General features: G+C 39.8%; 3 protein-coding genes across 4 annotated transcripts; 1 reads left to right on the top strand and 2 right to left on the bottom strand.

Annotated features, from left to right (window-relative positions):
- Positions 1-27,418: 27,418 nt before the first annotated feature.
- Positions 27,419-84,558, bottom strand: SMAD4 (SMAD family member 4). 2 transcript variants are annotated; one of them, XM_068563100.1, is made up of 12 exons: positions 84,409-84,557; positions 68,980-69,356; positions 67,920-68,094; positions 67,463-67,492; positions 62,544-62,756; positions 59,415-59,534; positions 59,204-59,320; positions 57,717-57,770; positions 45,051-45,234; positions 43,851-44,019; positions 35,444-35,582; positions 27,419-33,944 (listed from the first exon to the last, which is right to left on the bottom strand). In XM_068563100.1, exons 2-12 carry the CDS (start codon positions 69,226-69,228, stop codon positions 33,733-33,735), a joined length of 1,662 nt encoding a protein of 553 aa, XP_068419201.1. In that variant the 5' UTR covers positions 69,229-69,356; positions 84,409-84,557; the 3' UTR covers positions 27,419-33,732. The 2 variants fall into 2 exon arrangements, with proteins under 2 accessions (XP_068419201.1, XP_068419202.1); XM_068563101.1 differs by lacking the exon at positions 27,419-33,944 and adding an exon at positions 34,677-34,902 and having other exon boundaries at positions 84,409-84,558.
- Positions 76,012-111,056, top strand: LOC137776215 (serine/arginine repetitive matrix protein 3-like). Its single transcript, XM_068562456.1, has 6 exons — positions 76,012-76,016; positions 83,826-83,900; positions 84,169-84,842; positions 107,162-107,274; positions 108,173-108,251; positions 110,779-111,056. The coding sequence occupies exons 1-6, from the start codon at positions 76,012-76,014 to the stop codon at positions 110,832-110,834; spliced, it is 1,002 nt and encodes a 333-aa protein (XP_068418557.1). The 3' UTR covers positions 110,835-111,056.
- Positions 111,057-119,533: 8,477 nt separating this feature from the next.
- On the bottom strand, positions 119,534-133,725 carry ELAC1 (elaC ribonuclease Z 1). Its single transcript, XM_068563102.1, has 4 exons — positions 133,625-133,725; positions 127,651-127,815; positions 122,536-123,003; positions 119,534-121,048 (listed from the first exon to the last, which is right to left on the bottom strand). Exons 2-4 carry the CDS (start codon positions 127,805-127,807, stop codon positions 120,582-120,584), a joined length of 1,092 nt encoding a protein of 363 aa, XP_068419203.1. The 5' UTR covers positions 127,808-127,815; positions 133,625-133,725; the 3' UTR covers positions 119,534-120,581.
- Between the last annotated feature and the right edge of the window lie 10,454 nt (positions 133,726-144,179).

The raw sequence follows: 144,179 nt of genomic DNA, 5'->3' as shown, positions 1-144,179 counted from the left end.
TAATATGTATTAACTATGTGCTCCATAAAAGAAGAGGAGGAGGTAGAATGGGGTGAGAATACACACACAAAGTCATCTTTTTAACTGTCTTCCTTAACCAAATTTTGACAGTAGCGTTCCATTTCCCAGCGCTTCAGGGAGAAATGTCTGGGACAAGAATTGTACATGATGAGCCTGGAGTGTTTTGTCATACGGGATGGAAAAGAAGCTACAAAGGCTCAGGAGCCAAGTAGAACTCCAACTGGCCAAATAGGGGACAATGTCCTTGTCAGCAAGTTGGCAAAGGAAGCTTTTGAAGCTTGCACTGAAGCTCTTGGTCATCAGAAAATCTTTATAGGCCTCTGGGTTAGGAGAGCCAAATTTCAGAGCAGGCTGGTGGGGGCAAGGGAGGGAGCAGAGACCAAGGAGACATAGCAAAGGTGCAGAAAAAAGGCAAAAGAACCCACAGGAGAGCTCCAAGAAACCAGACAGGAGCAGGCAGGGCTTCCCGCCTCTCAAAAGGGGACTTCTTATTGCCCTGGGCTCCCGTCGGCCAGGCGGGGACAATGATGGTCCTGGGGCTGGCAAGTCACGCCCTTGCCCCACTCCACCCGCCTCCCCACTTAGACCTTCCTCCGCCTTTAAGGAAGGAGGCCGCAATGAACTCTATGTCCCTGGGATGGATCTAAGTACTCCAAGAAAATTCCAGTTTAATTAGCCCTAAATCATCATCCAGCCTGGCATTGTCTGCCTTTATTGAAATCTGGACCCAGAAACCTCCTCATCCAGATGGATGCTTGAACAGTCTGACGTGCCCAGTTCTAATGCTGCGCTCATTTTCCAAGGTGACTGACAATAAAGGATTTTGTTTACTCATCAGCAAGAAGACCTGGGAAGAGAAAGGGAAGGGGTATGTGCTTGACAAGAAAGCACAGAGCAACTGGGCTTGAGAGAAATCCTTAAGACACATGGGGTGGTTGTATAAAATCCCATCAGTTTGACACCTCTTTTCCTCTTTTCCCTTTCCTTTTTTTTTTTTTTTTTTTTTTGGGAAATCTGGTTTTGAATTTGTGGTTTGAGTCCTGGCTGAGCTGCCAGGCAGTAGATCTGGCCACCATAGGCTTTGCTTCCTAATCTCTCCAGCCGGTCTGAAAGGCCTGCTGCTGTATTATGGAGAGAGAAGCAGGATGGTGTCAGGAAAGCACTTCGTAAACTCAAAAGCATTAGATGTTCTTAGCTCACGTCTCTGATGGCCTCTGCAGGGCCACAGGAGGAAGGATTTGCTAAGCAAACAAAGGGTGTGGCCTCCTGGGCTGGGCAGAGGGAAGGGTTGGCCCAGAAAACCATTCTCTCGCACTTTGAAAGAAACATTTGACCTTATCGCAAGTTATTCTTAATCAGTTTTTCCCCCAGGTAACCCAAGAACCCCTGCTTGGCAGGGCCCACATGTCACCAGGCAGGTATTGGAATGTCCCATAAGAAACATAATGCTGCTGGACTCTTCCAGGACCTCAGCGGGGAGCCCCACCCCAGAGCCTTCCCAGGCATCCGGCACTTTTTGGTTTGTCTGCGTAATGAGCCCGGTTTCCTGATGCTCCCCGGGGGGGTGGGATCCCACAGTGGTGGCCTTCCCTGTGTGTCCTTGGGCAAGTCACTCAGCAGAAACCTCTGGGAGCCCCTGTTTGTCATCTACACAGCAGGGAAATGATAATCCCCTCCTCACAGCATTGCTGTACGGATGAAGTAATTCACACAAGCATTGGACAGTGCCTAACACTCAGGAAGTCTTCACAAAGTATTAGCTATTACACTCAGGAACAAAAGTCAAACATGGAGAGGCCCACGGTGGCCCCAGGTGTGGGTTTCAGGGACAGAGGCTCCAAATGGAGAGACCTTGACGCACCAGGCTGCTCACTTTACACACATTTAGACATTTACACACATTTAGACATTTACCCACATTTAGACGTTTTACCAAGCGTCCCACAGCACTTCAGCTGACCCCCAGCCATGGCCTCCCTGCCCCAGGGATGATTCAGTGTTTGAGCTTATTTATGGGAGACCATGAGTTCATTTCAAAATGTCAAATGCTCCTTGGTGACTAATGGTCCCTGCTGTGCTCAATATCTTCACAGAGGTTGTCCTCCTGTGCCCCAAGGGCCTCTGCACTTCAGGAACATCCATCTGGGTGTCTGTCATAAGGAGCTACTATGTCATAAAGCCACCCAAAAAAGTCGGGGAGCCCAGGCCCTGCTGGGGCGAGCGCTGGGGGAGTCTCAGCCAGAAAAAAACATCCCCAGGAATGTGGAAAGACGATGGTTGGAGGATGAGAACCTATAAATTCAACCACCCGGAAAAAACAACCAGTGCATTGGACAAGTGGGTCTCATGGGATGTACCCAGAAAGCAGTTTTACTATTTTACAATTTTTGCCCACTGAAACCTGCTCTGATCCTACCCATAAATGACTCTCCAGTAGCTTCTGTGCCTGTCCTGTTCACTCCCAATTTCACAAAGTCCTCTGGTCACTGTTTAAAACTTTATATGATGGAAATTTTCACATACCACCAAAAATAAAGAAAATGGTATCATGAACCCCCAGGTACCCAGTCACCCAGCTTCAACAATTATCAACAGTCCTGCTTGTTTCGGCATTTCCCATTCCCTCCCCACCCCTCCCCCAGGCAACACACACACACTTTGTCTTTGCTGGAGTATTTACAGAAAATCCTCTAATTACTTTCAGAAACAAAAATAGCCTTAGTTCAGGAATGAGTCCCCAGCCCAGTGGAACCATCTAGAACTTCCAAACTTCAAGTTCAAGCTCACTCTCCCACCCAGGGCTGCTGCAGGCTGGGAGCCTGCCTTTGGAAAGGAAGCGTGGTGGGAGTCTTCTCTGTTCCCCACCTCAAGTTTCTTCTCCTCCCGCTCACAGCTGCCTCTGGCTCCTTCAGGGCTGGCAGTGGTGGGTAAGGCCCGCTTTACCAGCGGGAGATGTCCCCGCTGGCTCTCAAGGCTAGAGGTGGGGGTCAGCTAAACGTCCCGGAGTGAGCACTCCATCTCTCCTCTGCAGGGCTTGCCTACCTGGAACTGGCCCCAGAGCTGATGGACAGAAGGTGGAAACAGAGCTTCCTGGGTCAGAGAGTAGTGCTTGCTGGGTAAACTGAATGTGGTGAGTCTGTCCGTCACTGTGAAGACGTTTTTTCATTGGGAAGAAAAATCTGGTGGGAGGAGGGGAGGATATGCACTGTTTCACCCACTCCCTTAGGTGACCTGGCATCTCACTTGGGAATGTGGGAATAGTTGGCAGTTCTTGCCTTGGAGCCTAACTGGCCAACACGGCAGCCACTGGCCACGAGTGGCTACCAAGCACATGAGATGTACCAGAAGTGTGAAACTGGCTCTCCAAGACTTGGTATGAAAAATAATGTAAAATATCTTATTAAAAGTTTTCTAGGGACTTCCCTGGTGGCGCAGTGGTTAAGAATCTGCCTCCCAGTGCAGGGGACGTGGGTTCGATCCCTGGTCCGGGAACTAGATCCCACGTGCGTGCCACAACTAAGAGTTCACGAGCTGCAACTAAGGAGCACACGTGCCGCACGCAACTAAGACCTGCAGCAACCAAAATAAATAAATAAAATAAATAAATTTTTTTAAAAAGAAGTGTTCTATATTGATTACACGTTGAACTGATAATATTTTTATACTGCATTAAATAAAATGTATTATTAAAATTAATTTCAACTCTTTCTTTTTAATTTTTTAATGTGGCTATTAGAAAGTTTAAAATTATATCCAGGGTTCACATTATATTTCCATTGGGCGGTGCAGCCTTAAGGACTTGGCTAAAACCATGAGTGAAATTGTTTCATTTTAATCTGATGGTATGAAAACTCCTTCTCCTCCCCCACCCCCTCCAAAAAACTGGTCCTAAAACCAACAAAAGTTTGATCTGGATGTGTGTCTAGCTGGACTCCTTCATTTTATAGATGATGAAACTGAGGCCTAGAGAGACGTGACAGGCCTGGCTCGAGGTCACCAAGTGTCACTGTGGAGCACATGAGCCGTTTCAAGTTGCTCCTGCAAAGCAGTGGGAAAGATGGGCACCAGACTTCCAGAAAATCTTTCATACACGCATGCCTCAAAATGCAGCATTTCCTAAGTCAGAGAAGGAAAAATACTGTGTGATATCACTTATATGTGGAATCTAAAAATACAACAAACTAGTGAATATAACAGAAAAGAGGCAGACTCACAGATATAGAGAACAAACTAGTGGTTACCAGTAGGGAGATGGAAGAGGGGAGGGGTAATATAGGGGGTGGGGATTAAGAGGTACAAACTATTAGGTATAAAATAAGCTACAAGGATGTATTGCACAACACAGGGAATATAGCCAATATTTTATAATAACTATAAATGGAGTATAACCTTTAAAAATTGAGTCACTATATTGTACACCTGTAACTTATATAATATTGTACAGCAACTACAACAAAAAGTAAATTAAAAGATCATAATAAATAAATAAAATGCAGTATTTCAGTGTCTCGTAGCTGAAATGACATCTCATAGTAGGGGGGGCGAGGCTGCAGACCTTTGCCTGCTGCCGGTGGAGATGGCTGGGTGCCTGCCAGCAGACAGCACAGGGCCTGAAGAGGTCTGGGTCTGAGGTCAACGAACTGGCAGCCTGAGGCCTAAATCGGGCCCTCAGACCTGTTTTGACTGGCCTGCGATGTTTGACAATTTTTTAAATCATTTGCCAACGGTCCAACTTTAGGGAACATCAAGAGAAATTCGGGTTCCAACTTCTCCTAAAAAATTAGGTCTGGTGACACTGGGCTTGTTGTCCTGCCTGGCAGCAGCCTGCCGGCCCCGCAGCTGCTGCCGCTTCAGATGTGGTGTCACACCCTCCATTCCCCACAGAACTCACCTGGCCCTCCCCTCCCTCCCAGAGGCGCAGCTGTAATCACCTTGATCTCCAGTTTTCCTTAGGGCAGAGGTAAGAGGAAACTGCAGTCGTTTTTTCATATCTTGGACGCTATCAAAAGGGGAAGAAATAAAAGCTAGGCCAAGAAGCCGTCCTGTTTCAGGGGAGAAAAATCTTTTTTACCAGCTGCTCCACCCATTTGCATCACATCCCTCCTTACCGTGGACACCTGAGTTTGCCATCTGACCTAATTTGCTTCTGCTGCATCCCAGGACAAGAGGGAAGGCGACCATTTTACACATTTTCCAGGAGAAAACAGAGGCGCCATCCGCTGAGTACAAGGAGGCGGCTCCAGGGTGTCCTGTGGTCTGGGGCTTCTTTCCAGCTCGCCTGCATTCCAGGGCCAAGTCACCAGGATTGTTGGCCAGGGCTGCAGGTGCTTCTGTCCCAAGGACAGATAAAGTACCCCTGGGGGGCAAACTTCCATATGGTCAGCCTCCCGAGGGCTCTTCCCAAGAGCCACATCCAGGTACAGGAAGGAGAAAGACACAGCCATGCTAAGGGCAGGAAACCACAGAAAGGGCCATCACTGCTGGCATTTCTGCTGCTTTTCCCGATATCAGGTCATCCTCCCTCCATCCCCGATGGCATCCTACCCTTGGGTTCTGGAGCCCAGTCCTGTCTCCCAGGGCATGGGGCCGGCCACACCCAGACTCCCCCAGCTTTCAGAACCTCGTCCAGACAAGGCCTGCCCTGTGGGGTTGGCACCCTGACCGGAACGGGGCAGCCCCGGGGCCAGGGGTGCCTCTCAGCTTCCCCACTGAAGGGCTTGGAAGTCCTTACTCGTCCCAGGAGACCCATGGATTGGGATTGTCTCCTGTGGCCAAATGAACAGGCAGGAGAGGGCAGGCTGCCCCAGTAGGGGAGGAGAAGGGAGGGAAGTGGGTTCTAGTTATAATTAAGGCTGCTTGTATGGTTCAAAATTATTTACTTTGGGGGCGGGGGCAAGACAGTAAGTGACAAGTGCACAGCAGGTAGATGCCCCAGCAGCTGGCAGAAGCCCATTTACTTTTGTCCCCAAACCTGATGAACCAATATGGAAACAGATACTTGCCCAGCCGCTGGACGGGGGAGCATTGCTTGCCAGGCAAAGGCTGTGAGTCCTTCAGTTCACTAGGAAATGAGGCGGGGAGAAAGATGGGGAGTGGAGGAAGGTGGTCTGAACTCTGCCAACCAGGTGGTCCTCTAAGTGCAGGATCCGAGTTTGCTTGCTATGTTGGCAGTCATGGCATTTACACTTCTATCTGCTTCTTTGGTTTTTCCCCTTTGTTTGTTTGTTTAGGAAAAAAGTCTCATGCAGGGATTCGGAAAGATTGCTAAGTGAAAAAAGGAGCAGAAACAATGCATTTAGTACTCTACTTTTACAGTAGAGTAAAGAAAAGTAAGAATATTACTCAGGCTTGCTTGGATTTACATCAGGAAAATATGGACCGATACACAAGAAGCAAACAAAAGTGGTTGCTAGGGGACAAGGAGAAGGAATACATCTCAAAGCATACATTTAAAAAATAAAATGAAATCTAGGGACTTTCCTGGTGGCACAGTGGTTAAGAATCCACCTGCCAATGCAGGGGACACGGGTTCGAGCCCTGGTCTGGGAAGATCCCACATGCCGCGGAGCAACTAAGCCCATGCGTCACAACTACTGAGCCTGCGCTCCAGAGCCCGCGAACCACAACTACTGAAGTCCATACTCCGCAACAAGAGAAGCCACCGCAAAGAGAAGCCCACGCACCGCAGCGAAGAGTAGCCCCCGCTCACCGCAACTAGAGAAAGCCCGCGCACAGCAACAAAGACCCAATGCAGCCAAAAATAAATAAAATAAATAAATTTTAAAATATATAAAATAAAATAAAATCTAAAATAAAAACACCACAAACAACTTCCTAAAGAGCGCAAAAAGCAGATGAAGGACACGTACCCTTAATTCTACTGCCATCAAAGCACAGATGCATTCACTTGTGCCTATTTTCTTCCTGATTTAGCCACATGCTTTTATGTTTTACATATGGATACAATCACAGGGCACATAAAATTGTCTCCTAATTGTTTCACTGTATATCATCAGTGTTTTCCAGGTTGCCAGGTAGGATTCATTTGGGTTGGATACAGAAAATTCCATCACTTTTCTTGCTTCTAAAGACCCACCACGGTCTTTATTTCTTTATTTCTAAAGCTCACCATGTTGATTAGCTCTGAATCTCCTCACTCAGCACAATCATGGCTGCAACTGGGGTCGATGGGAGCGCAAAACGGAGACTTTCTTCTCCCAGGACACAGGCAGAAAAACACAGCCCAGACCCACGCCTCCCCGTCAAGGCAACTATGATTTTTCATTGACCTAACACGACCAGCGACCCCACGAAGGCTTTTATTTCCTCTCAGAGCTAAGAGTTCTTTAAGATTTGTTTACTCTTTATTTTGAAACAATTATAGACTCACAGGAAGTTGCAAAAATAGGACAGAGAAGTCCCAGGTACTCTTCACCCAGTTCCCCACAATGGTGATGTCTACCATAGAAGACCAAATATGTCAAAGCCAGGAAATTGACACTGAGACAATATGTATGTAGTGCGATGCCATTCACCACGTGGACAGGTTCCTGTAACCAACACCCCCTTCAAGATAACCACTCCAGCACCACAAAGGTTTCCCTTGTGCTGCTCCTCCCACCCACCCTCATTCCTAACCCCGGGCAAACAGGAATCTCTTCTCCATCTCCCTAATTTTGTCATTCAAGAATGTTGTATAAAGGGAATCGTACAGTGTGTGATCTTTGAGATTGGCTTTTGGGGGACTATTCCAAATAAACTGTTATGAACACTCGTGTACGTGTTTGTGTGTGGACATAAGCTTTCATTTCTCTGGGATAAATGTGACATTGCTGGGTCATAGGCTAAAAGCTTAGTTTTTTAAGAAACTGCCAAACCGTTTTCAGAGCATCTGTACCATTTCACATTCGCATCAACAAGGGATGAGAAATCCAGTTTTTCCATGTCCTCGCCAGCATGCGGCTTTGAGCGTCTCACAAGCATGGGCCAATCAGAACCCCTCCCGGATGTCAGTAGGTGATGTTGAGAGAGGCAAGTTCTTCATGGGGTTGCTAGTTGTAAGTCGTATTCATTACGTGTTTTTAAATTTTCTGTATTTCTGATGCTTTGACATCTGGGGGCTTGCTGGCCCAATGAGACTGCCCCTCCCAGGGCTAGCCAGTTCCTAGAGATAGAAAACCAGTGTGTGTGCCTTTCATATGCAAACTAACCAGTCAGAGCCCACACCCCCAACCGCCTCCTTCACTGGCTCTTACATTTCAGGGGCCACGCTCTCCCTCCCCTAATCACCCCAGGGACAGGTGTCAGGCATCCAGGGGCAGCCCCTCTACCTCAGAGCCCGTTGAAACTATTCAAACTACCCTGCTTACCCTGCTCACCCATTCCTTCCCACAAGCACTGTAAAGGCTCTTGCCCACGTTTGTTCTCCTGCTGGGCCCTCTGCCTCCTGACCCACCGTGATGCTTCCCTGTGTGGCCCTGCAGGGTGAGCCCCTTCCTCTTGGGAACTGTGAGAAACAAAGTATCTTTTCAATGGCAATTGTCTCCTGATCATGGGAAGGCAATTGTCTGCCTTCCCATATCTAATAATAAATCCTACATTTTAAAACATGAGGACAATGTGCATTTAGAGTTGCAGGTGGTACCCCTTACCCCCCACGAGGAGAGCCCACCTGAGGATGAAGCCCACCTACAGAAACACAAAGGCAAGACAGTGTCCTGATAGGATCATTTCAGGCCCCGGATCCACCTGTGCCTCAAAGGCGCCCTAGACTTCCTAGTACATGAGCAGTTACCTCTTTTTTTTTTCCCCTAAACTATTTTGAGTTGGATTGCCCATCCCAAGCACCCTGACTGATGCACAGGCAGGCCATGGTGACCCTGCCGAGGTGCTGTGCTTCAGCAAGACCCAGACCCCCAAGAGCGCTGCGGAAGCAGTCTGACAACTCAGCAAAGAAGGAGCTGGTGACGGGCACAAGTCTAGAGCATCCGTGAGGGGCTATGGGGAGAGCAGCTCTCTGGGTTCGAATTTCTCACCTGTAAAAGAAATGGCTAGACTAGGTGTCCCTACGGACCCCTCCAGCCCTCACTCATGTTCCCCAATTCTCTAAGTTTTCATTTCAAAGGAAAAATAACACTAGCTAGCGCTCACAGAGCACTCACCACCAGTCAGGCACTGTGCTGAGTGATGCCTACATGCGAATTCATTTCATCCTTGTAACAGCCCTCCGAGGGGTGTGATTCTACAGATGAGGAAAGTGAGGCACAGATGGACGAAGGCCAAGCTTGTAAGTGCAAGAGCTGGGATGAGACCCGAGCCGTCTGGCTGCAGAGTTCTCGCTGAAGACCACTCCTGAGCCCCTCGAGCTCCCCACACCCACGCTTCCCTCTGCTGGAAATTCTCCCCTTTCTGACCTGAATTCTTAGTCTCAGTCTCTTTCTTCAGTTCTTTTTAGTCTTTTCCTTCCCAGACTTAATCATCTGACTTTTTAGACTCCCCTCCAAAGTATTAGCTGCTGTTACTTTAAAATTTTCTTTTCTCTCTAAATTACTTCCCACATTGCCCCTCATGTAATCCCATAGAGCTGAGGGCCTTCCTTCTGGGACCAGCTCAGGCAAAGGCCTGCAGCAGTGGGGAATGACACATCACAAGAGTGTTTCCGAGGCGAAGCAAAGGCCCTGGGCAGGGGGCTGTTACCGGGCAGAATCTGAAATCCTGCTGGAGACACTGCCACTGAAGAATCGGGGGCCTGGGTTGCCTCTGTCTCCCGTTTGTGAAGTCCCACCATGGGTGTTCTTTTCATCTTCTCAATGTCCCATAATACAGTTTTCATTCCCCACCATCACCACCACCACTATTTATAGATGAGGAAACTTGCCCTGATATTTTAGCTGATAAACAGTGAGATATTTACAAGCGGGTCTGACTTCAAAGCTCTTGTTCTTTCTACTACGTTATTAAATAAACATTATAAAACACCACCCAGTGCTTGACACTGCATTGTTTATGGCTAGCATGGGGGGCGGGGACTGGGCCCAAACAAGGGCAGCTTCTTTCTTTGGGAAGAAGCTGAAGTCAACACGTGGTGGGTGAGAACCACACCAGGTAGGCTGAGTACAGACCCCAACCCTTAGAGCAGCAGCATGAGACAGGATACTTGTGCCCTGGAGCTGGCAATCGTACTGGGGGGCCAGGCTCTTCTGTAACAATAGCCTTGAATGCCCCTTCCTCCTACTATGCAGGTACATCATTCTCAAGGACAAATGGACCCAACAGCTATTTGCTGACCCAAAAAGGTGGTGTGAGGGCTCTTGTGACAGTGCTCTCACAGCCATGGTGGTGGTTTGAGCTCCAACTGCAAAGGCAGCTCTGAAACAGGGCCAGCACCATCCTCCAGCGGCCCCAGGGATACCCCCACCCACATACTGGAAAGTATCTGATAAGCTCATTCATCCTGGGGCATTAGATGCCCTCCCTGGGGGAACCAGGGCTCTGGGCCTGGAAGGAACTTACTGGGAGGCAGGGCTTGTCTCAGCACCGGGAAGAATTTTCTACGTTCAGAGGGGGGCAAAATTGGGACCCAGCCTTGTGCCACGTCCTCTTCTCTCTGGTGATGGAGTTTCTGACACCGTTAGCAGTCCTGGGACTGCTTCAAGCCACTGCTTACCTGCCCCTCCAGTTCCACCTCTGCCCGACATCGCCTGTGCCACGTGGTTCACATGCCACAAATGCCCGCACAGTCCTCTGTTTAGTGGCCTCTCATTGGGCCATCAGTCGGGAAGGTGGCTCAATGACTGTCCCCTCCAGCTTCATGTCACCCTGCCTCTTGCCCACACCGAGAGGCTCTCACACTTAGGGCAAAACTGGTATTTCCCTCACCAGGCTGGGAACACATCCCTTCCAAGGCTGACCTCCAAGGGACTTTGCTAAGGCGGCAGCCTTGACTGCCCTTCCCACCAGGGGGCGCCTTAAGAGAAAAATTCACGGGCAGCTCCTTTAGCAGCCGTTTCTCCTCTAGGTTCTTCAGCAATTTTTTTTAACGCAATTGTCCCGCAGCAGCGCATCCAGAAAACACATTTTTCTGGTCTCACCCTTACACTTTTCCGCTTACCATGAATTGGCTGCTATTTCAGTAAAATAATTGATGACTAACCTGGTGGGGTACTTTCCTTCAAAAGCGTTGAATTTTCAGGAAACTGAGACCCAGAGAGATTTAAGATCTCTATGCCTCACTTTCCTCATCTGTGAAAGTGATAATATTCCCTCGGAAAACGTTTGTGAGGATTAAATGAGTAACTACAGTTAACGAGTTCAGAACGGTGCCTGGCACATAGTAAGTGCTGATTCAGTGTTAGTTGTTGCTATTATTACTGTTGTTGTTATGTTCGTGCCTCCGGGGCCTGGCCGCAGAACTTCCTCTTTGGCCTGTGGCTCCCCGGGCTCAGGCCAGGGACGGGGTGGGGGGCGGGCGGTGTTCCCCCAACCTTTCAGTAACGGGAGCATTTTGGGGGACTGATGGGTACCAACTATCCTTCCGATGCTTTGAGCGCCAAGCCATCTGCATCAAGGCGGAGGTTTCCATTCGGGTCCAGGAAGGGGAGGGGCCCGGGAAGGGAAGGGGCTCAGGACGCCGGCCGACCTTCAGCCTCAGACCCCAGATTCTGAGCAAACGAGGGCCTGGCTTAGTTCCTCCGCAAGATCGAGGCTCTCTGTGGACGAAAACGACAGCCGTCCTAGGCTGTCTCCCGGAGTCCTTGCGACATCGAATTAAAGAGCCCTAATACCCGAAATCTAGGGGCAGGACCACCGGTGTTAGTCCGGCTCCCGGCTCCGCCCTCGGGCTCGGCTACCAGGCGAGCGGCTCGGGGCTGGAACGGGCGCGTCGTCCTCGCAGGCCGGCGACTCACCTGGGAGGAGCCGGGAGGAGCGGGGCGGAGGGGAGGCGTCACCGAGGAGGGCGCTGCGCGGGGCGATGGCGACCCCTAGCGGTTGTCGCGGGAAGCGGAAAGCCCGAGTGCACCTCCAGACCCCTCGCACTGGGCCCCCGCGGCTCCCCGCGGCTTCGCCCCGCATCGGCCCCGCCTTCCCCGTGGACCCACGCCCCGCTCCCTCCGCCCCTCCCGTCCCCGATCCCAGCGGCCTGCAGGTCCCGACTCGCCACACCCCGGACTGCAGTCCGCTTCCCCCCCATGCCTATACCCGGCTACCGGTCGGCCTCCGGACACCCCAGAGGTGACGGGGCGTGCGTGGGGGAGGGCGGGAGTCCCCAGGTGCCTAATGAGGACCCCCAACAGCCCGCCTTCCCCGGGCACGTTGATAGGCCCGTACATTTCAATGGTGAGGGGGGCAGCCCCCAAACACACCAGTTTTCCATTAAGGCTCTGATGATGATGATGATGATGGTGATGATGATGATGATGGTGATGATGGTGATGGTGATGATGATGGTGATGATGATGATGATGGTGATGATGACGATGATGATGATGGTGATGATGGTTATGATGATGGTGAAGATGACGGCTGCTAAGCTCTATCAACCCCTTCCTGGCAGCAGGCACATTGTTAAGTACTTCACATACATTTTTCTCAATTTATCCTCACATCAAACCTAAGACCTTAAGTATGCCTGTCAGTGTTGCACAGATAAAGAGACTGAAGCTTAAAGAAGTTAGAGAAGTTGCCAACAGTGCAACAATGAGTAACCACGGGCGGGTCTGATGATGCCGAGACACTTGAACCACTACCTCCCCGGTCTCCAGGTGTCTGCCAGTCACAGGTGCACAGGGTACCGCTGCAGTAATGTTTTCACCCTCGGTGGTAGATTTTGCAAGTCACCACCCTCCCGTCTGAGTGCTCCTATTTGCCAATCATCGATGTGCCAAGGAAAGGCGCCTCCGGAGCCCCAGGAGATGATCAGCAGGCCCCCCAGCCCTAACCCTGTCCTGGGAGAATCGCAGACATGCTCTCATCCCACCGCGTCTGCCTCTCAGCCTTTGTCCTCCAGACTGAGGTTCTGGTTCTCAGAAGGTCCCCCTAGGGACACTGCAACATGGCCTGGGCTGGCCTCAAACTAACTTCTCCATGGAGAATCCAACCTGCCAGGGCAGGAAGGCACCACCTCCCACTTGTCCTGTGCTGTCACCATCTCACCCCTCCGAGAGCCGCCCGAGGTCTCCAGCACAGCCTAGTTCAGTGGGCATGCCTTACCTGTTTCAAGAATCAAGGAATGAATGTTGTGTTAATTTCCTAGAGCTGCTGTAACAAAGTGCCACAAACCAGATGGCTTAAAACAGCAGAAACTTATTCTCTCACAGCTCTGGGGGCCGCAAGTCCAAAATCAAGGTGTGGGCCCTGCCATGCTCCCAAGTAAGAGGAGCCTTCCTTGCCTCTTCCAGTTTCGGGTGGTGGCCGGCTATCTTAGCGTTCCTTGGCTGGTACATGCATCACTCCAGTCTCTGCCTCCGACTTCACAGGGTCCCGCCCAAAGCCCCTATTTCCAAATAAGGTCACGTTCACAGGTACTAGGGATTAGAACTTCAATATATCTTTTTGGAAGACACAATCCAACCTAAAACAACTGTTAAGGGCAATTTGCTTGTGGTCTGTTTTTCTATTTAAACTGAAGCTCCCGGGGCTTGGTTTGTCACAGCAAGCAAAAGGTTGGCAGTGTTTATGAGGTGGTGCTGCCTTACACGCTGCAAAGATGTACTCGTTTCACCCCTGGTTCCTTTCCCTTTTTATTAGTCCATCAGTGATGCTTCTGTGGTCACGGTACGACTGTGTTTACTCCAGGCTTAAGTGCCTCTGTTTCTCTTTCATGTTAGGTGTTAAAATGGAATATTAACTTGGAATATAGCCTCTCCCTCCCTGGCAGTGGCAAGAAGCATTCTAATGTCAAAATAGGTCAGGCTGACCTCGCATACTCACTGAAGTCCAGGCTCCTCTGCCTGGTCCTTAAGCCTCATCACAGTCCGGCCCCAGCTCGCCTTTCCTGGGGCTGCCCCTCAGTTCACACACTCAAGGGGTGCCTGCCCTTCCCAGAAATGCCCCTCGGGCTTCCACATCCATGGCTTTGCTGTGTCATTCGAGGAATCCCCTTACCACATCCAGCTTTTCTGTTGACATTTTCCCCAGTCTTCAAGGCAAAGTTCAAAGGCTACCTCCTCCAGGAAGCTTTCCTGACCCTCCAGCTTCCTCTTCAGAAGGCTAGAGGCCCTGGTTGGGCTTCAGTTAGGGCACTGACCATGCACTGCTTTGAAGCAAATTTATGTCTTTCCTTCACTTGCCCTACTCCTACTAAGCAGTAAAAGTCTAGAGGCCATTTCATACAAGGAATAGCTGAGGTTGCTCTTTTACTTGGAAAAGAGAAGACTTCCATGAGGCACGTGCTAAGATTCTGTTAGACTATGAGCTCCTTGTAGAAAATATGCCTGGGCTTCTTTAGAGGTCCTTTATACACACACACACACACACACACACACACACACGCATGCACACCTATGTGTAGCACAGAGCAGTGCTCAAATACAACCTCCTACCCAATATAAAAGGTCTCTCTTTTGTCCTCCTTTTAGGTGGTGTGGTAGGCAGAATTCTAAGATGATCCCCAAGATTTCCTGCACCCCAGGAAATTCCTGCCTTGAATAATCCCCAGGACTGTGATGAAGATGCTTTCACTCCTGTGATTAGGCTATGTTATATGGCACAGTTGACCTTAAAATAGGGAAATTATCTGGGTGGGCTGGTCCTAATCACATGATGCTTTAAAAGCGGAGTTTTCTTCAGCTGGTCACAGAACGGGAAGTCCAAGAGCTCAGAGTGTGAGAGGGATTTGACTCGCGAGAGGTCCTCCATGGCTGAGATGGAGGGGCCACATGGCAGTGACCTGAGCGTGGCCAAGAGCAGTCCACACCAACAGCTAGTAAGATAGTGGGAACCTCAGTCCTACAACCATGAGGAACTGAATTCTGCCAACAACCTGAGGAGGCTTGGAAGCAGCTCATTCCCTAGTGGAGCCTCCAGATGTGGATGCAGCTGGCCAACACCTTGATTTCAGCCTCATGAGACCCTGAGCAGAGGGTCAGCAAAAATGTGCTGGACTCCTGACCCATGGAAGCTGTGAGCTAATAAATGGGTGTCATTTAATCTGTTCTGTTTGTGATAACTTGTGACTCAGCAATGGAAAACTGATCCAGGTGGGCAAATCCCTGGGCCCCTTCCAGGACAGAGCTTGCTCAAATCCACTGTAGATAGGTAGTGGCATTAAAGTATATATATATATATATACACACACACATATATATATACATAAATATATATACATATATATATATATATTTTTTTTTTTTTTTGGCTGCGTTGGGGTCTTAGTTGCAGTACGCAGGATCTTCATTGCAGCATGCGAGATCCTCCACTGTGGCGTGCAGACTCCTCCTTGCAGCTCACAGGCTCTCTAGTTGTGGGGTGCAGGCTCAGTAGTTGCAGCGTGAGGACTTAGTTGCCCCATGGCATGTGGGATCTTAGCTCCCCAACCAGGGATCGAACCTGTGTCCCCTGCATTGGAGTGCGAATTCCTAACCACTGGACCACCAGGGAAGTCCCTAAAGTACATTTTAAAGCCAGAAGAATCGAAATTGCCTGGTATTGGCTCAGGGATACAGATAGATTATTCCAATCAGTGGAATACAATGGACCCAGAACTAAATATACAGATATGAAATTTTTGTTCATGATAAAAGAGGCATATCAATAAATAAATTAGTGAATAAATGATGTTTTATTTAATTAATGGTGTTGGACCAATGAGGTATCCATTTGGAAGAATTAAGTTAGATCCCTCAACCTCACACCACATATAAAATTACAGCTGGATTAAATGACTAAAATGAATAACCATACAACCTGTAAAATATTACAATGTTACAAAACTGTAGAAGAATATTTTTGTAATCCTTGAGTAGGGAAGACTTTCCTAAGCAAAACATAAAACGCAGAAAGCTGTAAAGGAAGCTTCTGAGAAATTTAACTACAACAATTCAAAACTTCAATTAGACATTGGGACCAATAACACAACTAAAAGCAAGAATCAGGCTGGAAGAAATCATTTACACATATATAACAGGCAAAGGATTAATATCCAGGTCCAGATATATAAAATATTATACTAATAAATTTAAAATTACAATTCACCGAAAAAATAAATAAGCCATAAACGTATGAAAAGCTTCTAAACTTACTAATAATCAGGAAAACTCAAAATAAAATAATAGTAATACATCACCTGTAACCCAGTGTGACTGACACAATTTGTAAGTTGATAATATCCAAAGTGGGCAAAGGTGAGGGAACTCTAATACTCATTTGTTGGGACTGCAAAATGATAAGGCCTTCTGGGGGACAATTTAAAATTTTAAACTGGGAATTCCCCGGCAGTCCAGTAGTTAGAACGCTGCACTTCCACTGCTGGGGGCCCAGGTTCAATCCCTGGTCGGGGAACTAATATCCCACGAGTGCGTGGTGCAGGCAAAAAAAAAAAAAAAAAATTAAAATTTTAAATGGGCAAACTCTTTAATCCAACAATTCTACTTCTAAATATCTATCTTAGAGAAATATTCAAAAAGCCCTGTGAAAGACATTTATTGTAGCATTTTCATAATATTCTGAAAAGTCAGATATCCATATTAGAACAGTGGTTAGATAAATTGTGGGATATCCACACTATGGAATATTGCAGCTGTTATATTAAAATAAGGCAGGTCTATATAAACTAACATAAAAAGATGTGCACATATCATTGGATGAGAACAGAAAGTTGCAAAATACTAACATATATTTTCAATCATTTTGAGACACATATTTTATCACATTTCAACATCTCTGAAAATCGGAAGTCACCTTATGCTATTGGCCCACTGCCTATATTCCCTGAGTATACGTGAACCCTCAAAATTTCACAAACCATTAAAGGGCCATTTGGTGAAGAAACATGAAAGCTGTTTGTTGCCTGGAAACTTTGTTAACTTCTTGTCAGATGAAGAAAGTGCCAGCATCAAAAATTGCAGAATGCGTGTTAACAACTTAGAGGAAACTCCCTGAGACAGTAGTGAAGTGGTCTTTTAAGAAATGCTGCATCACAAGGCTCTTGATGGTGTAAAGAGGACACAGTATGTAAAAACAGTCATGGGCAATTGAGGGTCAGAAGAGATTCGGAAGAGTCAGATTCTAAACATTCAGAAATTTTAGCAAACACCTAAACCAACTTATTTTATTTATATTTTCCATTTATTGGATGGACATGAGCTATGATACCAGAAAAACTTTGTGTAAACATCTAAATAAATTCTTCCAATAAATGCAAAATAAAAATTACAAAGTGAAAAGAAAATGTGGTAAATTACTATTTTTGTTTAGATTTACAGATAGTTCAAAGAGTTCCCATATAGTCCACCCCCAGTTTCCTTTATTATTAACATCTTATAATGGTACATTTGTTGCAATTAATGAAATGATATTGATACATTATTAAGTCCATACTTTATTCAGATTTCTTTAGTTTATCCCCATTGTCCCTTTTCTGTCCCAGGAGCCCACCCAGGATCCCACATTCTATTTACTCATAATGTATTCTTAGGCTCCTCTTGGCTGTGACTTTCTCAGACTTTCCTTGTTTTTCATGACCTTGACAGTTTTGCAGAGTACTGGTATTTTGTAGAATGTGCCTCAGTTGGGATTTCTGATGTTTTTCTCATGATGAGACTGGGAAGAAGATCAAAGATGTAAAGTACCATTTTCATCACATTATGTCAAGGGCACAGAGTATCAACATGATTTTATCACTGCTTACATGAACCTTGATCACCGGGCTGAGGTAAAATTTGTCAGGTTTCTCTACTGTAAAGTTAATTAATTTTTTACAAAGATGTCAAGATAATTTAATGGGTGAAACAGAAAGACTTTTCAATAAATGGTGCTTGGACAATTGGATATTCTTACAGGGAAAAATCTTGACCCTTACCTTACAGCACACGTAAAAATCAACTTGAAATGTATCACATACCTAAATGTAAAAACTAAAACTATAAAACTTCTACAAGAAAAGATATGAGAAAATCTGCATGATTATGAGGTAGGCAAAGAATTCTTAGGACACGAATAACATAAACAATAAATGAAAAACAATAAGTTTGATGTAATCAAAATTTTGAACTGCTCTTTGAAAGACACTATTAAGAACATGAAAAGGCGAGTTGCAGGTTGGGAGAAAATAGTCACCGTACATATATCTGATATAGATCTTTCTACAGAATATATTTTAAAATCTTACAGTTCAATCAGAAGGCAAACAATCTGATTTTTTAAATGGCAAAAGATTTAAACAGACTCACAGAAAAATATATAAATGGACAATAAGTACATGAAAAAATGCTCAACATCAATAGTCATCAAGGAAATGCAAACTAAAACCACAATGAGATACCACTACATACTCACTAGTATGGGTAAAATTAAAAAGACTCACAATACCAAGTGTTGGTGAGGATGTGGAGAACTGAAATTTTCACACTTTTCTAGTAGGAAAGTAAAATGACGTAAATACTTTGAAAAAGAGTTTGGTACTTTCTTAAAATATGTGCATACAAGCAAGCAGTTTCACTCTTAGGTGTATACTCAAGAGAAATAAAAACAGATATCAATCCAAAAACTTGTACATTAATGTTCATAGCAGCCTGAGGCATAATAGGGAAAACCTAAAACAACCTTGACGTTTTGCCAAGATTTTAGGTTTCTGACATTCTGAAATGCCTCCAGGTGGGCTGGTTCAATAAAGAACCAATTAAATTGAAAACCAGAAATAGTGGCAAATGCATGAACCCTCTATTACTCTGTGGCTCATTCCTGGGCAAGATTTTAGCCAAGTCATGCCCCAATCACAAGTTGGGAACAACCTACTGATTACATATGACGGGTACCATTCTAGGCACTACAGAGCACACAAAGCAGTGCAAGTCATGGCCCCTGCCTTAGCCTCTGAGCTCTCTAGTCTTAAGGAATTCCCGCCTGTCAGGCAGAGCCCACCTCCCGTTATAAAAGGAGAACCTGCCAAATACTTGCTCTCCCAGCCTCTCCTGCAGCCAAGATGTGGACCCGATGATCTAGGCTCTCCAATTATGTGTTCTTGACTCAGACTTCGCTTGGTAGGCTACCGACAGAAGACCTGGGGACGGTGCAGAATCCGTGCTGGCAAGGGTGGCTGGAACTGCAGAGGCAGTTCCCCCCAGGATCCAGGGGCGGCAACGACATCAGGCCAGCATGGGCAGTGCAGTCAAAGCCCGCTGCTGTTTCACCGCCCAGCAGACAAGTTCTGCAATGTGACACAGGCAGTGCCTGGCTCTGTGGATTCCAAGCCCACATCTCCTGCTCTAGTTAGGATTCTAATTACCAAGCCGGATCCTTTTAACAAATTCCCTTTCCGCTTAAATTAACCAGAGTTGGTTTCTTTGCTTTCTAGATAAACCAGGTCCTTTAGGAATTCACACTCTAGACAAGATGCTTACACAGATTCCCTGAAACAAGAGGGAACAAAGAAGATAGTATTACACAAGTGTTAAACTGGGTAGAATAAGCTAGAGGCTCAGAGCGAGAGGGATTGCTCAGTGATTGAGGGATTTTCAGAAGAGAGGCTTAGCGTGGAAGAGCCAGCATAAAGGTAGGAAGTGAGGGGTGCCCCGCCCCATAGCCACAGGGCTGTGAGACCTGCAGGCCCCGGGACCCCATGTTCCCCAGGATTGCTCACGGTCTGGAGGAACATATCAGAGCATCCCGTTCTCTTCAGAGCCAGAGCCTCCGGGCAGCACCTTGGAGGACAGCTTCTCAGGGCTCACTCCGCAAGCAGCTCTAGAGTGTCCTGAAGAACCTGCTGATGACATCATTCAGGGAGAACAGCCCCACAGGAGCAAGTTCTAGTTCCTGGAGATCAGCCTCGAATGAAAGCAGCACGGAACTGAGAGGGATGCAGCTTATTTCAAGTCCACCAATCAACACATCTCAGGGAGCACCTAAAACATACAGCCAAGGGCTAGAATTCGTGTGTGGAACACGAAGTGTAAAGTGTGAGAACCCAGTGTGGCTGGAGAGACCTCCGGCTCTCCTGAGGACAGTCCCCTCTAGCAAACGGGAGGTCTGAAGGGATGCTTCACAGCCAAGCTGGGCTCCCTCGGGCTGTGTCCTATGGGAACACCAGAGGGGACGGCAGCAGTCGCAGGTGTCCCGGCCCTGCCCTCGTCCTGTTTCTGTGACCTGAGCTGCCTGAGGTGGCAGCTGTGGCAGCCGGCTGTGTGCCATGGCAATCCTGCAAGTTTTGCCTCAACTAAAGTTTTCCCCAAGGTCCCAGCAGCCCTGGGCACCCAAACTCATATGAGATTTGTAAAAGGTTGTTCCTGACACAACTGTGCTAGTTCTGAACGTTGGGAGTGAGTTTGTGGGTGTTTTCTCATTATACTCCATGTATCTTGTATATTATGTTCATTCCTTTTTATTGATTGAATAGTACATGGTACTGCTTTAATTTAATTATAAGTTTTACTGCCAAGAACTATAGCAAATGGGGATGTTTGCAAAGTTCTAAGGTATCTTGGGAAGCACACGACTAGCAAGCGCTGGACAGCGTGCCGTGGACCGTGCATGGGTGGCAGTCCTGACTTCCGGTTTGAGGCTGGGTTAGATGCCACACCAGGCTGCTCTGATTCCAAGCTGATGACGCCAGCTGTCACTGCTGCCAGGACCAGTGGGATGGATTCCATCCCTACTGGAACCCTTGCATCCCGGTCCCATCAGCTAGCTGCATGGCTGCCTGACCTATTCTAAATCCCATCCTGCATATTCTGTCAAGCGTCTGTGTGAGGGGTGACTTCAGCTTTGCCCACTTCTCCAGGGTTTTCACCAGCAACTCACTACAGTGTCCTATCCCCCTCCTCCTACCTTCACCTTCTGGTTCCAAGTAATCCTCAAGAATCCTATCACTAACAGTGAAGAGATGTCCATGGATGACAACTAGGAGTCAGGCCTCATCCACACTGGAGCAGTGAAACAGGCCACCTCCAGAAAAGTACTAATTAATGGAACTAAAAGGTTATCTGATGTGACTGACCATAATGAAAGGAATTTCATCGTTCTTTTGCAAAGTTGGAGGCTAAAGTAAGAGACACATAGACTGAGCAAATGTGCACATCAAAATATTGAGGCAATTAATTTTCAGGAAAAAAGCAAAAGCCAAAAAAAAATTATCCAAGAAAGAAAATACACACCAAGTGGCTCAGCTATGAATACTGAATTAATCAAAGTTATGACTTAAGTCTATCAGTGAATGGGAAATAATGGTGGTAGTGATGGTGTGAGAGAGCCAAATCCTCATTTTTCAGAGTAGGAAGTCAGTGAGTGGATGTCTAAAAAAAATTTTTTTAAACCAAGAAATGGCAACACAAGTATGCGATTTAGAAAGATGGAGGTAAACCCAGATAAAGAGCTAAGAAACAGGAATGGGAGTAGAGAGGGGTGAGGGTTAGGGTTAGGGTTCGAGAAAGAGAGACCTGTCTTTCATTATAAGCCTCACAGTATGACTTTTTTTAAGATTAAACTTTTTATTTTGAGAAAATTATAGAGTCACATGCAGTTGTAAGAAATGATACAGAGATTCCTCAGCAGTAACATCTTGCTAAATTATAGAGCAATTCCACACCGGGTTATCCACATTAATACAGTTGACCCTTGAACAACACAGGTTAACCTGCGCTGGTCCACTTATACGCAGTTGATTGAACGCACAGGTGTGGAACTTGTGGGGACAGTAAAGTGATACACAAATTTTCCACTGCTAAAGGGTCGGCACCCCTTGCCCCCCGGGTTGTCCAAGGTCAACTGTACAGTCAAGATACACATTTCCATCACTACAAGGATCCCTCTGTTACCTTTCTGCTGTATACCCACTGACCTCCAACCTTGGCCTCTAGCAACCACTAATCTGCTCTTCATTTCTGTACTTCTGTCATTTCAAGAATGTTCTATAATTGGAATAATTTGGGAGGAATTGTCTTTTTTTTACTCAGCAGCATACTCTGGAGATTCATCTAGATGTGCATGTATCAATTGTTTTTTCCTTTTTATTGCTGAGTAGTATTCCATGGTGTAGATGTACCACAGTTTGTTTAACCATTTGTCTGTTGAAGAACATCTGGGTTGTTTCCAGTTTTCAGCTATTACAAATAACACTGCTATAAACATTCAGGTACAGGTTTTTTGTGTGAACGTGACTTTTCAGTTCTCTGGGATAAATGCCCTCCTAGGAGTTCAGTTGGTGGACTTTGTGATTAGTTGCATGTTCGGTTTTTTAAAAAGAAACTGCCCAAGTGTTTTCCAGAGCGGTTGTAACATTTTACATCCCCACCAGCAATGTATGTGTGGTCCACTTTCTCTGCATCCCCATTAGCATATGACGTTGTATTTTTTATTTTACCCATTATAGGTGTATAACGATATCTCATTGTGGTTTTAATTTGCATTTCTCTAGGCTGGTGATGTTGAGTATCTTTTCATGTACTTATACGCCACCTGTATATCCTCTTCAGTGAAATGTCTCATGTCTTATGCCCATTTTCTAATGGGATTATTTGGTTTTTTTACTGTTGAGTTTTGAGAATTATTTATATAGTCTAGATATTGTCATTTCATTCTCTTAACAGGGTCTTTCACAGAGCAAATATTTTTAATTTTGACAGAATCCAATTTATCAAATTTTCCATTTATGGATCTTGATTTTGGTGTCAAGTCTAAGAACTTCTTGCTTAATCCTAGATCCCAAAGATTTTTTTCCTAAAAGTTTTATAATTTTAGGTTTTACATGTTAAGTCCGTGATTCATTTTTAGTTAATTTACATATAAAGTATAAAAGTTGGGTCAAGGTCCGTTTCCTTGTCTATGTGTGTCCAGCTTCTCCATCACCATTTGGTGAAAAAACTATCATTTCTCCACTGAATTGCTTTTGCACCTTTGTAAAAAGTCAGTTGTGCATATTTCTGTGGGTCTATTTCTGGGTTCTCTATTTCATCCTATTGATCTGTGTGTCCCTCCAATACCACACAGTCTCAACTACAGTAATCAATATACAGTAATCATATATATATATACACACACATATTCAGTATACACACACACACATACGCTATATTTATAATGTCTTGAATTCGAGTAAACTAACTCTTCCTACTTTATTCTCTTATCAAAATTGTCTTACCTTCTGGTTTGCCTTTCCATGTACATTTTAGAATAATCTTGTCTATACCTACAAAAAAAAAAATCTTGCTGGGATTTTGACAGAAATTGCATTAAACCTGTATATCAATCTAGGGAGAATTGACATACTATATTGAGTGTTCCAATCCATGAACACACAGCATGTTTCTCCATTTATTTAGACGTTCTTCAATTTATTTCATCAGCATTTGCAGTTTTCAGCATACAAGTCCTATCTATACATGTTTTGTTAGATTACACCTGTTTCTTTTTCAAGTGATTGTAAACGGTATTGTATTTTAATTTCAGCATCCACATGGTCATTGCTTATGATAAAACTACAGTTGACTTTTGTACGTAAATCTAGTATTCAGTGACCTCAGTAGACTCACTTATTAGTTCTAGGAGTTTTTAAATACATTCCTTGGGAATTTCTACGTAGACAATCATGTCATCTACAAATAGGGATTGTTTTACTTCTTCCTTTTCAATCTGTATGCCTTTTATTTCCTTTTCTTGCTTTATTACACTGGCTAAAACTTTCAGCACTGTGCTGAATAAGAGTTGTGAAAGTAGACATCCTTGATTTGTTCCCGATCCTAGGTGGAAAGCAACTAGTTTCTCACCATTAAGTATTACGTTAGCTGTAGGTTTTTTTGTTGATGTGCTTTATTAAATCGAGGAATTTCCCCTCTGTTCCTATTTTCTGAGTTTTTATCATGAATGTGTGTAGGATGATGAGGTATTTTTCTTCTTTAGCCTGATAATGTGGTAGTTAGATTGATTTTCAAATACTGAGCCAGGTTGGCATTCCTAAAAGAAACTCCATTTGGTCATGGTGTATAATTTTTTGTATGTTGCTGAATTCTATTTGCTAATATTTTGTTAAGGATTTTTGCATATATATTCATGAGGGATATTGGTCTGTTGTTTTTTCTTTTTTTGTATTGTCTTCGTCTGGTTTTTTATCAGGGTAATACTAGCTTCATAAAATGAATGGGGAAGCATTCTCTTCTATTTTCTGGATAATATTGTGTAATTGGCATTAATTCTTCCTTGGTAGAATCTTCAGTGAAAACCATCTGGGGACTGGAGATTTCTTTTCAGGGATCTTAAAATTATTTCCATCTCCTTAATAGCTATAAGGCTATTCAAATAATTGATTTCACGTTGGGTGAGTGCTGGTAATTTGTGTTTTTCAACAAATTGGTCAATTTCATCTAAGTTGTCAAACTTATGTGTGTAAAGTTATCTGTAGTATTCCCTCCTTATCCTTTTGATGTCTATAGTGGCTGTATTGATATCCCATTTTATTCCCCATATTGGTAATTTGTGTCTTGTCTTTTTCTGTCAGTCTTGGTAGAGGTTTGTTGATATTACTGATCTTTCCAAAGAACCTGTTCTTTGTTTCATTGATTTTCTGTTGGTTTTGTTTCAATTGTACTGATTTCTGCTCCAACTTTATTTCCTTCCTTCTGCTGGCTTTAGGTTTTTCTAAGTGTTTGAAGTGGAAGCTTTAAAGTATTGATTTGAGATTTTTTTTTCCTCTGTTTGCATTTAGTGCTATAAATTTCCCTTTCAGCACTGCTTTAACTGAATCGCACAGATGTTGATGCTTTCATCTCATTCAGTTCAGTGTATTTTAAAAAAATTTCCCTTGAGACTTCCTCTTTAACCCATGGTTTAGAAATATACTGTTTAGTTTCTAAGTGCTTGGAGATTTTCCTGTTATCTATTACTGATTTCTAGTTGATTCCACTGTGGTTGGAGAACATTTTATATGATTTCAATTCTTTTAAATTTGTTAAGTTTTGAGTCTATCTATCTTGGTATATGTTCTGTTTGCACTTGAAAAGCATAGTATTTTGCTGTTGTTGGATGACTTGTTCTATAAGTGTCAGGTAGATCATATTGGTTGATGGGGCTGTTGAGTTCTTCTATATTATTGATGATTTTATGTTTAACTATTCTATCAACTGTTTAAAAAGCTGTGTTGAAGTCCCCAACTATGGTTGTGGATATATTTCTCCATTCAATTCTATCATTTTTTGCTTCCCATATTTTGCTCTGTTGCTTGGTGTATACACACTTAGGATTAACTCTGTCTGGATGAATTAACTCTTTATCATTACATACTGTCCCTCTCTATCTCTGGCATTTTTCTTTGCTCTTAAATCTACTTTATCTGATATTAACATAGCCAGTCCTGATTTTCTTTGATTGTTTACCTAATATATATTTTCCTATGAACTTTTTTCTTTCAGATTGCCTATTGTTATATTTGAAGTTTCTTGTAGACAGTATATAGTTGGGTCATGTTTCTTAATACAGTCTACCAATATCTGTCTTTTAATTAGTATATTTAAACCATTTACATTTAATGTAATCATTAATATGTTGGATAATAAGTCTGACATTTTTAAAAACATTTTCTTTTTGTTCTGTTATTTTGCTTGTTTTTTTCTCCCCCCTGCCTCATTGTGAGTTACCTGAAAATGTTTTAGAATTCCATTTTGATTTATCTATAGTATTTCTGAGTTTATCTCTTTGGTTAGCTTTTTCATAGTTTTAAATATTTACTCTGTATACATTTAGAATCACCTTAGGCAGTGTTGCAATTTTTGCTTCAACTAGCAAACATAATTTAGAAAACTCAAGATGAGATTTATGTATTAACACATATTTTTGCTTACCATATATATGTATTGTTTTGCTTACCGTATTTTTAATTTCTTCTTGATATTACCTTTCTTCTTTTATCATTTCCTTTCTGTTTAGAGAAACTCCTTTAACCATTCTTTTAGGGTAGGTCTGCTGGTGACAAATTCCCTGAACCCATCCTGTCCATCTGTCTGGCCGAAAAGGACTACGTCAAAATAAAGAAGTGGATGCCATCCCCAAAGTAGGGCCAGAACTAAAAGAATTGTTCTTTTAGAACAGAAAGGGCTGAGGGTAAAGGGCACTACAATTTATCACAGTGAGAAGACAGGGTGAGAAGGGTTTGAAGAGGAGTTGGGACTTTTCAGGTTGCCATTTGTGGGAGCTGTGATAAGGCAGGAGACGGAATAAAGCACAAAGAATCAAGGGTCAAAAGCAGAGGGCAGAGAGAGATGAAGAATACATAAAACTGCCCTTACACCTGAAGAGTTTCACAAAGGAATGTTTTTTGTGTTTTGTTTTTTTTCCCCTCAACAGAATGCCAATCGACAACCCTCTTCAAGTTCAGCTTAAAATACTGTAAATTTTAGGTCAGGCGAGAACGAGTCTCTCGGCCTGATAAATGTCTCTGGAACTCACATCAGCAAGACCGGAAAGAAAATACTGGTTTGGTCGTGCGTTTTTTTTTTTACAAGCCATTGCCAAAGAATCACCTTACCTGACCACCCCCTGCCCCACATTGACCCTTCATTTCATAAAGGAGGCAGCTAGGGGGGAATAGCTTTCTTTATCCTTAGATGGGCAATGATAGGGTTGGTCTCCAATTTCCAATTTCTGTCTCTCCTTTAAGCATCTTGGTTCTCATAATTCCCTAGTACCTACCTCTTCAACCACCATCATTCCACTCTCTCCTTTTAGAAATGAGGAAAGAATGGGGACTGTTCTCCCATGGTCATATTTGAAATGTTGTAGTTCCCGTTTCAATGGTCACAAAGCAATGAAGGAAAATGTCCTCAAGTCTGAGAACTCACTACGTGATTAGAAATTCTTTCTAGATCTAAAACATCCACAGGGGCTTCCCTGGTGGCGCAGTGGTTGAGAATCTGCCTGCCAATGCAGGGGACACGGGTTCGAGCCCTGGTCTGGGAAGATCCCACATGCCGCGGAGCAACTGGGCCCGTGAGCCACAGTTACTGAGCCTGCGCGTCTGGAGCCTGTGCTCCGCAACAAGAGAGGCCGCGATGGTGAGAGGCCCGCGCACCGCGATGAAGAGTGGTCCCCACTTGCCACAACTAGAGAAAGCCCTCGCACAGAAACGAAGACCCAACACAGTCATAAATAAATAAATAAATAAAAGACCGTGAATTTCAAAAAAAAAAAAAAAAAATTTCAAAAAAAAAAAAAAATCTTAAAACATCCACAGGCTTTAAGAAAAAGAATGAGCACATAATGATTTAATTGGCTTTCTCTTTTAATCAAAAACATACTTTGTTACAGAGTTCTCAGGAAAGGTTCAACTATTTTTTAGCCACAGACTTCAACCAGGCAAAAGTATACAGAAAGCCACAAAGGAACTACCAGAGCCTTAGCTGACCAGTTTTCCCAAAAGCAGAAGCTAAATGTGGCTCTTCTCTGAGTTTTGGCATAGCTGCATTCCTCTGACTTCAGAGGAGGAGACAGAGTTGGGAAATACTATCACCAAATCTGTTCCCAACCCCCAGTCACCTCCTCCAAATGGTTCTGCAGCTCACCAGGTTTCCATCATCCAGGAGCTTTCACACTTTTCCCTTAAATCACATGTCCAAGGCATTGGCCAGAACCCATACTTGGAAGAAGTTTGCTGACTCCATGTTTGGCTTTTCAACCAATCCAAGCCCATGGGTCCTTCTATCAAATGACAAGCAGCCACAGCAATAGCAGCTGGTTTCATTCCTTCCTTTCCAGCTACCACAGAGCTGGCCTCTACCAGGACTCCCCAATCCCCTACCCTTGACCCCACCCCCAAGGAAGGTTCTCAAGGTCCTTGAAAAAGACAAGTCCATTAATTATACTCATCCAAGGATAGGCTGGAAGAGAACTCTGAAAGGAATGCTCCAGCCAAAAGTCTTCTAATCAAAATGGACCTAAAAAGAGCCAAAAATAAAGTGAAAAATCATCCACTGGTATTGACTTCTTGAGTCATATAAACCATTTTAATTGACACAGTTCAAGGGAATTTCCCTGTTTTGAGAACAGAAGAGTTAAGAAACCAAAGACCCAAAGCAATGACCTCTAATAACCATTAGGCATTTACAATAAGTTTTCAATCCATTTTAGTTTAAAAAAAAAAATTACCAGCCCACAGTACTTAAGAGGATGGTGTCACACACATACCAACCCAAAAGGTAGAATATCATGACTCCAAAAAAAGCCTTAATACACCTTGAATAGAGATGATGGGAAAATAAAATGAAGGCTTTTCTCCATTTTTTCTTTTTTTTTAAGTATTTATTGCAGCCCCCAAGGCGGTGCTAGGCCTTTGGTTGAATTTAAGTTTTAAGGACATATTATGTAACTTCTTGTCCACAGAACAGTAATAAAATATCAAGCCTAGTCTCATTTGAATAATGTGGAAATAAGTAAAAAGCCCCCTCAGACAGCAGACCAAAGGTAAGGAAGAAATCAAAAACTGCTGCAAGGTAGGCAAGGTCACTTAAACTTCAGAGCTGGAAGAACTCATCTAGTCCAACTCCCTCATTTTACAGATGAGGCAACTGAGGCCCAAAGAAGGTAAATGACTTGCCCAAGGTCATACATCAAATTAGTGGCAGAGCACAAACTAGAGAGTGCAACTGTCTGGCCCCAGCCCAGAGCCACTACTAGTTTCAGGTTGAACAAGAACACTAGTTCTGAGACCTATTGAGAAAGCATCTGAAATAAACTGAAAATTATCCACACCAACAGAGAGAAATGATTGTCTTCACTGGAGTTTTCTCCTTAGTTCTTCCTATTAAAAAAAAAAAAATGATGATGATGAAAGGAAAAGAAAAAAAGTTCATTCACTCATTCAAGTCTGATGTTAAAATCCCTGAAAACATCAGCAATCACTTTAGCTACTCCTTGGGGCAGGATATCAGACCCTCAATTCTCATAAAGGCACCTAAAGGTCAAAAATATCTGTAGAGGAGGAAGGCCAGAAGATAGGACTCAAAAAGGGGACACCAAAACAAAACAAAAATGACCCCCTCATTTTCCAAGGTTTTTGTTTTTTTGCTTTTTTTGCTGGTGTCCTCTAGGCAATGGTATTGCCTCTGGCTATTGATGCTAACTTAGTAACCAACACTTGTAACCCCAGTTTTTGTTTGAGCAGCATTCAAGTGGAAGCAACAAAACCTTTCAAAGGGGAAAATTATGAATATGACTCATTTCTCTCTATCTCAACTACCTGAAACTCAGCACGAATCAGGAAGCACACTAAGCAGTCAAACTGATATCAAATGCCAAAGCACCGAAGTTCTTTTCAATACTTTACAGGACACTTCCTCGGCTCCTGTCCCAGTTTGCCCTGGTGTTTTAAAGAAAGTTCTAATAAGTATGGTTATCTGGCTTCCTTGCCCAGTCGGGAAAATGAATCAGAAAGGGAAGAAGGAACTAAGGGGAGGTATACTAGTAACACACAGGAAGTGGTTGCCGTCATTAAAGGGGCGGGGGGAGTATAACAAAACCAAACATTCCAAACCATAGGAGTCTGCGACCATTTAGTGCAGGTAAAACAGTCCCGCATGTCTTAGCAGCCTCTGAAGTCTACAAGACAGGAGGCACAAAAGAAACACTGTACCTAGTATGTTCTCTAATATACATATAACTCCACCCAAAAAAATGGCCAAAGTAAAAAAAGTTTTACTGCTTAAATAAGGCAAGTTTGGATTATGCAGAAAATTCCATTCCACAGCGATACCAGATAAATAAGATAAACAACCTAGCAACACTGGGACAAGTGCTTACAGACAAGGCTGGGCCTGAGGGTGCTATGAATAAGGCCACTAACTTTTTACATCCTTCCTGATATATCTTCGGAGAAAAGAAATTATCTCGTTGTGAGGAAAAAATAGAAAGGTTGCACACAAGATTCTCATATCCCATCTTCAATAATCTTGCAAAGGAGGACTTAGGTGATTATTTACAGACAGCTATCCGCAACAATGGGTTCTGCCTTTAGGAAGGAAAAAAAAAAAAAAAGCATTTCTTCTATCTGCTAGTCTTAGCCAAACCCCATCCACAAAAGAGTTGTTAACTGACTTAACAGGTAATTGCTTTCATACACTCATTTACCCCAGTAACCTAAAATTCACCATTTTCCCATTTCCCAATCTGCTATTATTAAATGCCAGTAAAATGACTCAATGATGGAGGGAGCAACCTATAGAAATTATCAACAAAAAGGATTCTGCCTTACTGAGAATAAAACTTCTTCTTCCAAAAGGCTCTCAAAGAGGTTCTGAACTAAACTGATTTTGCATAATAGCTAGTAACTACTAACTAGTTACCACCAAACCAGGAATCGAAATACTTCACCATATATTCTTTAACCTCCACATATACTTAAGGAGCACCATGGAACATGTAAAATTTCCCTTCTTCAGATGGGCATGGTCAAAAAGACAACTGCAATAAACTTTTAAAATAAGATATTTATCATCTGGAAGACAGGACATTTTATTTTGCCTTCAATGTTCTATTACAAATACCCCCTCCTCTCTACACTACACCCTTCCACACGAAAGTGGATTTTTAACTTTGAAATACAACACAGCTCATATGTGTTCAGTTTATTAGGGTATTCTGAGTATGGTTATCCCTAAGCCAGGTCATTCAACCTGTAAACCTACAATGCTTACAGGAGGAATGGGACAGGCAACCTATTTGCCTGTTAGGTCAATACAAACGAGCCATGCTTCTAGAAAAGCAAGGTTATATGGCAGTGATTTATCATCATTATCTTTGTATACCAGGGATAGTATACTATAAAAAATGATAGACTATATCCCACAAAAGAATCTACTCCCTGGAAAATAAAGGCAACACCATTTTGGATTTAAGGATTTCCCTTTGAAAATGCACTGAAAGGCACTAGACAAAAGTGGAATGGGCCTCATACTGGATTGATTATGTAAAGGTACAAACCTGGTTCATCTCTCTCTCAGCTTCCACTGAAATTCAATATTCTGAGAGTCTCTGAGATATGAACTAGCTAGAGAAAACCCACCCAGAACCATATACTCAGAGCAATCAGATTCCAAGAACTGTGGACACTATTCTACTCTTAAAATAGCCATAAAATCTTAAACACTGCGATTCTTTTAGTCTTACTCATCAAAGATGACTACCACTAAGAAACGTAAATACTGTTCAACAACTAAGCCCTCAGAAATAACTGATTATAATATACTAGATGTTTTCTCAAAAGCATGTGACTGAACCTAGGCACAAGTATAAAGCAATTAATAACTAGAAGTACTTCTATGTACTTGTCGTATTTTTATGGCTCTTTGCAAAAAGAAACCAAAGTGGGTGGCTTGCCCTGAAAGACAGACTACTTAGCAAATATCTTCCACAATACTTTCCCTAGATGATTACACATGTAAACCTTCTTTAAAGTAGAATAGGAGGCAATGGATTATATCATAGCATGCTTATGGTTCTAATCAAATAACCTCGATTTTTAAAATCTGTTATTCTAAAACTCTCTCCTCTTGCTCCTATTCTTCATTCACAATAAAATAGACCTAAGTCAAAAATTTCTAGAGAATGAAGATACCTTTTAAAAAATCTGCCAATAAAACGTAAAATCACCAAACTTTACAGATTAAGATTAGGTCTTTAACAGAAGTATCTGTAAGTACTCCAGAGTATAAATGAGTTGGTAGAAATGTTATTTTAAAAAACAAAATACAAGTAGCTTGGATCAAGATATGTTTAAATCACAGCAATAAGCAAACTCAGTGGTTTCTAGGATGGTCTTAATAAGAAGAGCTAAGCAAAGAAGTAGATTTGTTGATTTAAGTTGATATAAGGATGACTATCATGCATTAAGTGTTTCTCATGTCTCAAACTTGTAACACACCTGAAATAATCTTATTACACTTAGAAAGGCCCTCCATGAAGAAAGCAAAAACATCTGAAAGATAATCCTTGATTTATTTCACACTATTTATCCTGTAGACAACCTATTTATCTTATAGACAATCAGGCCTAGTTTTGCTACAGTAAAATAAAAGTTAAAAAAAATAACCAACCCTACACTTGATACATAATGTCCATAGGGAAGTCCTGGTAGAGTGGGAGAAAAAAACCAAAGCTGCCCAATAGTACTGGCTGTTGCCTGTCATTTAGTAGAAGGTGTCTCGCCACTAAGGTTGGACTCAAAAGTGCAAAAGAAAAAAAACTTAAAAATCAAACCTAGAATTCAACTTTGCATGTTGAGATTCAGTTTTATTTATGCTACTAGCTAAGTAAAAAGCATACATATTGTATCTGTGGTACAGTCAATACATTTGCAACTTTTCTACTTAAATTCTCTATACAAAGTCACTGCCAATTGATATGATCATTGATGGCAAAGGGCTTAGAATAACCAAAAGGTATAAAAAAGTTTGCAGTCTTGCCCCAAGATACAAAAACTGAATTTTAAACAATGTCATAACATACATGATTTAAACAGTATACGAAAAAAAAAGTCACACATCAAATCAAGTACAAAAATATCCAAACTACCTATTATGAACGGTAATGTTTCCATTATTCTGCACAGTATTTAACACAGAATTTAGCAGTTTCCAAAATATTCATTATTTAGTTTAAGCACTGCCACCTTTGCAGAACGGTAAGATATTAGATGGAGTGACACTGCTTTTAGTGTTTTTAAAAATACAAAAACTTTCCCTATGTTAATGAAGGAAAGAAATTCCTCCTCTAGGCTTCTTAGTAACCAACCCTGTGCCTAGAAATATAGAATACATCTACTGTTTAACAGGGCTAAAGTAGATTTCGTGATAAATAGTTATCCAACAAAGATAACAAATGTAATTTTAAATGATATCCTTTGGTAATTTTAAGGAATTCTCAATATACAGAGATTAGTGTTTTGCCTTGGCAAAAGAAAAACTGAAGTCACAAGACAATCTGAATTGAAATCATCTTCACTAGTTTAACTTGAAAAAAACATTTTGCATAAAAGGTTATAATACATTACTATCTTCTTTTTTAAACACAGAGTAAAGCTGCTCTTGGTAAAATTAACTCACCCACACGGCACAATATTTTGGAGTAAAGTGTGCTCAACGATAACAACTCACACACAAGATAACATATAGGTGAATTAACTTTGAGAACTTCTCTGCCTTTAAAATCAGCAATATTGAATTTATTCTGTAGAATAACACACATATTAATGTTCTGCATATAAAAGGCTCTAAAACATTTTCAAGGGCTAAATTTTCCAGCATTGGAATGATTCCTTCATACATAACTGGTGAAGATTTAATAAGAATGTGTTTTTCCTGATCTTCAAGCTCTGAGCCATGCCTGAAAAGTTCTAAATAGGAAAAAAAAATTGTTTTAATCCAGTTTCTGTCTGCTAGGAGCAAGGCAGCAAACACATTTTTCAACCCCTTATGAAAAGATAAAGCAGAACAAAAGTGAAATATATCTTCAGATTATAAACAGGATTGCATTTTATAGTCCACCATCCTGATAATGTTAAGGGCCCCAACATTAAGTTAAAAGACCTCAGTCTAAAGGCTGTGGGTCGGCAATAGGCATGGTGTGAAGTACTTCATCTAGGAGCTGGAGGGCCCGGTGTAAGTGAATCTCAATCCAGCAAGGTGTTTCCTTGATGCTCTGTCTTGGGTAATCAGGCCCCCAGCCTTTCACAAAACTCATCCTGAGTATGCATAAACGACGAAGGTCATCAACACCGATTCCAGCAGCAGCTGACAAACCTAACAGAAAAGATTTGGATGACGTCAGAGGGACAGCTGATCTCTTCCCATCCTCCCTAAATCTTACATTAATAAGGTGACCAGCTTTCTTTACTTCATTCTCCCCAGCATATAACTTCTCTGTCAAGGTGCCAAAAAGTAAGTGTAGATCTATACTTTATCAACAGGGACTGAAAACTTTTGGTTAAGACCATCTACATTCCACATGGGTCTTTCCAGCTACCATCAATTATGAATTACCACAATCCACCAACACCCCACCTGTTTTTCTCTTTAGAAGTAGAGGTGAAGGAATAAAAAACAACTTGTTTTTAAGAGGTAGTGCATGCCTACAGGTTGGTTCTAAGAACCTTACTGTCTGTCTAAACAGTCTAGTTCAGAGTTAGACATGACTAATAATGAGACAGTTAACAGTCCTGGTTCCACTAAGACTTCTTGGATGACCCAGATGATGTCTGTCTCTCAGTTTCACAATGTAACAGAGATAATATGTAATTAATCAACAGGGGGCAGTAGATGAGAATGAAAAATTTAATAATAGTTCTGGATTCTTTAGTAAAAGTATGTTTGTAACATCAAAACTAGCAAATTAATGGTTTAGATGCCCAAATCTTTTAAAAAATAAAATTTTCTAAATGAGTATGCCTTATCTACCTCTAAATTGTAAACTCCTGAACATAAGTCACAACGTAGACTCTGCATCTAATTTTCCAGTCAGAACATACAGTCATATAGTCAATCTGCATTCATCAATATTACAATGAAACTAATGGGAGGAATTTGTATGTACTGTAGAGAAACCTGCAGGGCCACTGCAGTTTTCTTAGCCAGTGTGATTTGCTTACCACACTGAAGAGGTTAAGAACAGGGGTTGAATGAATCACTAGTTATGCCTTCAGACGTGGAAGATGGGTGCCACGTGTTTCCATCATAAAAGTCTATAGTCAGGAGTTTAACTCTGCAGTAAAAAATTCCCCATCAGTGTGAAACCTGGCACACAGTTCAATTTTACCCTAAAATTAAAAAAAAGTCTACAAGTTACCAAAATACCACCCTCACTTAGTTTTCTCTCCATGCTTAGCATACTTAAGAAAAAACTGGAGAGGTGCCTAACTCTGAAACTGAAATATGCTTTCCTTCTAGAATAAAGCAAAGCATGTCGGTGATCTCAACCCACCCTGGCTGGTGAGGCAAGAATTAAAAGCATCAGCAAAAAAAAGGGGAGACTGATCAATATAATATAATAACCCCCTTTCTCCTTTATCCCATAGTCCCTTTTCTGATACAAAAAGAATGAACACAGGGTCCTAGACAAAGGGCAACTATTACAGAAGAACAGTTCTCTCTTTTTTTTTTTTTGTTTACAAATCCAAAAATGTTATCCCAGTAAAAAGAACTTTAATTTCTATTATTGTTTAAAGTAACTAATCAACTGAGTCAATCGAGATAAAACGCCAACTATTACACTTAAAAAAAAAAAAAATCAAAAGTATACTTACTGATAGCTGGGGCTATTCCACCTACTGATCCGGGGCCAGGGATGTTTCCTGCCACGGCTGCTGCCTGGGCAGCTGCTGCAGCTTGTGCAGTAGCTGCCTGTTGTTGCATCTGACGATGACACTGACGCAAATCAAAGACCTTAAAAAAAAGTATAAGTCTCATGCCATGAGTCCAGCAGAAAATATTCATACATCAAAAACCAATGCACAATTTATTTAAAACTCATAGCTTGATTTAGCTCTCAGAATTAAAGAATTCAAAATTTTAATTTTTTATGTATATGTAGTTCTTAGGAAAGGTGGCTTGAAGCTCACCAAGAGGCACATTTCACTATGAGGACAGCTTTGGCTGCCACAGCTCTCTGTATCCTTTATCTAGAGTTCAGTGTGGGGCAGCCATTATTGTCCTTGTGAAAAACCACACCACTGTGTAAAATGAACAGTTAAGAAATCATCCCTCCCTTTCATAACCAAATTGCTGAGAGTTTTCTTTAGGATGAATCGATGGCCTAGGTCAATATGGCCAACTTCTTTTCTTTATCATTCTATTTGGAGGAGTGAATAAAAGGCACCGTCACTATATAAGAAAACAACTACATTTCTCAGAGATGCATACTTTAATCCATAGGAGCAAAATAACATGATATTTAGGACTTGTTTTAAAATACTTTAGAAACAGAGGAAAAAGAATAGATCAAGTAAATGTAAAATCTTAACAACTACTGAATCTCAGTGATAGATACATGGGATTTCATTAACTAGTTTCTCATTACTTTCTGTTTGCTCGTGATTAAAAAAAAAAAATGCTTAGCTTTGAATCCTATCACTGATACCTGCTACCTACATGTGTTAAATTTCTTAACCTCTCCGAGGCCTCAATTTTCTTATCTATAAAATGGGAATGCTAAGTGTACATGCTTTTTTATAAGGTTGTTATAAACTTGGCATAGTATACAGTAAGCTGTCAATAAATGTTACTTACTATATTTTATTTTATTTTTGGCCTCTCATGTAGCCATTGACCTTTCAGGATAAGTTAAGGAGTTCATAAGTAATTTCAATGTTCTTTATCAGCCATGCCAAGGGCTGGCATTTTTTAAAGCACTGGAAGATTACACAAGCAGAGTGATCATCTTAGAAGTTGTAGGAAAGGAAGACAAGGACAGAGTAGAAGCAAGACTGTTCAATGCACTCTTTTTATATCATTTTAATTTCTGAACCATGTGACTATATTCCTTTGTCAGGAGTAAATTACATTAAAAAAAACATCCTTCTAGTATGCACAAAACCCAAATATAAGCAAGCATAATTATCCTTGACAATAAAAGAAATCAAAGAATGCACAACATAGTACTTTATCAGATAAACAACAGGTTTGGAGCCCAAACCATTAGTTTTCAGATGCCTGAAAAAATTCTGACTGTCTTTAGCCATGGTATTTACATGAAACATAAGAGCATACAACAACAATAAACAAGAGAACCCTCTCCAAATAGCAAACCACATTCCTATTTACTTATTTCTCTACTCAATGCCAATCTTCCAGCATCAATGACGGAAAAACTTAGACTATCCCATTCTCTGAAGAGACAGAAATTTGTCACATATAGATGTATTTATTACCTGACCAAACTATCAGTCCTAAAAGGCTTCAGAACAGAAAGCATGACAAAGTCAGGTCTGGAAATCAGAAATCCCGCAATGCCCAGAACAAAAACCACTGTTTTTTCAAGATTCCCAAGAGTCCATTAGATTCTGAAATTTTCCACTGGGCTCTCTGACCTCTTAGAAGGCATCACTCAGCACAGTACAAAGTGGGACTCAAATATTTGAAACGCCAAATAGCTCTACAAGCACTTTCTTTTTTTTAAAGAAAGAAACTAACAAACCTTAGTTTTTAGAGCAGTTTTAGGCTCACGATAGAACTGAGTAAAAAGTAAAGCGAGCTCTGCCTCCTACTCAAGCACAGCCTCCCCCACCGACAACGCCCCGCACCACAGTGGTGCCCCTGCTACATCGATGAACCTACCCTGACACACCGTTATCACCCCAAATCACAGGCTACATTAGGGTTCACTCTTGGTTTTATAATTCTATGGGTTTAGACAAATGTATAACAACACGTATCCAACGTTGTAGTGCCATACAGAGTATTTTCACTGCCCTAAAAATACTCTGCGCACTGCCTATGAGTTTTTCCCTCCTCTCTATCCCTGGAAACCGCTCATCTTCTTACCGTCTCCATAGTTTTACCTTTTCCTGAATGTCACAGAGTTGGAGTCATACAACATGTATATAGCCTTTTCAGATTGGCTTCTTTCACTTAGTAATATGCATTTTAGGTTCCTCCATGTCTTTTCATGACTTAATAGCTCATTTCTTTTTAGTGCTGAATAACATTCCACTCTGTGGATGTACCACAGTTTATTTATCCATTCACCTACTGAAGGACATGTTGGTTGCTTCTAAGTTTTTGGCAGCTGTGAATAAAGCTGCTATAAACATCCGTGTGTAGGTTTTCGTGTGGACGTATGTTTTCAAATCATTTGGGTAGATATTAAGGAGTGTGACTGATGGATCATATGGTTAGAATACATGTAGCTATGTAAGAAACTACCAAACTGTCTTCCAAAGCAGCTGTACCATTTTGCATTTCCACCAGTAATGTGAGTTCCTGTTGCTCCACATCCTGGCCAACATTTAGTTTTGTCAGTGTTTTGGATTTTAGCCATTCTACTAGTATGTAGTGGTATCTCACTGTTGTTTTAATTCACAATTCCCTAATGACATATGAACTTGAACATCTATTCATATGCTTACTTGCTATCAATGTATCCTCTTCACTGAAGCATCTATTCAGGTCTTTTGCCCACTTTTTAATCAGGTTGTTTTCTTACTGTTGAGTTTTAAGTGTTTTCTATATTTTCGATAACAGTCCTTTATCAGATGTGTCTTTTGCAAATATATTCTCCCAGTCTGTGGCTAATCATCTCATTCTCTTGACACTGTCCTTCGTAGAGCAGACATTTTTAATTTTAATGAAGTCCAGCCTATCAACTGTTTCTTTCATGGATCCTGCCTTTGATGTTGTATCTAAAAAGTCATTGCCATACCCAAGGTCATCTCCTATGTTATCCTCTAAGAGTTTTATTTTTTACATTTAGGTCTTTACAACCACTTAAAAAAATTTTTTTTTAACCATCATTAACCTAGTATGGCCTGGGAGGAGGGAATACAGCTTAAATTCCCAGGGTTCAAATATGTTCTCAACATATCCCCACCTCCACCATGAGTTATTAAAAATAACCAAGAGATATTCACACATAGGTTCTTTACAATATGTTATAAACAATCATAATTACGATTGTCTTAATCTAAATCTATGCTAACACCAGGAGCACATATTAACCACAAAGATGACATTTTAAAACTTTATCTGCAGATGTAGTAAAAATGATTCATTAAGCACCTCCACATGGGTTATTTATGTAATTACAGCACCCACACCGAAAGACATAATTATTGGCTATACTGCTAACTAAAACTCAGGCTGCCTCCTCACTGTATACTCTATCTGTCTATACCATAATAGGTTTCATCTGTTATACTGGATAGTAAAATTAAGGCTTTCATTGAAATGCAACCATCTTCCTTTCAAAATCTGACTGAGTTGTTGATAAAAACAATTCAAAGTAACCAAAGGTTTTAAATATTCTTTTTGGCTCAGATCCAAAACATATTTCTGATCACGACCCCTGGGCTAATCAACAATTTACCTCTGATTTCATTATTTAAACACATTTCCTGTGGTTACTCTCATATAAGTTTATTACAAACCTATTATTTAACAAAGGTGAGTGTCTTATAAAGATCACTGTCAACATCTTCAGGATATTCTCTTTCAACGAGGAGTCAAATTTTGGCATTCTTCTTTATAAGGCTCAATTACAGTACTCTGTTTAAATCAACACCAAAAAATAGTAATCGAGAAAGAGAAACAGATGATTGTGTTGGTGGTATACTGGGCATCTGAATATAAGACTGCTTTAAGGACTTGCTAAGTAATCTGACCTGGAGGTAAGAATCATGATACATAGTAACTGGGAATAAATTTAAGTGGGATCATAATAACCTTCAACCTAGTCCAGCTGTGGTTTAGAAACACAGCCTGCCCCCTGTCCCTAACATATATGTGTTCAAAAACAAACCTGACTCATCATCATAAGAGAAATGCATATCAAAAACCACCACAACGAGATACCACTTCACACCCTCTAGGATGGCTAAAATCAAAAAGACAGATAACAACAAGTATTCGTGAGACTGCAGAGAAATCAGAAACTTCATACACTGCTGCTGTAAATATAAAATGCTACAGCCACTTAGGAAAACGGTTTGGCAGTCCCTTAAAAAGTTACACATAGAGTTACATTATGATCCAGCAATTCCACTCCTTGGTATATGCAAGAGAAATGAAGACATATGTTCGCACAAAAATCTGTACATGAATGTTCATAGCGGTATTATTCATAATATAGCCAAAAAGTAGAAACTCTATGTCCATCAACTGATGTATGGATAAACAAAATGTGGTATATGAAGTATTATTCAGCCCTAAAAGGAATGAAGTACAGATATATGCTACATGGATGAAGCTTGAAAACATTATGCTTAGTGAAAGAAGTCACAAAAGACCACATTATATGATTCCATTTATAAAAATTGTTCAGAGTAGGCAAATCTATACAGAGAAAAAGTAGATTAGTGGTTGTCTAGAGCTGGGGGAAATGGGGTGTTGGGAGGTAACAGCTAAAGGGTACAAGGTTTCTTTCTGGGGTGAAGAAAATGTTCTAAAATTGATTGTGGTGATGGTTGCACAACTCTGTGAATATACTAAAAATCACTGAATTGTACTCTTTTAATGGGTGAATTACATGGTATGTGAATTATCTCAGTATCCCAATAAAGCTCTTTAAAAACCTGAGTGTCTACTGCTTAAGCAACACAAACAAAACAGACCTTACTTTTGAAAGCAAAAGAGCAATGCCACTTAAAGAGAATTCAAACATTTGCTCCATTTAAAGCTTGTAAAATGCCATTTTGTTACATCAGATTTTCGTAAATATAAGGTGACTGCTATGTCATGAGAGAAGCAGGAAAAAAAAATCAACATCTTCGGAGAAAAAAAATACAATTTAGTCCTAGCTTCTTGGTTTATAAAATGAAAGAATGGTTCTTCAAACCTCTGTTTTCCTCATTTTAACTAAAAAGAAAAAAATGTGTTTGTGTGTATGTATGTGTATTGGGGGTAGGGATGGATTCCCCCATGTGGACTCCACAATGTAAGGGCACTCCTTCCAAGGGTTCATGTATCTGTATGCAATTCACCCCAGTAACATGATTTCTGGTGAAAATCTACCTGACAACCTAAACTTTAGTTACTGCGGCCCAAAAAATTAGTAAATGAAGAAAAGGCCAATGGTTAGATTTAGGATAAACTTGCATCTCTTTCTGGCTAATAAGAAGACTCTTCTGAAGAACAATATACTTAGTAAACAGAAATAACTATTTTTAAATCTTAGTTAATACAACAAAAATGGGATGTTTTTTACTCCACTAAAATGTATCACAAGATAGTTATTTATTGTTCAAGGCAAAAGTCTGAGATTGCTATAAAAATCTCTCCATGACAGCGGTTTATCAAGTGATGACATGTCTCATACCTGGGTGGTTTTTCAAGGACCATTTGTACCAAAATAGAGATACTACATTATTTGACAATCTTAGAAATTAATTATACAAGATTCCACATTTTTTAAGCTTAAATGTTTTAAATACTACCTCATATCCATTAAGTTCATAACTACTGTCTGGCACAAAGTATATATTCAACACTGTAGTCCTCTGTCCATTCACTTCTAATTGCACAAGTAATCCAGAGACTTGCAGTCAAGATGAATGCATAGTTACGCGTAATCACCTTCTCTCTCTGCTCCAAACATATACAAAGGCTAGAAAAGCTATTAAAAATAGATATCTTCCAAGCCAATCATAAAATTCACGTGGAAATCCAAGGGGCTGGCAATAGCCAAAATAATCCTGAAAAATAACAAAGTTGGAGAGCTCACACTCCCCAATTTCAAAACTTCCTACAAAGCTACAGCAATCAAGAAAGGGTAGTACTGTCACAAGGATAGATATATACAGCAACGAAACAGAATTGATGGCCCAGAAAAAAAACCTTTATCACTTAAGGTCAATTGAGTTTTCAACAGGGTGTCAAGATAATTCAGTAAGGGAAAGGACAGTCTTTTGAACAAATGGTTGCTGGAACAACTGGTTCTCATACAAAAGAACGAAGTGGGATCCTTTCCCTACACCATACACAAAAATTCACTCAAAATGGATCATAGACCTAAATGTAAGACCTAAAAGTATAAAACGCTTAGAAGAAAACACAGGCATAAATCTTCATGACCTTGCCTTAGGCAATGGTTTCTCAGATATGACACCAAAAGCACAAGCAACCGAAGAACAGATGGACTATACCAAATTTTAAAACTTTTGTGCTGCAAACCATTAGCATGAAAAAAGTGAAAGATGAGCCAAAGAACGGAAGAAAATATTTGCAAATCATGTATCTGATAAAGGACTGATACCCAGAATATACAAAGAACACTTACAACAATAATAAAAAGACTAAAAAACCCAATTAAAAAATGGGAAAAGATCTGAACAGACATTTCTCCAAAGAAGATACACAAATGGCCAATAAACACACAAAAAGAAGTTCAACATTATTAGCCATTAAGGAAATGCAAATCAAAACCACAAAACCACTTCATATCCACTAGGATGGCTAAAATAAAAAAGGCAGATAATAACAAGTGTTAGTGAGAATACAGAGAAACAGAAACCCTCCATATACATTGCTGGAGGAAAACAGTCTGGCAGTCCCTCAGAAAGTCAGACACAGAGTTATCTTATGACACAGCAACTCCACTCCTAGGCATATATCCAAGAAAATGAAAAAATACATCTACCTAAAAACTTGTACATGACTATTCATAGCAGCATTATTCATAACAGCCAAAAAGTAGAAACAACTCATGTCCATTAACTTATGATGGATAAACAAAATCCACAGTGGAGAGCAAGGACGAAAGACAGAAGGTACTTGGGGTACCAGCACCAAACAGGTGTGGAGGACAGGAATTTGACTTCTCAGAGTGATATGGAAAGAGAAAACAGGCTCTCCGAGGGCTACAACTGGGCACCTGCCCATAAATCAAGTGCTGGTAAAACAGTTTGACAGTTAACTCAGAAATGCAACTAGGAATAAAATTCTTGTCCATGGCATAGGTAAGCATCAGAGAAATCTATGCAACAGGAATTAGGCCCTGAGCATACCTGGGGATTGGAACTCAATTTCCTCAAGGGACAAAAATTCCTCTACCTTCTAAATATAAGAATTGGTCCTGAGATGTGGATCCCAGGGTGCCAGACTAAGGCAAAACTGCCCTACAGGGAGAAGCAATGACAGGGAGGAAAAAAAAAAAATCTCTTGAGACAAACTTGCCAACAAATATTAAATAGATTACAAAGCATATGAGGAAACACAGCACCACTTAAAAATAATAACAAAGCACAAATAAGCAAAATTCCTTGTGGAAAAATTAGAAAACACAAATAAAGATAATTCTATTTGTGTGCTAAGCAATTTCCTAGGACTAAGTGATGAGGTAGAGTTAATTCCACTAACTTACAATAGCTAATCTTAAAGATGCTGAGGATGATGGTGAAAAATCTGAAATTAGAAATATATTTAGGGTATCTAATTACCATCTTCCGCTTTCAAAAACAGTGTATGTTATAAATTAAAATTAAAATAGGTTGAATATGTAATAATTAATGAAAAATACCTCAGGCTTAATTTGCAAAATAATATAGTAAATAAAACTATTTAATGCACAAAATAACCTTAAAAAAAGTGGTACTGAAGAATTTTTCATTTCTCAGTTCTTAATCTGAAAAGCTATACTTTTAGAATTCCCTTCCATAAAATCCTAAAGGTTGGCTAAGATGCAATTTCAGAGTCTGAGTTTTACATATTTTATATCAAAGGAAATTTGGAGGTTTCACTCAGTATTTTCAAGAGCCTGTGTATTACTCTAAAACATTTAACAAATTTGCTAATAAAACAATAGGGCATGAATGCATCCACAAAACTAGATAACCAATCATGTCAATAAAAGTCCCCAGGAAATGTGTTTTATATACAAACATAATTTCTGATTATTCAATACATAAAAAGACATTTTTACACTCCTCCCACCTCCATCTCAATTCTTGAAACAACAAACAGAGCTTTCCAAGTCTAAAATATTTGAGTAAAACTGCAACTAACCTTTATATATGCACTTGGGTAGATCTTATGAACAGCGTCTCCAGGTGCACGCCCAGCTTCTCTGTCTAAGTAGTAGCTCTGTACAAAGACTGCGTGGTCACTAAGGCACCTGACCCAAACATCACCTTCACCTTTACATTCCAACTGCACACCTTTGCCTATGTGCAACCTTAGGAAGAAAAAGTGAATCACATTTCATTTTGATAAGTATTTAAAAATAAATTTTAGTTCAGATTATAGAGCATACCCAATACTGAAAAATCTTAAAGAATAAAGGACATTATATAACACCATAACCAAAAGATAGCCACTGTTAACATTTCTGTATGTTTCTTTCTTTTTTTAGTATCCTATTCATGTGTAATAATGATGAACATTCACATAATGCTTATTATGTGTCAGGAACATTCAATATAAATTCTCACTTAACCGTCACAATTCAATTAAAATTCATTTAAAAATTCAGTTAATTACATGAGCCAAATTTTAACTGCTCAACAGCTACATGTGGCTGGAAGTTACTATACTGGACTGCACAGATATAAACCATTTCCTTCATCACAGAAAATTCTATTAGACAGCACTGGCTTAGAGAGTAGATAATTTGCCAAAATCACACAGCTAGTGATAGAGCCAAGATTATGTGCTTATGCACACACACATTTCCTTAAAGAGTTGAGATCACACAGTACCTAAAATTGTGTATGTTTTCCTCTAATATTTCATCTTAAGTATTTACATTTGATTACGTAAACTTTTTATATTTTAATGACTGCATAAAAATGAAAGTTCATTAAAATTTACTTAAGCATTTCCCTTTTATTATCAGTCTTCCATTATAAATAACACTTGTGGAAACATGTCTTCATTTTATGTTATTTCCTCTCAATAAATTTGGAGAAATACCATACAATCAGAGGAGATAAAAACTAGTTTTCAAACCGGGTTCCAAAAGGTCTAGTTACTATTCAAAACACAGAAACCTCACTAACTTTTTAAAAAAGACTGTATTTTATCATCTTTTAAATAACAAACATCTACAATTAAAATGAAATGCTTACAAATTCTGAATTTTCAAGACGATCTTTATTCTTTTATCTATATTCGAAAACATAATTTACATTGAAAGATATCTTTGAATAAAAGACAATGTACTATGTTTAATTTTTAAAATTAACTATCTAACTATACAATCAATACCTTGCTCTCTCAATGGCTTCTGTCCTGTGGACATTGGAGAGTTGACCCAAGCAAAAGCGATCTCCTCCAGAAGGGTCTACATAACCATCAACAGTAACAACAGGACAGCTTGAAGGAACCTTAAACGTCTCTCCTACTTGAACATCCATTTCAAAGTAAGCAATGGAACACCAATACTCAGGAGCTATAGGAGATAAATGGGAGAGAAGAGCCAATCATGTGAGAAAGATTTAAGGCTTTCACTTTCACTCCATATGACAAAGATTTTCTTAAAGGGTGAAGGAAGGGGAGAGCACCCAAATGAATTTATAATGCATTATAAAGTAGGCACTGCCATGTCTTCTACTTTTCAGCTTAGTATCTAACATTCTTGAAACTTAAAAAAAGTAGTTTTTAAAATCTGGAATTTGGTTCTTACCTGAAAGTACCCAATCAACAGGGAATTTAAAGATGGGAAATAATTAGAATCATAAATTTTTTTACCATGATGTTTCATCTAACTGCACATAGTATTTTCTATGTAGTCTGAACTTTTATTTTTTTTTAAAGCACACTGATTCTAATACGTATTTCAGAGAAGTGTTCTTGAATAACATCAATCTATGGTATATATTATAGATCCCTAAATGAGAGAGAGGGCATAACCAAGTCAGACATCACAGACTAGAGTCAAGGTTAATTACACTCCAACTAGACAGTTTCTATGAGCAGAAATTTTCAATTGTCTCTTGGATGAAAGGTCATATGTCCCATCTGTATTTTTAGTGAAGTCCATTCATGTTAACTACTACAATTTTTTTAAATTATTTTTTTACACAGCAGGTTCTTATTAGTCATCCATTTTATACACATCAGTGTATACATGTCAATCCCAATCTCCCAGTTCATCACACCACCATCCCCACTCCCCTGCCGCTTTCCCCCCTTGGTGTCCATATGTTTGTTCTCTACATCTGTGTCTCAATTTCTGCCCTGCTAACTGGTTCATCTGCACCATTTTTCTAGGTTCCACATATATGCGTTAATATATGATATTTGTTTTTCTCTGTCTCACTTACTTCACTCTGTATGAGAGTCTCTAGATCCATCCACGTTTCTACAAATGACCCAATGCGTTCCTTTTTATGGCTGAGTAATATTCCATTGTATATATGTACCACATCTTCTTTATCCATTCGTCTGTCAATGGGCATTTAGGTTACTTCCATGTCCTGGCTATTGTAAATAGTGCTGCAATGAACACTGGGGTGCATGTGCCTTTTTGAATTATGGTTTCCAGTAGTGGGATTGCTGGGTCATATGGTAATTCTATTTTTAGTTTTTTAAAGAACCTTCATACTGTCCTCCATAGTGGCTGTGTCAATTTACATTCCCACCAACAGTGCAAGAGGGTTCCCTTTTCTCCACACCCACTCCAGCATTTGCTCTTTGTAGATTTTCTGATGATACCCATTCTAACTGGTGTGAGGTGATACCTCATTGTAGTTTTGATTTGCATTTCTCTAATAATTAGTGATGTTGAGCAGCTTTTCATGTGCTTCTTGGCCATCTGTATGTCTTTTGTGGAGAAATGTCTATTTAGGTCTTCTGCCCATTTTTGGATTGGGTTGTTTGTTTCTTTAATATTGAGCTGCATGAGCTGTTTATATATTTTGGAGATTAATCCTTTGTCCGTTGATTCCTTTGCAAATATTTTCTCCCATTCTGAGGGTTGTCTTTTTGTCTTCTTTGTAGTTTCCTTTGCTGTGCAAATGTTTTAAGTTACATTAGGTCCCATTTGTTTATTTCTGTTATTTCCATTACTCTAGGAGGTGGATCAAAAAAGATCTTGCTGTAACGTATGTCAAAGAGTGTTCTTCCTATGTTTTCCTCTAAGAGTTTCATAGTGTCTGGTCTTACATTTAGGTCTCTAATCCATTTTGAGTTTATTTTTGTGTATGGTGTTAGGGAGTGTTCTAATTTCATTCTTTTACATGTAGCTGTCCAGTTTTCGCAGCACCACTTATTGAAGAGACTATCTTTTCTCCATTGTATATCCTTGCCTCCTTTGTCATGGATTAGTTGACCATAGGTGCGTGGGTTTGCCTCTGGGCTTTCTATCTTGTTCCATTGATCTCTGTTTCTGTTTTTGTGCCAGTACCATATTGTCTTGATTACTGAAGCTTTGTAGTATAGCCTGAAGTCAGGAAGTCTGATTCCTCCAGCTCCGTTTTTTTCCCTCAAGACTCCTTTGGCTATTCGGGGTCTTTTGTGATTCCATACAAATTTTAAGATTTTTTGTTCTAGTTCTGCAAAAAATGCCATCGGTAATTTGATAGGGATTGCACTGAATCTGTAGATTGCTTTGGGTAGTAGAGTCATCTTCACAATATTGATTCTTCCAATCCAAGAACATGGTATACCTCTCCATCTGCTGGTATCATCTTTAATTTCTTTCATCAGTGTCTTATACTTTTCTGCATACAGGTCTTTCGTCTCGCTAGGTAGGTTTATTCCTAGGTATTTTATTTTTTTTGTTGCAATGGTAAATGGGAGTGTTTCCTTAATTTCTCTTTCAGATTTTTCATCATTAGTGTATAGGAATGCAAGAGATTTCTGTGCATTAATTTTGTATCCTGCAACTTTACCAAATCCATTGATTAGCTCTAGTAGTTTTCTGGTAGCATCTTTGGGATTCTCTATGTATAGTATCATGTCATCTGCAAACAGTGATAGTTTTACTTCTTCTTTTCCAATCTGTATTCCTTTTACTTCTCTTTCTTGTCTGATTGTGGCGGCCAGGACTTCCAAAACTATGTTGAATAATAGTGGTGAGAGTGGACATCCCTGTCTTCTTCCTGATCTTAGAGGAAATGCATTCACTTTTTCACCAAGAATGTTTGCTGTGGGTTTGTCGTATATGGCCTTCATTTTGTTGAGGTAGGTTCCCTCTATGCCCACTTTCTGGGGAGTTTTTATCATAAATAGGTGTTGAATTTTGTCAAAAGCTTTTTCTGCATCTATTGAGATGATCATATGGTTTTTATTCTTCAATTTGTTAATATGGTGTATCACATTGATTGATTTGCATATATTGAAGAATCCTTGCATCCCTGGGATAAATCCCACTTGATCATGGTGTATGATCCTTTTAATGTGTTGTTGGATTCTGTTCGCTAGTATTTTGTTGAGGATTTTTGCATCTATATTCATCAGTGGTATCGGTCTGTAATTTTCTTTTTTTGTAGTATCTTTGTCTGGTTTTGGTATCAGGGTGATGGTGGCCTCACAGAATGAGTTTGGGAGTGTTCCTTCCTCTGCAATTTTTTGGAAGAGTTTGAGAAGGATAGGTGTTAGCTCTTCTCTGAACGTTTGATAGAATTCACCTGTGAAGCCATCTGGTCCTGGACTTGTTTGTTGGGAGATTTTTAATCACAGTTTCAATTTCATTACTTGTGATTGGTCTGTTCATATTTTCTATTTCTTTCTGGTTCAGTCTTGGAAGGTTATACCTTTCTAAGAATTTGTCCATTTCTTCCAGGTTGTCCATTTTATTAGCATGGAGTTGCTTGCAGTAGTCTCTTAGGATGCTTTGTATTTCTGTGGTCTCTGTTGTAACTTCTCCTTTTTCATTTCTAATTTTATTGATTTGAGTCCTCTCCCTCTTTTTCTTGATGAGTCTGGCTAAAGGTTTATCAATTTTATCTTCTCAAAGAACCAGCTTTTAGCTTTATTGATTTTTACTATTGTTTTCTTTGTTTCTCTTTCATTTATTTCTGCTGATCTTTATGATTTCTTTCCTTCTACTAACTTTGGGTTTTGTTTGTTCTTCTTTCTCTAGTTCCTTTAGGTGTAAGGTTAGATTGTTTATTTGAGATGTTTGTTGTTTCTTGAGGTAGGATTGTATTGCTATAAACTTCCCTCTCAGAACTGCTTTTGCTGCATCCCATAGGTTTTGGATCGTCGTGTTTTCATTGTCATTTGTCTCTAGGTATTTTTTGATTTCCTCTTTGATTTCTTCAGTGATCTCTTGGTTATTTAACAACATATTGTTTAGCTTCCATGTGTCTGTGTTTTTTACGTTTTTTTCCCTGTAACTGATTTCTAATCTCATAGCGTTGTGGTCAGAAAAGATGCTTGATATGATCTCAATATTCTTAAATTTACTGAGGCTTGATTTGTGACCCAAGATGTGATCTACCCTGGAGAGTGTTCTGTGTGCACTTGAGAAGAAAGTGTAATCTGCTGTTTTGGGATGGAATGTCCTAAAAATATCAATTAAATCTATCTGCTCTACTGTGTCATTTAAAGCTTGTGCTTCCTTATTAATTTTCTGTTTGGATGATCTGTCCATTGGTGTAAGTGAGGTGTTAAAGTCCCCCACTATTATTGTGTTACTGTCGATTTCCTCTTTTAGAGCTGTCAGCAGTTGCCTTATGTATTGAGGTGCTCCTTTGTTGGGTGCATATATAATTGTTATATCTTCTTCTTGGACTGACCCCTTGATCATTCTGTAGTGTCCTTCCTTGTCTCTTGTAACCTTCTTTACTTTAAAGTCCATTTTATCTGATATGAGTATTGCTACTCCAGCTTTCTTTTGATTTCCGTTTGCATGGAATATCTTTTTCCATCCCCTCACTTTCAGTCTGTATGTGTCCCTAGGTCTGAAGTGGGTCTCTTGTAGACAGCATATAGATGGGTCTTGTTTTTGTATCCATTCAGCGAGCCTGTGTCTTTTGGTTGGAGCATTTAATCCTTTCACGTTTAAGGTAATTATCGATATGTATGTTCCTAATACCATTTTCTTAATTGTTTTGGGTTTGTTTTTGTAGGTCCTTTTCTTCTCTTGTGTTTCCCACTTAGAGAATTTCCTTTAGCATTTGTTGTAGAGCTGGTTTGGTGGTGCTGAATTCTCTTCGCTTTTGCTTGTCTGTAAAGCTTTTGATTTCTCCATCAAATCTGAATGAGATCCTTGCTGGGTAAAGTAATCCTGGTTGTAGGTTCTTCCCTTTCATCACTTTAAATATGTCATGCCACTCCCTTCCGGCTTGTAGAGTTTCTGCTGAGAAATCAGCTGTTAACGTTATGGGAGTTCCCTTGTATGTTGCCATGTTTCCCTTGCTGCTTTCAATAATTTTTCTCTTTAATTTTTGCCAATTTGATTACTATGTGTCTCGGTGTGTTTCTGCTTGGGCTTATCCTGTATGGGACTCTCTGCACTTCCTTGACTTGGGTGGCTATTTCCTTTCCCACGTTAGGGAAGTTTTCAACTATATCTCTTCAAATATTTTCTCGGGTCCTTTCTCTCTCTCTTCTCCTTCTGGGACCCCTATAGTGAGAATGTTGCTGCATTTAATGTTGTCCCAGAGGTCTCTTAGGCTGCCTTCATTTCTTTTCATTCTTTTTTTTTAATTCTGTTCTGTAGCCGTAAATTCCACCATTCTGTCTTCCAGGTCACTTATCCGTTCTTCTGCTTCAGTTATTCTGCTATTGACTCCTTCTAGTGTATTTTTCACTTCAGTTATTGTATTGTTCATCTCTGTTTGTCTGGTCTTTAATTCTTCTAGGTCTTTGTTAAACATTTCTTACATCTTCTCGATCTTTGCCTCCATTCTTTTTCCGAGGTCCTGGATCATCTTCACTATCATTATTCTGAATTCTTTTTCTGGAAGGTTGCCTATCTCCACTTCATTTAGTTGTTTTTCTAGGGTTTTATCTTGTTCCTTCATCTGGTACATAGACGAGATGAAAAGGCAGAGGGCTGTCTTTCTGTGAATGTGGTTTTAGTTCCACAGGCTGCAGGATTGTAGTTCTTCTTGCTTCTGCTGTCTGCCCTCTCTACAATTGGTTTTTAAACCTTTATTGGAGTATAATTGCTTTACAATGGTGTGCTAGTTTCTGCTGTATAACAAAGTGAATCAGCTATACATATACATACATCCCCATATCTCCTCCCTCTTGTGTCTCCCTCCTACCCTCCCTATCCCACCCCTCTAGGTGGTCAGAAAGCACCAAGCTGATCTCCCTGTGCTATGCGGCTGCTTCCCACTAGCTATCTATTTTACATTTGGTAGTGTACATATGTCCATGCCACTCTCTCACTTCGTCCCAGCTTACCCTTCCCCCTCCCCGTGTCCTCAAGTCCATTCTCTATGTCTGTGTCTTTATTCCTGTCCTGCCCCTAGGTTCTTCAGAACCATTTTTTTTTTTAGATTCCACATATATGTGTTAGCATACGGTATTTGTTTTTCTGACTTAGTTCACTCTGTATGACAGTCTCTAGGTCCATCCACCTCACTACACATAACTCAAACTACTACAATTTTAACTCTGAAAATGTGTTTAATGTATTCATTTGAACTAGAATAAATGATTTTAAATAACTGAGGAAAAGAGAGCCACTACTAGGTTTGGTTTGCAAATATAGCTGATCAAGTATTTCTAATTTTTGTTTGAATACAGTTATTACATAGAGCCCACATACATGCAGATTATTTGATTTTCCTTTTTTAAATAACAGGTATTTATGGGGTACATAAGAATCACTGTAGGCACACACAGCAGTAAACAAGGCAGCTACTGTCCTATTTTCATGGAGGTGCAGAGGCAGACAAGTAAGCAAATAAATGAACAAGATAACTCAGGTAATGATAAACACTGTGAAGAAAATAAAACAGGGTATGGGACAGAAGATGACTGGAAAGGTACTTCAGACTAGACAGTAGGGGCACATCCTATCTGAAAAAGTCAGACCTGGAAGACCATGTACCTATGTGGAGACTGAATGAACATCTCAAGAGGAAAGCAAATGCAAAAGCCCTAGAGCAGAAAGGGGTCTGACATAAGGGGGGAAAAAAGGCCAGTGCCATTTATTAGAGATTGAAAGTTTTCTATGATAAACCAATTATTTATCTGCATCTCACTGTGCCATTTATGAACTTTGGCTGACCTAGAATTTTCAACAATATGAAAAGATACTCAGAATGACAAAAAAAAAAATACATTTTTTCAAACCTCCCAAAAGATGTTAAAATGAAGTATGATTAATGCTTAAAATATATTAAAAACAAAAATCCTGTAAAGTCTATGTATCCAATTGCTTTTCAGAATGTTGTCAAGGAAAAAAGTACTTTCCAATGAAGTATTAATAAAAGAGACCACATGAAAACTGGGTGATTCAAAAACTTAATAATTCAAATGTTTTGCCATACAGAACAACCAACTAATCACAAACACTCCTTTAAATATTTTTATTATCATGAGAACATGAAAACTAGCGATATACTGAAGTGCCTTCTTAGAAAGCTAGTTTTGAAATATTTATGCAGCTGTTCCTTACAGTAAAGTTCTTTATTAAAGGCATCACATTATGCTATGGACAAGAAGGTTCAGCCAACACAACAGGCAGGTATACTGGCTGAAGCGAAAACTAAAGAGGTTGTTTAAGACAAGATAACAATTACCCAATGTTTTGGCAGCAATAAACAGTAACAGCACTTTAAAAAGGTCTTTAAACAATCAGCCCAAACAGTAAATTTGGTTACAAACAATATCCTGAAGTCACGAATGTTTTCAACGCTGGTTAAAAAAATGAGATCCAAGTACATGCATTTCCTAGTTCATACTGAAGAACACTATTTACAAGTAAAGTTCCATGGCAAGCAATCTTTTTTCCAAGAGAGTCAACTGAGGGGGAAAAGGGGAGCTGTATAATCCCCATGTTTAAATACGAAAAATAACCTTTATCATCATAAATTGCAACATCTGCAACTACACTTAAACATTATGTTATTATTTCCCAGTCACCAAAGGGGTTTTTGTTTGCCTAATATTTCAGACACCATACAACAATGATGGTTACATAAAGCTGCATTTGGCAAGCTCTGAATATAAAAAAGAAAGTGACATCAGAGTTGCACTATGGACCAGGGATGAAAAATGACCATCTAATTAAAAGGATTATTAAGGCCCAGGAAAGCAGGAGGAAGGGGGTTACTATCTGTGAGGAGAGACAGGGCTAGAGGTAACCTAATAGGTAATCCAGAGAAGTTAGTGGTGTTGGGATACAAAATACCCTGTGAAAACCTTTTCTAGTCCACTCTAAATTTGCTATACAACCAGGAGGGAACACTCTTATTTTTAAAACAGGAGAAGGTAATAGGAAATACTCATTAAGCCTTTCTGAATCTCTCTGTGCTCTTTTGCTCCAAGGACCAAATGCCACATAAGTGACAAGTCTGCAGCCTCTCAAAACTAGTATCAACAGCAAGACAGAATTTACTCATTTCCAAGAGAGCTTTCTTAACGTCCCAACTCAATTTGAAAGGGAGTGGGATTGTTATGTGCTTGCTGACGTTGCTATTTTTAGTTTCTTGTTCCTTAAATTAGTGAGGTTGAACTGGTCCCATGAAGTCTATGGGCTGCTTGCTCATCACTGACCAGAGGAAAGGTTTTGACAGACGAGTTAAGAACATGAATTTCTTTTAATATAAAAACTCAGCTAAATATTTTTTGTAATGAGAAAACGTATTACAAAGCACAGCTTTATCAAAAAATTGTTATTCAATTATAATAGAAAATGTAAGTCTCCAAGGCATTATCTTTAATTTCTGAAACAAGAGTCATTCAAGAAAAAGTTAGAAATTTCGTTGAAGCATCTAAATGACTCATTATTAAGTATTCCTTTTATTATTTATATCTGAATGAGATGTCCTATGAGAATCTTTCATGAACAAATAAAGGTACTCTCTTAAATGGTAGTTAGTTCCAAAGTACTAGAACACAACCTGAATTTGAAAATCTGTGAATTCTGTATTCATTTATCAGTGACCAAAACGACCTCAAAGACGCTGAGGAAACTCTTCGCTTTAATTTGCAATCAATATTTAATTTAATGAATATATCTCAGCTTTACAAAAAAGCAAAAGAGTGTTAGTCCATAAAAAGAAATGATTAAAAATGAAATGATTAACTTTTTCCAAAAATATTTTTCAACTTAGTTATCGAAGCCCAGAAATCACCAAGTATATGTCCTGTCTGAAATCTTTTATACCAAGGTAAAGACCAATACTAATTTTTTTTCACTTTCAACAATTTATATTACTTATATTTCCTAAGACATACATGCAATTATATTCAAAAACACTTTCTCAAAATAGATATACTATATATTATTGATGATTTTTAATTATTAAAAATATTTTACGTATTCAGGGATATGCATATTTCCCAACTATACAGTCCTAAGTCAGTGGTAGAATATTTTAGCAGGTCTTAATCAAATCTTAAAGGGCTGCATTAACCATACACCTAATACAAAATATTTTTACTTTGGTTTCCTTTTCTATTTGTTCATGAAACAAGGATAGCAGATCTTGTAAACTACTAACTAGGGTTTACAAAGTACTAGATAGCAGGGGACACGAGGGATTAGGGAATGCTTCTTCACAACAGTGGTGTACTTGAGCTGGACTTTAAAAGAGGTCACCACACTTAAGAGGGTAGGGGTGTGAGGTATGGGCATCAAGATGGCCCCAATGATTCTCACCTCCTGATATTCACATCCTTGTATAGTCCCCTCTCCACAAAACAGGATCTTACAAAAATGAAGATGTGATTTATGAGGTTAAGTCTTAAAAGACCCCAAGGTTCTGTCTTGCTTTTTCTTGATCACTCAACTTTGAAGGAAGCAAGCTGCCATGTGAAGACACTCAAGAAACTCTACAGAGAGGTCCATGCAGAAAGAAACTGGAGCTTCCTGCCCACAATACCACTAACTTGCCAGGTATGTGGTAAGCCACCCTGAAAGTGAATTCTCCAACCCCAGAAAAGCTTTCAGACGGTGGCAGCCTGAGCCAACAACTTGACTGCAAGCTCAAGAGACTATGAGCCAGAGCAGACAACAGACAACTAATACAGAGTATATAACATAGCTGGCAGAGAACACCATGCACAAAAAAAGTACAGAGGGATGATATAGTGAAGCAAGCTTGGGTAAGCAGTTCAGGATGGTTAAAGTATGAAGAGATGAAGCTAGAGAAGTACGCAGGGTCCCGGATCAGAGATTCTTTACTGCCCAGCTAAGGAATTTGGACTTTATCCTATAGGCTAAGCAATAAGTAGGGAAGTCAGTGCAAGTTCTTCAACAGAGAAATAACATAACTAGATTCAAATTTTAAAAGAAATACTGAGTAGCAGTAGAGATTAAATGGTACGGAGGATGGCACTATGACTGGAAGCTGTCCCATTAGGGAGACCAGTTGGCATATTCTCTTACCAGTGCAAGAGGAGAAATGAAGAACAGCTGTGAGGTAGAACTCTTCTGGGGCCCATCCGTATTCAGTCAGAGAGTTCACAGCCAGCTGGGTTCCAACAAGCTGACTCCATTAATGGTACAGGCGCAGAGCTGACCCCTCCCACAACCACGTGGACAAAGACCTTTCAGTATCATCCTCGCCATTAAGTCACTTCCCGTTCTACTCAAAAACAGAGGCTTTAATGCCAGTGCAGGGTCCTACAGATGCATATCCTCAAAACTACTGAATGCTATTCCCTAACCACCAAGAGCTGTTAGGCCTCAACATGAGTTCTACCATGAGAATGAAGTAAATCCATCAAGAGGCCAAAGCAATTGCTGAATCCAAAACGGAGTCCAAATAACTAGCTAAATGCCACCATTCCCAACCCCACTCCACCATTCATCCACGGTAGATCTTTCTTCAGAGCCCTGATTATCCCTACTCCTGTGGACCACCTTCTGCCAAGCCATATGAACATTGAGAACCACATCCCCCGATTTGCCAGGGGTCCCTACTGATTCTCAATGATGCTGCCTTGAAGCCAGCAAAATTCTCATTCTTAAGACTCTAGATTTCCCTCTTTTAACACAATATATTTATTAACACGAATTAAGATACTGATACAATGATTTCGTCTATATAATTTCAAAAAGCAGTAAAACCAAACTACTGGATTGTTTAGGGATGCATTCATCGTTTTCAAAGAGCAAAAAAATAAAATCCATAAAAAGCAGGATAGTGGTTATCTCTGTAGGAGGAGATGAAAAGTTTTTCACTGAGACAAAATGCATGGGGAGGGAATATTTCTGGGGGTGCTGCAATGTTTTAATTTTCAGTCTGGGTGTTGGTTACACACGTGTTGGCTTTAATGTTATTCATCAGACTGTATGTATACTGGTTTTATGTACCTTCTGTTTATTACATTTCTTAATAAAAATGTTTATAGAAAGGCAAGACCCCTTGACCCACAAAAAATGTTTAAAACAAAAATATGCAAATAACATACAGAAAATCCACTTAAGTGGATAATTTAACTAGTAATATGTATGATTTTAAAATATGTATGTTAAAAAATGTAAACATGTAACTAGTAAATATGTATCGTTAAAAAATATTTCTGTCCCACCAGCATTTTTCTCCTTATCAAAACAAATATTTGCCTCCCAAATCAGTAAAAGTTAATTAAAGTATCACATCTTCCGCTGGTGAGCATGATAAAACTGGTTCTCATACTCTGATGTGATCACTAAAGCAATGTGGCCTTTTGATCCAGAAATTCTTCAAATCCCCGAAACTGAAATATGAGAAGAATTATAAGCATAAAGATCTTACCCTCAATGTTTTTTTTTAACAGCTAGAAGAAAAGTTAGAACCAACATAAATAATAAATAGCAGAACACTGTTTAAGAAAATTATGTATCTATTTGAGGAACTATAAGTTACTCTTTAAATTGACCATTATGGTTACTGTAGTTATATTTTAAAAAAAATCTTCAATGGAAATATATACTGAAATATTTATGTATCAAATGATTATATAGTATTTCCATCAAAATAATAGGTAAGGATATGAAAAGTAGGTGAGGGTATAAATGAAACAAGATTGGCCATTAGTTGATAATAGCTGAAACTGAGGAATGAGTACAATGAGGAGGATTTTCTGTATTGGTATTTGGTATATGTTGAAATTCTCCATAATAAAATTTTTGTAAAACTAGGGGGAAAATTAAGGTGATGAACTGAAATTATATAGCTGCATCTTTCTAAGCTAAGAAAAACAGATATGATAGGATGGAGGGAAGAAAAGCAAATCAAAATCCACTGTTTATGTTAAGAAGCCTTCAATATTTTCTTTTATTTCCAAACTTTGTTTTATTACTTCTATAGTTTACTTAGCTATTTGATCTACTCTTTTGAACATAATTTCGTGCAAATAGTTTCTAAATTCCAGTTAACCAGAGATTCCTGAATCTATCTTCTAAGACAGATACAGTGAATTATTTTTCTGTTCAGCATCTACTTCAGATTCTTCCTGGCTTTTTAAGCTACAGTTTTACAGCTGTTCTATTTTGAAACCTAGTTTCTTCTATTGCATATTTATGTATTACATGCATCTTAAAACCGGCATTTTGGTACTTTATATTTTAGCCGAAAATGCAGTTCTTGTCTTTTCTTTCAGAGACAGTTAAAAAGAATCAAATATGTACAGTTTATGTGTGCTTATATTGGTTACTCATAAACTGTTGATTAACTAATGCCATAATGAGTATTGTACTTATCTGAAAAGTTAAGTTACTCTGCAGTTATATTAAAACCTCTCTGTGTATATGTGTTTCAATTGCCATAAAGAAAAGCTAAAGGTAGGGAATTCATTTTGAAATACACTTACCAGGATGGTTAGAAATGGGAGGCTGGAATGCAAGCTCATTGTGAACTGGCGGCCCTAAAGAAAAGACAATAAAAATCCCATTTTCATTTATTAAAAGTTTTCCAATGCTGAAACTTTTAATAAACCTTAAATATAACTATCATACCTTAGGAATTGTTTAGATCAAGCTTATGTAATGTCTAAGAACTTAAAAACTTAGTTTACCTTATAATTATAATAAGCAACTACTCTTGAATTACTTTTGTAGCTATTTAATAGCCAACATTTTAGTGCTGTATGCCAACTGTTAAACAATTTACTATAGTTGTACATGTAAAATTTAATGTAATTATAAATTATCCATGTAATACAGTACAATTCATAATGTAATATATAATAAGAATTCAAATTGTTAGGTCCATTTTAAAACAAGTGTTTATGGTTTATTAAATTAAGAATATTTACAAAATGGCACAGTAGCTAACATAACTGAGAGATTATTATGTGTTAAGACATGTGCTAAACACCTCACATGAATTATTACATTTACTTCTTACAACATCCCTTGAGACAGATACTACTATTACTACCCTTAAAGTTTAGGGAGGTTAAATAACTTGCCAGTGGTCACACAGCCAGTTAAGGGTCCAAACTCAGCACCCTTAACAACTATGCTGGCCCAGGCAGCCATTAAAAATTACATTCTCTTAAGACATGGAAAAATAGTAACATAACTGTAAAAAAGCAGGGTACAACAACATAGTCACAGTCTGATGTCCTCCTCCCACCAAATTTATATATATACCCGACTATATGACTGGAAGGAAAAATGTGACAAAATATTAGAAGTAGATATCTCTGGGTAGTAGGATTCTGGATAATTTTTATTTTCTTATTTACTCCTCTGTGTATTTTCCAAGTTTTCTTTGGTATTATTAAACTTATAATGGAGGAAAAGGGATTTAATATATATGAAAGATTTATACTCTTGATTTTACTAGGCCAAATGAATAATGTTCCTATTCTGCCTGAAACTACAAGCTATGGTTATCAGTAGGGTATCCCTCCCAATCAAGCCTGCACAGAGTAGAGGAATGACAGATTCAACATCTGAGTGTCTATGGTATGCTGAACTCTGTGGTGAGAGAAACCTTGAGATCTTGACACTCAAGGAGTTTCAATCCACTTAGGGTGGATATACAGATACACATGAGATCTAAGAACGTACACAAAACAAACAAGCAAATGAATGGCAATCAATGTGGTGTTAATGAAATATCAGCAACAAAGAAATAAAAGTATTTTGTACATATCAATCCTCTAAAACAAAGGTATGATAACATAACTATGAAAAATAAAACTGTTTACAAAAAATACTGAAAAGCACTAATCATTTAATGAAACTAAATTGTAAGATGAATAAAAGATGTAAAAACATTTTTTAAAAAATAGAAAGCAAACAAAGCTCTCAAAAAGAAAAGGCCCTTACAACAGACACAAGAGCTTACAGTAATGTCCGGGATGGGGCGGCAGAGGCGGGTGGTGCTGAAGGTGGCCGTTTTGGTGGTGAGGCAAATTAGGTGTGTATGGTGCAGTTCTACTTCCAGTCCAGGTGGTAGTGCTGTCTAAAAATTAAGGCCCACATGGATTAATTTGCTTTTATAAACTCTGCCTATTGTTTCTCAACTACTTAGAAGATTTTAAAAAGCATATACATACTATGATGGTAAGTAGCTGGCTGACCAGTAAATCCATTCTGCTGTTGTCCTGGCTGAGGCCCTGAAGCTATCTGCAACAATCCTTCACTATGGCTGCCTGCCAGTATACTGGCAGGCTGACCTAGAGGAACAAGAAGACATTAATATGGTACATTTATAGAGGCAATCCTATGGTTTTATACAGTAAATGAAGGATCAATTATATCTGATAGTCACAATTATAAAGATGAGCAAAAAGTGGAATTCACCCATGGCTTACATAATAAAAAACCCTACAGTCATCTATAAAGGCAAACCTTAACTTGAAGAAGTTCAAAATTATTCTATCTTTAAGTAATATCTAGCTAATTTTATTGGCCCATTTCTTCACAAATATTCTTCAAATGCCAGCAAAACCGCACTATAGGTCTAGCCTATCATAATAACTTCTTCAGAAGCACATCAGCTCACTCCCAGCCACTCCATCTAGCTCTGGACCTTTCTGACTAGGACTCCAAAAGTCCAGGCTCAAGAAAATGTTGAAAACTGGAAAGTTCATTATTATCAGCACTGGTACTGGTAATGGCAGAATGCTAGAGGGTGATCAAAGAAAAGGAGAGCAGGCAAATATTTTAAATGGAATGTGATGGGTAAGGTGGGAAAGTTAAAAAAAAAAAAAAAAGGTAAGCTCCACTGTCCAATCAGCACAGCATCTGCTAGTTAAAACAAAACAAAAAAGTCAGTCTATTTTGAAATTTTTTCATGTGCTTTTAAAAATCAAGAATTGCCTCTAAGAACACTATCATACTCCTGGATTCACAAGAAATTAGTTGCTCTCTCTGTATGTAATATACCAGGAGAACTGTTCTATTCAAAACCATTCTAAGAAATTGCTTACATTTTTAAGGCTTTATTTTTTGTACAGAAAAAGCTTAATTTCTTCAAGCAAGTATTAAGTCAACTGTGATCTCACTTGGAAAGCAATGAAATTCCATAATTGTTATTTGTTACTGGCATTACCTCAATCTTTTCTCATCTATATGGGAGTATAATCAGATAGAAGAGAGTAAATGACACCACTGCTCGAATATGCAATGAACAGCTCAAAGTATCAAGAAAAAGGAACATTTTTCTCCTCTCTACAACTCACATTTCCTTAAGGCTAAGATTATAAAATTAAAAGCTAAAGAGACTACTTCAATACTCCCTAAATTATTTTTTTTTAAGATGATGTTTTCAGCTACCATCCTATTCATCCCCCTCAAATTTTTGCAGGTTATCTTTAAAGGTTAATTACATTTTTACTCTTGCTTTTTAACAACTGTACATGTTACATACTCTTAGCTATCTTACAAAAATTGTCACTATGCAGAAGAAATTAAATTATTTTAATTTACTACAGATATTTAGAAAGAAACCCTGAAGATATTCAGGTACCAAATGAACATAAAGTGGGCTTAGCATAAAGCCCACTGCAGTTATCTGTACTGAGTATTTCCATTACACAATTCCAAGTACATAAAATGAAATTAAACAACTAAATCAGCTCATGTAGTCTTCCAATTCCCCTATTTTAGTCCAATTTCTTTTCTTTCTTCTAATTTTATCAATACACTTTTTGAGATCTAAGGAAACATTCTGCAACAAATTCTAAAACTTACGGTAATCATAACTCATTGTGAAAATATATCCAAAAAACACCAAGACAAAATTATCCACATTTCATTCATATCACTTTATTTGATCTTGAATAGGACTCGGCCCCAGGGAACGTTAACAGTTAAAATGAAGTCACTTTAGCAAGCATCAACAAAGGCATGCAAATTCAACCTCCAGGTAGTATCAACAGAGGTTAAGCGGCACTAATCTATGCTCAAGTGGCTGTAAGTACCTTCTTTTATTCTCCTTCCCTACCCACTGTTTGTCAACTATATTCCCAAATTGGTGAATAAAGAGTAGACAGATAACAGAAGCACCAAGTGGTTAAAGGTTCATGTTCTAAAGTATGTGTTTAACCTATATGGCCCACTTGGAATATGCTGTCTATAGTGAGACTGTCATCTCATGTAGCAAATCCAAAAGATACTGTTTGAAGAGGTAAAATGAATTAAAGAGGGGGAAATTTGGTATACTTTATTTGAAACTCAATTGTAGAAATCAGTCCTCCATTTATTCCAAAGATCAACTTTCTATGTTGAATCTGATCTGATATTAAAGTAAACAGAATAATGCTTCCTTTGATATCAACTAACAAAGTATCAGTCCAGATCTATCAACAATTCACTGCTGATGTGGGCTTAGATACAATCTCCTTAGCAAGCAGGTACAAATAACACAATACAAATGCCAAGACCCTGTTCTGTGATTAATTTAAAAACAAAAAAAAGGCCACTCAACTTGCCAAGTTGAAAACTGTCCAACCTTTGGTGGCTATGAAAATAAGGTCATTATTTCCTTAACCAGGCCCCAAGAAAAGCTGAACCTAATAGCACTCTGCCTCCATGACATGGCAGAGAAGGTGAGTACCTCTTTAATGGGAAGAATCTTTTGAAAATAGACTTGTTAGAAAAAAAATAAAGTTAGATACACAGAATTTAGCTTTATTTCAAAGTTGACTAAAATACTTAACTTCTATCTTGAGGGTTATATGTTAAAACAAATTTGTCAAGATTCCTTTCTCTAAGTCTGCACAATTGGAGACTGAGATGACTATTATAAAGTAATATTCTGCCAGTAAAGCAAAATAAAAATACTGATTAGAGGAAAGCTTGCAATTCCATTAACACAGATTTTTATAAACCTCTTGGTTCAAAACTACTTGCTGGTAACTTAAATATTTCTCTAAAATAAATCTGAAAACTTAAGAGACTTCTTACTTCTGCATGTAATAAGGTACAAATTACACCATTAATTTAAATCATTACTTAAATTCCAAGTGACTATACATCAACATAAGAACATTTAAATAAATTACAAACACCATTTTTTTCCAGGACAACTCAAACACCTATTTAATGCTTGTTTACCTATGAAAGATACCATAGTAATTTTAATTTTCACTTACTTGGAGGTTTCCTCCAAGTGGCTACCTATAAATATTTAATGGTTAGGAAAATTTATCTTGCTGACTACATGTGACTCTACAACTCACTTGTGGAAGCCACAGGAATGTTGGGAAAGTTGGTGGTGCTGGTAGCATTAGACTCAGATGGGGCTAAGAGAGCTGGGGCGCTGTAGGTCTCCGTCGATGCACGATTACTTGGTGGATGCTGGATGGTTTGAATTGAATGCCCTTCAGTGGATAATGATGGCTGTCCCTCAAAGTCATGAACATATTCATCCTTCACCAACATACTAGGTGGAGCTATACAGAAAAGCAAACATATTTTAAAATCTTATAAGCCTCTATTCCCAGAAAAAAAAGTCTTATAACTAATATAACAACACCTAAAATCAACTATAGTGTATATCAGTCTAACTCAGAATTTTCTCGTACTATTTATAAAGCATACTATTCTATCAGCAAAAGCTATTTATTTAGAGGTAGTGGCATCAGATCAATCTGACTGACTCCTTGAAATCTGAGGTAGACTATATTCCAACAACCTCCAGCAATGGTCCTAAAGAGGTATTTTTAGTTTCTTGATTAATAATCTAAAAGTAATAATCACCTTAAACACACAACATAAAGTAGACAAAAAATCAAGTGGCTGGGGAAAATATTTACCTAGTTAAAACGACCAAATTGAGATCAAATAATTACTTTTTAAAATCTTTTTGCTAATTTCACGGTGTAAAAATATGAGTGGGATCTGACAGCTATCCAATTCCAGATCTAGAATTACTGTTAAGTAACATATTCTTTGAAAGTGAAGTATACTGAATGTCCCCTAAAGGATTATTTAGAATGAGCAGAAAAATCCCAACTGGTAAGTCAAACTGAAATTTCCTTCTAGAAACCCAATCCAAATAATGATGTTTGATAAATATGTAGTGTGAAAAAACTCAATAAACAACATCTTTCACCCACGTGGTTACACCTTAATAAGCAAAGCCAGGCTCTAGCTGATATAACACCTTTTCTTGAACAAACCAGGGAATAGTTAGTTGGCTTTGTTGTGAGGAAAAAAAGGAAAATTGAAACTGCATTTATAATAATCAATGGTTCTCTGCCCAGAACCTCCCCACTTCTTTTTAGGCTATAGTTTTGGGGTTTGCTTTTTATCTTTAGCAAACAACACTTTACTGCATCTAAACTAACACTACCCTAGAATTTTATAATCCGTTGAACTCTAACACTAGGTTCTTTTCTTAGAGCAGTTAACAGTCCACAAAAAGACATTCTCTTTTCATTGAGAATCAGCATATAATGCTCCTTATCTTTCTCTATGTTAATCTTTGAAAAAATCCATTACACATAAATAGTAACTAGTTACACAGCTACTTTTTTATTAAACTGAGAATATTTCAAAGAGGTAAGAATAATCTATTGTTCAGATTTCCACATACAATCTCTTAAAGGGCTTTTTCATGCATCAAAAGTAATGAAGACATTGATATTTTTAAGACCCATAAATTTCACTACGAAGAGTTTCTCTTTAGAAAATTCTATGGAAACAGAGATAACCAAAAGGAGCTCAACATATCATTATATGTCAGTAAAAAAAGTGGATCTAACCACTCACCACTAATGTTGGCCAAATTATAAAAATGCAAAGAAAAAATCATTTGAGACACAAAGTGGGTATGACTGTATTTATTCAATTTTTAAAAACTTATACTCTTCAACAAAGTCCTATGATTTTCTGCATATAGATCCTGACATCTCTATTAAATTCTTGGAAATTTTAGGGTTCTTTGCTGTTTATAGTGACTGGGATCTTTTTACCAAGATATTGGTATTGCTAGTACATAAGGAGAAAGTTACTGATTTGAGGATATAGCTGGTCAACTTGATACTCATTATTTCTGCTTTTCAGTTGACGCTTTGGCTTAATGGGCAATCATAACAACTGAATTCTGGGCATTCCCTGGTGGTCCAGTGCTTAGGACTCGCTGCTTTCACTGCTGTGGCCCGGGTTCAATCAATCCCCGGTCGGGAACTAAGATCCCACAAGCCACATGATGCAGCACCACTCCCCCCCGCCCCCCAAAAAAAGGAAAGATTTGAAAATAACAACTGAATTCTGCTTTTAAACAGTTATGCCTCATAACTTTTTCTTGCCTAATACGTTGGTTAAACCTTCCCAAGTGTAAGTCTGGGACTTCTACCAGTCTACAGGTCTCTTTAATCAAATAACTTAAAACATAAGTTTCTTAGGTAAAACTGGGTATCAACAAGGATAGATGTCTGCAATATACTTTTGCCAAGAGAAAAATGTAGGTTATAAAACACTACTGTACACTATGATCATACTCATGTTTAAAAAATCATATATAAGTAAAAAAGCAAGGTCCAGTACAGTGCACAATATGCTTTTTGTGTAAGAAAGAAGGGAAATAATACATGTATTTTTGCACAAAGAAACCCTGGAAGGAAACACCAGAAACTAATAAAAGTGATTACCTGAGGTAGGGGGGAATGGGGACAGGGGTGGGAGCACTTCTTTTCACTGTATACCTTTTTATAGTATTTTGATTTATGGACCATGTATTGCCTATTCAAAAAAATAAGATTAAAAAAAACATATAGTATATATTTTTAAAGTCCAGGAAACAGACACCAAACTATTAAGTATTTCTCTTTATGGACTAGCATTCAACAAATTAATTCACTGAAAAAATATTTATTGAGCACCTATGTTCCAGGTACTGTTCTAGCACTTGGGATACAACAGTAAACAAAAGAAAGATCACTGCCCTCACAGAGCTTACAGTCTTCTATGATATTTTTCTATTGTTTAAATATCTAATAGTGAGCACAAATTACTCCAGCCCCTCCTAGCTGTCTAATCTTGGGGAAGTCCCTTGATCTCTCCAGGCACCAGTCTCTACATCTGATAAAATGTAAATAATGCCACCTACCATGTAGGAGTATTATAAGAATGATGACACAATATTTGTAAATTATTTTGACACAAAATAAATACTTAGAAAGTGTTAGCTATTATGATTTAACCATACCCTTAGAGCGGTCATACGTGTATATAGAGATTGTAAAATGTTCTGTGAGGAGTAAAGAACACATAGCAGACAGAAAAGCTGAAGACACTGAGCTCATCCTAGGTCTCTGCTCTTTATTACCACCAGCAAGCAGGTCACAGCTTGTCTGATGGTACTGTCACTGTCCTATTTACCTTTTCTTTCCTCCACTAGACTATGAGCTCCCTCAAGTGGAAAAAACATACTTTATTTATCTTATCGTCCCTGGAACCTAACACAGTACCAGGCAATACATGCTCATTAAATATTTGTTTAAATCAACACACAAGTCAATGTGGTCATGGAAAGTTTCATGAGAGAGATGAGACAGGCTGGAAATGATTACCACCAAGATCCCAACTCAAAAGTGAAGGAATTATCCCATTTGCTTAACTTTTAACTACCTGGCCTTATATTATTTCTTTGTCCAAATCTAAAAGGCCCTGTGAGAAACACCTGTTGTTTTCTGAGGAAAGAAGCCACTGAAGCCAGCCTTTACAAAGCCACCACTAGGGGGATCCATAAGGCTGAATATATAGGGCTAGAGCAACTAAAAGGGGCTATCAACCCACACAAGCCCATCAATAAGAGGTACTCATAACAGCAGTATTTTAGGACAGGAAGCAGTGTAATGAATCTTCAGAATCAGATCTCCTCACAACCACACCCCCCGAGGAAGATTCTGATATAGTTATCACTACAGCTGCCCAACCCCTAACACCCACTGAGCTAAAAGCTTTCATTCTCCAAAAACATAGATGGAGAATGGTGAAGATCTGAAGAGTGTTTACTTTCAAAAAGAGGTGATATGATATCAACGTCTGTGCGGTGAAGAGACTGGGCTTTACCCAATCAATCTTAAAGCTACCCTTCTCAGACCACCACAACAGCTTCCCTTATCAGCCCACTGTTCTCAGAAACCAACTAACCCTTAACAAGTATTAAAAGGCACTAGAGTCTTCCTTTATTATTACTGACATGGAAGAGAAGTGGAGAATAAAAACAAGTAGACTTCCATGCTCTTCCTAAATTTTAAGGTCAGATGATATTTCTGACCCACCTCTTAAGATTCTGCAACGAAAGAGGCGCTGAGCCACTAATTTGCCTTCAAAACAATGGCACACCTTACTAAGATGACAGTGGCTCTTTTATCAGAATTTCTCTGCAAATTAATTAGTTCTTACAGAAATTTCAGTTCATTAACATGTTCCAAGAAACAGAGCTAAAGTTTTAACAGACCTCTGTCCTCAAATATTAGACACAAAAAACACCTCCCATATGTTACATTTCCGCACCTCAAAACACTCTCTCCTTTTAAAAATAGGATTAGAACATCTGTGATTGGCAGATACTTTAAAGTAGCCTTGTTTTATTTACTCAAAATGTAACAAGACTGAAAAAAATTAATATAGTACACAATTTTAAGTCCTTCATAAAATTACCATTCATAAAAATAAGTTAGGCTGAAATGAAGAAAAATGAGAATTTTGGTGTTTTTAAACTATATTACACATGATTCGAAATTATCAAACAGAGGTTATTTATACCCATTTAAATTAAAATAAATACTTTGAGGATTTTCAAAAAAATAAAAATAAAAAAATAAACTGGCTCTGTGAGATTTTCTTCCAAAATAGCCAGTTTTTACCAATTCAAAAACTATTCTTCTTTTGTATGTTTTATGTTCCCCTATCACATTTTTTAGACTACTTTCGGTCATAAACAGCAGTTCAAAGCCAAAGCGCCAACAGCCTATTTAAATCCAGTTTTAAATGCTGATGCATGCCCCCCGCAAATCTACATTTCCAAAGCAGTAAGTTTTTTTCTTGTCAATGTTACCAGCACCCACACAAACTAGTTCTAGGTCAATAAAGAATAAAGAGGATGGGGTAAAAGAAAAGAGAAAGTTACAAGAAATGAATTACCTACCATTACTCTGCAGTGTTAATCCTGAGAGATCTTAAATTTTTAAAGAGGAAAAGAAAATAAAACATTAATCATTAACATGAAAATAATTTCCATTATATTTAAAATAACAGAATGTAAATTTAAGCCAGGGATTCAAAACTTCCATGAACCATTTCAATTCAAGAATAGTAGTATAAATGCTATCTAACAATGCATAAATGCTTTCCATCTTATTTTTCAAAAACAATGTTCTAAATGGGCAAAATACCAACTATGCATACTTAGTTTTGGCAGTCAAAATACAAGTTTGTTCTGAATTCAAATTTAAATATTTGTATTTCATTAAAAATGTCTGATTCTTTAACCATAGCTGAAGTCCTGGGCTATCTCCAAATTTGTAATTTAACTTAGAAAAATTAAAACACTATTGAGATCTTTTCCCTTTGTGCTTCTAAGCATAAAAGCAAAGTCTACTTACCAATTCCAGGTGATACAACTCGTTCATAGTGATATGGATTCACACAGACACTATCACATTTTAGGTCAAATGCATACTGACAATATTTAACATGTTTTAATTCGTTTTTGTGAAGATCAGGCCACCTCCAGAGACGGGCATAGATCACATGAGGAAATCCTTTCCGACCAGCCACCTAAGAAAAATAAATGACCATTTATTGAGCATCAGTTATACAGCACATGTTATACAAGACACTTTATATGTTCTCATTTAATCCTTACAGTCTTACGAAGTCAGTATTATAATCCCCATTTCTTAAATGAGAAAAACTAAAGCTCAAAATAACTTACTTGGTCATGGTCACAAAGCAATAAACATAGGTATGATTTCAAGGCTTATGCTCAGGTTTTAAAAATGCAAAAAAAAGTACGAGTTTGAAGAAGAATCCATGCCTAAAATCTAGAAAGAAACATTTTAAATCTAACAATATAAGCTCTCTATATGTTTCTTTAAAAATATTAAATACAGGAGATGTATTATGTAGTTCTATATGAAAAATCTGATCAGTGAAAATAAAAGGTAAAGAAAATTTGTAAATGTAAGTTTTTAACTCCGCAAGTATTAAAAATATGCTTGAATTCTTCTGGATTGTTTTTCATATGAAAAGTACCGAACATACAATATCAGATTTCTAAATTATAAAAGAACTGAGTATAACTCAGTTTTTTAAATGTGCATATAATACCAAAAAAAAAAAAAGGATACAAGGATGAATACCTAGTTACTAAAGATGTGGCTTTTCTTCTGATTTTTATTTTTATTTTCCAAATTTTCTACACAGAACATTTTTTTTCAGTCAAAACATTTAAAAAGTTTTAAGCTATATCTCTGTTGTATGGAAGATACATTCTTACATTCTTCCATGTGTTCCCATAATATGTACTGGTACAGGATGTACTATGATATCTAAAGAGACGGAGCAAGCATTAGATTTCCCATAGTAACTTAAGAGGAAACAAGAATTTGTAAAAATCTGCCACTACAGAAGATACAGAAAAGCTTCTAGAACAAGACTAACCTGAAGCCTTCCATCCAATGTTCTCTGTATAGTAACACATTTGCTAGGGTGAGCTCCATTTGTAGTTATAGCTGTTATTAAAGAATCCAATTCATCTTTTTTCTCCTTCAGTTTCTTTACCAAACTTTCAATTGCTCTTTTTGCAAATGTTTCACTCTCTCCACCTTGTCTATGGCACATCAAACTATGTACAATGCTCAGACAGGCATCATTACTTGTTGGTGTATTCGTAATAGACATATTGTCCATTTGTTAGTTATTTCTTTTAAATCAAATATGTTTCCAATTTCCGGAGCAATTTTGATCTTTTGGAGGCAGTGAAAAACAACAGCTAATGTTGCAATGAAAATTATTAGACATGTGGTATTCAGGATAACCTAAAAAAAAAAATGAGACACAGATATTAGAACACATTTCACAAACTAGATTCAATTTCTTGGGAAAAGATGGAATTGCTCCAGTTAAGTCAAAGACTGAATGGACATAATTAAAATGTGGTGCTTAGCATTTTAAATGACTTAATTAAACTGTTGCTGTTTTTGACACTCCCAAAATATTAAAGTTAGGCCTTCTCATTATTATAGAGGTATGTTCAATCAAGTCTTGTCGACTGTACTACACCCTGAAGTAAAATCTTAACACAACTTCTTAAAAAGATTACTTATGAAGACCAGCACTTTAAAATATTCTTGATCAACAACTAGCTAAACCTAGAAGTCTATCACTACACATGAAAAATTCACCATCACCTGGTACCAAATGCTGTTTATCAGTTAACAACACACAACTTTGTTATAAGAGACCACTGACAACAATAAAAAAATGAATAATTTTTAAATGGGCAAAGGATTCTAATACTCATTTCTCCAAAGAAGAATGGCCAATAAGCACATGAAAGGTACTCAGTATCATTAGTCATTACTGAATTGCAAATCGAAACTACAAAGAGATACCACTTCACATCCACATTTTGGATAAATCAAAAGAATAGACAAAAAGTATTGGCGAGGGACTTCCCTGGTGGTCCAGTGGTTAAGAATCTGTCTTGCAATGCAGGGGACACCAGTTCGATCCCTGGTCGGGGAACTAAGATCCCAAATGCTACTGGGCAACTAAGCCTGCACACCACAACTAGAGAGCTCAAGTGCCACAACTACAGAGACCACACGCTCTGGAGCCCGCACCACAGCTAGAGAAGCCCGCACGCCACAATAAAAAGCCCACTCACTGCAACGAAAGATCCCACGTGCCGCAACTAAGACCCAATAAATAAATAAATAAATATTTAAAAAAAAGAAAAGTATTGGCAAGAAAGTGGAGAAAATGGAACCCTCGTATGTTGCTGGTGGGATTGCAAAACGGTACAGCCACCTTGGAAAGAAGTCTGACAATTCCTCGAAATGTTAAACACAGAATTACCATATAACCCAGCAATCCTACCCTTAGTAATTCCATCCAAAATTACCAGAAACCTATGTCCACACAAAATATGTACATAAATGTTCACAGCAGTATCATTTATAACAGCCAAAAAGTAAATATAACCCAAATGCCCCTCAACTGACGAATGTATAAATGAGTATGTCTATACAATGCAATATTATCCAGTCATAAAAAGGAATGAAGTACTGATATATGCTTCAACATGGATGAACCTGGAAAACATGTTAGGTGAAGGAAGCCACTCACAAAAGGCCATGTGTTGTATAATCCCATTTATATAAAATATTCAGAACAGGCAAATGACCAAAACAGAAAGTAGATTAGTGGCTGCCAAAGGCTGGGCGGGGGGATGAGTGACTGCTAATGGGCATGGAGTGTCTTGTGGGAGTGATGAAAATGTTCTAAAATTGATGGTTGTACAACTCTGTCACTATAGTGAAAACCATCAAATCATACACTTTAAAAGAGTGAATTTTATAGTATGTGAATTATATATCAATAAAGTTGTTATTTTTAAAAAAGAGAGACCACTGAATTCCTCAAACGATTTTACCCATAAAAGCAACAGGGTAAATTATTTTCAAAAAAATTAAAATATAGAAAATGAATATTAATTAAAAATCCATTCAACACTCATAACACAAACTAACTTATCTAACCTCAAAATCTCACATGGAATAAGAAAAGGCCATCAGCCTAAGAATAAACGAGATAAAGCAGGAGTGGAGGCTGTACTTATGCCAGGTTGTTTTTCATTTGTTTGTTGATGGTGTTGCATTCCATGCTTATTTTGCTTTTATTTTCTTCGGCTATTTACCTGAATTTTAAAAGCCTACCCTCCACGACCAAATTAATAAAACTAACTCATCAGTCCCTACCAAAACCTGTTCCTCTTCTGACGACCTTTACTTGTACAGCTTAAACTCCACTCGATTACCCAGCGTTGGAAAGCCTGGTAAATCATCTTTGACCTACCTCTTTCTTTGACTACCCCCTACATTCTCTCACAAAGTTACATGATTCTTTACGTTAGTCATTTTAATTTCTACTCTACCAGACACTGCTGTAGTTTTGGGCTTCCTTTAAATTTATATCACTTGCTATTTAACACGTGTTCCCCTCTATTGTTATCTATTTTACATAAATGCCTGACCTAGGCAGAGAAAAAGCAGTTTTTCTTATACCTTTGAATACTTAACCACTTGGCCACATGCAGAGGGTACACTTTCCAGATAACCAAAGATTACCTGCCTGGTAGGTTTTGGAGTTAGAGATCTGGATTAGAATCCCAGCTCTCACACTAAGTAGTGGGCCAAACTAAGTTACTTAAATTCTCTCTGAACATGGATTAAAAGGAGAGCATACAAAGTGAAAAATCTATATTAATGTATAGTAAAAAGTAGCTACTGTCTGAATACTAAAATGTTTATTTTGTTTTAAAAAGAGATTTTCCTAAAACACATTATGTATTTTTCTGCATTTTCTCCTATTAAAATTTGTCAAAGAAAATTTAGAAGGGCAGGAACAGTAGTAAACCACCCATCCAGGACTCACAACACAAAGGCATACAGGAGCCAGGCAAATTATATAAACGAATAAAACGTGCCAGGTGTAAAGAAAAGTACTGAGGAGGACAAGTGCGTGTCCATCTAAAGTGAGTAGCTGTGGGATTTCCCTGGTGGTCCAGTGGTTAAGACTCCATGCGCTCAATGCAGGGGGCCTGGGTTCGATCCCTGGTCAGGGGAACTAGATCCTACATGCCACAACTAAAAAAGATCCTGAATGCCACAACTAAGACCCGGCACAGCCAAATAAATAAATAAAGTGAATAGCTGCTACTCACTTCCAGCAGAAGTGGCATTTGAGCTGCCACATCTTCAATGCCTATTTATATGTCAAAAATAAGTATTGGCAACACACCTGCAGGGAAAGGGAAGGAAGGAAGGAGAAAGAGCAACCACTGTGTGTGCCAAACCAAACCCACCTTCAACTCACATCTGGCCCAAGAGAATCACCAGTTTGAAATCTCAGAATGCCAACCTCACAATTATAATCTCTAGACTTCAAAAGCTCTCAGGGACAGGGAGTGTACTCGTCTTAGTCATCATTATATGCCCAATTCCTAGGACATATAACCGTCTCTTATTGTTCAATGAATGCATTTCTGCATGTGCTTTCAGATTCATGCTCAGGCTATTTCTTTTGCCTAAAATATCCAGTCCCATTTTATCTACTTGGTAAAGCCCTAGCCACCCTTCAAAGTGCAGCTTAAATGTCTCAATTTCTCCAAGAGTTTCCCCTAACACACTGTCTCCTCTCCCCACAATACTGAAGGAGAATTACTTCCCTGGTGTGTTTACTGTGTGCCCTAGTATATTACCTGATGCCTCCATCAAATTAAACACACACCCCAATTACAACACATTATATTATAGTTATTTGATTATGTATTTGTTTCACACCCTGTTGCCGTAAGTTTAGAAGAAAACAGCAACACCTCCTCATCTTAAAAATTCCTAGTACAGTGCACATTCCTTTCATATACCAGGCAAATGTTTGCAAGTTGACTACAGCTTTTTCATTTGGTGTCATTTCCTTGCAACAAATTTTGAAGAATGCAAATACTTATGTTGTTGAAATCACCTTCTGATATTATATTCCAAAAGATTTGTTCCAATTTATAATGTAATTAAAGTGTTTGCAACTATTTCATCACAATATCCCTGTTGGATGTTATCATCTCTAAAATTTAAGCTATTTTTGGCCCTAACAGTTTCTCAGAAACTGTTTTAATTGCATATTTCTTTGAACACTAGTGGAAATATTCCTATGACTACAAGTGCCTGAAACATAATTTAAAAGTTCCTTGTATAAAAAATAATACCAGCAGGGGTATATAGGTGTTGTTCTACATTAAACAGCTCTAGATTATAATTTTTTAAAGAGTGGTATGGAATGATAGTAGACAAGGGCACTGAACTGGTATAAACAAAATTATGTATTCTAATCAAAGCTCTAGCAGCATGATTGGGCAAGTTAACATCTCTTTCAATTCTCTTATCTATAAAATGGAAACAATATCTGCCTTGCCAAGTTTACAGACTGGCTATGGTAATCAAATGCAACAGGATATAAAAGCAATCTGGGGACCATAAATTGGCCAATTCAGCAAACACTGTATCCGCTAGGAGCAAAGCACTACAGATAAAAAAACAAGTAGCACATAATCAGAAAGTGGTTCTCAATGCTACCCAGCAGCCGTCCCCAACCTTTTTGGCACCAGGGACCGGTTTCATGGAAGACAATTTTTCCATGCATGGGGGAGGGAAGGGAATGGTTCAGGCTGTAATGCAAGCGATGGAGAGCGGCAGATGAAGCTACCCTCCCTCACCTGCCACTTACCTCCTGCTGTGCGGCCCAGGGGGTTGGGGACCCCTGCTTTTGAGAACACCCCATTTTTGTAACAAATAATTTATATCACCCCATTAGCTCTCCTGAAACAAAGTTCTAATCTACTTACGTTTTTTAAAAATTTAACAATGCCCTAATTATAATATAAAGGGGGAAAAGATTAATATATAATGAACTGTGTACTTCAATAAAAATGCTCAGGCATATCAACAAAATCAGAAAGTATAATAAAGAGGTCAGATGCCTAAACTTATATAGTAAATCACCATAAACATGACAACTACAAATTCTGACCCTCCAAGACAGGTGTGTTGTTTTGGCACAATGGCATTGCAGTTGGTGACGTGGATTTTCCAAAATAGTTAACTGTCGATAAAGTTCCAAACAACTTCAATTAAACTGAATTAATGGGATTGACATGTACACACTACTATACATATGTAAAATAGATAAATAAGAACCTACTGTATAGCACAGGGAACTCTATTCAGTACTCTGTAATGACCTATATGTGAAAAGAATCTAAAAAAGAGTGGATGTGTGTCTATGTATAACTGATTCACTTTGCTGTACAGCAGAAACTAATTCAACATTGTAAATCACCTATACTCCAATAAAAATTAATTAAAAAAACAAACAAAAAAAGAAATGAATTATGAGAAACTTAATTCCCAAAAACTGAATATATATTAAGATGGAGTTAGGTTCTAGGCTAATTATACATTTTCCTCCTACATGAACATTCTGGGCATTTGAAAGTGTTGTGGGATGCAAAAAATTCTTCACAGTCTCTCACGTGCAGGATGGCATCCCTAGCCCCCATGCACCAAAGCCCCTCCCAGTAACTTCCACAACATCTCTTAAAGAGGCAGTACTTACTCCACTGAGAACCACTGATCCAGACGATCCGACATATCATTACACTAAGTAACAGATGCCTAAAAGAGGTAGGAATTAAAGTGATCTGGAAATAGGAATGCATGGAAAATCCACAGGTAAGCTAAGTCTTAGCATGATGTCTCAGTCAGGCTAAGCTAGTCTATGTCACAGTGACAACCAACTCCCAAATATCAGTAGCTTAAAACAAAGGTTTCTTTTCTGCATAAACTATATGTCAATCACAGATACATGCCCATAACAGCAGTGTCCATCACTGCTCACTGTCATCTCTCATGGATTAGGCTAACAAAGTCTCCATTTCTACATATGTCCTTAAATGGCAGGGGAAAAGATAGGTAACTCATGCACTGGCTTTTAAAGGTTGACTATCACTTCTGCTCACACTGGATGGACCAAGTCATATGGCCATGCCAGTGGTTCTCAACCAGGGCAACTCTGTCCCTCCAGGGACATTTGGCAATGTCTAGAGACAATGCTGACTGCCACAACTGGAAGGGGGAGGTGGAAGGCAGAGCAGTACACTGGCATCTAGTGGGCGGAGGCCAGGGCTGCTGCTAAACATTCAACAACACACAGGACAGCCCCTCCAACAAAGGATGATTTGGCCCCAAATGTCACTAGTGCCCAAGCTGAGAACCCAGGACCATGCCTAATTTCAAGGTGGGGGAGGGAGACAGAGAAGTAAATATTAACCATGTGCCAGAAGAGAGCCATCAGAATATGGACGGGAGAGTACTTGCAACTACCACATGTGAATAAGAATTTGCCAGGCTGAAGGAAAATCATAGGAAAAAGCAGAGGGACAAGAGTGCAGATGTTTTGTCTAGAGCAGGTTTATGGTAGAGAGGGGGAGGAATAACAGCATTAGATCTGTATTAGAAAGAAAACTATAGTGAGAGCATGGAGAAGAGCTTTGCAAAGCGGAACAGAAAACCAGTCAGGAGACAGTGATCAGAAGAGTGACAGGGCCTAGATTAGGGGCACGAGCAATGGAAACAAAAGGGGAACCAGTAAGGCGTTTCTACGTAGAACAGACTAGATTTTTTAGTCAACTAAGTATAAGGAGTAAAAAGCAGAGAGTCAAAAGATGGCCTATTTCCTAGATAGGTTAACTGAATATAAAGAAAGAAGAAAAGATTTAAAAGAGGTTAAGTAACAAATTCAGCTTTAAATATGCTGAGTTTGAAGAGCTCATTAGAGAAGTTAAGGCTACTTGAAAATCTCCAACACGCAGGTATTAGATAAAATCACTGTAATAGAACAAGCCATCCCACAGCGATGGGGTAACGGGAGGCAGGAAGTCAGCAAAAGGGACAGAGGTTTGTTCTTATATCTACCTATTTTGTGTTTTGTCTCTAGCCTTGCTGTTAAACATAAGTTGTCACCTGAAGTTGACCATAGGTGTAAAAGCAACTCCATGGACTACAAAGCCAAATTAATTAAAATACTCTCTAAAATTAAAAAGGCTGAGTACTGACCTGAGAGGCTCTCACGGAGATTCATAAACTGTAGTTAATGAATGTTGACATTTTTTTATTTCTCGGATGTGTTTACTTTTGGATTACTGACTACACTATGTGAAACAAACATGTATATTTTCTAGAAGTTATAGATACTTTGGTCAAGGATCAAATATGGGAATATTTGAGAAAGTGCTTAAGTTTAACAAGAAAAAAAAAAAAAAAAAAAAAAGCCTGGCCTGGTGAAGTATCACTAGAAAGAAATTCTAATCATAGGCTTACAAGCTGGGGCAGGGGGCAGGGGTCGGTGCACAGGATTAGTTCAACTGCCTGCAGTACAAGTTACAGCCTAGATTGAGCTTTGTCAAAATAAGTGCAATTGGAGGAGAACCTCCAAGAGCATAAAGAATTATATGTGCAGGTATTAATGATTATAAAGATATGAGATGGGAATAACACAATCAAAGAAACAAAAAGAACTTTTTTTTTGTGGTAACTTTTAAGATGAACTACAGGGACAAATTTAGAGATGTGCTTCTTGTTTACCCATTGGGATTAGATTTAAATGTCATACTGGTACCCCAATTTCACCTTAAATAATCTTATTTAAAAATTAACATTTTTCTGAATGAATAAATTAAAGGTTGTTAAAAGAAGAATCAACAAAGTCCTCTAGTTGACATCTGTTTTTTGTCTGCCAGCATATAATTCCCCTTCTATAACAGTACTCTGATTTCCCAAGGAGAATCTCCCCATCTGTACAGATGGGACAATCCCAATCCTAACCAGAGCTACCTCTTAGGTACATTAGCTGTTTCAAAGATGGGAGAGGACCCAAGTCAGGCTAATAACACAGCTCCAGGACTTTTGTTGGAACTACAGAGCGGGGGAAAACAAATAGCTCTTTGCTGGGCTTGAACTTGAGGCTGAGAATAGTTAGTCTGGAACCTACCTGAGACTTAAACTAACAGAAAGGAAAGCAAAGCCAAGAGATAGAATCCTGATGATACTGACTTCTTGTGACCCTGGATCCAGCACTCTGAGGCCAGCTCTGATTCCAGACGAAGCCAATGAATTCCCTTTTTACTTAACTTGACTGCTACATATTTCCCAGTACATAACTGAACAAAAATTGAGTTAATCAAGGACCTACGGTATAGCACAGGGAACTATACTCAATATCCTGTAATAACCTATAAGGGAAAAAAAAATCTGAAAAAGAATATATATATATCATCTATATATCTACATCCATATATACGTATCTGAATCACTGTGCTGCACACCTGAAACTAACACATTGTAAACCAACTATATACTTCAATTTTTTTTAAAACTGAGTTAATATTCTCAGAAACAGCAGCAATATAATACAAACCACATATATAAACAATGGAACCAACCCGTAATCTTGTCAATGATACAGATAACGAGTTACTTTAAAATAGCAGTTGCCAAACTCTCTGGTCTCCAGTCCACTTACCTACATTCTTAATTATTGAGAATTCCAAATAGCCTTTGTTTATATGAGTTACATCTATTAATATTTACCATATCACAAATTAAAACAAATGTTTATTTACTCAAATTAATTTAAAATAATAAACCCATTACATATTAATAACTTTTATGAAAAATAACTATTTTCTAAAACAAACAAAAAAGTCAGTATTCAGAGGCTTCCCTGGTGGCGCAGTGGTTAAGAATCCACCTGCCAATGCGGGGGTCACGGGTTCGAGCCCTGGTCTGGGAAGATCCCATATGCCGCGGAGCAACTAAGCCCGTGCACCACAACTACTGAGCCTGTACTCTAGAGCCCGTGAGCCACAACTACTGAGCCCACGTGCCACAACTACTGAAGCCCGCGTGCCTAGAGCCCGTGCTCCGCAACAAGAGAAGCCACCGCAATGAGAAGCCCGCGCACCGCAACGAAGAGTAGCCCCCACTCGCCGCAACTAGAGAAAGCCCAGGCGCAGCAGCAAAGACCCAACGCAGCCAAAAATAAAATAAATAAAAATTTTTTAAAAGTCAGTATTCAGAGTGACATTGTTTTCCACTTTTGCAAATTTCTTTAATGTCCAGCTTAAGAGAAGCCAGCTGGATTTGCATATCTGCTTCTGCATTCAATCTATTGTGATATGTTGTTTTGGTTAACGCTTATGAAGAAAATATGCCTCACACAGATAATTAGAAAAGAGAAGAATATTTTAATGGCCCTTTTAGATAATGATGGATATTCATCTTTTATTCAACACCAAAATGCAACAAATGGCAATTCCTAAAGGTTAGTTGCAATGTGGAATCTGAAACTGTATCAGTGAACTTCTTGGCTCTGCTACATAAAAATCCATTGGTCCATATTGTGCTTTGAATGGATCTCCTACCCATGCATGATTTGTAACATCATACATTGGTCATCTGGAAAAACACTGGTTCGATGATTTATACGGACCTTCCTAATGTTGATACATTTCCTTACACAATGTATTTTTTAAAATCACATTCCTAAATCTCATCACCAATCTCATCAGAAAAATCTTTAAGTACTGGGAAGCTGGCAAGCCCATGGTGGTAGATACAAGTTTTCCAAAAATCTAATTTTCACTTGAAAGATCGTATTTTTATCATTGGCAGCAAATAGTTATTTTCCTTGAGTGGCAGGCTCACTTCACTTATTTTCAAGGAAATGCCTGCCAAATATCCAAGTCTAAGTAACTACAGTTTACCTATCAGTCATTCTTTTAAGTAAAAATAAAAAAGCAGATAGTTTAGCGTGCAGCTCAATCACACACGTGCTTTTCCTAGAGGTGAACCTTGTACGCTGATGTGCAGAAGAACTTTATGCACACTTCCATTTAATCACACCGAATACTGAAAAGACATGCACTCCAGGGTAGATATTTTAAAAATTAAAACTTTTTACTGCTTCACCAAGGATATTAAGTGAAACTGGCATTTTTTCAAATGCTTGAAGTGTGTTTGGTGCCACTGCCTTGACTCAAGCTAAGGTGCCAGCAGTTTACCCACCACTGCTTCCCTACCATCAGTGCAAATGTCAACACAGTAAAAGGGCACATAATGTCTCAATTTTATTATGGGAATAATTTTGATTTCATGAACCCCTAGAAGATAAGGGTCATGGGGACCCCCAAGAGTCTGTGGACCACACTTTGGAAAACACCGTTTTAAAAGATTCGTGAAGTAGGATGAATTTTAATAACTGATAACTGAAAAATACATTTCATAAAACCTTCTAAATGAAGGGGACTATCAAGTCATCTAGCTTATTCTTTCAAAAGGGGCTGTATCAGACTTCCCCCTGCAGTAGGCCCAGGCCTACTAAGTATATATTGAGTGGGGCCCTACCTTTAAATATCACCCTGGGAGTCTGAGGTGTTGTCAGTTTTACAAAGCACTGACGTAGTCTATGCTAGTCCACATGCTTCACTTTACGAATTACCAAAAAGATAGTGAAACAAATTGCAATGTCAAGAATTTATGAAACTAATTTAAAAGATTAATTACACAGAAGTTATGCCATTTTTCTTACTATTAGTCAGCTGCTTAATTTCAACATCTATACACATAAAATTCTTCCTTCAACTAGTTTTGGTAGGAGACCTCTATGACACAGATGCACCTAGTGTGCTTATGTACAGTAATCCTTTCACCAGATGATTCAATGACTGGCCACATACTGATATCAAATGCTCCAGAATTCACTAGTGAATACCGCTGATAAATAACCTTAATCCAGTCTTACGTTTAGAAATACATTTTGACTTGAAAAAGACCTGAATTACATACATTCATCTACACTAAGATACAAAAATCATACCTTACTACATACCAAAAACAAAATATTCAGTAGAAGTCCTTTTTTTGACATCATAAATAAGATTTGCATTCTAAACATGCAGATTGGGGTTTGATGAACCCCAATGAATTTTAAGTAAATTACTCCAGTGCACCAATGATTGCAAAGTAAAGCTTGTACTGTATCAAAACAAATGAAGCAATAAAGATAAGCACACTAAAATATCCAAAGGCTTTAAAATCAAGAGGTCTTTTTTTTAACAATACAGATTCCCATGCCTCCTCCACTCCATTCTCACCCTGAATCTGTGTGTTTTGGGATGAGACAAAGAATATTTTGTTCTATTTTTTTTAAATAGCTCTTCCAGAGACGCAGATGCAACTACTTGTAGACCAGCACTTATGAACTACTTCAAGTAATATACTGATAAATGGAGAACTGAACATGCCCCCCCCCAGATGATCTCTAAAGAACTGCGAACTAGTTGGGCTTGTCGAGCAACTGTCTCACAGTGTGTAAGTTAACCTCTGATAGTAAAACCTAAATCAATGCAACTTGCTTCTCAGGAACCAGCGAAGTGACCAGTTAATTGATGCCTAGAAAATGTGATGGTTTCCAAGCAGATTAACCTCTAGGAAGATCAAATTCCCACTGGGAATTTAGATGCAAAGTTTGGCATCTAAACAAAGTCATTAGTCTTTAAAAGGAGCCCAAGTAAGCATTTTAGAATATGTCAAAATATCAACTTCCTATTTAGGATAGCAATGATAAACCAACTTCTCATCAGGGGAGATACAGCTTCCTATAACTTGCCACCAGACAATTCAAATTAATTGAAAAATGAAGAAAGAGATTCCAAGAGGAGAGAGACAGACAGAGGGACAGATTTGGAAGCAAAACAAATGTGGCAATACTTTCAAGGAACCCGTTAAGTCGAAAGTGAGATAATTATATCACGCATGTGTATATCACTGTATTAAAGAATGTAAAGCTGACACAAATGAAACAATTAAAAAAAGAAAAAAAAAAAAAAAAAAAAGAAGTTAGAGGACCCTTACAGCTCAACCATTTCGGAACTCTGATTTGGCTGCACCCCAAGCCATTGGAGTCACAATTTCTGGAGGTGGGTTCCAGCCATCGGTATTTTGTAAAGCTCCCCAAGAGATTTAAAATGTAGCCAAGGTTGAGAACCACTGCCCTAAACCTTGGGAGTGAAAAAGCAATAAAAAAAAAGAACCCCACACAGTTACAAGTTTTCCAAATGGCAAACAATTCTCATTTAAAATGTAAATAATGAAGTACAGTCTTTAAGCTTAAAGGTCTTTACAATTATCACCAACTTTAAATTAAGATGTAAAAATAGGCACTCTTTACAATCTCTAGTAGCTATCTGACCTATAATCTGCAGTAGTAAATAATCAAAACTTAAATTATAAGATTCTGATGACCTATCATCTTAGTTTTACATAAGTAAGTACTACCCTAGTTTTTATCCACTGTCATGGTTAAAACAAATTTTCCTGGATGCCAAGTACACCACGTAATAGTGTCAAGGTGACACAACCTAAAATATCTTGTTCCTGAGAAACTGGAATTTAGCCACATTTCCTATCACCAAAATTACACATATTAGGATGAGAAAAAAAATCCAAAAATTCTAAATCTAACTCATTATTAAGCATATGTTTTGGCATATTATGATGCTAATAGTACCATACTAAAAGTTGCTCAAATGAATAATATCTAGACATTTTTGTCAACTGTTTGAATTCTCTTTTTAAAACAACTGAATCTTCATCAACTGTGGAACAAAAAAGCCAAAATTTGATAATTTAACAGTGGTATTAAATTCTGTGTTATGCTGAGCTAACTCCTTTAACTTTAGTGTAGAAAATAATGGTATCAATCAAACTCATTTCAGTCAAGTTTAGTTTTATACATGATTGTCACCTCACCTTTAATCATCACTGAAACAAAACAAAAATTTCTGCCTAACTGCACTATCTTCTAGGGGAAAAAAAGGAAATCCAAACATGTACAACGAGCAGGGAAATGGCTAACATGTTTAAAGAACGATTCACTCTAAAATCACTGAATAAAAAATTGAAAAAAAAGTCAGGCATAAGCTAGAAGGCGACACAACAGGACTGAAATAAGTAAAGCTTAATAAACGTAAGAAAAATAATGTATGTTCTCACCAAAATAGACAAAATTTTAGATAAGACTAAATATGCACTTTAAATGTAATGAGTGAGGCAGATCCTGTAGGGTTAACTGCCCTAGCAGAGGCCTCAGCAATTCACAGCTCAATTAGAATACTGTCTACTGATGTTACTATAACACCGGCTCAATCAGAAAAAACAGCTTCCAAGCCAGAGAGCTGGAGTGTGACTGGACAGCATAAATTAGTTTAATACTTGCTCTTTAATTTGGGGGGAAAAATCTGAAGGGGAATGCAGAAAAATGAATTCACACACAAATGGTGAAACAGCTCAACTAAAATGTAGCTTAAGAAAGTGTAGTAAAGGTTTTTAGAAATAAGATTTGCTGCTTCCTAGCACAAGGAGAATTGCTTCGAGCAGCAAAGACTTCGGAAAAGGTCAATGATGCATACAAAACTTACTCCGAAAAATTTCAAAGTGACTTTCTCAGCACAAGTTTTCATTAAATCTGAAACGGGTTTGCAGTTTTTTCTACGCTCAAGATATACAACGAAGAAACTCAGCTAAACACAGAAGTTTCTACTTAGGCACTCCCACTTCAAAAATAAAAAAATTAAGATGCAATACCTCCTTAAAGCAACCTCACCCAAAAACCTGGAAAGCAAAGAAAAAGTCACTTCTATTAATAGACTCACAAAATGTTATATAAATTTTCTCTAGAACTACTCTTAGTTTTAATTCCAACAACTTATCCCTACATAATTCATCACCACCCTTAGACTAAAGATACTCCAAATTTTAAACGCTTGGCCTACCTGTATTACACTTGTACTGTAACAAACTCAAAATCATAACACTATGGGAGAAACATTGTAACTAAAAAATCATATTTTAAGATGTTAATTGTATCAATCGTTTACAACTTGAAATGTCACGTACTAACCATATCAGAACTTTCCAAAAGAGAAAATAAATCCTTAGCAGAAAAAGAAAAATTGCACATTAGAACTCCCCAGGCTATATTTCAGCTGAAATATAGTCTAAGTACAACTTAGCAAAGACAATTTATGAAAACTACAATAAAAACTATTCAAGTGCAACGTTCTAAATCTAATTACTTTAACACCCGAATAATCAAACTGCTACTAGGACTAAAAGGATGCTAATTCTTGCAAAACTCAAATGTTGTTAAAAATCAGCCAAGACAACATGCTTTTAGAAAGTCAAGTCAGACTAATTAAAATGATTCCCCATTATCTTATATTTATTATTCCTAAATAACTGGCAGTTTCACCTTAAACTACAGTCCAAAAACTAAAGGCGTTAAGAAACTAAATTCAAAATAAACTATTTGAAAATAGGCAAATATATATATTTTTAATTTTACTAAGGTTTTCGGGGGGGGGAATAACTATCAATTTTCAATAGGGTTTTTTTTAAACCTCTCTATCCCCTCCCCCCCCCCAAAAAAACCGTTGAAGTTAACAAAACACACCAATTTCTTTGAAAATCTTTTAAAATCTAGCTTAAGAAATCGTAACAGCAGTTTGGGGCATGTGATGGAGCCACCGCCCTACACACCCCACACCACTTTCACGCTCAGTACTTGTCGTCCTAGCAATAAGATAAACTATGCCTTTTATTTTTCATTAGGAGTGCGGGGGGCGTGTGTCAGTTAGCTGCTAAGAATGTTTCCTGCATACCGCCATCACCCACAATACTCAAAAAGTAAGTAAACAAACCAAAGCCATAAACATAACTGGAATGACTCAACCAGGAAGAGAAAATAAGGGACAAAGAGCAAACAAAAATTTGCTTGAGAAAAGAAATTAAGACAAACCATTTACAACTTTCATTTAGACCTAAGGCAGTACACTCCGACCCGACTCGCTTGGCCAGGAGGGACACTGAAACTACTCAGAACAACAAAGAGCAGCGGCGGCCGCTGCAGGAGTCCCAGTCCGAGTTCAACTTGATTCCGCGACAAACTGCGAAGGGAGTTCGGGGCCGGAGGACCGACCCCGGAGACCGACGGACGCGAGGCACCAGGGCTCGGTCCGACCCGCGCCAGGGCCGCCGGCCCGTCAGGCGGCCGCGCTAGTTCTCCCGGCCGGCCCGCCGGCCTCCCGCGCGCTCCACGCCGCCGCCACCGCCGGGAGCCCGCCCCGGGGCGGGGAAGCCGAGGGCGGGGTGCGCGGGCCCGGTCGGGAGAAGGGGAGGGGACATGGCGCGTTACCTGGGCTCGGGCGACGACGAGGGGCGTCCGCTCTCCCGCGGCGGCTCGTCCGCGGGGGCGCCGGGCCCGTCGTTCCCCCGGCGGCCCAGAGCGCTCCTCGGCCCCCGCGCCGAGGCGTCCGGGCCAGGCCGCCCCTCCTCGGCGCCGCGCCGCTGCCCGCGCGGGCCGGGCCGCCTCGAGCTCCCGGGCCGCCCCGCGGCAGGGGGCCCCTCTCGCGGGGCGCCCGGCTCCCCTCACCCGCTCCCGCCCCCTGGGCGGCCGTGGAGCCGAGGGGAGGGCAGGAAGGGCCTCCAGAGGAGAGCGGGCGGCCGCGAACGCGGGCTCCGCCACCCGAGCCGCTCCGTTACCGCAGCGGCGACGACGACCAGGGCCGTGTTGTTGCTGCCAACTTGTCGAGAGAACACTGAGCATGCGCGCGCAGACACCACATCCGGGTAATTTCAGGGTTTGGCTCTTTTCCCCCGCAGCTTTCCTTTCTCTTGGCTGCCCCCGCCTCCAGCCGGAGTGACTAGGGTCGTTCTGCGCAGGCGCCCGCGGGGCAGCACAGTCGGCGGGGAGCCCAGAGTTCCAGCCTGGGATCGCCCTGGCCGAGGGCGCTTCCCGCAAAGGTCGGGGGAAAGGCTGCTTGGAGGGAGTGGTCATCAGACAAATGGGCGTCCCTTTGCCAAAAAGTACCCAAGCAGCGCGGGAGAACTCGGCGTGTAGTGGGCGTCCAGTAAGTTTATAAATAGCGATCAAGCGGGCCTCGTTTATGAGGTCCAGCGTGGGCACAAAAATTAGGCTTTAACAGCTTGCTCTGGGGAGAAGGTAGTTGTAGCGGTTTAGTACTTTGGAAAGAGGCTAGGATGACTGCAGCCCTGGGTCACTAGAGACAAAGGTGTTTAAACTCTCGAGATGCCTTGTTAGGTTGAAAAGGTGCGCAGGCCAATCATAGAACCATAGATTTGAGAGCCTGGACAGGTGTTACGAAAAGTCAGTGGTTTCTGTTGGAAGAGATTTAGTCAGACCTCGGAGTTGTAAGGGACTTTCAAGGTCCTACAAGACACCTGTTAACTCGGTTACCTGCTGGGTAGGGAAAGGTGTAAACTCTGCTCTTGACTTTATACTTCTTTTATTTGAAAATTTTACAGGATAAATGCATTTATTTGATATTCTTAAAGTTTCAGAAAACACATACTAATTACATATATATTTTTTCACCAACCAGGAAATATTTCTGTTGGGGTCCCACCAAGACTTATTACTATCGGAAGGCTCTAAAGTCATGTCTTAAGCCTTGTCGCCCAGAAACTGTCTATTCCCCCACCTATGTTTTACACCCAGTTCCCTAATCCCATGCTGTCCTCTCTTTCACAGCTTGGGCTCTTTCCTCTTCTGCACGACAGCCTCTAAAACTGTCGTCTTCAAACTGGTGTTCCCTGGGGTTTATGAAGATTTCCCAAGACTAGTTTTAAGGGAATTCATTTCCAGATGCCTCACTGCAATGTGTACTATAGTCTAAAATTTCTCAGCTTGGGACTTTCCTGGCCGTCCAGTGGTTAACACTCCATGCTCCCAATGCAGGGGGCACGGGTTCGATCCCTGGTGGGGGAACTAAGATCCCGCATGCCGCATGCGGGCAAAGATTTAGAAAAAAAAAAAAAAAAATTGCTCAGCTTGAGAAAGCACCTGAAGACACAGCATCCCCTTTCAAAACTGTTCTACTCCCGCCATCCAACCAAAGTAAAAACTCTCACCCATTACTAAGGCGCATCGATCCAAGATGTAAAAAACCTCCAGGACAATTCAGAGGAACAAGTCAGAAATTGGTGTCTGTGCTGAGAAAGTGAATGACTCAAAGCGAATGGTTATAAGTTATCTTGCAAGTTAGGTGGTTTTCAGTTATTTGCTATCAACAAAATTGAAGGAAAACCTAACTATGTGATTTGATAATAGATCAACATGTGATTCTTGGCAGTATACCTCAGAAGGAGTTAAAAGAATTGAGTAACATTGCTATATCTGAACTTCTTCCATTGCTATCTCTAGCAATTATCTATACACAAGCATCTTGTCACCTTTGCCGTACTCTGTTGGCCAGAAGCAAATCACAAGTCCCACCGCCTCTCAGGGGAAGGAGAGCACACAGGACATGAACACCTGGAGGCGGGATCATATGGGGCCACATTAGAGTCTCTATTTATTTATTCAAAGGACAATTCCTATAAGCTCAACCTCCTCAGAATTTCTTCAGTTTCCCTTGCCTCCTTGTTTAAAGGAAACCTGCCTTTCCCCTGGGACACTGCTTCCCCTCCCCCTCTCAAGTAGTAGGTCCTGTATTTTCAACCATGAGCCTCATAGACTGGGCCTGGAGGTGAGGTAGGCCTCCTGCTTGCTCCTCCACAATGCTTCCAGACCATCCCTCTCTCTCCTCCCCATTAACCTGCAGCTTTAAATCTTGTCATTCAGTATCCCTCATCATTGCTCTCATTCCCCTTCATTTTTTCATCATTTGCTCTTGTCAGTCACTCCAATACCATTTCAGTCTTAATCCTAAGCGGTTATAATATATAACCGATGATCATCCCCATTCCCTGCCGTCTCAGTTCCTTGACGTCTCCTCCAAGGATCTTGTCCTACCCTAACTCAGCCACTTATTCCCTTGGCATAATCACGGGAGCCTCATCAAACTCAATAACTTCTTCACAATTTCAAACACCTCACACTCTGAACACCCCCTCCTATTTCCATATTTCCCTGTAGTACTCGAACTCCAACAACTCTGCAATCCACTTATCCTCTCTCCCATCCTTACCCAGCTTACACTCCTGGCCAGTCATTACAATCACTCCCTGGCACATACTCTCAACCCCCTCTCCTCTTCCCCCTTTGCCATGCTTACTGGGCAAAACCACAATCCTGATTCAAGCCAGCTCTCCATCTACTTCACATCAGCCCCCGTGCAGCTGAATGTGGCTAAAGAAAAACACAACCACGCTGACTAGTTTCACTTTAATTTCATCACCTGGAACTTCAAGTGGGTCCTTAGTGCTGCCCAGGAATTCTACTTCCCTCCTCCATTCTTCTGGATGTCATACCTCTCTGTCCTCCAACCTGTACCTCCTTCCCTCTCATCCTCATTTTTGATTCATAACCTTGCTTCCTATTCCAGTGAGAAAGTTGAAGCAATGAGACGAAAACTTACACAGAATCTCGCCATCTCATCTACCCATACCCACATACCAGCATCTGTAACCTCTTCTCCACCTTCCCTTCCATTACGTAGGTGAATTTTCCATGCTGCTAGCTAAAGCCAGTCCCTCTGCTAAGGCAATAGACCCCAATATCATCTTGCTTAATCAAGGGTGTCACCATCACTCCACCAATTATCCTCCCTCTATCTTATCAATGTTTCCCTCTCTACTGGGTGATTCCCATAAACTTTTATAAGCAGCTGTTATTTCTCCAGTCCTACAAAATCTCTTTGACCCACTTCCACTGGCAGTAACTGCCCCATTTCTCTGCTTCCTTTGCAACAAAACTCCTAAAAGAGTTTTCTGTGCTGTCTCTAGTTCTTCTCCCATTCTAGAGCAACAGAATACGTACCATATGATACAATTAATATAAAGTTGAAAAACATGCCAAATATGATGTATATGTTAAGACTACATACATAGGTAATAGAATCATAACAACACACATGAGATTACATATGTGGCATATTTTAGGTCTTCAGCTGAGAGGGTCTCCCACCCTCTCTTAAACCCACTACATTCATGCTTTCATCCTTATCACTTTGTCAAAACTGTTCTTGTCAAGGTCAACAATGAACTTCACATTGCCTAAGTCCAGTGACCTATTCTCAATTATCATCTTAAATTGACCTCTTTGTAGCAACTGATACAGCTAACCACTTGATTCACCTTTTTTTTTTTTTAACTACACCCTCTTGGTTTTCCTCCTCATCACTTCGTCAGATCCCTCATTCCCTTACTTCTTTCTTCTTTGTTGATTCCATCTCTTCTCCCAGACCTTGTAATGGCTCAGGGCTCATTCCTTGGATTTCTTCTCTTTTCTATCTCTACTCACATTTCATTGGTGATCTAATCAAGCCTCCTGACTTTCAGTACCATCTAAGATACATGAGATCATCATATATGATGACAACTCCCAAATTTATATCTTCAGCTCAGACCTCTCATTTAAATTCCAGATTATGATACCCAGCAGCCTACTGCACATCTCCTCCCTCAAAGCTGTTCAGCTCAACGACCTCCCTGTCTCAGCTGATGACAAGTCCATCCTTCAGGTTGCTCAGATCAAAAGCCCTGGAGTCATGCTGGACTTCCCTCTTTCTTATTCATCCCATGTCTAGTCCAGAGCCAGAATATCCCTCACCACCTCCACTGCTGCCCCTGGTCTGTTTCACCATCATCTCATGCTTGGGTTAGTCTTCTAAAAGCTCTCCCTGCTTTCATGCTTGCCCCTTAGAGTCTATTCTCAACATAACGGCCAGAGTGATCCTCCTAAAATATAAGTCAGATCATATCATTCCTCTGCTTAAATCCCTGCAATGGCTCCTCATTTCACTCAGAGTAAAAGGCTATATCCTTAAAATAGTCTACAGGGTTCTATGAGACCTACACCATCACCACACTTCTGATCATTACCTCTCTAATCGCATCTCCTGTTACTCTTCTCCTGGATGACTCTGCTGTAGACTTACTGACCTCCTAGCTGACCTTAGAAGACACCAGCCAGGTTCCCAAGGTAGGACCTTTGCATTAGCTGTTTCCTCTGCCTAGCACACGTTTCCCCAGATATCTGCATTGCTAATTCCCTCACTTACTTTAGTCAAATGTCATCTTCTCAGTGAGGCCCACCCTGACCTTTTTGAAATCACAACCTATTCTGAACCCTCATTCTGCACCCCAGATCACCCTTACCCTGCTCTATCTTTTCCCATAGCTCTTTTCTTCTAACATACTGTCTTATTTACTTATGTGTTATGCTTAGTGCTTATTGTCTATCATCTCCCCCTAGAATGAAAGCTCCACAAGAGCAGGGATTTATCTGTAGTGTTTACTAAGTTATCCCAAGTGCCTAGAGTTCCTATTGACATATAGGAGGTCTTCAATAAATATTTGTTGAATGAATGAACAAGGTGTTTCATGCTTCTATCCATACAAGTGGAAATGAGAAATAGAGTTCACTCTGAACCCTATTTTATTCTGGCAAAAATATTCTACACTTTAATGGTTGATCAAAATTCATAGTATGTAATTTAGATAAATTAGATATTCAAAATTGAACCAAAAGAATAACAAAATTATATTGGTAATACTATCGAGATAAATGTTTTAAACTTAGAGACTCAAAGTTTTTTTTTTTAATTTTTATAGGGAAATAAAATAGGCTGATCAATAAAAGACTTTCCAGCCTAAAATATTACATTAAAATATTCCGGGGCAAGTGGAATGGAAATATAAGATAAAGAGATAAAGAATGATGTTAAACTTCTTTTAAAGAAATGCTTGTTTATGTATTTTTTAAATGGATGATAGATGCATCATGATATTTAGATTCCCTTGGATACACTTAAAGAATGATGTAACAATCTTATTTTTAAATGCCAGTACCTATAATATGCCAAAAATAACAAACTTTGCCATTATTTAAACTTAAGGTGAAACATTTTACATATGACCTTTAAAAATACAAGAAAAAACATAGTTTGTCAAATTTCTTTTAGGAAGTAAGCAAGAAATTTTGAAGACCACAGCCCCCAGAGGATCTAAGCTACCACCTTTCCTGAGACCTCCCTGGGTGCAACGTCTCAATTCCCAGATCCATCTCTGTCCTGGGCAGGCAAAGGCTTGAAAGCTTCTTTCCCTTTTGTTTTCTTTGATGGCTCCACCTCCTATGAACTGGAGCTTCCCCAAGGTGAGGAGAATACAGAGTTTTAACCTTTTCATCCCAGAGGTGGAGACAGAGAGCTCTCACCTCCTGTACTGCCCACCTAGGAAGGAATAGAATAATATACAGTATTCTTGTGGAAATGACACAGCAATTAACAGCTCCAGGCGAGAGTTAGTACATGAACATTTTGGGGTTAACCCAGCGTTTTGGTTTTGTTTTCCAATTATCCAAGTTGCCTTTGAAGATCACTTAACATTGATTAACCACTGTGTTTCCCACATTCCTAAAAGCACTATAGTAAACTCTGTCATCTCCTCTGGCTTAAAGCGTAGGAAGTTACGCTTGAGGGTGACTGATGTGCATTTGACTATCAGGTGATTTGTTGTTTTAGCTTTAGAGGCGGCCAAAGCCAGACTTGATGAGGAAGAGAGAAGATGGGTGGACCCATGGCTCCAGTTCCCTTCTTTCTTGCTTGCTTGCTTGCTTTCTTCCTTGCCCTTTCTTTCTTTTCTTTTCTTTTCTCTCTTTCTTTTCTTTCGCTTTCTTTTCTTTCTCTTTCTCCCCTTCCTTCCTTCCCCCCTCCCTCCCTTCCTTCCTTCCTAAACTGCCGTAATAGCTAGATCCAGCAAGGGCCACAAGGGCAGCTGTGGACAGATTCCCGAGGGGGGAAAGGGGTGAAGGCAGGAAGGAAGGAATTAGGTGGGAGGGGAAGGGAAATCACGGCCCACCTTTGTCTGGTGGCAGTCCTCTAAGTATAAACAGAGGCTGGGAGGCAGCTGAAAGTGTGGGACAGGAGCAATACGAGCCCTCTTCGTCAGTCCTAACCATTCATGCGATGAACGTTTTATTCAACATCTACCAGGTACCGAGTTCTAAGGGATTCTGAGATAAATCTACTATAGCACATGCCCTTGAGTACCTCCCAGTCAAGTGGGGGAAGAGTGAAGTGTTAGTAGACAATTCTGGTGATGTGGGGATGGAATATGTGAGAGAAAAGAGGGCAACCCCATCTTGCCTGAGGGAGTTCAGAAGTCTTCACAAGACAGTGACATTTGAGCTAGATCTTGAGGTAAAGTAGGAGTTTGCCAGTAGAAAGGGATTGAGCGGGGACTTTCAAGGCAGAGAAAACAGCCTAGAGATGTGGAAGCGGTTGGTGTGTTTGTGAATGATTAAAAAATTTCAATATGTAGCCACAGATATATTTGGCCATATGCAAAACAAAACATAGTACACTACTTATAAGAGGTTACTTATTGTGGCATTTTTTGCCGTAACAGGCTGTTGGGAATAACTCAAATGCTTACCAAAAGGAGGCTGGTTAAATAAATTATGGCACATCCATACAAAGGAACACTATATAACTGTCAGAGTAAAATTTTTTGCTGTACCTGTATGGAAAGATCTCCAAGGTTTACTGCCAAATGACAAAGCAAGGCCCAGGACAATGTGTATATTATGCTATCTTTTCTGTTAAAAAGGAGGAAAAGTAATGTGTATTTATGACAGCTGTGGTTGCGTGGAGTGGAGTGGGAACTGGGCAGATGGGGGATGGGTGGGAGGAAAGTTTTCACTGTACACTTTCTTTTATTTTTGAACCATGTGAATGTGTTCCCTATTGAAAAAATTAAATTGAAACTTGTTTGCAACTTGAAATTCAAAGCGACTTGAACGTATCTTCTTCTTCCTCTCCTATAAGACTCAGTGACCCTCTAGGACCCCTGATGTTTTTCAAGGTTGAGCACCCTTTCTTTCTGCTTCCAGAATAAGCTGTGAGTTCCCTGAGGACAGAGGTTCTCTTCTCTCACTCTCTCCAGAGTGCCTAACACTGGGCCTTGCATGGAATGTTAGGATATTTGTTGAGTGAACGCACGGAGGGGAGAGGTGGGAGATGAGGCTGGGAAGATAGATTTGGGGCCAGCCTATGAAGGAAGACATGCTGATGAGTTGAACAATGGAAGACAGGTATGTTTGGGTTTTTTCTTTTTACAGTTTTATTGAGGTATAATTTTACATTTACAAACTTTTTTAGGTAGAGAGATGAATTTGGGTAAATGTATACATCGTATAACCTCCACCACAGTCCAGTTTTAGAACACTTTCATCACTCCAAAATGTTCCCTTCTGTCCCTCTGCAGTCAATCCCCACCTCCGTACTCCAGACCCCAGGTAACCACTGACATGCCTCCTGTTGCTAAGGTTTTGGTTTTTCTAGAATTTCATATAAATGAAATCTTAGAGTATGCAGATTTTTGTATCTGGATTCTTTCACTCAGTTGTTTTTGAGATCCAAAATGTTATTTTGTGTATCAGTAGTTAGTTCCTTTTCACTGTTCAGTAGTATTATATTGTATGTATATGCAAATCCATAGAAACAGGAAGTAGATTAGTGGTTGTCTGGGGATAGGAGAGAGGGGACTTGGGGAGATATAGGGTTTCTTTTTAGGGTGATGGAAATGTTCTGGCATTAGATGGTGCTGATGGTTGTACAAAATTGTGACTGTACTAAAAGACACTGAATTGTACACTTTAAAATATTAAAACTCATAGAAACAGAGAATAAAGTGGTGGTTGACAGGGGCTGGGGGGCAGGGGAAGTAGGGAGATGTTGGCCAAAAGGTACCAGTTTCTAGTTATAAGATGAATAAGTTCTGGGGACCTAATATTATATGCTGACTATTGTTAACAATATTGTATTGTATACTTAAAAGTTGCTAAGAGAGTAGATCTTACATGTTCTCACCACAAAAGAAAAAACAATATAATTATGTGAGGTGATAGATTATTAACCTTATAATGGTAATCATTTTGTGATATATACATGTATCAAATCATCACTTTGTACACTTGAAACTTAAATGATGTTATATATCAATTATATCTCAATATTGTCCGCATGTTGAGGGACATTCTATAAGAGAACTGATCTTTATTTTTCAAAAATGTCAATGTCATGACAGACTAAAGAACGGTTCTAGATTGAAGGAGACTCAATAGACATGACAACTAAACTCTACACGTGATTCTGAATTGGGTGTGGGGAAAAAATTGCTATCGAGGACATTATTGGGACAATTGACAAAATTGTAATATGGACAACAGAATCAATATTAGATTTCCTGATTTTGATGACTGTAGTGTGTGGGGCCAGGACTAGGTGTGGCAAGCAAGGCTCCTAGGGTGCAAAATTTAAGGAAGCCCCCCCTTGGGATCACTCACTCCCAGGCCTTGCTTGCCTTCCCCTAGATCTGGCCTTGGTGTTGTGATGATGTAAGAGAATGTCCTTGTTCTTAGGAAGTACACACTGAAGTATTAAGGGGAATGGCATACCAATGTATGCAACTAACCCTCCAAGAGTTCAGAAATATTAATAATATTTATATCGGTAGAGAGAGAAAATATTAAAGCATATGTGGCAAAATGTTAATATTATAATTGGTGAATAGGGATAAAGGTATACAGAAGTTCTTTGTACTATTCTTGCAAGTTTTCTGTAAGTTGAATTTTTTAAGTCACTTGCCCATGTGATAAAGTTCCTGTAGCAGCAGAGCTGGAATTTGAACCCTCTGTAGCCTCCAGCCCGCCGCACACTGTACCATGTGGAGCTGCCCGGTGACCCTTATAGTTATAAGCTGAAGCCAGGGCCTTGGAGGGCCTCCTGACCAGGTGCCTCAGGAAGGAGGTGGCCCAGGTGCCTTAGAGCAGTGTTTCTCCAACTTTTAACATGCACACAAATCTCTTGGGGATCTTGTTAAAAATGCAGATTCTGATTCAGTGGATCCCAGGTGGGGCTGGAGTGTCTGCATTTCTAACAAGTTCCCAGATGAGGTTGGTACTGCTGCTCCCTAGATCAGAGTTCCGGAGGCAAGGCCCTAGACTCTAGGGCCCAGAACTATAGGGTCTAAAATGCAAATTTTATTGGGGAGGGCAATAATGGTAAGGAACATTTAGGAGACAGTCCACAGTTGTGATTCTATGCACTTCAAATGGTTTTCAATCATAAGGTCAGCTTTCTTTTTTCAAACATCCTTTCATTCAATGTACATGCAGAGTGAGCCTACTGGATGCCATACTTTAGAGTAAGGAATTGAATGGTGATGAACATTAACTGAAAGGGTTATAATTTATCCAGTCTTTCCCCTTCCCTAGGAGACTCCAAATCAGCCTTAAATCTAGACAGTTTTTAGTCCAACAAGTGAACTTGGCATCTAACAGTCTCACAAAGCACCGAGCTGATCTCCCTGTGCTGTGCAGCTGCTTCCCACTAGCTATCTATTTTACATTTGGTAGTGTATACATGTCCATGCCACTCTCTCACTTCGTCCCAGCTTACCCTTCCTCCTCCCCATGTCCTCAGGTCACAGGCACAAGAGGGAACATTGCAGGCAGGGAGTGCTATAAATGATGATATCATCAAAAGCAAAAACAAACAAAAAAAAGAGTTGGCATCTGTGCTATGGTATCATTTTAGGGATGTAAGAATTTTATAATGAATATTTGTACAAAGGGTTTGTAGCTTTCAGCTCTAAGGGGGAAACTATCATACCTTAACATCACCAACGTCTTTTATTTTTGAAGCATTTTTCCTGGGAGACAACCTTGGGGAAAATCATTAGCTCTATCTTGAGCCAAAATTACAGTGACGATTTTCTTAGAGATTTGAGGATAATCAAGTGCCCCCTTTTAGAGGGGAGGTACTTGAAGGAGAAGAAGGATGCTGTGAGCATCTCAGCAGCACATACCCCACATCTAACCCTCAGGAAGGAGCCGTGTGAAGGGTGAGGATACCTGGTTCCAAGACTCAGCCTTTCAGTCCCCCTCTTCCAAGAGGAGGAGGCCGGCAGAGCCCTCACCTCTCTGAGGCTCCCAGAACACTTGCCACTGCTCTGAGCATTTTCTTTCCCTTTTTCCCAGTGGCAGCTGCTGCCTCTCTGCTTTTGCTTCTTCCCCTTTCCTTTGCCTGGCTGACTTTCACTTCCCTGGCACTTCTGATAAGCTGCACCCAGCTGCTGCCTTTTTTTTTTTTTAATTTTTATTTATTTATTTATTTATTTTTGGCTGTGTTGGGTCTTCGTTTCTGTGCGAGGGCTTTCTCTAGTTGTGGCAAGCAGGGGCCACTCTTCATCGCGGTGCGCGGGCCTCTCACTGTCGCGGCCTCTCTTGTTGCGGAGCACAGGCTCCAGACACGCAGGCTCAGTAGTTGTGGCTCACGGGCCTAGTTGCTCCGCGGCATGTGGTATCTTCCCAGACCAGGGCTCGAACCCGTGTCCCCTGCATTGGCAGGCAGATTCTCAACCACTGCGCCACCAGGGAAGCCCTTTTTAACATCTTTATTGGAGTATAATTGCTTTACAATGGTGTGTTAGTTTCTGCTGTATCACAAAGTGAATCAGCTATACATATACATATATCCCCGTATCCCCGCGCTCTTGCGGATTCCTCCCACCCTCCCTATCCCACCCCTCTAGGTGGTCACAAAGCACCGAGCTGATCTCCCTGTGCTATGCGGCTGCTTCCCACTAGCTATCTATTTTACGTTTGGTAGTGTACATATGTCCATGCCACTCTTTCACTTCGTCCCAGCTTACCCTTCCCCCTCCCCGTGTCCTCAAGTCCATTCTCGACGTCTGTATCATTTTTCCTGTCCTGCCCCTAGGTTCTTCAGAACTTTTTTTTTTTAGATTCCATATATATGTGTTAGCATACGGTATTTATTTTTCTCTTTCTGACTTAGTTCACTCTGTATGACAGTCTCTAGGTCCATCTACCTCATTACAAATAACTCAATTTTGTTTCCTTTTATGGCTGAGCAATATTCCATTGTATATATGTGCCACATCTTCTTTATCCATTCATCTGTCGATGGACACTTAGGTTGCTTCCATGTCCTGGCTATTGTAAGTAGAGCTGCAATGAACATTGTGGTACATGACTCTTTTTGAATTATGGTTTTCTCCAAAATATACAAGCAGCTCATGCAGCTCAGCTGCTACCTTTTAACTGTCCCTACACTTCCTGCCCTCCGCTCCCTCCCTGCCTATGGCTACCCAGAGCTTGCCGGAGCCTGGCCTGCAAGGTGAACCTGGTGGAGAAGCACTGCAGGATCCAGGGTCTGCTCCTAAGTTGCGAGGGGGCCACAGCCCTTTCTGAGGCCGAGCAAGACTCCTCCATTGCTGGGTACCTGCATATCCATGCACGCATCTTTAATCGCCAAGGAAATGAGAAGGCCCTGGAGGCCACTGGTGGTCAGAGCTGTTTCCTCTCTCTCCTTTTCAGGGATGCTGGTTATCAGGTCAGCTCCTACCTGGTTCAACAATGACACCTATCCTCTCTAAAAAAGATGCCCTGGCTCAGGAGCCCCCTCCAGCCTGGATGCCCCATCTGTCCTCCCCAGCACAGAGATAAATGGCTTTGCAGGGGAGCTTTCTGGTCTGAACTTGCCTGAGGCTACGCCGGTTAGTTAGAATGCAAGTCCTAAATCCTATCCTAACCGCAGTCCACAAAGTCCCCTGGGATAGGGTCCTTTGTTGGACGGTTTGACCCAAAGGCCCTGGATGGCAGGCTTATGCCCTCCTCCCCTACAGCCTGCCCTCCATCCTAACTGCTCCCCCAGGGAGCAAATCAGAACTGATTCTTCAGCAAAGGAAAAAGCCACAGTGGGCAATCACAGGCCAGGCCTAGGGTTTGCCTCCCTCCCTTCCCCACTTTCCCAACTCTCAGTCATCCGTAGGGCCCAACCCTCTGTCTACCAGTGACTCCGTCTCAGCTGATCTCATCCAAAAAACCACAAGCCCCCAACTGGCACTTGATTTCCTACCATCTTGTATGTTTGCATTCTCCTTCATTAGGAGACAATAAAATAGCGGTGGGCATTATGGATGAGCTTTGGAATCAAAGGGACCTATGTTCAAATCCTTCTCCATCACTGTGTTCCTAGGCAAGTTACTGAATCTTCTCAGCTTTAGTTACTTCATCTGTAAAAATAGGTATCATCATACTTCTTTAAAGTTTTTTCCTTGAGAATTAACTGAAAATTCTCTCCAACAAAAATTTGTGTCTACTGTTTGCCAGGCCCTGCTCTAGATGGGGATGTAGTGGTGTATGAGACAAATTCTTTGTCTTTAAAGCGCTTACATTCTACAGACAATAAACATGTAGCCAAACAAATAATATAATATTAAATAGTGATTTTTTTGTTTTCAAAAAGATCATAGAGAATGACTAAATTTGGAGAGAGTGTGGAGTAGTATTTTAAATAGGGTGATTAGGGAAGGTTGTCTGAAGAGGTGACATCTGAGCAGACCTGAGGTGTAAAGGAGTGAGCTATGCAAAAATCTGGGGAGAGCAGGTATAAAGATCCTGAAGCAGAAATGAGCCTAGTGTGTTAATGTAACAACAGTAGGATCAGTGCAGATAGGACAGGGTAAGAGAGAGGAGCAAGGTTGGAGATAAGATCAAAGAGGTAATATGCGTGGGAAAGATTTAGCATGTAGTAAGTGTTCCATAAATTATTCTTGAAGGGATCTCATTTTCCTAACAAGGCTGTATGCTCTTGAGGGCGTTCATATTGAACAAATATTTACTGAGTGCCTACTAGGTGTCAGCTACAGTGCTACAAGATAGGGATATAATAATGAACAAGACAGTCGTGGGAGAGAAAAATAATAAGAAAATGAGCAGGGTGCAGTGCAGGATTGTAACCTTAGGAGCTGAACTTGGACTCAGGGGCATCCTGACGCTTGCCATGCTATTATACAACACTGCTTAGGAAAGTGCCCAGTGAATCATTATTTGAATATTAAGAGATGGAAAAAGAGATACAGGGTAAATATGAACCAAAAGAACTCCATTTAATATCACTCAATATAGACCTTAAAGTAGAAAACATCATAAGGGACAAAGAGGACTTCATATGCAGTATAGACTGAGAAGCTATAAAGATTATAAACTATATGCACCTAACAATATCACTTCAAAAAAATATAAAGCAACAACTGATAGAAGAATCAACAACCATAATTGGACATTTAATATAGAGATCTTCCTTAACTTACTATGGGGTTATATCCTGATAAAAAGTTGAAAACACGTTTAATACACCTAACCTATTGATCATAGCTTAGCCTAGCCTACCTTAAGCATGCTCAGAACACTTAACATTAGCCAACAGTTGGGTAAAATTATCTAACACAAAGCATATTTTATAATAAAGTGTTGAATATTTCATGTAATTTATTGAATACCATACTGAAAGTGAAAAACAAAGTGGTTGTATGGGTACAGAATGGTTGTAAATGTATCAGTTGTTCATCTGGTGATGAACAAGCCTGGTGATCTTGTGGCTGACTGGGAACTATGACTCACTGCCACTGCCCAGCATTAGGAGAGAGTATTGTACTGCATGTCGATAGCCCAGGAAAAGATCAAAGTTCAAAATTCAAAGTACAGTTTCTACTGAAACTGTATAGCTTTCCCATCATCGTATATTTGAAAAATCTTAAGTTGAACCATCATAGGTCAGGGACTGTGTGTATTACCTTAGAAACTGATAGATCAAATAGTTTGTTTTTTAAAAGTGAAGATTAAAAAATATATATATATTTTAAATAAATTTATTTATTTTATTTATTTATTTTTGGCTGCATTGGGTCTTCGTTGTGGTGCGTCGGCTTCTCATTGCGGTGGCTTCTCTTGTTGCGGAGCACGGACTCTAGGCGAGTGGGCTTCAGTAGTCGTGGCACGGGGGCTCAGTAGTTGTGGCTCACGGGCTCTAGAGCGCAGGCTCAGTAGTTGTGGCACACAGGCTTAGTTGCTCCGCGGCATGTGGGATCTTCCCAGACCAGGGCTTCAACCTGTGTCCCCTGCATTGGCAGGCGGATTCTTAACCACTGTGCCACCGGGGAAGCCCCACATACTTTCAATTCAAGTTCAGAACGGTGTAACCTCATCCATCTTACATGTATGTCTCCTTTCTGCCATGTCAAAATCTCAGTTCTCAATGACATCACAAATTACTGCAATGAGAAGCCTGTGCACCACAACGAAAGAGTAGTTGCGGCGAGCCGGGGCACAGTACACGCACAGTAATGAAGACCCAACACAGCCAAAAATAAATAAACAACATAAATTTAAAAAAGAGGCCAAATGCACAAATTTTAAGGGGAAAAAAAATCCATAGATTTGATGAAATCAAAATTAAATATTTCTGTCCTATGGAGGCCATCATAAATGGAACTAACAGACAAGTGGTCAATTGGGAAAAGTTATTTGTAATATTCAAAATCAACACAAAATAAATATTTATGATATACAAAAAAACTCCTTTAAGATAGCTTTAAGGAAAAGACAGGGAATCTGACAGAAAACTAAATGAGCATAGGATACGAAGAGGCAATTCACAGAAGGAGAAACCTGAATGACTAATAAGTCTACGAAGAGATGTTTAACCTCATTAGTAATCAGTGAAATGTAAATCAAAACTAAATACCATTTTACACCTCTCAGATTGGAGAAAAGAAAATCAGATGCCATTAACTGCTGGCAGTGGGTAGGGCAACAGGACGCTTAAGGTACTCCCGATGGGAGTGTAAGTGACTGCTCCTGGCGTGGTCATTCAGGAGAGCCCTGGGCATTACTGCGTGAGGATAAGGCTGGGTAGCCCTAAACCCCAGCAGTTCCACTCCTGAGCTTATCCTCAAAAGAAACTTAAGGTTGTTGTGAGAATCAAATGAGCTACATTCAAGAATCAAAGATTAGTTCTCTTGCCCCATCCCTTTTTGGCAAACTCTTATTTCCAAGTGGCTCTCAGACTTTTTCACCTGGATGTACGGAATGAAGTTGGCAAAAGGGATCTAGAAAGGGAATACCCTTTCACAAGATGACTGATTGCCAGCACTTGTCAGTCACTTCCTGGTTAACAATCATAGGAGCAACAACACTTTACACCCTTTGGGCACTTAAAAATTTGCTAAGCATTTTTGCATGTGTGATCTCATGTCAGCTATTCAATAATTCTGTGAGGAAGGTGCCATTAACATTTTAAGTTAATTTATTAAATTAAAAAAAAATTTTTTTTAATTGAAATACAGTTGATTTACAATATTTTGTTAGTTGCAGGTGTACAGCAAAGTGATTCGGTTATGCTTATGTATGTATATATCTATATTCTTTTCCATTATAGTTTATTACAAGGTACTGAATATAGGTTCCTGTGCTATACAGTAAATCACTGTTGTTTATCTATTTTATATATGGTAGTGTGCATCTGTCAATCCCATACTCCCAATTTATCCCTGCCCCTTCCCCTTTGGTAACCATCAGTTTGTTTTCTATGTCTGTGAGTCTGTTTCTGTTTTATAAATATGTTCATTTGTACTAATTTTTATATTCCACATATAAGTGATATCATATAATATTTGTCTTTCTCTGTCTGACTTCACTTAGTATGATCATCTCTAGGTCCATTTGTGTTGCTGCAAATGGCATTATTTCATTATTTTCTATGGCTTAGTAATATTCCACTGTATATATATACCACATCTTCTTTATCCATTCATCTGTCAATGGACACTTAGGTTGGCTCTTGTAAATAGTGCCTCTATGAACATTGGGGTGCATGTATCTTTTCGAATTAGAGCTTTCTTGTTTTCCGGATATATGCCCAGGAGTGGGATTGCAGGATCACATGGTAGTTCTATTTTTAGTTTTTTAAGGAACCTTCGTACTGTTCTCCACAGTGGCTGCACCAATCTACATTCCCACCAACAGTGTAGGAAGGTTCCCTTTTCTCCACACCTTCTCCAGCATTTATTATTTGTAGACTTTTTGATGATGGCCATTGACTCTTTTTTTTATAGATAAGGAAACAGAGGCTCAGAAGATAAAAATCCAAAGAAGTCTCATAGCTACTACTGAGGATTGTCAGGATTTATATTGGATCAGATGGCTAGGGAGCACAGTGACCTGTTAGGTTATAGTAGTTACTACTCTTTTGGTTGCAAATAATAAAACTTCGACAGGAACAAGTGAGGGAGGAAAGCCCTAAGGTGATGGGGAAGGCTTTCATTTCTAGCCAAACTACAGCTGCTCTTGTCCTAGCTTTTCCTGATCTGTAACCTCTCACTGCTCCTCCCCACTCTGCCCTCAGCATTAAACACACCAGACCCCACCTCCTCAATCTCATCTACCATCATCACTTCCTTCCAAGGCCTCACTTAGCAGAAACCACCACGGATGAAGCCACCACTGCTACTTCGAGGGCATTTGCATTAGTAGGATCTTAAAAAAAAAAAAATCAGGAGAGAGTGATGAGAGAGAAATATGACAAAGAAAACAAAATGCCAAAAGAAAATATACAAATGGCAAAAATATACTATTGAAAAGAGGCTCAATAGTAATAGTCATCAGTGAAATGCAAATTGAAACCACAATGAGACACCTCTTTATGCCTACTAAGATAGATAAAATTAAAATGATTTGCCATGCCAAGAGCTAACAAGGATGTGGAGCACCTGGAATGCTGGTAGGTGTGTAAAATGGGACAGTCACTTTGGAAAGCAGTTTGGCAGTATCTTAAAAAATTAAATGTACATTTACCATATGACCCAGAAATTCCACTCTTAGATGTTTATCCCCCTGCCCCAAGTTGAAAATATATGTCTTCACAAAGACTTGTACACAAATGTTCATAGCATCTTTATTCAAAATAGCCAAAAACTGAAAATAACCCAAATGTCCATCCACAGGTGAATATACAAACAGATTGTGGTAAATTCATTCAGTGACCTACTATGCAACAATAAAATGTCATGAATTATTGATACATGCCAAAACATGGTGGTTGGGACACCCAATTTGGGCATCTATATATTATATACAGTTAAATAATTAATTATTCTTCTACAGTATTTATAGTTTGGAATATTTATGTTGCAGTTCTTATGTTAACTAACCCTTCCTTGTGGTGTTTCTCAGCCTTACCTGATAATAAGAATTACCTGGTGCAATAGGCTGAATGATGGCCCAACTGTGTCCATGTCCTAATCTCTGGAACCTATGAATATTACCTTATATGGCAAAAGGGACTTTTCAGATGCGATTAAATTAAGGATATTGAGGTGGAGAGATTATCCTGGGTTATCTGGGTGGGCCTCATGTAATCATAATGGTCCTGACTAAAGAGACACAGGAGGATTTGGAGTCAAAGGAAAAGCAATGTGATGTTGCAAGCAGAAGTTGAAGTGGTGCACTTTGAAGATGGAAAATGGAGCCACAAGGCAAGGAACACCACTAGAAAGCCACTAGGAGGGACTTCCCTGGTGGCGCAGTAGTTAAGAATCTGCCTGCCAATGCAGGGCACACAGGTTTGATCCCTGGTCTGGGAAGATCCCACATGCCGCAGAGTAATTAAGCCTGTGTACCACAACTACTGAGCCTGCGCTCTAGAGCCCGTGAGCCACAACTACTGAGCCCACATGCCACAACTACTGAAGTCCGCGCGCCTAGAGCCCATGCTCCGCAACAAGAGAAGCCACCACAATGAGAAGCCTGCGCACTGCAACTAAGAGTAGCCCCCGCTCACCGCAGCTAGAGAAAGCCCACGTGCAGCAACAAAGACCCAACGCAGCCAAAGATAAAAAGGAAAAAAAAAAAAAAAAAAGCCTTGTTTTTAGAAAGCCACTAGGAGCTGAAAAAGGCAAGAAATTAATTTTTCCCCTCAGAGTCTACCGAAGAAACCAGTCCTTTCCACCTTCTGACATTCGTCCATTGAAACTGATTCTGGACTTCTCATCTCCAGAGCTATAAGATAATAAATTTATGTTGTTTTAAGTCACTAAGGATTTTGGTAATTAGTTACAGCATCAGTAGTAAACTAATACACCTGGGTTATTTGTTAAACGTACAAATTACCATTCTTCTCCCCTGTAAATTCTGATTCCATTGGTCTGAGTGGGGAACCCAGGAATCTGTTTTCTAACAAAGGTCCAGGTGATTTTTACCTTCAGGCAAATTTTGGAACTACTACTATAGTGGATTGTGATAGCCCAGCCAAATTCCTCATCACCAATTTTCTGGTAACAGACCCCATCTGCTTTGATTCGCGTGTGGAGACGTGACCAAGTATTGATGAATCCTGGAACTCACTTGAGTGCTTGAGACTGGTCCACGGGTGGACATATGGCTCACATTGGCCAATCACAATCCTTCTCTGTGAATTTATACATGGAAGCCATGCTTTTTCTTTGTACTGGGATTGCTATGCTAGGATGGATCATTGGACTGCCATTGCTGGCAACCGTCTCTGACTACACGGAGGAAGCCCATCTGCAGTAGGAAAGGGGATAACAAACAGAGGAGAGCAGAGTTAAAAGTTAGAAGGAGAGAGAGGGAAAACCCTGATTCCTCTGAGCTCTGGATCCAGTTGCATCTGATGCTGGTACCATCCCTGTTCTTTGGACTTACAAGAAATCGATAAATTCTGTTATTGTTCAAGCTCATTGAATGGGTATTCAGTCCTTTGAAATATAAAGGCTCCTAACTATCATACTGGGGTGTTATGTGGAATAGATCCCTTACATTGTCTGGCTTTCCCTTCACCCATTTCTATGTCCAACATCAAATGTTTCATACTTGTCTATGCCAGTTTACACTCATCTGATCAGAATATATATGCTAATTGCATGGAGATTTTAGTCATTCTGTCTCTGCCACTCACGCTAACTCCTTTACATCATAAACCAAGTAGAGTCCGTGCCCATCAGCTATATGTTCAGGCTACTTCTCTTTCTACTTCAGATCCTGCTCCCTCCTAACTATTTAGTGACAAGAAATTCTGGGGTGGTGGCTCTCTTCCAGTGGAAACAGACTCTTCAAAACTATGATCGCTTTTGTTCAAAGTTCTGTCTACAAAAATATCTTCTGCTGCCACATTATGTGGGGTTTCATAGGCATCTTTAGCTTGAAGTGAGGAGCAAAGAGATTGAGTACTTGACTGGAAGATTCCCCACCATTATTCAAGTTATTTCTTCAATGATTGTTTTTGATCTTTCAATTCCAAAGTTTCTCAGTTCTAGCAGGTGCAGTTAAACACGGTTATCTGCAACATTTTCCTGGTATAAATCCTCATTGCCAAGGGGATGGGCCTATAGCATTACAAACTGGGACTGACCAAAGGAGGCTTTACACACAGACCACCGTTGGCAAGTACTGTCAGGTCCTTCGTACAGTCTGGCTGTAAAACTTGGTGGAAGAATTCCTAACTTTTCCCTCTGCCCAGAGAGTGGAAAAGGACACTGGCTAATAGTCAGAAAACTGAGTTTAGTCTTGGCTCTGCCATTTATTACCACTTAGTAAACTTAGGCAAGTCAGTTAACACCTCTTGGTTCTAATTTCTTCATCTGTAAAATGAGATTCATGATACTCCCCTACCTGCCTACCTCACTGAGTGATTGTAAACATTAAACAAGGTATACAGACATAAGGTATTATTATGTACTAAAACAAATGTAAAGTTTAATAATGGAACCCTACTCCTAGACATTTTTATTTAAACCTGGGATTGTAGAATTGTGACTATTTCTAAGATTGAAAAAGTGGATTGCTTCTCATAAATCAATTTATTTAATATCCATACATTATAATGAGTTAGGAATTATGTGGGCTCATACAAAGAGTAACATCAAATTTGGAATATCAGAATATTACCATATGCAAATGGTTGAAGATTCAAAGTATGGATACACATAACAATGTAAACAGATGCTACAAATTTCTGCAACACATGCCTAAAAACAGTCTTCAGCAGATATTTCTAAATTCTGTCTAGATTACAGCTTTTGAACAAAACAAAAGCCCAGTGGATTTGGACCAGAGCTCTCTAAAATCTCCTCCACCCGACAACTGTCTTTATTTAGTACTAAATTTAGAGCAGATGGAGAAACCAGCGAGCAAGACAATGCCTGCATCTGCTAATAAATTAATACCGCTGAGCCAAACCAGTAGAAAAATCTTAAGTGGGCTCTACATGTCAGCTGAGCTACAAAGAATGCAGGGCTCCTGCTTTTGAGGAGTTTATAGTCTATATAATTTACATATGCTATTGTTTACCAACATTTTTTGAGAACTTACTATATGCCAGGCACTATTCGTAGTGTTTTATTCATATTAACCCATTTAATCCTCCCAACACCCCTGTGAGATAGATACTGTTATATTATCCAGTTTACAGAGGAAGACACTGAATCTCATAGAAACTAAGTGACTTTGCCCAAGGTCACATGCTACTGACAGAGCTAGGATTTCAAACATCGCACTCTTAGCCACCATGCTAAACTGCTCTTCTAGAAAGACACAGATAGAAAGGAACAGAATGTCCTATGACTTCACTTCATATTTACTATGAGGATATGGGCTGGGGGTGCAGAGTGAATTATTTCCTTGAAGAAATGATTTCATATTGAAAAATGATAGGGCCTCCCTGTCATTCAGTTTATATACATTCATTCATTCAACAGATTTTTTTGAGTGTCTATCTAGGTCAGGCTGCTCTGATGAAATGACATTTGAGCAGAGACCTGAAGGGAATGAGAGGGTGAGCTCTGAATGTAGCTGGGGATGGAATGTTTCAAGCTCAGGAAACAGTAAGTAGAAAAGCCCTAAGGTGGGCACACGCTTGGTGTGAGGAACAGCGAGGTGACAGAAAGAGTGGAGGATGATAGGAGATGAGATTGGAGCAGAGTGAGATTTACCACGAAGCCAATGACACTTGCCTGGACCTCTCTTCCTGAGGGGAATTTTGGGAGTTGTGGAGAGTTCTAGATGGGGTGGTGGAGCCAGGCTGCAATCTGGAAGAATTTCTGTGTAAGCACGTCTGATAAATTGCCTAAAGAGATATCAGAATAAAAGGGATCTGAATTAAATTGTTGAGATTTATTTTCTAATTCTAAATTAACATCAGTTCTGTACCTAATTTTATGTTTGTAGTTTGCATTCTTTTCCTTAGCAAGGACCCATGTCCCTCTTTCCTTTCCCTCCTATTCACCTATGGTGTAAGCCTCAGGTTTGGCAAAATCTGGGTCCCACCCTAGACCAGGGAGATTGGAGGTGGCAGTGGATAGGGCTGATCACTTAGGACCTGGTAGAACTTGGTTGGGATTTTGACCTTTACTCTTGAGTGAGATGCAATGTTATTGGGGAATTTTGAGCAGAGTAGTGACATGACCTTAATTATCTTTCTAAAGGGTCACTCTGACTGCTGACCTTGAGGCGGACTGTGTAAAGAAGAACTGTCCAGTTGAAATACAAGGAGAACCACATATGTCATTTAAAATTGTTTAGTAGGCACATTAAAAAAGTCAAGTGACAGGTGAAATTAATTTTAATAATACATTTTATTTAACCTAATATGTCCAAAATATCATTTCAACACATAATCAATGTAAAAAAAGATTGAAATATTTTATATTCTTTTTCTCATATTGTCTGAAATCCAGGGAATATTTTCCACTTATAGTACATCTTGGTTTGGACTAGTCACATTTCAGATGTTCAGTAGCACATGTGGCTAGTTGCCTAAACAGATTCAAAGCAATGTGTCCTGGCCCCACCCTTCCTAAACTGGGGGGTTGTAGGTACTCCCTACCCACCCTCTGGGCTGGTAGAGTACTCTGAGGGCAGTTTCCAAACTCCATGGGAGTTAAAGGTGAAGTGAATGATGAGGGAACACCCCGGGCTCAAATTTGAGGTTTGACAATGATAATGTCTAAGTTGTATATAGTACTTTTGGTTTTAATTGTTTATCTATGTTAAATCATTTAATCTTCATAACAGTTTATTCATGGCAATCCTATTACCATTCCAGATTCACAGATGAAGAAACTAAGGCAAAAGAGAGATGAAATAATTTATTCAAGACCACAGTGCAGTTATACTTCAGAGTCTGTGCTCCCATCTACTACACCAGTGGTCCTCCCGGTAAAATATTTCATCATTCCTGTTCTCCTTTTGCTTGTTTTCCATTCTACTTACCTTTATTAATAGTATTCTTATGCTTTTTTGCATACTTTTATTGATCATTCTATCATATTTTTCTGTAACAAAAATCTGAATATATTGAAAACAATTTTTTTTATATTTCTTGTGACCAAAAAATTTCTTATGGATTGACTTATCATTAAAATTATAAGTAGTTATAATTGATCAAAATAACCTAATTACAAGTTACTAATATGAAAAGTTAAATTTTATTGGAAATACATTTCTTTTTTTTTAAATTTATTTTTGGCTGCGTTGGGTCTTGGTTGCTGTGCGTGGGCTTTCTTTTTAGTTGCGATGAGCGGGGGCTACTCTTCATTGAAGTGTGCGGGTCTCTCATTAAGGTGGCCTCTCTCGTCTTGGAGCACCGGCTCTAGGTGCACAAGCTCTAGAACGCAGGCTCAGTAGTTGTGGCGCACGGTCCTAGCTGCTCTGCAGCATGTGGGATCTTCCTGAACCAGGGCTCGAAACCGTGTCCCCTGCATTGGCAGGCGGATTCCTAACCACTGCGCCACCAGGGAAGCCCCGGAAATACATTTCTTAAGTGAGATCAATGAGTCTTTTTTTTTTTTTTCTTTTTTTACAATCAGTTCTGCGTCCATTTTTATGGTCAGGCCACTTAAGATGGCTGTTGTACATCCCCTGCTAGATCAGTGCCTGCTTTACCGAAACCCTACGCACGTGACTGACCTTCCTATGTATTTGGCCCAGGCCCCAGCTGGTGATTGTTCTTATCAAAGGGGCAGTGAGGGGCGTGCCCCTCTACTGGTTTCCCTGGTAACTAATGAGTCCACCTGACATTAATTCCCCTATAACTGGTAATCTCCCCTTCCGCCAGAGGCGAAGATTGCCACCATGTCCTGCCTGCGGGCCGCCACACACGATGGGGTGTCGCTCCAGGACCTTGCTTCAGACGTGTAAGCTCCACCATCCATTAAACCATTGATGTCTCTGTTGCTGACTCCGGGCTCTTTCTTCGGTCTTGAAGCTGGGCAAGCACAGGCTTTGTAGGCCCGTGCGGTGCAGCCCAAGACCATTGATAAATATTACTTAACACTAAAGCATGACCAGGTTCAATACCCATACTATCTCTAGTTTTCATTTTTATAGATGTGAGCCCTGAGAATCTTGTTTTATAAGTCAGTAAATGGGGATGAAAATAACTTTGTAATAATAATGTTACTCAAGTTTTTGAACCATGTCCAAATTGTGTACAAAAAATTACATAGCGATTGGTGATTGCCAGGGGTTGGGGGGATGGGGAAGCAGGGGGTTGTTGTTCAATGGGTATAAAGTTTCAGTCATGCAAGATGAAAAAGTACTTGAGATCCATTGTACAACAATGTGTATATAGTTAACAATACTGTAATATACACTTGAAAATTGTTAGGGTAAATTTATATTATGCGGGTTCTTTGTGGTTTTTTTTAACCACAATTACAGAAAAAAAGAGTCAAGCCTGATCCATCAACTGATGAATAGCTAAACAAAATATGGTATATCCACACAACAGACTATTTATTATTCAGCCATAAAAAGGAATGAAGTTCCGATACATGGACATAAACTTGGATGAACCTTGAAACATTATGCTAAGTGAAAGAAACCAGGCGCAGAAGATCACGTATGATTCCATTTATATGAAATGTCCAGAATAAGCAAATCCACAGAGACAGAAAGTAAATTTGGTGCTTGCCTAGGGCTAGGGGGATGGGAAGCTGAGGGGTGATAGTTAGAGAGTAAGTGGTTTCTTTTCTGGGTGATGAAAATGTTCTAAAATTAATGATGGTGATGGTTGTACAACTCTGTGAATATACTGAAAGTCATTGAATTGTACACTTGAAATGAGTAAATTGTGAGGTATGTAAATTATATCTCAATAGAACCGTGTTTGAAAATTACATAGTGACTGTATTCATTTTCTATTGTTGCATAACAAAATGCCAACAAAATTAGCAGCTTAAAATACCATATATTTATTATCTCACAATTTTGTAGATGAGAAGTGCGTTGTGAGGGAGGGGGTTTGTAGTTGTTGACTGAGTTTTCTGCTTAGGGTCTCACAATCCCAAAATTAAGGTGTTAACAGGGGCTGGGCTCTTATCTGGAGGCTCTGGGGAAGCATGTTTCATTCTTGCTGTTGGGAGAATTAAGCTCCTTGCAGCTGTAGGACTGAAGTCCTGTTTTCTCACTGGCTGTTGGCTGGGCACCACTCTCAGCTCCTAGAGGCCACTCTCAGGTCCTTGAATGTGCCCCCCTGCAGCCTGCAATAAACTGTCAAATCCTTATGCTTCAAACCTCTCTAACTTATCCTTCTCCCTCTAGCCTGAGAAACAGGCTAGAACAGTACTGCTCTCAAACAGTACCCCTGATTGGGTCAGGTCAACTAAGATAATTTCCATATCTTGCAGTCAACTGACTTGGGACTTTAATTATATTTGCAAAATCCATTTACAACCAGTACCTAAGATCAGTGCTTGACTGAATAGCCAAAAGATAAGAATCTTTAGAATTCTGCCTGAATTTTTCATCAAAAATGTTCTTTTTTTACCAGCTTTATTGGATATAGTTGACATATAACTCAAAAATGTTCTTAAGTCAACTTTTCATTGATGTATAACCCACGTACAGAAAAATGCCCAAATCACAGCTGAATAGCTTGATTATTTTCACACCAGGAATATACCCATATAACCCCTGTCTAAGTCAAGATTTTTAAGAGTTTTTTTAATGTATTATTGTGGTAGGCAGCCTCTCAGATGGTCCCCCACAATGACCCCTGCCTCCTGGTATTTATGCCCTTGTGTAATGCCTTTCCCTTGAGTGTGAGCTGGACTTACTGATTTACTTCTAATGAATAGAATATGGAAGAAGTAATAGGATGTCACTTTCAAGGTTAAGTTGTGAAAAGACTGTGGCTTCTGTCTTGAGTGCTCACTTTCTCTTGGGTTGCTTGCCCTGTAGGAAACCAGTTGCCACATTATGAGGCAGCCGCATGGAGAGGCCCATGAGGCAAGGGACCAAGGTCTGCCAACAACTACATAAGCTTCCTTATATAGGAGCTGTGGACCCCCTCGGTTGTCTTTAGATGAACCCACAGCTCTAACTGGCAGCTTGACTACAACCTAATGACAGATCTAGAATCAGAAGCACCTTGCTAAACTGTACTGATTCCTGACCTACCAAACTGTGAGATAATAAATAACAATGTTTTGGGGTAATTTGTTATGCAGCAACACATAACTACTATTAAATCCTAGATCCAAATCCTTTATCAGCTATAGGCATCATCAAATATGTTCTACAACTCTGTGGCTTGCCTTTTCACTCTTTTGATAATATCTTTAGTGAATAGAAGTCCCTAATTTTAATATCCAATTTAACAATCTTTTCCTTTATTTGTTAGTGGTTGTATTCTCTTCAAGAAATCTTTGCTTTTCCTAGGTCAAGGAGCTATTCTATGTTATCTTCACATTTACATAAAAGCCATTTGGAACTGATTTTTGTGTACCATCGTTTAATGCAGGCATCAAGGTAACTATTTTTCATTATAGATATCTGACTGACCCTCCATTTATTGAGAAGGCAATCCTTTCCCCATTGCATAGGAATTCCAAATTTGTATAAATAAAGTGACCATATATGAGAGGAGTTTTTTTTCTGGACATTATCCTACTCCACTGGTTGATTTGTCCTTCTTAAAATAATATCACATTGTCTTAATCACTGCAATTTTACACTAAGTAAAATATCTGCTAGTGTTAAGTCTTCCAATTTTTTTCTTCTTTCAAGACTTTCCTGGCTATTTTTGATCCTTTGCATGTCCATATAAACTTCAGAAATAGCTTATCAATTTTATCATATGTATATCCACATAAAATGCTGCAGAGCTTTTGATTGGGATTGCTACAGATAAATTTAGGGATAAATGACATCTTTCCAATACTGAATCTTCCAAATTTACTAACATGGTATACCATTCTAAGTTTTTGAGTCTTCTTTAATAAATATCAATGTTTTGTAGTTTTCAATGGAGGGGTTTCACATACCTTTCATTAGATTTATTCCTAGCTTCTTGATGGTTTTGATGTTCCTGTAAATGGCGTCATTAAATGAAATTTCAATCTGTTTATTGTTGGAATATAGAAATAAAATTGATTTTCTTTATACTGACTGAGTATCCAGCAACCTTGCAAATTCACTTGCTAATTCTAACAAGTTATCTGCTCATCCTTTTGGAGTTCCTATGTACATAATCATATCATATGCTAACAATGAGAGTTTTATTTCTTCCTTCCCAATCGTTAGACCTTTCATTCCTTTTTCTTGCCCTAATACATTGGGTGAGACCTTCAAAACAATGTTGTATAGAGGTGGTATTAAGTGAGCCTCCTAGTCTGTTTTTCGTCCCGTGGAAAAAGCTTTCAATATTTTATTAGTAATAAATACGTTTAGTAAACGTATGTAATATTTACTGTATTTTTTGCAGATAATATTTATCAGATTAAGACATTCCCTCCTGTTCTTAATAATGCTAAGAGTTCTTATTATACATGAGTATTAAATTTTACTGAAGAAAATTTTGTACCTATGTAGATTATTTTACCACTTTCCCCCATTTTTTAAAATTGGGGGTATAGTTGCTTTACAATGTTGTGTTAGTTTCTCTGTACAATGAAGTGAATCAGCCATATGTATATCTATATCCCTTTCCTCTTGGACCTCCCACTCCCCTACCCCATCCCACCCACCTGGGTCACCCAAGACCACTGAGCTGAGCTCCCTGTGCTGTACAGCAGGTTCCCAGTAGCTATCTATTTTACACATGGTAGTGTATTTATGTCAAACCTAATCTCCCAATTCGTCCCACCTCCCCTTCCCCCCACCCCCCGTGTCCACATGTCCGTTCTCTACGTCTGCGTCTCTATTCCTGCCCTGCAAATAGGTTCATCTGTACCACTTTTCTAGATTCCACATATATGCATTAATATACGATATTTGTTTTTCTCTTTCTGACTTACTTCACTCTGTATGACAGTCTCTAGGTCCATCCACACCTCTACAAATGACCCAATTTCGTTCCTTTTTATGTCTGAGTAATAGTCCATTGTATATATGCACCACATCTTCTTTATCCATTCCTGTCGATGGATTTAGGTTGCTTCCACGTTCTGGCTATTGTAAATAGTGCTGCAATGAACATTGGGGTGCATGTGTCTTTTTGAATTATGGCTTTCTCTGGGTATATGCCCAGTAGTTTTTGTTAATGTGGTGAATAATATTGATTTTCAAATGTTAAACAAAACTGCCATTCTTAAATAAACTCCCTTTGTCAAATGTCTTATTCTTTTTACATGTCACTGGATTCAATTAGCTAATTATTTTCTTAAGAGTTTTTGTGAGAGAAATTAGCCTGTAATTTTCGTGTCTTTTGATGCCCTTAAGTTTTGCCATCAAGGTTATGCTGACCTTAGAAAATGAGTTAGGAAATGTTCCCTCTTTTTCTGTTTCCTGCAGGTGTCTGTGGAAGAAAGGTATATTTCTTCCTTAATTGTTTAGAATGATTCACTAGCGAAACCATCTGGGCCTGGAGTTTTGTTTTTTTATAAGAAGGGTTTAGTCACAAATTCAGTTTCCTTAATAAATAGAAAATGTGAATAGTCCTATATTTTTCTTGTGTCAGTTCTAGCAAATTGTGTTTTTTAAGGAAGGTGTTTTAGTAATTTACTTTAAAATTAAAGTTATTTATATCATCTTCTTTTAACTTATTAAAAGATCTGTAGCCATGTCTCATTTTGCATTCCTGATATAAGTATATTGTAAAAAATACTTTTAATAATCTATCATTGGGTCAACTGATGAATGGATAAATAGAATGTGGTATGTCTACACAATAAAATATTATTTGGCCATAAAAAGGGTGAAGTAGTGATACAAGCTACAACATGGATACATCTTGAGAACATTAAGCTAAGTGAAAAAAGCCAGTCACAAGGGACCACATATTATATGATTCAATTTGTATGAAATGTCCAGAATAGACAAATCTATTGAGACAGCAAGTAGATTAGTAGGTAAAAGTAGATTAGTGGTAGAAAGTAGCTTAGGGCCATGGGGTTTGGGAAGAAAGTGAGAGTGACTACCAAAGGGTAGAGAGTTTCTTTTGGGGATAATTGAAAGGTTCTAAAATTGATAGTGGTGATAGTTGCACAACCTCATGAATATATGAAAACCCATTGAATTGTATGGTATGTGAATTATATCTCAATAAAGCAATTAAAGTCTATCATTGGACAGATTAGCTACTCCTTGATCTGAACTTGGTTAGATCCTCCTTCAGTTTTATTCAAAGCAACACATTGGAAACTACCCAACTTGAAAAGAATTTGTTACCCAGTCATTCATGTTTTCACCCCAATACCAATAATTCAATTATCCCCTTCTTTGGTATCCTGGAGCATTGTACAATTGAACCAATAAGACACTTTGCCTACGCTAGTCCTCAGAAAGATTGATTTTTAGGAAATGTTTCATATGAACACATGCCTGTATACCCTTAGAAAAGTTTTTGCATATCTCCAGGGGTACAGATACCCTAGTTTGAAGACCACTTGCGGTAGGCGATACTACCTTTCAGTGTAGGTGTGTGGGGGAGAAAATCGATCCCTGTCCAGTAGCTACTAGCTGTGTGAAGATGTGTTCCACGCAAGACCCTTTGTAAGCCAGTTAGGAACAACACTTGGATTGCTGCCCCAGATGCCCCAGACATGGATATGTCTACAAGGTCAACTCCAGTCCAGGATGTTTGATGGAGATATGGTGTCATTCAGACAAGCCTATGATCTGGAAGCCACAACAACGAGGAGAACAACCTAGACAAAATAGCCTTGGTTACATTTCGTGACACTGAACTCAGTGTTGCTTAGCTCTACCTGAGTCTGCCTGAATAGTTTCTGGCAGTTACAGGGGGATTTATATAGCTGGGAAACTTGATCCTTCGCCTTTCCCCTTTTACTGTTTTGTGGGCGAATTTAATCTTTGTACCTGCTATGTCTGCTGAGTATGATTAGCATGCTGACATCAGAGCAACAGTGTTTCTCAGCTAGCTTTATTTAGGAGCAGAAATATTCTTTACTTTGGATAAACTTAGGCACCCCCTTCAACTTCCTTATCCTCGATGTGATAGCTTTTTAATCCTTAAAAATATGTCTGTCGAGGGCACCTAAGTATCTGTGTCCAGGTGTCAGCTAGAGTTACCCTGTCCTTTAAGATATATGTGAAATTGGCTCAACCCTCTATTACCTCCCCATTCCATGGGTTATGTAAAGGTCAGTGCCCTCCTTACAATCTTCTGAAAATTCCTGGGAGACTTAGGTTCTTGTGGTCACCTCTGACTCTGCTCCTTCTGAACCGTATTAGTTTGGGATTGTCTCATTCTTTCACTCCTGCTGTTCTTTTCCCACCCAGGTCAACCCAGTCATGGAATTCAGAACTTGTTCTAGTTTGGTGGTGTGAAGTGTTGAGGAGAGATCCCCAAATCCTATGTGTCCAGCAGACTTCAAAGAAAGTTTGCGGGAAATAGAGGGACTTACTTTCAAGCAACGCAGCCACGATAAAATTGAACATCAGACCTCTGTGTTCTTAAGGTTCTTCCACCGTTTCCCTACCCTGCATGGGGCTCCAGACTCCCACATGGGGCTTGGCCTTCTCCCCTCATTCTTTATACCTTTGTTCCGAGTTTCCTATGCATAGTGAAGGCCAACATCCCACTTTCTCAGGCAGAGAAACTCCTTTTTCCAGCCCTTTCCCTGAGTCTAGGTTATCTGTCTGCATATCTTAGGACACCAAGCTAAAGCTTTAGAATTAGTATTTACAAAGATTTGCCTCACCATTGTAAAGCAATTATACTCCAATAAAGATGTTAAAAAAGAAAAAAAGATTTGCCTCATTTTAAGGTCATAGGCAACTATTCTCTTCCTCCCTATTTTTAGTTCAGAGATTAAGGGTAGGGATTTTTGCTTTTTTGTTTTTAACATTAATCAGGAAAAATCCCTAGGAGAACAAGGTATTGCATCTTATAGAATAACAGGATGGCAAGGAAAATTGAACCAGTCACCATTCTTTATTGAATGCCTAATTTGTTCCAGGGGCTGAGCTAGGCGCTAGGGCACAAAGGGTGACAAAATCAGACACAGTTCTGCTCTTGTGAAGCTTACAGTGCTAGTGGGAAAGAGAAACATCAACTGAATATTCACAGGAACAAAATGAAAATCTGAAGTGACAGGCAGCTGGGATGTGGGGTGCCGGTACTGTCGAGAGTCACACGCGCCCTAGTGGGGAAGTCTGGGAAGGCTTCCAGGAGCATGTGACTGCAGAGCTGGGAGCAGAAGGGCCAGCAAGGGTTAACTTGGGGAGAGGAGGAAGAGCGCTCCAGGCTGACAGAGCAGGGTCCAGGCCCAGCGAGCAGTCCCTGCCAAGACTGTGCACCAACACGAGCCTCTGACAAAGGACTAAAGGCCCACGTGGCCAGGGCTGCACAAACGAGTGGCGCCGCGCAGCAAGATTAGCTTGGAGGGGAGGGCAAGGCAAGAACGTTAAAATCTGCGCGCTAGGCTCAGATCTGCATTTTGAAAAAAATCTCTCTGTGCTATGCAGAATGGATCGGAATGTTAAAAAGTCTTGAAAGGAACTGTTAACTGCCTGGAGCACCCATCTGGAGACACCAACTGACAGAATTATTTGGGAGCAGGGTCTTATCTATGTTTATGTGTTTTAATGTAATTTTTAAACTAAATGACACACGCATACACGCGTAAGTAGTTCCAAATACCAAACAGTACTAGGGCTCTTAGGCTTATAGAAAACAGTCCTCTGCCTGTCCCTCCCCACGTCCCTTGCACCTGCCGCTATGAATCCTCCACTCTTACTCACCCAGTATTTACTGCCACCTGCCCCTTTTTAAAAAACATAATATGGTTAAAGCGCTCTTTATTTTTTACTTCGTACTATGGAAGAAAAGAATTTCTCACTCTTACCCATGTCCCACCGCACCCCCCTTAAACTCTATTCTTATCCTGCCAAACAGTGAACATCACCAGCGTTTCCTTTTTATTCTTCCCATATTAAAAAAAAAAAAAAAAAATACTGACTCACTCATTCAGTACCTAAAAAAATCCATCGGTCAGTAAGGACAGAATCAATACATTTCACCATAAATTTATATCTTTGTGAAGCAAAAGTTACCTTCACTGTTACATGTCATGAACATATTTGAAGCAGGAAGGATTTTTACCCCTTTAAGAAAGAACGGTCAGATTTTAAGGTGGCATAAGAATATTCAAGGAAATCACAGTTGAATTATATGTGGTGGTTGAAAGACATAATAAAGTTATTTTCACTAGAAGGCAAAAATAATCTTTATAAGACAAATGTCTTGGAAGAGAAGTGTTAGAAAAGTCATTAATTGATGATATTCAATATCATCTGTCAATGGAGTAGTGAAACAGGCCTCTCCCATGCTGCTGCGGCTTGAGCTAGAAAACAAGTGGGAGATTCTTACCCAGAGTCCAAAACAGTAAGTCAGATGTTCTGACCTTCAGAGAAATCAATCCTAAGGAAATACTCAGAGACACAAAGATTTATGCCCAAGAATATTCATGATAGTATTATTTATAATAATGGAAAACAATCTCAATGCCCCAAAAGTAGGCAAACAGATAAATTATATTACCTCTATAGAATGGAATAATATAAAATCATTAAATTCATGCTTTCAAAGAACAGTTAATACTGTGAGGAAATGTTCATGTTAAATGAGAAAAACAGTTGAGGTCAACCTACATGTAAAAATATGCATGTGTGTAATATACATAGATCTATAAGCATGCATAAATATAAAATATTTATACACACCTCAATTTTTCAAAGTGCATAAATAAAGACAGCTTTTTCTCCTCATGTGTTCTACCACTCATATACTTCAGAATCACCTGGGGGTGGTTTTTTAAAAATGCAGATTCTTGGGTTCCACCCCAGACCTACTGAATTAGAGTCTTTGGAATCAGAGCCCAAGGATCTCTGGCTACCTATGCACCCTTGTCCACCTATGTACTACCTTGAGTTATACTGACTCACATCTGTTTGAGGATCACTGGACCAAAGCGGTAGCTCTCTGGATGCTGGAATTATGAGTAACCATCTTCTTTTCTTGAATCTTTAAAAATAATTAACTACTGAGCATATGCTGCTTTTATGTTTAAACGTTTATTAAAAGTATATTAATGAGGCATGGGTATTTGAAAACAGAGATGATTTGGGGTGTATTTGGGCAAGTCTAAATACCTTTTGAGAAACAGAAAGTGCATATTTATTTAAAATAAGCAAGAACCTATGAATTCCTGACAATTGGAAAGTCAGTTTAAGACAAAGAAAATACTATACTCGGTGTAGATATGGAACTTATTACTTCAATAAATTGTGCAGGTAAAAATTATAAATATAATACTTTTCAGAAGTATTAAGAAACAGCATTTCTCAGTGTTCCAAGGTGCTCCTTGGCAAAAGAGGATTCAGTGATCAAATAAATTTGGGGAACACCACATATTCTAATCCCATCTGTAGTCACATAACCATGAACAAATTACAAGCTCTAGGAAGTCCAATTTAAGATTCACTCTTAATTCTAGCTCCACAAATTCTTAGAATGTGTTCTACCATTAAGAACAAATTCTAGGCCAGAAGAGAGTCCAAGAAAGAACTCTCACCATGAACTGATACCCTACACTTAGTCCAACATATCAATTTGTTCCACATTCCCATGTTCTCTGAGGGCTTAGCCCACACATATTAATAGAGCCTGATTCTAAAGGCTTGAGCTCAAGTCAGCTCTCAAGAAATGCTCAGGAACAGCAAAATTGAGTGGTAGGCTATAGAAACACTTGAAGGAACTGCATGTTTACTTCGGTTTACCTATCAGTCTTTAGCACTTAGACAGTGAGCCTGAAATTTTGTCTTATATTCATTTATGTACTCCCAACACAGTGAATGGGGTACCACCAATCAGGCAGCTAAAATTTTTGGACAAATACAGTAATAAAATGGGCTAGGCACAGGTTCTGAACTTTAGGTCATAAATTTTGTGCATTCATGACATCAAGGCCTCATTTCGTTGAATAAATATTTCTGAGTGCATACTACAGGTGGGTATTTCCAAGAATGCAGAGGTGACTAAGAAACAATCTTTACCCACGAGAGCTCCAGGCATTAGAGGTACTAGTACTAGCCATTCCCTCTTGTACAGGTTTGGGCACACCATTGGTATCTAATAAATGCTTGTTTGAATTGAGTTCAGAAATCAAGATACACTTGAAGTCTGGTCAACTTTGGTATTTTGGCAGGCCGGGAGCCTGGAGTGGGGCTGAATCAGACCATTCTGGAGACTGCTTCAGAATGACTGAGGTATTGAGTAACTAGACCCATCTTGATTATCACTACTCTAGGGATTCCAGACTCATCCAGGAGTCAGTTTTTACTAGAAAAGCCCCAGGACCCAAAGGAATTTAATAGTATACACCATGACAAGTATTTCTGAATAAGTGTACAATAAACTCTTAGGTTCTTGAGATGTTAATAGATAGTATACAGTGAAATATGACTCAGAAAGGGGTTCAATAGAGTTGACAGGCCTCTGTACTTTAGGACTTTATGCCTTGAAGCAAAGTGCTATGCTCCTTTTATACACTGTCTTATTTAATTTTTTCCCTGTCTTATTTTTCAGTGACAATTTTTCACTGTCTTATTCTTATTTTTCCCATTTTTAGAGATGAGCAAGCTAAAGCTCAGAGAGTAAGTAATCCGCTCCAGAGCACACAGGGACCATCATGAGGTAAAGAATGGGACTCTGAAATCAGGTCTTTCTGGCACCAAAGACTGGCTGGTGATCCCTGAAGCAGTGCTGTTTTTAATGTATTCATGGGCACTAGAACTCTGCCAGAGGGACACATAGCATACAGTTTGGGTTTCCCAAACTGATTTGATTAGGGAATCCTTTTGACGGGATCAGTACTTGAGACTACCTTTCCATTAACACATTTTGAGAAATATTGTGGGCAAATGACTCAGAGATACCCCATGAAAGACAGAAGGGAGGTGGAAGGCAACTCAGGAAGAAAAGCTATTCTAGAAAGAACATTTACTAAAATTGTGCTCAAAGAATGATTTATTGGAAAGCGTAAACGCAAGTTGGACAGGTATCATTTTTTAACCTACAGATTCATAAGCTCCAGCTCATAGCTCATTTCTGACAAATAATATTTGATATGACGTTCCTATTCCAACATATTCACTTAGCTAGTTTTTTAGGATTTGTTGTAGAATTTGACTTACCTCGTAGTTCAACTCAGGATGTCACTAATTTTTATAAAGTATATTCACAGTGGGAGTATAAGTTTTAACTTGCTGTGTGTCTCAGCAGGCCTGCAATATGCATTTTGGGATGAGATAATTCTTCACTGTTTAGGACTGACCAAACTTTGTAGGATCTAGCATCCTGGCCCCTACTGACTAAATACCAGTGGTAACCCCCCTTAGTTTTGACAAGAGACATCCCCACAATTTCAAAACTCCATCTAAGGGAGAGTATCACCTCCAACTGAGAACCACAGGTTTAAAGCAAACTGGAAAGTTCAATAAGATATTAATTGGAGGATAAACACCTCGCCTGACTCTGCATTCAGTATTCAAGCAAAGAATTCAAGACTTAACGTGCCAGCTTCAATCCTTCATATCCAATGTCTCATTACATTTCTCTCTATTCTGTTAATAACATGAACAGATTCAACACAAACTGCCAAAATACCATTTTTAGCCAGGAGGGCCAAGCCCTGCTACTGCTTTGCCAACAACAGCAATAAAGCCGGGCAGAAGCTAAGCCCAGGATTGCATGGCGTATTGGCTACCCTCTGAGGCAGCAGCCACAAAACATGTACACCTGAATAGTCTATCATTTTGTCAAGTGTGGACTTGAAGAAGGATTCTGGTTTTATTCTTTTTAAAGTGATTTATTATCACAAAGCTCGCTCCCTTCTCAATGCTGAGTTAGTTCAGCAATGCAGCTCCATCCTTGTTAGGACTGTTAGGACCCAAATAATTTTAGACCAAAACGACGACGATGACAACAACAACAAACTTGACTGTTGGTTCAGTAACATATTCACAGACACATCAGAATGCATTCAGGAACGCTGGCTTCATTTCTTGATTGGAATGCCAATCACCATAAAATCTTCTGCTAGAGTCACTTCTTGGAGATCTAACACTGATTCAGCTTGCTTTTTAAGCTCTACGATCCCATCTGTTTCTCCTTCTCTGGCCAAGGCAACTGGTTTGTACCTCTGACTGAAGTGAGTCAGAACGAGCCTCTTTGCTTGGCACAGCTTTGCAAATGCTGCTGCCATGTGTGGCGTGCTGTGGCCGTGTTCCTTTGCTTTGTCCATCTGGGTGTCATCCAGGGTTGCTTCGTGGATCAACAGGTCTGCTTCAAAGCACAGCTTCACTCCTCCATCATCCACAACCCCAGAACAGTCACCCAAAATGCAGATTTTTCTTCCAACAATAGGCTTTTTTAAGACATCTTGGGGAGAAATTGTAACTCCATTTTCCAGAACAACAGAAATTCCATTTTTCAGCTTCCCATAGGCAGGACCTGGCGGAACACCTAATGACAGAGGCAGATAACATCACGTCATGGGAATGGCATTTATGACTTGTTAAGAGAGTCTGTTTCAACAGCACAGCAAATAGCAAATGGAAAAGGCATCCAATTCTTTTCATAATTGTTATAAATATTTTATTACTTGTGGAAAACTGGAATATTTATACATTTTTAAAAGTTCACTGTTGGCTATTGATATAAGCAATGCCCGAGTACTTAAAACATTTCCAAGCACACGTGTCAGATGAGTTTTAAGCTCTTAAGTCCCACTAAAACCTTATTACAGTCAAGATAACAGCCTTGATTCTCTGCTGTGCATGGGAATAACATTATTTGAGAGTGCTGTATTTAATAAGCTCATCTTTGGGTAAAATTAAAGAGCCCATTTAAATGACAAGGTACCAACAAACTAATATAATAAAAAAAAACTGTTAGAGGGGATTGTCTGGGTCACAAGATCAAGCAGAGTTTCAGGCAGTTATAAATAATCAATCTTCTTTGTAGATAGGGGCAGTTCCATGTTTACCAAACTGGGCTTAAATCTCATATTAATCGAGAATAACACCTGATCATCACTCTGGGCAACACATACAAACAAACAGAATGTGTTCACTAATTCCAACATAGATCATGTTTAAAGTTTCCCAATACAACAGTATTTTCACAGGTTTTTAGACAATAAAAATACCTTTGGCCTAAGGCACTTTTCCTCTTTACTTAGCATTTTGTTTTAGTTGGGAAAGAAAGAAGACATTGTGTAAATAAAGAAGAGACACACAAAAAACCATCACCATCACCATGTTTTCACAGGCTCTGTTGTAGCCATGCCAAGGAAGGTGGTATGCTGGAGGAATGATGTACCCGGACACTGCTTTGGGAGAGGCGCTGAAGAACTCTCACACACGATGGCCTAGCATGGAGGAGGTATGAAGCCTTTGATGGGCCCCAAACCAATCTTTGAATGCTTGCTTCCGAGCGTGATGAACCCAGGTATATAAAACTGGTTAAGGCAGTGTTCTAAACACCAAATTAACTTAATCAAGGTTGACTGACCAGGCAAAGTCAATAAAAAAAGGAAAACCCAGAGAGCAGTTGGTTGGAGTTGCAAGGTTAAGAACTATGGCAAAAAGTCTCTGGCCGAAGATGTCACTGCAAACATATTTCAAAAAGATGACATGAAAAAATAAAAGCCTAGACCTGAGACAGCAGGTCTACTCCACCAACCAAGATAGTAAAAGCTGAAGATAAGACAGCTCAAGAATGTGCATTTAGGGAGCTGAAGAGAGAACTCGAATAGATACTTGGTTTTTGCTCTGTATAGCATATTTTGGCCCCAAGAATTTCCCTTAATAAACAAACTTTGGGCAAAGGAAGTAAGTAGAGAAAATGTCAGTTTTAGGCCTGGGAGACAAGAAAAGGTTTCTATGACACTTCTAACTGCTTTGGTTAACAACAACTAGACTGACGAGAAAGGAAAAAAAAACACTTACCAAGATCTTTCAGTTTCTGTGCATTGAGTTTACCTGGGCGTTTCTTCTCCACAACTGAAAATCCAAAGGAGGGTATTCGATGAAAGAGGCGAAATGCTTTCACAACAAACTGTTCATCATCAACCAGGAGGTATGAGTTTTCTTCTGAGTCTAACAGGATAGTTCTTCCTTGTCCGTCTTTGGGAGGGTTGTCTGCTTTATTCACGTGCACAAATTCTTTCAGTTCTTCTGTAGGACACTGGTCCGCTGTAGGCACCAGCTCATGGACCACATAAGGGAAGACCAACTCCGTGTGAGAAAGTTCCATGGTTTGCCAGATAAAGTCTCGAAGCCCTGCAGGGCCATAGATTTCGATCGGCTGTTTGGTGACCATGGAGCCACTCTGCAGGCTGATTGTGCAGAGGAGGCCAGGAAGGCCAAAGAAATGGTCTCCATGAAGATGCGTGATGAAGATCTTAGTAATTCTCCCTTTTGATTGAGGCAGAGAAATAAATTTGGGAATTTTTCAGAAATAAAACCCATACAGAGCTACTTGAAACATGCGTAACAACTTACACAGAAAGCAATAAAATGAATTTAGAAGTTCTACTTATCACCATAAACTTATTTCTTTATATTCTTCTACATGATTCTAGAAGCAAGAAAGACAGGTATTATTTCACTAGATGGTTTTAATAAGATATAACTTTTTTTCATAAAACATCTTCAAATTACACAGTGTTACAGTTTTAAGAGTATTTTCCTACACATCCTCTTACTGAAAAAAAAAAAAAGGAAAAAGTGTACCAAAATGATTCACATAAGTAACCAGATAGGCCACAAGTGTTAAAAACATCTGGCAGTTACACTGCCCCCTACTGCTCCCTCTGAGAACAGCAAATGTGAACAGTACTTCCAGCATAAAAATGTTCCCCTGGCTCCAACGGACTGGACCAGTGCCTGAATTCAAAATTGCCTTTTAAGGACTCCACACTGGACAGAGATTAACTAACCAAGCCAGAGCCTGCTTGTCTGGGTGAGGCTGAAGAGGGAGAAAAAGGAAGGGGGATGAGGGAGGGGGAGGAAAGGAAGGAGGGAGAAGGAGGGAGGTGGAAAGGGAGTGGGGTGAAGAACCGAGGGGGAGGAAGTGGGCAATAGACGCAGAGTGCAGTTTAGAGGGTAGATCCCCCATGGTGCTATGTAAAGGCATGTGGGCCCCTCCCTTTCTCTCAATCTGAACTAATACAACAGCTTTTCCAGTGCATACTGACTTAGGTTGTAACTTGATTTAGCCATTGGTAAACTGAATTTACTCCTGGTATGTGGCAGGATGCCACATCAACATTTTTCTCAGATGCACCACAAGGCCTTTTAAAAGCAACAATCACAATTAACACATTTTTAGTATAACAGTGGCTTCCAGTCCTAGCTCATGGCCCACCCATTTCAAACATTTGATACCATAAAAGAACAGGAACAGTTTATCGATGCCATAAAAGAACAGGAATAGTTTACTGTGATGGGATTTGTCCTGTGACCTCTAGGTAACAGTGTTCTCCAAGCAAGTGTTCCCAGTGTTACTACACCAAGCCAGGCCCCTGTGGCAGAGAACAGACTGGGCAGAGGCTGATCTTGAACCTTGAAAATCGCCAGGAGGCACGCTAGAAGTTTCCTCAACATGCTCCTTTTTGTTTTCTCTTTTTAGTCCTCGTTTTTGCAGTTTTTTGACTTCTGGAACCCTTTCCTTTCCCCCTTCCTGCTGTCTGGGCTGCCAACACAGCCCCAGGTGTGACCTGAGGACTCAACAGACAAAAAAACTACAACAGTTGTTGAGTCTCACGCTGACCTCAAAACTGCCAAATCAGACTTTCTGGGCCTCTCCCTATCTACTGCAAAACACAGCCAAAACTGAACACCGAAACAATCTGTGAACTCAAAGCAAGTGAGATAAATTAAGTAAGAAAAGGTACTTCCCACAGATATCACAGTTTCAGGGAAGACAAACATTTCATTTTTCAAGAAAGTTGATTTCAGAGGGAGAAGGAATGGCAACCGCAATTATCAAAGGTAAGAGGAAGCTATCAAATGAAAAAAGAAACATGCATGAGTTCCCTTTCACTTAAGATCACGAAAGTTACCAGGGAAAATGTCATCCATATAGGACTAAGCATCCTCTAAGGGATAATGCAGTGATATTTACTGCCGTAGGAAAATGTCTGCAATACGTCGTTCATACGTAATATTCAGTTGAAAAAAAGCAGATCACACCAAGTATAGTTTGATTCCATTTATGCAAAATTATACACAAACACACACACAAATACACCTACACCATTACCATGTCTACATGTATAGAAAATTCACCAAAGAGAGGGGGATTTAGGCTTTTCTTATTTATATTTTTCTGCTTTGTTTGAACTTTTACAATGAGCATGTATACTTATTATAATGGCAGTAATCGAGCCAAGCTACCCTGAAGCAGAAACCCCCATGACGAGGAACTATAGGAGGCCTCTAGTTGCTGCGGGCAGCCTCAGTCCTACAACTACAAGGATTCTGCCGACAACCTGAGTAAGCATTAAAAACAGATTCTTCCCCTAGTGGATGAGAGCGCAGCCCTGGCCAAGACCTGGATTGCAGCCTAGTGAGACCCTGAAGCAGAGAATCCAGCTAAGCCAGGCCCGAACTCCCTGACCCACAGAAACTATGAGATAATAAATGCAAATAACCCACTAAATTGATAATCTGCTATGCAGCATTAGATAACTGATACAGGTACTAAATAAAAAGTGAAGACTTACCCTATACCCAAACCTCTTAACACAACAGTTACTTGTTTCTATTGTAATCACCCTGCCACCTTAACCCCTACTCTCTGAAATGTTAAATATTACAGCCTCCACTCTGGCATGTGGAGGCATGTTCTCGTGAAAGGAACCCCTGTGTGATCCAAGGGAAGTAAAGCATAATACCTGCTCTGACCTCAGGGTTTCAACGTAAGACAGTATATAATTAGGGTTGAACTGTGTACACCTCAAGGCCACGTGTCCCAAGTGATATGCATTAGTCCCTTCTTCCAACAGCTCTTTTCCTAACTCCCAATCTTGGTCTGGGACATCATCACCTGTAACTTGTAATAATTCTTCACTTCTTCACATACTAGACATTTACTCAGTCACCACCTCCTGTTGGCTCTGTAAGTATCTCTTTGAGTCTCTCATCTTCATCCTTATCCCTACTTCCTGCTTCAACATCTTCATCTCTCTCTCTCTCAGGTGAATGCCACTGCCTTGGAACTGGTCTCCTGATGCCAATCTCTCTCCCCCAATATATTTGCCGTTGGAAAACTGTCCTAAAACACAAATCAGACCATGTCATTGCTCGGCTTAAAATTTTTAAATGATTCCTTGTTGCCAATAGAATAATAAGGTCCAGATACCTTAGAATACCACAGGAGTCCTCACAGTCTGCCCTTACTTACTTCCTTAAGCATTCTTAGCTCTCATCTATCCAGCCAAGTACTCAAAGTTCTGGATAGCTTAATATTCCCCAAACATGTCATTTCTCTCCTAGAAACTCTTGCTCACTTTGTTGTCTGTTCCTTGAAGGTCCATCCCTGCTCCTCTCCCCAGAGAAACTTCTATTCATCTCCTACATCCTAGCTCACTGCTACCATCTCTAGGTTGCTTTCCCTGAACACACAGATACAGTTAGTGTCCCCCTCCTTAGTGCTTCAAAAGTAGTTAGAAAACACCTCCATTATTCTTACTTATCAAATTACACCATGACTGTTTGCATGTCAGTTTTCACCACTAGTCCAAGGAATCCTTGGATGATAGAACTATACTTCCTTTAGTCATCAAATGCTAGGTACTGTGATGAGTGGTAGGAATTTCAGTAACTACCATTTACCAAGACCTAACAAGTGAGAGGCACTGTACTAAGTGCTGAACATCTTATTCATGCATTAACTGAACAGATATTACTAGGCATCTACTAGGTATGTAAGTGATCACTGAGTTTACTTTATTGTACAGGGAAATACACAGTGACCACAGAAACAACTATTTAAATAGCATAATTTTAGATATTGAGGATGCTAAGAAGTCAATAAAAATAGCACAAAACAGTAGAATGCCTGGGGTGAGGAGACATTACTTAACCCCGGAGGTTCAGCCTTTGAGAAGACAGCGTTTGAGCTAAGATTTAACTGATGAGAAGGAGACAACCACACAGAGAAGGGATTATTATATACAATTCTCACAACACCCCTTCTACGTCGAGTTTTTAACCCCATTTTCAAGGTGAGGAAAGCAAAGCTTAAGCTGGCTGATCTGCTAAGGTAATAAGCCAAGACACAGCTGGGACTGGAACCCTCGTCTGCCTGACTCTGGGCCAAGGCTCTGGCGGACACTGTACTCTTCAGTCTGCCGGTGCCAAGCTCACCCTGTTCCCTATGGCTGGAATGCCCTTCTTTTCCCCAGCCCAGGGAACCCTTCCTCCTCCTTTAACAACTCACAGGTCACCTTCTCTGAGAATGACCCCAAGGGGAAAAGAACATTTCACTCCCCAGAACATCTACCACCCTTTGTATTCTCTCATGATACTTACACCTAGCTCCTGGTGGACATAAGTATGTTCCTTTGCTTGGGCAGTGTCTATTTAATATGTCTGATGTAACCCACTCCATCCTCCATGCCCTAAGCCTATAGAAATCCTTGCTCTCAACATTTACAGGAAGAATGAAAAGTAAATACATCAATAAGGAAGGAAGGGAGGAAGGGAGGGAGGGAGGGAGGAGGGAAAGGAGGGAGGAGGGAAAGAAGGAAGGAAGGAAGGGAGGAAGGAAGGGAGGAAGGAAGGGAGGAAGAAAGGAAGAAAGGAAGAAAGGAAGGAAGGGAGGGAGGGAGGGAGGAAGGAAGGAAGGAAGGAAGGAAGGAAGGAAGGAAGGAAGGAAGAAAGATAGTTTAGTGGGTGTGGCCAGATACCCCAGCACCTTCCAAGTATTGCCAGGGCTCCAGCACTGAAATGGGGTGCAACTCTCAGGGCTGTTTCTAAGCAAAAGGCCCAAGGAAAGCCAAGAAAATGAAGCAGAACAAGAGACAGCCTTAATGAGAGAGCTGAATGCACACTGACCTGCTTTAAGTTGGCTTTTCATAAGCTGTGTCTGGGTTCCCTCCCCACAGTCAAAGAGCCAGCACTCGCCTTCACACCGAAGGACCAGAGCAGAGGCACCCCGGGTTGGGGATGGGTATGCTGCGCCTGTCCCCAGAAATGTCACATCCATAGACATCTTCCACCCTGGAACGAGAAGATCCCTTAGGGATTATTACACATCACTGCTCAAAATCACCAAAAACAGGTTCTTGTGAGTTTTACTATTACCTATGTTTTGGTTATTAAGAATAGTTTGCATTCCTGTTCTCTAATAGTTTTCCACAGAAATCTGAAGAAAGATTTTAGTAACTCTTAATCAGTTAAAACCACAAATTACCAAACTTTGTATGACTGCTCACACAAACAAAAATAAATTTAAAAAAAGCCAAACCCAGTCAATTAATAACTATAATTGAATTCCAACTATATGAGATTCTGGAAAAGGCAAAACTATGGGAATGGACACAGTGGTTTGACTCTACAAGGTGGGTACTATATCATCATCCCCATTTTAGATATGGGGAAGCTGAGGCACAGAGAGGTAGTGACTTGCCTAGGGTCCCACGGCTAGTAAGTGGCAGAGCTGGGATTCAGACACCAGGACACTAGCTCCAGGGCAACTCTATCATGTCACCTTCTGTCTTAAGCATTCCTTATGTTGTAGCTTTATTATCCATAACAAAGGTCCAGGTGACACCTTAATTTCAGATGTCTAGCCTCTAGAATTGTGCAAGAATAAATTTCTGTTGTTTTAAAAAAAAAAAAAAGACAGTGGTTTGGGGGAAGGGAGGGAGGGATGAATAGGTAGAGCACACGGGATTTTTAGGACATGGGATTTAGCACATGGGATTTTTTAGCAAAACTATTCTATATGATACAGTAAAGACAGACACACGTCATTGTACATTGGTCAAAACCCATAGAATATACAACACAGAGTGAATGAACCCTAATGTAAACTTTAGTTAATAATAATGTATCAGGGAACCAGATCCCACATGCATGCCGCAACTAAGAGTTCACATGCCACAACTAAGGAGCCCACGAGCTGCAACTAAGGAGCCTGCCTGCCGCAACTAAGACCCAGTGCAACCAAATAAATAAATAAATAAATATTTTTAAAGAGAATGTATCAATATTGGCTCATCACTACCACACTAATGTAAGATGTTAATATTAGTGGAAATTGGGGGGAGGCGTGGGTATATAAGAACTCTGTACTTTCTCCTTATTAATTTTTTAAAAAAGTCTTTCTAATAAATAAACAACTCTAGTGAGATTCTGGGCAAGAGCTGGAATTTAATTATGCTCACTAAGTGATATCTCTGGTGCCCGTGGTGAGCAGCCCTTTCTCTAAACCATCATAAACCACAGCAATGCTCTACAACACTCTACAGTAATGCTAATACCACACAGTAATGCTGAGTGAATGTCTCACTCCCCTAATAATAGAGTCCATGAGGGGTTAGCACCTAGGCTTCTGCTCTTATAAGTGATCAGCAATAACCTGTTGAGTGTGTAGATTTCTGCCAACTCCTGAGATCTCTTTTTCCTTTTACTACTTTTGGGCACATCTATCTCTGATATACTTCTGTGATAGGAGATATGCATCACATAAAATAAGCACAAACTCAAACTTATATATCAATATAAACAATTATAGAGCATCCACACTGATGGCAGGGAAGAAAACAAACATATAAGTTTAAGAAAAACTACTAAAACAAGAAAATTTGACAGCAAGCTGGATAAATATATCATCTATAGGGAAAAAAAAAAAATCTACCAAAAACTTTTCTCAGTCCTAGCAATAACCAGATAAAAATAAAAATGAGGGAAAAAACCCTCAGTCACAAGAGAAACAGAAGCCTTATAAAATAACTAGAAAGTTAATAGGAAAGGAACAGACCTTAAAAGACCCAAAAAGAGATACACATTAGCTTCCCTAATAGAAAGATTTACTATCACAGAAATGTCTATCTTTTCATAATTAATGTATATATATTTAATGTAAATTCTATCAGATTTCCAGTGGGATTTATCTTGGAACAAAAGCAACCCAAAGATCATATGGAAGAAAAAATACATGTCTGAGAATGGGCAAGAAAAGTACACACAGCACTGAGTAGTGACTTACCTTTCCTAGATATTAACACTTACTACACTAATCAGGCATAAAGAAAACAGAATAATATTGGCACAAAAATAGAGGTGACAGAGAAGGGACAGTCCAGAAATGAACCCAGGTACGTACAGAAATCAATATACAACAAAAGTGTAAAAAGGGTGGCTTTTTTAATGAACAACACTGACGTAATTGGCTATTTCTGCAGAAAAAAGTAAAGCAAGATTCTTATTTTGCATTGTATATAAAAATATATTCCATATGGTTTAGAAATATAAATGTGAAAGGTCCAAAAAATATGTTCAAAAAATTACGAGAATATGTATATAACTTTGGGGATGAGAAAGTCCTTACTGGCAAGACATGAAACCCAGAAACTTTTTAAAACGACATTTTTACTACACTTTCATATATCAAGATTCTTAAAGTCAAAGGACCAAAAAAAACACCTGGAGAAAACTGTACTGTATGATAAAGGGTTAATGCCCCTAAGAAATGGTCCAAGTAAATGCATTAATAAAAACAAAAAAACTGATAAAATAAAAAAATAAGCAATGAATATACACAGGAAATTCACAGTAGAAATCCAAACGGCCAATAAGCATGAAAAGTGCTCAGTCACCCAGTAGTTAGAAGAAACGCAAATTAAAGAAAAAGATACATTATTTTCCACACATCAGCTGGCAAATATTAATGCAATCCAGTGCTAGCCAAGACAAGGGAAAATGGGTACCTGCATTTTACTAGTGGTGTTAGTATGAATTGCTATTATGTTTTGGGAGAGTAATCTGGCAATATATATTACCAATAATAATGATGCTGCTAATAGCAACATACTTTAACCCAGCAATCCCATTTTTGGGAATCGACCTTACAGAAATAAAGGATCTGTGTACAATGATGTTTATTGTGCTACTTTTAAGGTGGCTAAAATTTGGAAACCATCTGAATATATATATATACATATATATACACATATATATATGTATATATATATATATATATATCAATAGGGAAACAACTGAATATTTTATTGTATATTCATATCATGAACTATTTATTCTACAGTTCAGTCAGGTCTGTAACTCTTGTCCTGAAGGGATGACAATGAGAAAAGTTACAGATCGCTATGGCATAATCTCATTTTTATAACAATGCCCAAACCCCTACATTATACAAGACAGTCTGGTGAGGAAGGATATACACCATATTGCTAATATTGGTTATCTCAGGGGTGATTAAAATGATGGTGGTGATGGTGGAGATTATTAACTTTTCTTTTAAATCCTTGAATTGTTTTTGGTTGCAGTAAGCAGCATTTCATTTATTTATTTTTAATTTATATTTAATTTAATTTATATTTTATATTTAATTTACTTAATATTGATGATTTTTAAGAAATGTGTCATAATGCTGAACATGCTCTTCTAACTACATATCACCTGATCTCCCTTTCCATTTGGGGATACAGTCACCTCACACAGCAGGTGGGCGGTACATCTCTCCACCCCCCCACACAAGCCTTTAGGTTATTGCTAGTGTCCTTTCCATGTGTCACTCCACATTTTCACCTCCAAGATCAAGACTTCCTCTGATAATATTTGCAGAGGCTTTCTTATTGGATTGCAGTTTGCAAGAGGCGGAAGAATACACAGAATGTAGAAAGTTGAAAATTTAAGGTAATAAATGCAGAAAGTATAATAGAATATAATCACTTTGCATGTGTAACAAATAATAGATCTAAGCCAGTGGTACAGAACCCTGGAGAGTATGAGAGTATTAGAATCACCTAGAGAGCTTTTAAAACATATCAATGATTGGGCTCCATCCCAGAACAATTAAACAGGAAATTCTGCAAGAGACCTGTGTTTTAGAATTAAAAAAAAAAAATTCTTCCCCTGTGATTCTAACATGCAGTCAGTTTTGAGAACCACTTAGTGAAAGTCTAATGGAGAACTATAATGGATGGATCAGGCTGACGTGAGCTCACTTGTCAACTACTCAATCTTTTTTTAAAAAAATCTTTTGTTATGAAAAATTTCAAACACAGATTAGTATAATGCACTGTCACATACCCATCACCGAGCTTCAACAATTATCAACTCACGGTCAATCCTTTTTCATCTTTATCCCTCACCCATCGTCTAAGAACACTTGACAAGTGGTATTATTGGGTACTTCCATCAGGGAGCACACGCTGTCTGGCTGTCTCTCTTTTTCTGACGTTAACGGCCACTAATGATCATTTCCAGGATCAATGATTTCATTAGGGGTTGCCAAGGTGATATTCTCTCATTCCTTCTGTAGTTATTAGCTGGCATCCTTCTGTAATTCCCTGATCAATTAGTTAGTCACCCTGCAATACAATTTGTACGGAAAAGGTCCAGTGATCAATCCTGACACCACAAAGAGAGACAAGACCTAATCCAACTCCTGATGCGATGTAATATGAAGTACACAGTAATTTAGGAGGTTTTCTTGCCAAAAAGTATAACCTGCATCTGGAAAAGGCTGTCATCTAAATACCAGTTTATTAAAGGACACCACAGGGATAGAAAAAGCAAAATTCAGTATGTAAGAAACATTACAGGACAAATGACTTGGCTTCTTCGACAAGTGAAATACAAGGAAAAACAATAACAAAGAGGAAGTAGATGAAGAGATATGAGCCGTCAACCAAGTGTAGCATGTGTAGCTTGACTCCTGATTTGGACAACCAGATAATGGGAGAAAAAAAAAGAGACAACAGGGGATATGTAAACGTTCACTGGATAGATGGTAACATGAAATTCTTATGAGATTGATAATGGTTTTATATTTAAGGAGTTACTGTGTTCTGTAAACATAAACAAGTATTTAATGGATGAAACGGTACATTTAGATTTACTTTAAAATAATCCAGTGGGGGTGAAGTTACCAGATGAAACTGATTGATTGTGAGTTGGTACATGAGTTGGTACATTCAGTACACGATTCTATTTTGGTATATATTTGAAAGTTTCCATAACAGAAAGTTGAAAAACAAGCCAAATAATCAACTCTTCCACTAGGTCGGAAGTAATCAGAAGTTAACTTATTTAATCAGTGGTGCATGTTTTGTGACATGCACCATTCTAAGCACCAGGAAATAAGTGACCAAACCAGATTTTGATCCCTGTCTTTTTGGACAAAAAAAGAAAAAACCCAGCCGCTTGCTTTCTCATGACTATGATCCACTTTGGAGGAAGTGCACATTCCGGGCGAGAACACAGCACACGATCGATCGCAGTACTGTCACTTGACACTCTGGGCCAGTGGTTCTCAGTCCCGGCTCCATATCACAAACACCTGGTGATTCTGGGGCCTCAGCACTTGGAAGGCTTCCCAGAAGATTCTAAAGGCTGCCGGGTTCAGAACGAGTTTCTAGGCAGGCAGTGCCAGCCCTGCAATCACCCAGTGGTGCAGGCAGGGCAGATACTGCCAGCCTCCATCTTAGAGATGAATAAAGCGTGGCCCGCGAGATAGAGTGAGCGGCCAAGGCCGAGCCAGGGCCAGAGGCCAGGTCTCCAACCGTTGGCCAGCCCAGCCTCTCCTCCAAGTCAGCATCAGTGTAGCAAAAGGAGGGGTGGGCGTCGGCAGGAGCGCCGGGCGACTGAGGCCCCCGTCTGGGGGTGGGGGTGGACGAGGCGCGTCCTCGCTCCCCGGCGCTCCCGGGCCTGGGTCCTCTGCTCCGGTCTCGGCCCGCGAGTCCGCAGGAAGCGCGCCCTCAGCCCGCTCGGCGGGCGCGTGGGAGGCCTCGGCGGCGCAGACCCTGGCCCGCCCCCCTCCGGCGCGCCCTGCCCCACTCACCCACTCCCCGAGACCCGCGGCAAGAGCCGAGGGAGGCGCAGGCCCGCAGCGAGGCCCAGCCGTCCACGGGGAGACGACGCGCGCGGGCGGAAGTGCGCCGCCGGCCGTGCCCGCGTGAGGCCGCTCTAGGAGGCGCCGGAGGTCCGCCCTCGGTGGTTCCCGCCGGAGCTCAACCGTGTCTGGAGGCTGAGTAGCGGCCCTGGGCACCGGCTCTGTCCTGCAGTGGGACTCCCTCTCCTTCACTCGCCCGCACCAGCGCGCTGGGTTCGATGGTAGCGGTAACCCGTGAGGACCAGAGCCCCCAAGGTGAAAAACGTCTACTGTTCAGCTTTTTGTTTTCCGTGTAATGTTTTCAAACAAGAGTGTTCTCCCAGATGCTTTGCTCTGGCATATCTTTGTGTAAAGTCTGTTCTTTCGTGGGGATGAATCGTTCTATCTTAATCACTAAATCTGAAAGTGTAAGCTTGCGCTGCCTTAGAATCAGAGTTCATAGCAGCGTTACTATGGATCCTGAGTCTCCGCTCCATTTCACTTTGCTGTTCCAGGGATACAGCGGAATGTTTGCTGAAAATCTGAAGCTGCCTGTGCTGTGGGAATGTTTGCTGAAAACCTGAAGCGGCCTGTGCTGTGCACGCACGAGCGTCGCAGGTGTGTTCACTTAGTGGACGCACAGCATAGCCTGCTGGACGCGCGAGTGTAGAGCCGGGGCCTAAACTGCATGTAGCGACTACAAACCACGGGGAAAACACTCATTGATTTAAATCCCAATTTTCAAAATTTCAGGCTTGGGACTTCCCTGGTGGCGCAGTGGTTAAGATTCCCCCTGCCAATGCAGGGGACATGGGTTCGAGACCTGGTCCGGGAGGATCCCACATGCTGAAGAGCAGCTAAGCCCGTGGGCCACAACTACTGAGCCTGCAGTCTAGAGCCTACGAGCCACAACTACTGAGCCCACGTGCCACAACTACTGAAGCCCGTGCACCTAGAGCCTGTGCTCTGCAACAAGAGAAGCCACCGCAAGGAGAAGCCTGCACACCACAACGAAGACCCAACGCAGGCAAAAAAAATAATAATAATTTAAAAATTTCATGCTCCTATGCAGTGCTAGATGCACTGGCATTTGCTCACATGCTCAAAGTGGTCAAAGCATCCAACAGCTTCATAACAGGAATAGAAGTGCTGTGAATGTGAGGTTTTTAAAACTACCTGGATAGGGGGATCAAGATCCCATTCTCCCCCCGACCCCGACTGCTTTGTTCAGTAAACCATTAGATCATTTACTTTTGGGCCTCTTCAAAGCTTTTATTTATTCAAGTGTTAATTGAGCTGCGACTTTGTGGATAGTATTATTTTTGATGCTTAGAGAGTTTTTTAAGTATGTCATGGCCCCTGGTTTTAGAGGCATACACTGAGGTTGGGAAAAGAGGTATCAGGAAGCCACTAACAATATGAGGGAACAAAAGAGAAGCCAAAAGGAGTGATAAGACGATAGAAATAGGGAGATCACTCAGTTAAGAAAGGGTTAGGGAAAACCCTGGCAGTCCAGTGCTTAGGACCCTGCGCTTTCACTGTCGAGGGGTCCCACAAGCTGCGCTGGGTGCCCCCCACCCCCCAAAAAAAGAAACAGTTAGACTTGAACTGGTTCTTGTAGGATGGTTGAGACTTGGATTAGTGTTCTGGAAATGGAAAAATAAGGTGGATTTGTTTGTGTGGGGACTGGTTTAGCAAAGTATTAAAAACTGGACCTTTAACGTTATTTATTCTGACACTTGCCTAGCTAAGAAGTGCTCAGGAAGACACATTCTACAGCTAGGTCTCGATCACAACTCAGCTAGGGCTTCCCCACAGCGGTACCCTCCATAGATCTGCCCACTCCAGAGGTTCCTGGCTGGTTCCTGCCACCCACCACCCATACCCCAATCAAGGTTTCTTACAACTCCTCAGAGGTTCTTATAGCTTTAGAGAATACTGGATAGTGCTTTTTGTTCATTTTTAAAACTTTACATTATGGGAAATTTTTAACATACACAAAAGTTGAGAAAATGTTTAATGAACCATTATGTGTAATCGTCACTCATCTTCAACAGTTAGTAACACCTGATCCAATTTGTTTCACCCAGAACCCCTGCCCCTCCAAAGGCAACAGAAAGCCCCGGATTATTTTCATTTCCAGGCACAGTATCATTTTTTCCATAAACACTTCTAAAAGCATTTAAGGATCTTTTCTTTTTTAAAACATCTCATCTCTGTATAATGATGGTGGACAGTTCAGTATATAAATATAAATATAAAGATAAGGACTTTAAAAAGTGCAACCATAATATCATTACCATACAAAGACAATAATTGTTAACATCATCAAATATACAGTCACTGTTCAAATTTTCCTGATCATCTCATAACTTTTTGCAGCTCGTTTGTTCTAGTCATAAAATCAAAATATAAAATACAAGAAATTCAAAGCTCTCTTAAAAAACTTAGCTACAGGGAGATTGGTTCAAGATGGCGGAGTAGAAGGACGTGCTCTCACTCCCTCTTGAGAGAGCACCAAAATCACAACTAACTGCTGAACAATCATCGACAGGAAGACACTGGAACTCACCAAAAAAGATACCCCTCACCCAAAGACAAAGGAGAAGCCACAATGAGACGGTAGGAGGGGCGCAATCACAGTAAAATCAAATCCCATAACTGCTGGGTGGGTGACTCACAGACTGGAGAACACTTATACCACAGAAGTCCACCCACTGGAGTGAAGGTTCTGAGCCCCACGTCAGGCTTCCCAACCTGGGGGTCCGGCAACGGGAGGAGGGATTCCTAGAGAATCAGACTTTGAAGCCTAGTGGGAATTGATTGCAGGACTTCAACAGGACTGGGGGAAAGAGAGACTCCACTCTTGGAGGGCACAAAGTAGTGTGTGCATCGGGACCCAGGGCCAGGAGCAGTGACCCCAGGGGAGACTGAACCAGACCTACCTGCTAGTGTTGGAGGGTCTCCTGCAGAGGCGGGGGGGGGGGGGGGTTGGCTGTGGCTCACCGTGGGGACAAGGACACTGGCAGCAGAAGTTCTGGGAAGTACTCCTTGGCGTGAGCCCTCCCGGAGTCTGCCATTAGCCTCATCAAAGAGCCCAGGTAGGCTCCAGTGTTGGGTCCCCTCAGGCCAAACAACCAACAGGGAGGGAACCCAGCCCCACCCATCAGCAGACAAGCGGATTAAAGTTTTACTGAGCTCTGCCCACCAGAGCAACAGCCAGCTCTACCCACCACCAGTCCCTCCCATCAGGAAACTGGCACAAGCCTCTTAGATAGCCTAATCCACCAGAGGGCAGACAGCAGAAGCAAGAAGAACTACAATCCTGCAGCCTGTGGAACAAAAACCACATTCACAGAAAGATAGACAAGATGAAAAGGCAGAGGGCTAGGTACCAGATGAAGGAACAAGATAAAACCCCAGTAAAACAACTAAATGAAGTGGAGATAGGCAACCTTCCAGAAAAAGAATTCAGAATAATGATAGTGAAGATGATCCAGGACCTCGGAAAAAGAATGGAGGCAAAGATCGAGAAGATGCAAGAAATGTTTAACAAAGACCTAGAAGAATGAAAGAACAAACAGAGATGAACAATACAATAACTGAAATGGAAAATACACTAGAAGGAATCTATAGCAGAATAACTGAGGCAGAAGAACGGAGCAGAATAAAGAAAAAAGAATGAAAAGAAATGAAGACAGCCTAAGAGACCTCTGGGACAATATTAAATGCAACAACATTTGCATTACAGGGGTCCCAGAAGGAGAAGAGAGAGAGAAAGGACCCAAGAAAGTCTTTGAAGAGATTATAGTCAAAAACTTCCCTAACATGGGAAAGGAAATAGCCACCCAAGTCCAGGAAGCACAGAGATAAACCCACAGAAAACATCATTCTCAACGGTGAAAAACTGAAAGCATTTCCTCTAAGATCAGGAACAAGACAAGGATGTCCACTGTCACCACTATTATTCAACATAGTTTTGGAAGTCCTAGCCATGGCAATCAGAGAAGAAAAAGAAATAAAAGGAATACAAATTGGAAAAGAAGAAGTAAAACTGTCAGTGTTTGCAGATGACATGATACTATACATAAATAATCCTATTCTGTGATTATGTGAGAGAATACCTTTGGTCTTAGGAAATGCACACAGAAGTACTTAGGAGTAAAGGGGCATCATGTCTGCAATTTATTCTTAAATCATTCAGCAAATAAATATTTATATAGTGAGAGAGAAAGAGAGAATGACGAAACTAATAGTGCAAAATATAAACAATTGGTGAATCTCGGTAAAGGCGCTTGGGAGTTCTTTGCACTGTTCTTGCAACATTTCTATAAGTTTGAAATTATATCTATATTAAAAAATAATAACAATGAAAAGGAGGGAGTGATCAACTGTGACAAATGATGCTTACGGATCTAGTAAAATTAAAATAAAAGTGTGACCTTTGAATTTGGCAGTGTGTAGGTTTCTGTGGATGCTGGCTATGAAGGCCTGATTGCAGAGGTTCAAGAGCAAGTGGAAGGAGAAGAATGGAAGTCAGGAAGTATTGAAGGGTTTTGATTTAAAGAATAGTGACTTGGGGCAATAGCTGGAGGGGAAGAAGAGTCAAGAGTCCTCGGGCCCCAGTCAGCATGACAGTGATCCAATAGAGGGAAAATGGATGATGCAGAGAGGGGAGAATTGATGAGCAAGGCCCTTAAGCAGGTGAGAGGAGATGGTACCTCATGCCCAAGTGGGGGGCTGGTCCTGGCTGACAGGAGTGTGGCCCATTCCTAAGCACGTGGGTGCAGATGCAGGTTGCCACTGCCCTCCAGCCAAAGAGCACCAGGAGCACAGCTGTAACTGTGACCAAGTTGGGTTTCTCACTCACTGCAGCCGGGGAGAGCGCACACATGGGGAACTCTGGGGTGTCCGTATGAGTGTGTTAGGAAGCACCTATTACAGGATTCGGGGTTTTGTTGGGTAGTTTTGCAGAGGGCCCACGGAAGCCGGGGTTCACTCTGGATTGGGTGCTGTCAGGAAGCGGGGACACACCTATGATTATCTCAATAAACCTTTTCTATAGGGAATGCAGACTAGAGTGAGGCTAGAACTGTAATTGGTAAAGTCTTGTAGTCAAGCATATTAGCCAGGATGCGGGGGCGGGGGGGGGGGGGAGGGCGCTAGGGAGGTTATTTCTGTGGTTTGGACGATGCTCAGGTTTGTCCGTGTGTAGACGTGATGGTGGAGTAGCCTTGTTTTGGTCTTGATCTGTTGTGGTCAGAGTGGCCTTGTCTGATGTCGATGTTCTTGTCTGACGTGAGATGGTTTCCATTCAACAGGAGAGCACCGGCCGAGGCCTAGCTGTGAGTTCCTAGTATCAGGCCAGCTCCTGGAAGTTAGGAGCTGCTGCTTTTCACTTTCTCAAGGTTCCTGGGGAGATGGGGAGAAGGGGAGCTCGAGGACATTCTCTTCTGATCGTCTTATTTGTCTGTGAAATAGGAAGCAAAGCTGTCTTGAGAGCAAGGATGTGGGAGGATGTCAGGGAATCTGACAGCAGGGAAGGTATCGGAGTCGCTGGACGGGCAAGTGCCAGGAGCATTGAGGGTGTCTTGAAATTAGTGATTTTGACTGAGCACGACTGGAATGTTCTACAGCCGTGTTGTGCTGCTCAGCCTGTGCTCAGAGGACGTGGAGAATCTAGTTTAAACAGGATCAGAGTTTTGTCAAAACAGGACGCGAGAGCTCTGCATAGTGGCTTTGCCATTTTAAGTAGCTATGTGACCCTAAGAGTTCTGCACCTCAGACCTTACATCTGTAAAATGGGGAAAATATCAGTACCTAACACCTCATAAGGTTGTTGTGAAGTTTAAATGAGTAAATGGGTATCAGGTACTTAGAACAGTGCCTGGCTTGAAGGAAGTACTCAGTAAGTATGAGCTATTATACCATTTCCCCCTTTATCACAAAATCAACATAGTTTTCCTGCTTTAGTATCCCAACGTTAGGGTCTTAGAATCTGTATGTGGTAGGGGGAAGGGGTGAGAACTCATTCCTTTACTCCTCTGATTAAACAAAATAAGGAGAGAAAGGGAGTAGGGAACCAAACAGAAGGAAATGAAAAAATGGGGAGCATGACTAGCTCCACAGTGAATTTCAGTCTAGCAGCATAGTCCCAAGGGATCAAGTATTCTGAGTGTGCATGTGTTTTAAGGTTTAAAATAATACCAAGTTTTAGGAGTGCCCTATATACAGCAGCCTTTAAAAACAAGGTCATACATTTCTGATGCATATAAAATTTTATTAAGAAAATACACACATCTCGAAGTTTTGGATGAACAGATACACACTACTATATTTAAAAGAGATAACCAACATGGACCTACTGTATAGCATAGGGAACTATATTCCATATCTTGTAATATCCTATAAGGGAAAAGAATCTGATAAAGAATATGTGTATATATAAAAACTGAATCATTGTGCTGTACACCTAACACAACATTGTAAATCAACTATACTTCGATTTAAAAAAAGAAAATACACACATCTCTGTAGAATATATGAGAAGAAATTTATAACAAATGAGAAGAAAACAGTTCACACCATTAGGAAGTTTTCAGACTGACTCCTGGAACCATCTGGAGTAAGTCAATCTGGTAAAATACACTCTACACAAGGCATTCCCCTTAAACTGGTATTCCCATAAGCTATTACCAGAAGACGGCTTATTCCATCTCTGTATCTTAAATACAAAGGTGAGAAAGGGTAAGCAATGACTTTTGCTACGTGTGGCTTCCTTCAAGTCAATAATGAATGCTTGGGATGCTATCAAAGGAAACACAATATCAATTGCAAAATATGGTTTTAATTTCAGTTAAAGGTCATTAGGCAAAGTATAATAAAACATTAGGCAGAAATTTTACTTTGTCAAATATTTAGCTAAAATAGATCTCAGAAATTCCTTATTCCACACATACATTTTTGTATTACTACTTTCTGTTATGACCTTTTAGTGGAAGAAGTTATAGATATGGATGTAATACAATAGACATAATTAAAAATATATCTTACAATTCCAATTCATATCGACATTGGCAGATGTCAAGATACAAAGTGTATAAGCACTATTGAAACTGATTTGCACAGAGTGATAGCAGTTGGTGGTTTTGTGAAGATTAGCAAATCTAAAGATGTTAGTGAGCTGGAATTTTTGGTGTAGTTTATCAAATTCAAAACCAATTCTTTTGTTTACATCCAGTACTTAAATGCTTAAGACTAACAAATTAAATAGGTTTATGTTGTATTTGAATTATAAATGGGAAAAAGTAAAAATCACAGGAACTGGTAAAACAAGTTAAAAAGGACCTAAGACTAGTATCATAATAGGTGAACAGTTTTCATCTGAAATAACAATTCTTGAAGATAAGGTATTTAAGATCCAGATAAAATCGCCGGTCACAGAGGCCCTTCTTCCCTGAGAAGGGCTGAGGTGACACACAGCTCTGCCTCTCACCAGCAGAGAACTTGGGCAAATCTTTTAACCTATCTGAGCATCTGTGTCCTTCTCCATAAAAGAGGCACAGTGACAGAAGGCGGCTGTGAGGATTAAATACGCTGATGCATGTGAGATGCTTAGAACAATGCCCGGCAGAGTAGGTGCTATCCATAAAATTGAGTTTATCATCATTTGCTAACTGAACATACCTAACGTGTTGGTGATAATTCAGTGAGTATGTAGGAATCAATGATTTGCTAGGACGTACACTTAAAATTAGGAAAATAAAGGGGAACAGTTTTCCTAGAACATCAAAGGACATACTGAAAATTGGGGAGTATATACCCATAAATTTCCCCTTCGTCTTAAAACTTTTAAAAGTGTGCTGAATGTAGGGGTAATTTCCCAAAGAGCAAAGTGGAAAATACGTTTTTATTTGGGAAAGCCAAGATTGATTAAATAGCCATATCAAAGAGTCAGTTTACTGGCAAAAAGCTGTTACAGAAATATACAAAGCATCCCAGTCATTTGACGTAATTTGTGTGTTTTACGTCACTGAACCATGTACACATTTCCAGACCCTGACTTTTTCTCTTTGAGAGGCACTATTTTCCATATCCAAGTAACGAAAATAATTATTGTTTTAAAGTCTAATCACTGGTTTATTTGAGAAACTGCTGGCAAGGATTAAGGGAATTATGCAATGAGTCCTGTCCTAATCAGGCCCAGATTAATTTATACAATTTGGAACAAAGCATTGAGCTTTCTGTCCGCTTATATTAAAACATCTTGACTTCAGGTGAGAGGTAAGTTTTCTGTAGTAAAATTGTCTTGAATATTTTAAATATTAAGTATGTTACTTTATTTAGCTTGTCTGTGGAGGATTTATTTCACTTTAACATCTAGATGTACGTGAAAGTACAAATCATAAATCAGTTGAGAGCCCAAGTAAATAATGAATCTCTCTGCCATTTTCTATCAAGTCGGCAATGTACCTGCACCTGTGGAGAGGAAATACGATATTGGCATTACTTCATTCTTTAGGACAGTCCCTTTAAATGGCATCCCAGTAGAGAGCTTTGAGCTTTATATCAATGTTCTCAAGCATGTACAGGCGACAGAGCTGACCCCATTTTGGTGAATTCAACCTTGGAGCTGTTCAAAGTTTGAAGAGGTTATTTCTGAGGGATACTGAACGGGCTTGGGAAAAGCAACAGGAGCGTTTGGATGAAGTATTTTTTCTAAGGCAAGACTTCTCCCACTCCTCTACTCTCCCCTTTGGGCTTTCTCAGTTATCTGAGACTAAATAATGCTCCATACTCCTTGACAATTATTATGCTTTGGTCTTAATTCATTAGCAACTCCTTACCAAAGGAGAATGTGGAATCTCATTTCTCCAGAGGCTGAAAATTTAGAGAAAGAAAAGACAAAGGATAGGGTAAGTCATATCATAAGACAAATAATAATAGAGAACAAATATCCACTTGATAATCTTTTATAAATGAAAACTAGTTGCTAGGTTTTCCTTAACAAGTATATTTAAAACCTAATTTAGAATTGAACAATGTTCTATTTACAGATTTTCAGAATAAGCTGTTTAAAAGTCCTCTATTTTTGTTCTTATGAACATCCTATGTTAAGTTATACATAACAAAAAATAGATGAAAGAACAGAATTTCAGTTTTCTTTTTCATAGAAAGTATATACTACCTGAGCACTAAACTTAAACGCACACCACACTCAGCACTCTGGAGCAGTGCCACTCAGTGTGTTCTCTATACCAGCAGCACGGACATCACCTGGGAGCTTGTCAGAAATGCAGAATCTCAGGCCCCACCCCAGACCCACCGCCTCAGCAGGAGGAATTAGTTAGCTCTCCACATGATTTGGACATCCACTTTAAGACAGTGATTGGGAGGGGAGGGGAAGTGTGTGCATCAGAATCACCTGGGGACCTACTGAAAATACACCTGCCACAGCCCTGCTCCAGGTGGTCCAGGGGGCCTTAAAGGAGGGGGCGGAGGCATCTGCCCTTTAAAGCTTCACAGTGACTTGGTGGCAACTTCGTGGGTAAGAATCCATCCCTTAAGAAAGTTTTAACCAAAATCTTTAACACTTTTCCCATTATAGTCAATAAACCTTACCCTCATTAGTTATCCAATTTATTTCACAGTACAGGTGGTGGTCTCAGATTAGAAAACTATGTATTCTCACTTTTCCCACTAAATAATTTGACAGACTAATCTACAGAATTTCTTCTTTTTTCAAAAGAATAAAAATGACTGTCCATTGCTATTTTTCAAATTAATTACCTTTTCGCTAGGTAAGTTTCCACAGAAGGTCCATATCTTTTCCAATTTGCTGCCATTATGCCACCTCCCTTCAGCGTGCCACCACGCTGACAGTTAGTTCCTGCCTGTATTCTTAGCTTATATACTAAAACATTTTAACTGATATCTAAAAAGTTGTTACTTCTTAAAATACTGGTTTGTAAATAACACATAATAAGTAGCTTCTAAAGTATAAATATGATTTCTCTCTTATTTAAGTAAGCAGGCTATATGCCATTTGGCCTTGTTTTTTCCTTAAAATATTTTTAATTTCCATGTATACTGTATTAGGCATATTTAATAAGCAAACATCTTAGTAAAATTACTTTAATTCTACATCTTCCTGTCTTCAGGAAGCATTAGGTGAAAAACAGGTCTGTAATTATTTTACTTGTAATGTTAAACTAAAATCAAGATTTCACAGAAAATATTTTTGTGGATGATTTTGTTTTGACAAAGGTCATATGAAAAACATAAACCTTTCATCCTTGATGGAAAAAAACAAATTGTGACCTGATTGCTTTTTTTACAAAACAGATTGATGATATAACATACCTCTGACTTTACTCATCTGTTAAGTGGATTTAACCAACTGCATTTTCCCATACTCCAAATGGCAATGCTATTTCAAGCATTCTTAAAAACACTGAATTATATTCAAAATTATTGTGAATCAATCTCTACCTATAGGTAAAAGGAGACAGGAACATAAAAATGA

Source organism: Eschrichtius robustus, chromosome 14, assembly GCF_028021215.1.
Source record: "Eschrichtius robustus isolate mEscRob2 chromosome 14, mEscRob2.pri, whole genome shotgun sequence".
In the NCBI taxonomy this organism is placed as follows: Eukaryota; Metazoa; Chordata; class Mammalia; order Artiodactyla; family Eschrichtiidae; genus Eschrichtius; species Eschrichtius robustus.
Note: the sequence above shows the minus strand (reverse complement) of the source record. Positions and strands in the feature narration are given on the sequence as shown.

Coding starts and splice junctions, on each gene's coding strand:
- SMAD4 (XM_068563100.1), bottom strand. CDS start 69,228: ATGGACAATATGTCTATTACGAATACACCAACAAGTAATGATGCCTGT. Junction 59,321..59,414: donor GCCAGCTACTTACCATCATA/GTATGTATATGC, acceptor CTTAATTTTTAG/ACAGCACTACCACCTGGACT. Junction 44,020..45,050: donor GAAGCCATTGAGAGAGCAAG/GTATTGATTGTA, acceptor TTTCTTCCTAAG/GTTGCACATAGGCAAAGGTG.
- LOC137776215 (XM_068562456.1), top strand. Junction 84,843..107,161: donor CGCGCAGACACCACATCCGG/GTAATTTCAGGG, acceptor TTACCATTCCAG/ATTCACAGATGAAGAAACTA. Junction 108,252..110,778: donor CAGGACCTTGCTTCAGACGT/GTAAGCTCCACC, acceptor TGCTTTTCCTAG/GTCAAGGAGCTATTCTATGT.
- ELAC1 (XM_068563102.1), bottom strand. CDS start 127,807: ATGTCTATGGATGTGACATTTCTGGGGACAGGCGCAGCATACCCATCC. Junction 123,004..127,650: donor GAAAAGCCAACTTAAAGCAG/GTCAGTGTGCAT, acceptor CTCAATCAAAAG/GGAGAATTACTAAGATCTTC. Junction 121,049..122,535: donor ACAGAAACTGAAAGATCTTG/GTAAGTGTTTTT, acceptor CTCTGTCATTAG/GTGTTCCGCCAGGTCCTGCC.